This window comes from Lacerta agilis, chromosome 2 (assembly GCF_009819535.1).
Source record: "Lacerta agilis isolate rLacAgi1 chromosome 2, rLacAgi1.pri, whole genome shotgun sequence".
NCBI lineage: Eukaryota > Metazoa > Chordata > Lepidosauria > Squamata > Lacertidae > Lacerta > Lacerta agilis.
In genome coordinates this window covers 52,872,050-52,975,417 of record NC_046313.1, presented here as the reverse complement: position 1 = coordinate 52,975,417, position 103,368 = coordinate 52,872,050, and the positions used below count along the sequence as shown (strand labels likewise).

The window sequence follows — 103,368 nt, the reverse complement described above, 5'->3', positions numbered from 1 at the left end:
CCGGGTTCGCGTCTCCACTCCTCCACATGCAGCTGCTGGGTGACCTTGGGCTAGTCACACTTCTCTGAAGTCTCTCAGCCCCACTCACCTCACAGAGTGTTTGTTGTGGGGGAGGAAGGGAAAGGAGAATGTTAGCCACTTTGAGACTCCTTCGGGTAGTGAAAAGCGGGATATCAAATCCAAACTCCTCTTCTTCTACAATGTACACAAGGAGATGTTAGCAGTATGGCCATGAGGGGGAGCCTTGGCATTGCCGATTCTCATCTGCAAACATTCCACTATGAAATGGAAAAGGAACAAAGAGCAAAGAGCAAGGCTTTACTAAAAAAAACACCTACCAACAATAATACTAAAATATTACTTTGGGTAACCCCCTCAAGGCTCCTTAATGTGCTCTCAGTTTTGCCCAATGAATGCAGCTGGAGACATGGGATGCACGCCTGGGAAATGCAGGTACTTTTTCCTCTCTGAGAGTTCTACCTTCCAAACAGGAAGATGGGCAGACACTGTTTAGATCTGCAGCAGTTCCTGGCATTAGTGAGATCTGCAGTTTCTGTCCTGGGCTCCTTCGGGAGGAAGGGCGGGATATAAATTCAGTGAATACAAACAAACACTGTGGACCAAAAGGGGAGCATTGTAGGCAGCACTGCCCTTTTGGCATCACTGTAGCATGCCAGTTGCTTGAGAGCACAAGTGAGGAGACTATTGTTGTACCTGCGTCCTGATTTTGATCTTCCCAAAGACACCTGGTTGGCCTTGATGGGCCTTTGACAGGCTCTTACTAATGTTGTTACTGCAGTGTGTGTGTATTATTATTATTATTATTATTATTATTATTATTATTATTATTTGAATTAATATACTACCCTATACCCAAAGGTCTCAGGGTGGTTCACATAAAAAGATCACAGTATATAAAATTAAAATAAAAACAACAACCCAATAATACCCTCCCCGCAAAAAGAGCCACATTTTAAAAGGGTATGGGATGTTGAAACAGTGCAGCAGCTCCCTACATCTCGGATTTGTGTTTGCATCTCTGATACAGAGTGAGGAGGGCACTAAGGAAAGCAGCTGCTTCCCATCAACATGACCCATCTACACAGTTTTGCATTTTGCTCCTGTTGCAGAACAGCTATGCAAGGGGATATAGGAAGCTGCCACATACCAGATTATTTGTTCATCAAGCCTGGTATTGCCTACTGTGACTTCTGAATTTCGGAAAAACATCTTCCAACCCTGGGAGAGGCCAGAGACTGAATGTAGTTCTTTTGTATGCAGAGTGTGTGTTCTACCAGAGAGGTATGCTCCCCACAGAATGGGTACTTGTGTAGTATTATAGGAGATGGGCCTGCACCTATCAACTGTCCTGCCAGCAAGGCAGGAAAGCCAAAACATTTCCAAGTACAACTGCCCTGAACATAAATGACCAGATATTGGTTACCTTGGCAGATAGCAGAGCCAGGTGTCCCTGCCCAGCATGTCAGATTTAGGATGCTTCTTTAGCAGTATATAGCCCAATATGTGCTTGTTTGGACCTACCAGTTTCTAAAATGTCAAGAATTAAATAAAAATATGAGAACAAAACAAAGAATGCCAGTACATTATCCAGGAGCAATCTCTCCCAATCTCTTAGGAACCGACACAGACTTGTATTCTGTGTGCGCAAAGGGGATGAATGGGGTTGACACCCAACTGAAGAAATGTTGGTTAGTAGTGCGTATATCAACACATTACCGGTAATTGATTGATCCGTTGATTCCGTCTGCAGAAATGTATACAGTGGTACCTCGACTTACGAATTACTCGGCATACGAATTTTTCGACTTACGAATGAAGAAAGTGCCCGCACGCCTACAATTTTTTCGACATCCGAAGGACATCCGTTGGCAGTTTTAGATGGGGTTTACTCGACTTATGAATTTTAGATGCGGTTTACTCGCCGTAAGAATTTTTCCGAATTTTTCGTTTCCAATGCATTCCTATGGGGAAATCGCTTTTTTCGACTTACGAATTTTTCGACCTATGAATGTGCATTCGGAACGGATTAAAAAGTCGAGGTACCACTGTATATGAATGGCAACAGCTGTGAAGAAAAACTGCATTTTGTTCTTCCATATGTAAGACAGGAGGCACCATCTTCAGAAGCATTCCCTCCTGGGAAAGAGGATGGCTTCTGTGTCCCCCACAAATAGCTATCTACATATTAGCATGTGGGCGAATGGTAGTCATCTGCAGCACATTTAAAAAGATGTGGGTCTCTTTCAATGAAATCCAGCGGGTGGAATTCAAGGATGCATGCTTCCGCTTGTTCCATCTGCACATGCATCCCAGTTTGCCAGGCCTGCTGCCCTATCCCTGTACAGTCCTGGAGTCGTTCACACCCCTCTGAAACAATTTTGGGGTACGTGGGTGCAGGGTCCGGGGGGGAGGGAGGAGAAAGATGGAGAAAAGTCCCACCGGGCAAGCAGAAGTCCTTGCGCAGGGATTCCACTGACAGGGCTTGCTGGGTGAATCCTGCCCGGTGGCTTTTCCAGAATATTGAGACCTTAACTTATTTCATAAAGAATTCCAAGGCATCATGTGGATTTACCACCATTGGTATGAATGAAGCTTAAAGATTAACAGCCACTGCATTTAAACTGGTTCTCTCATATGCCATAGAGAATTACACCAATGCAGACACATAAGCTGTTCTGACATACTCCCCTGATGCTGATCAGTGCCTTTGATGCACTCTCATAAAACCTCTCTTTGTGGAACTAAGCTAGGGAGTTGTGGCATGAGTACACAAACAAAGCCAGGTCATTGAGATGTGGCTGACAGCTCATTTATAAACCTTGGCATTGCGTCTCACTTGTTATTTGCATGCCACCGTCAGGTTTGTTTCTGAAATATTTCCTGAGATTCAAGTCATGGGACTCTCTTTGAAAGTTGTGGGAGTCCTGAAACAAACACCACACCCAGCTTTTTGAAAATGGCTACATTCCATCCTTCCTCATAAACATTAAGCTTTTGTCTCTTAATGTTTACTATTGGATAAATCCTATGGGCCTCAATCAATATTTTCTTCACCTTGGAAACAACACTTAACTCTATCAAAATGGCTGCCAAGCCCAACTATCAGTGCCTCCTTGAAGGCCAGTTGCTAGGGCAACCACAGGAAAGGGTCCTGCAGTAGCCCACTCTCACACCAGTTGGAAACACACCTGTTTTCATCGGTTTTTGGGTCTCCGTAAGATCTTTAGGGAAGTATTTGGTTGGCTTTCTGCAACCATGAGGTTGTGTGATTCATTTCTTCCACTGCTGTACTGAGTTTGTTTATATGTTGGTTATACCAGCGGGCTTTAATTGTATTTATTACACTGATGTTTTGTTGCATTTTCATGTTCTATTTCAGAGATTAGGAATGCCAAATCTGGTGGCCAAATGCACTCTTCTAGGCATGGGTGTCTGCGGGGGGTGGGGGAGAGGATGCTCTTTCCCTGGACTCCTAAGCATACAGTATTTTAATGTACACAAACCTTCAGCTAGAGAACAAGAGGTTTAGGGTGATAACTGAGATCATTCCTATTGAGAGCAGGTGCCAAACTTGGACTCTTTGCGCTTCTCTGGAGGAGAGCCTTGCTGGGCCAGCAAGCAGCTCAGATGAACGCTGCTTGTTCTTATCTAACGCTGCTGCTGCAAATGTTACAAGATTTGGAGACCATAGAAATACAAAGATGATATGAACAAAGGAGTTGCGATGCCTTTTTGTGATCTAAACGAGTTTGGGGGTGCTGCTGGACGCAACCCTATAATCAGAGCAGCAGGCGGGGGCGGTGGACAAAAAGAGAAACCAAAAGTAGTCTAGTAGAATAGACACCAAAAGTGCCAACACGGTTCTTAGGAAATGGGTAACAAAAATATTTTACTCAGGTAACAGAAACTCAGTGCTACTGTTTTGGTTGGTTGAAGGTCGAAAGAGAAGCACAAGGGTTTTCTATATTAGGTTGCGAGAGAGAAAGCAAAGAGGCAGAACTGTTTTTATTCATTTAGCCAAGGCTATCCTCAACTATCAATTGAAAAGAATTGATGCTTTTGAATTATGGTGCTGGAGGAGACTCTTGAGAGTCCCATGGACTGCAAGAAGATCAAACCTATCCATTCTGAAGGAAATCAGCCCCGAGTGCTCACTGGAAGGACAGATCCTGAAGCGGAGGCTCCAATACTTTGGCCACCTCATGAGAAGAGAAGACTCCCTGGAAAAGACTCTGATGTTGGGAAAGACTGAGGGCACAAGGAGAAGGGGACAACAGAGGATGAGATGGTTGGACAGTGTTCTCGAAGCTACCAACATGAGTCTGACCAATCTGCGGGAGGCAGTGGAAGACAGGAGTGCCTGGCGTGCTCTGGTCCATGGGGTCACAAAGAGTCGGACACGACTAAACAACAACAATCCTTAACTACTTGAAATAGCAGAAGGCAGCTTGTGAGCCCCAGATGCTATTTCATTAGATGTTGTGCAAGTAGCACCTAATGCGTCTGTCTCAAAGAGACAGAAAATATCCAGGGACAGAGAACATCCCAACTGAAAATACTCAGGCAGCGGCCAGTACAGTGCAACCTGAACTGCAGGAAAAGCTGGATGGAGGGAAATACATATTGAAAGCAAATCCTCTATTAGAATTGTTAAAAACTGAGCTGCACACACAGTGCTGGACCCCTTCAGGAAGCTATGACTTCAGACATGATAGTAGAGGTCCAAGAGCATTTTGCCATGCATGGCTTTCTGAATGTTCCCCTTGGTTAGCCTCCTCTGTTGTTTTGAAAGCACCTGTATGCTGTTATTGCATTTTATTTCCCCACAAGGGGTATAGGCCACATTTAATACCAAAGTCTGTACCAAGTACAAAGAGCACTCACAAAGTAGATAGCATAAGGTTTCACTTGAAGATGCTTCTATTTTCCTTTCTATCACAAACAGGGAAAAGGTGTCATTTGGCTTAATAAATCAAATGCAAGAGCCATCGTGGAAAATAAACAGAAGCTGTACTCTAAATAATATCAACCGTTGTGTATTGTGGATGTCTTGACCTTGCTCTTTCTTGGAAAACCAGTACCACAGGTAACAGGATAGACCTTGTTACAGGTAGGTAGCCGTGTTGGTCTGCCGTAGTCAAACAAAATAAAAAAAATCCTTCCAGTAGCACCTTAGAGACCAACTAAGTTTGTTATTGGTATGAGCTTTCGTGTGCATGCACACTTCTTCAGATATGAAGGACAGACCTTTTGAGTTCTTGTTGAGGAACAGGATAGAATATTCAAAAAACATTTGAAAACAGGCAGGAAATACTAAGTACACATATGCAAGAACACACAGAATGAGTTAATTTGTGTGGCCAAATTTTGAGGGAGACTCTCAGTTTTAGCAGATGAAGCAGCGTTTATTTCTAGCATAGGACTGCCTCTTTGTGTGAGATCTTTGGTAGATAGTGATGGGAATGCATATGTACATCTTTGGGTTCATTTCAATCTCAGACCAAACTATGGTAGGCATATAGAAGAAGAAGAAGAAGAAGAAGAAGAAGAAGAAGAAGAAGAAGAAGAAGAGGAGGAGGAGGAGGAGGAGGAGGAGGAGTAGTTTGGATTTGATATCCCGCTTTATCACTACCCGAAGGAGTCTCAAAGTGGCTAACATTCTCCTTTCCCTTCCTCCCCCACAACAAACACTCTGTGAGGTGAGTGGGGCTGAGAGACTTCAAAGAAGTGTGACTAGCCCAAGGCCACCCAGCAGCTGCATGTGGAGGAGTGGAGACGCGAACCCGGTTCCCCAGATTACAAGTCTACCACTCTTAACCACTACACCACACTGGCTCTCAGTGTAGCAATGCAATTTGATATACTTTCTGATTTTGGACTGGTGGAGGCAGAGTGGTCCCTTGTTGCTGCAACTGCTCCATAGAGCGTGGGCCTGGCAATAGCTGCCTAGATGCTAGATGGATATGTGTAGGTATCCAGGGCTGTAGAAGGGACCGTAAGTACAATAAACACCAATACATCCATCTTAATTTACACATACGGATTGATTATAAGCCACCCAGAGGTGCCTTTTATGCCTCTTTTCCAGCTCTGCAACAACCTTTGTGAGAAGCAGTGAACAGAAATGTAGGCTACATAACTTGTTGACGTTGAAATACCTTTTTTTATGGAGCAGCATACAATTGTGTGAGCCCCCAGCACAAATAGAACAGCCCAGACACATTTTTTTTACTACAGTACTGTATTTTGGTGAAAACGTGCCCAGCTCTAATTGTTGACACAAGCCTCCAGGGTGCAAGCCAAACCAACAGTTAAAGGATTTGTTTGTTTTTTGCTCAGTTGCCTCCTGCTGTACACTGTAAATTATTCAAAAAAGGCTCCCTGCCAGCTTTTCAAAAAAACAAACAAAAAAAAGTCTCTTCATTTAAGCATGATTTATTATCAAGGTTTATAAGCACAGCTGGGCCTACCGGCATCTCCAGTGGCACCCACAAAAGGTTTCAGTAACTACCGGTATTTCATCAGAAATCCACAGCACAGTTCTTGTCTGCACTGCCTCAGTTGCTCTTACGTCCAAAGTGTCTGATTGACATGCCTATGCTTCATTGGATTCCAGGATTGAATGCTCACCCTCTCATCTGTTCTGAACAAAGAGCTTCTCTCTGTGGGCTTACACAGTGGTGGCTGATGTAGGTACCTCCCCTACCCCACCGCCATTGATGGGGTGGCTGATGTGGGGTTAAGGGTTGGTGGGGTATCTTTTTCTGCTCTTGTAGATCCATTATCCCATGGCAACCATTTTCTGTCATGCCACATGCTTCGCATCAGCCATTTTGTGCTATACAATTCCCGCATGGCAGCCATTTTGTGATATATCTGGCCTGGTGCCCATGGCAGTCATTTGTAACTAAAATACATGGAACTTCTTCAGTAATCCTCTGGCTCAAAAAGGTTGGCAACTCCTGGCTCATATGATTCCCTTACCATCACCATTTTATCCTTGCAAAAGTCCTGTAAGACAGGCTATACTGAGAGAGGGTGACAAATGCAAAGTTACCCAGTGAGCCTACTTGGTGCTACTCCTAACTACAAGCAATGTGGGTGAAAAGTGAGAAATCTAATATTAGTGATCAGAAACCGAACAGTTGCAGAGCAGGCTTCCATATATGCACCATATCTTCAAAACCCCTTCCTACTGCGGTCCCCCCACCAGTCCTGCCAGCCAGCCACTCCTGAAGCTTAAGGGATCGTTGTGACCACCAACAGAATTCAAGAGAGCAAAATCAGAAGGATCCCTCCCTGCCAAAATCCTTTTTAAAAATTTGATGGAACCTTCAACAGCAGCAACCCTATTGTAAATAAACCATTGACTCTGTGCTATGTGTATGTCAGATATCACTTGTGCAGGAAAATTGAAGGGCTGGGTATATAGTAATTAAATATATTCTAAAAAGTGGCATTTTTTATTTAAAAAAATCAGCCGTGCCAAGGAATTCCACATTTTCTAATGTCATTGCAAGCTAAAATGACACAGTGCTCTTAAGTGTGCCTGTGTTTATCAGGTTCCTGTTCCAAGTTTCCGACTTTGTTTTCTGGGAAAGGGCACTAATTCATAGAAGACACACCAGAGAAAGACAAAATAAGAGTGAAGGCAGTGTGTGTTGTCTTGCTTATAAACAGAGGGGTAACTGTACGTATGCAGACTGTAGGTCAGAAGACTGCCAGAAGTTGATGAGGGCAGCAATTTATATGGAAAAGGTCAGAGTGAATTAAGAGACTAGCAAGTGAATAAAAGTGGTAATTAGTCATTCATATTTAGCTTCTTAGTTACTTTGTTTTCCAAGACCAGAGCTCACTATGTGGCCAGCTCAAGATGTCAGCCTCCTTCACTGTAACCCTTTGATATTTTTGGTGTTCCCACAGCAACAGAAGTTGGGCCATTATTGTTTTTTTCCATCTGCTCACACACTTTCCACTAAGCTTTGGAATGGAAACCTATGTCACCATGTCTGTGAGTGAAGAAGCATGACTGTGTACAGGATCTGAAATGCTTTCACAAAAAAAGGAGCTCAGGAGGAAGCTGAGTCAGACCCTCACCAGGTATAAACTGCTGGAACTCATTTGAATACTCAGATGCTAAATTCGATTTCTAGCACCTCGGTTTGTTTCCTATTCAATGTGATGGCAATAAAATATGGAAGCTAAAGTCAACACTAAATGGAACAAGTTTTTCAAGAGCTTGCTTAGGTATTGGCCAGATCATGAAAGGATGCAGATCAGTGCATGCAAAGGTCTAAGAGAGACACTTATCCAGAATCTTGGATAGTCGGCGCAAGTCAGTGTAGACCAGCTTCACCCCTATGTTGTTGAACTCCAGATCCCATTAGCCCAGCCATCATAAGGATTGATGGGAGCTGTAATTCAAGAACATTTGGAGGATACCAGAGTGCTGTAGACAACATTGAGCTTGTGGTCCTTCTGTGTCATTTCCCCTGATTGTGGGATTGGCTGGGCATCTTTACAGCTTGTTTTGTTCCGGAGTCGTGTGCTTGCTTACATCTTGACAGCTTACATCTTGATCAGTCAGTAGAGCATGAGATTCTTAATCTTAGGGCATATTGGGCAAAAGATTCCTGCATTGAAGGTAGTTGGACTTGATGACCCTCACAATTTCTTCAGATTCTACATTTCTATTATTTTATTATTCTCTCTCTTCACTGCAACACGCAAGAAATAAAGACCAGGAAGCTGGTGCCCAGAAGCCCATGGCTGAAACGATAGCTCCAAGGTAGTTGCTAGTTTCTTCAGGATTCTGAAGGGAGAAAGTACACTCAGTGCAGGCTAGCTAATTGGGTATACCCACATTATGAATAGCTTAGAAGTAGACAACTTGTCAACTGACAAGAGTTAGAACAAATCAGCAACTCTCCTCTCTTCTACTTCCTCACTGAGCTCAGGCTGCTCCAGAGAAATATAATGAGTGCTTCACACAGTCCCGGGACGATAGTTCCCCAACACCAGAGGCATTTTCAGGGAATAATGTTGAAATATGAGATGAGCCAAAGGCAATTTATTGTGGTCCGAGGCCGTTGCAATCCTTTCGTTGAGCATGCTTATTCTGCACAAAGGCAGTTAATATGGAAACTGGCCCACAGCCAAAAAGGAACAAGAATCAGAAATAGACTTTCTGGTCCAACAACATGTTTATGTTTGGGGATTTGGGTTTTTTTTTGGCCGGGTGGTTTCAGATGCTGTGAATCCCTTGACACGACATATCACTGTCTGCTGAGTTAAAGCTGAAATCATTCTAAGGTAAGAGGATGTCAAAGACTGTTGTGAAGATGACTATTAGAGTTAGGAGCTAACAGTCATTCACAATGCATTCAGTGATTCTTCAATTAGGGCATTTGTTATGGGGGGGGAGGCAGAAGGTAAGAAGGCAGAAGAGTTGGGTTTATTTGAGGGCAAGGGGTTGGAAGGAAGGCTATTGACAGTGTTTGCTTTTACACTGCCATCCCTTTCTACACAATTGTAGCACAGAATTCTCAGGCCGAATTGTCTCCTGAAAACTAATGACACCATGCCAAATAGTTCAGAGCAGCTGAAACCATATTTTGTGTGATCAACCTTCTGCAGGAACAGACTGCCAAAACAGCTAGCAGCAGGCATGCAAGCAATGCTGTGGTTGTTTCACACAATAATCAGATCTGATCCACTCAAACATGCTTTAATTTCAGAGAGCAACTGTTGTAGCGCTGTGGCAAGTCAGATGGTTCACATCAGCACAAAATCAGCAAAGCAGCTTTGCCATTGCTAACTTCATTCCCATGGTTTAGATTTGGACCTGGTCCTGCCATCGCTGCCAATATGTTTAATACCTGCCAGAACCACCACTGATGCACTGACATCCAGGCTGGTGGAACCTCTGCGATGTGGTTGCAGAAAGTGCTATATGCTGCTGAGTCCTTTAATTGGGATGGGAATGAGATTCTTGAGAAAGTCACTCAAATATATGCCATCTCCTTTGAAAGAGACACATATGCACCAGGAGCGTATATGGACAAAGTGATGGGGGAAGTGCATATGTCTATTGGAACACAGAAAACTGCCTTATATGGAGTCAAACCACTGGTTCATCTCACTTAGCATTATAAACTGTGGCTCTACAGAATCTGAGACAGGAATATTTTACATCCCTCTACTGAAGATATTAAGGGACGCGGGTGGCGCTGTGGTGTAAAGCACTGAGCTTTGGGCTTGCTGATTGGAAGGTTGGTGGTTCGAATCCCCGCAACGGGGTGAGCTCCCATTGTTCGGTCCCAGCTCCCGCCAACCTAGCAGTTCAAAAGCATGTCAAAGTGCAAGTAGATAAATAGGTACCGCTCCGGCAGGAAGGTAAACGGCATTTCCGTGCGCTGCTCTGGTTCGCCAGAAGCGGCTTAGTCATGCTGGCCACATGACCCGGAAAAACTGTCTGCAGACAAACATTGGCTCCCTCAGCCAGTAAAGCAAGATGAGTGCCGCAACCCCAGCACTCATTGTACCAGCTTCAATGACAGTCACACATAGATTGACATAGCAATCTGTCATGGACTGGTTGGGTGCAGAGTAATGGTGGGAGGAACCATCTGGGGAACCCCCAAGGGAAGAAGGCTCAGAGCCAGGGCACTGGTGGTGGGACAACGACAAGTGGTCAGAGGGAGACGAGGGAGCAAACTGAGAGGAGGAGGATGTGTTGGAAGCTGAAGTGATAAAAGGGTTTGATGAGCAGGAAGAGAGCAGTCCAGATCAGAGGCAGAAGCTGAAGCAGAAGAGGAGGGAGGCCAAGAGGCAGAGATGAGTCTGGCTGGTGAAGAGGCACAGGTGTCGCCCCCTCCTGTTGTGACAAGCTCCCCTCCCTGCTGGTCTCCCAGAACCAGAAGAGACATGAAGCGGGAGGAGCAAAGGCTGACACGCAAGTGTAGTCTCAGATTGCTTGGGGGGGGGGGAACCCAGAAGAGGAGGAGACTTAGATAGCTGTGAGGAGGTGAGGACCTTCAGTCTCCACAACTGCCTCATAGGGGCAAGACCTGCCGAAGAAGAGTTGCTGTGTTTTTTAGGCATGAGACTCCTGTGCAGATCCTGTTTTGGTTTTTTTTCTAATGAAGTTAACTCCACTTACTTTGTGTGATTCACTGCTGGCTGGCTCGCTCCTGGCACATTCTAACCTGGAGGTTATCAGAGCATGGATCACTGAGGGATGGAAGTCTCTGGGAGTATTGCAGATGGCACACCATCATAGACTGCTAAAGGGTATTCCATGTCACAAAAGCAAAGTGTGCCTCCGGTGTCAAAGATGGATCATGGAGCACCCTGTGGCACCTTCTGACAGAGGATGAACACACTCCTTGGGGCGGGGGGTACTGCCTTCTTTCTTTTTAAAAAATTGAGATTCAGTTTATTTGCCTCCAGCCCACCAGTTACTGCAGTTAGACACTGATTTAGAACTTTCAATATTTCATCAGAATACGATTTTTGGGATTGCTGTGTTTGTGTTTGTTTGTTTCTAGGTCTTTTTTCCTTTTATTGCATTTTGATATTTTTATTGTAATTCACCATGCTGCTAATTTATGAAAGGTGGTATAAAATAAAGGAGGCCCATATTAAAAAAACAACAACACATACACACAAGTAAATGTGGGCTTTCCTAAAGTTGGGCCTAGATTTCCTGCTGTGAGAAGGCTAAATTAGTATCTGTCCCTGCTTTTTCTGCTTTTGTATATGTAACATGAGGTCCTGGAAGTCTTTACGTTGTCTCTGTTTTCCAATTGGAACATTCCTGTCATTTTGCATCATTCCTGGATCATGTTTTCCATTAATATAAATTAACATAGCAACACACTGGCTTCAAAACTGGCTTTCCCCGGCTGAACATCTGTTTCCTTATGCACAAATCATTTTTGTCTTCAGGAACCTGGTAAGAGAAATGCCACAAGATTTCTAATCTTAAACAAATCCAGGCAACAGATTTACCCACCTAAAAGCTTGCCTCTCAATGGATTCAAGTGTTTATTTCAGAATGTATGCCTCCATTGTCTCTATTGGCCTATCTAATGCGTGAAGTTGGAAAGACTTCTCCTTCCCAACAAGCCTGAAGTTCTTGTAGTTTAGAAAGCAGTTTTGCTTGCAAGAGATGCACATTTTTTTTATTTCCTCTGCTCAGAGGCGGTTTTACGGTAGTGCGACCAATTATAATAAATAATAATAATAATTTATTATTTTTACCCTGCCTATCTGGCTGGGTTTCCCCAGCCACTCTGGGTGGCTCTCAACAGAATATTAAAAACTTGATAAAACACCAAACATTAAAAACTTCCCTAAACAGGGCTGCCTTCAGATAAAAGTCACCTGATGGGAGGGCGTTCCACAGGGCGGGTACCACTACTGAGACGGCTCTCTGCCTGGTTCTGCTTCTCGCAGTGAGGGAACCACCAGAAGGCCCTTGGCACTGGACCTCAGTGGCTGAATGGTGGGGGTGGACACGCTCCTTCAGGTATACTGGGCCGAGGCAGTTTAGGACTTTAAAGGTCAGCACCAACACTTTGAATTGTGCTCAGAAACGTACTGGGAGTCAATCAGGACCAGTGTTATATGGTCTCAGTGGCCACTCCCAGGCACCAGTCTAGCTGTCGCATTCTGGATTAATTGTAGTTTCCAGGTCACCTTCAAAGGTAGCCCCACGCAGAACGCATTACAGTAGTGCAATTCCCTCACACTGGGCACTGAGTTGGTGCCCAGTAAGCACTTTCCTGGCTATGGGAAGGAGGCGTGAGGGCTTTGACAGGGTCCTAGAGTCCCCCTTCCCAAAGCCTAGTTCAAGCTTCCTCAGCCTTGGCCTTCCAGATGTTTTTGGCCTACAACTCCAGGGATGATGGGAATTGTAGTCTCAAAACATCTGGAGGGCCAAGGTTGAGGAAGGCTGGCCTAGTTAATGCTTACCCAACTTTGGGAAGGAGATGAGAGGGCTCTAGGACCCTGCCAGAGCTGTCAGACCTCCTTCCCATAGCCTGACATGGTGTAAGGAGCTGGGCAGGGTGGGAGGCAAATATTGGCCTAGCTCAGGGAGCCATAGTATCAAAGTCCACCCCTGCTCTGCTCTTGTCCAGTAGCTGTCCAGTTGCATGCCTTCCTGGGTACTACTCATGATGGCAATACCCTGCTAACCCAATATGTGTGAGCCGAGACATTGAGATAATCGGATCACTGGATCATCACACTTTTCCACACAACTTGTTGCAAATTGAAAGGCAGTCTCCTAAAGTGGGGAGCCTTATCTGCTTCTGAAAGGTCCCTGCATTATTTCTTTAAAAAGTTAGAAGAGGAATCCATTGGATTTGGACTAAGGCACTGGGGAGGGTTTTATAATCCACTCCCTGCTGTTAATTTTGCAGTTTAAAAAAACCCCACCAGAAGCTATTTTCTCCATAAGGGAAAGGTTCCAAGTAGTATAGGAGAAGAAAAAAAATCTTTGCTTTGAACAACACTATATGGATTCCTTAACAAAAAAAACAACAACAGTATAGGTAAATAAGCACCTTTGTAAAGGTGATTTTGATTGGAGAAATAGCATAGGCTAAAGATGTTGGGAAACCAAAGGAAAGTGTGGTTATATGGAGGTTAAGTTGTAATTAAGCAATCACAATAAGATGTGAGAACAAGTATCCTACTTATATTGCAGGAAGGAAATTAAATCCAGCATTTTAACTTGCTATTTCCATGTTTTTAGGTGCAGGAGTGAATTTGCAAGCACCTTAATTGTTAGAGAATTTTAGAATTATATTACATCTGTTTCTTTAGCTGTAGAGATACCCATAATTGCTAAGCCCAGGTGCCAATATCTACAGTATAACTTGGCATTTAGCAACGGAATAGCATGGAAAGCCCCAGTTTAAGCTGGGGAGGGAAACCAACGGAGTCTAGCCTTTGTATTGGGTCCAGATACTTGTGTTTAGTTTCCTGTTTAGTTGCTTGGTTATAGATATGTGGTACAAAGGCAGCACTTCTCCTTATAATTAAAAAGAGAGCTCATATAAATAATACATTGGGAGAGAAGCCCAAGAAGGTGTTACAAGAGATTTACTATGGAAGAGAGTTCTAATGATCCATCCCAAGCTAAATCCTTGTCCTCTGTGTGCACGTAACTCCCATTAGCATTCCTGGGAACTTTGCCAATGCACCAGGAAAATATGGAATAAACAGTGCTGTTTGCACTTGAAAATAGTGTTGCTTGGAGAGTGCGGCATAATCCTTTAAAACAGCTGGAGCACGTGTGCAATCGATCTCCCTTCCACCATGACACTCTTTGTTTATGCTGAACATCAGGCTTTCCTTGTCAGCCCGCCAGGGTTGGACCAGACCTCTTTGAGCAGATACTCAGAGCTAAAGTAGTCAAATATGCATGTGAAGCACAGCAGATCTCAACTTATTGTTGGCTATACAGATATTTGACTGCTGCCATTTGCCACAATTGTGCTTCAAGGAATGTCAAAACCCCAATTCTTCATGACTTTCATTTGTTTCATGGAACAAAGTCTGGTGGCCTTTCCATCAAGGAACTGCCATCCTTGGCAGCTTGAATTAGGGCGCACAATCCAAATGATATAAGAAACACTGGTAGGACAGATCTATCTTTACTAGATAGGTAAAGAGGTATATTAGTGCCTTCCAGATGTTATGGACTACAACCCCAGCCAGCAGGGTCCACAACATCTGGAGGGTAGCATGTTGCAGGCTCTGGTATAGAATAATCTCAAGGCACATTCATGAGTATTTAACCAATAAGGTTTATTAAATCAGAGCATTATGCAACCACCTTTCTGTATCTCACATGCAGGTTTTTATTTCAAGGACAAATTTGCAGAAAAGATCTTCTAAGAAGAGCTGTCAGCCTGACACCAGACTCACTTCTGCTCCTAAATGCTTCTTGTAGAAGCAATATGCTTTCGTATTGACAGCACAAACTTTTTCATGTGAATATTCCTCTCTGCTGGGAGAAACAAAATTTACATCAGAATCAACATATTTTAATTTTCTTTAAAAGGGGGTTTCCCCTGAGATAATCCAAAACGACGGTGCACTATGTTACCCAGAAGTCCATAAGATTCTTCTGCCTGATTTATGTTGGGAGGGCCAAATTCCTCTTAATGCCACGGGATGTTTCTGTGCTTTGCACCTCCAGATTTGACATGGGAAGCTTTTCACCTTATTACAACACTGATATAGCAAAGATAGCGCGGCTGCTTGTGATGGGAGAGGCAAAGCAGGCGAGGCGGTACCTTTTCCTGGAGCAAGAATGTGCAAGTTCCAAGGAGGTCATCTTCAAACAGAACAAGAAGTTGGGTGGGGGGAGAGTGGGCAGGTTTAGACTGCAATGCGGAGTAAGCCTTGTTGAACACAATAGGCCTCTCTTCAGAGTATACATGCTTAGGACTGAGTGGTCAGGAAGCAATGGAGTGTTCCAACAAATGGCTGAAATTCTGGACCGCCATTGCAGTCCCAAAGAAGTCATAGGCTATCTCTCCTCCAGAGAGATCAAGGTGGCATACATGATTATCTCCCCACCCACCCACCCCATTTTATCATCACAACAACCCTGTGAGGTAGGTTGGGCTGGTCACCCAGTGAACTTCATGACTGAGTGGGGACTCAGTGCACTCATTCAACACTTTCAGCAACTCATCCAAGCTAAATTCACACACTCCACACGGTGTGCTGACTTACACCAGATGAGAATTTATGCCACCGAAAAAGACCACTTGACAGTTTATAGTCAATGAGGCAGAAACTGATTTAGAGGACAGCTTCCAAATGCCTTAAGAAAAACCTAATAAAAAAAATGCTGTGTCTCCTAATCCATGTCTACTCATTTTTTGGGAAAGAGTTGAGAACATCCACAGCCAAACCTCCCAGCTGCAGTAACTGTGAAAAGACAGGCCGGAGCTCATGGTCTTCCATCTGAGAGATGTATGGACATGTTTTCTTTAATTCTAGGGTGCAGCGTCAGCAGGCCTGAAAAAAAGAACAGCTGGAAAGACACATCATGCTAGCAGTTGAAAATAAAATGCCATTTCAGCTGTCTGAACGTAGCCCAATAGCAATGGAGTTGTGTTATAACTGTCTTCATCAGCTAACCCCATTTGTAACACACACCATCCCCACCTGGGCAAACGGGTGCAGTATTCTGCTCCAACAGCAAGCACTGACTCATAAAAAGTTGCTGTCCAAGATATGAAATGGGTTTTTCTACCAAATGGGCAAAGGCAATGGTTAGGAAACTGCAGGCTACATCTGGATAATTTGGCTTATTTTCTTTCAAGAAACAGAACCCCGGAAGCCATTTGCTATGGCAGCACTACAGTTTTTTGGTTGGTATCTTGTAAATAATATTTGGCAAAACAAGTGGAACCATTCTTTACTGCTACATGCATGTTATTATTTCCTCCCTCCGGGATGGAAAAATTATGACGTAACACGCGATCAACTTCTTGCTTTTCTTAATTGCACAAGTAGATATAGTATGAACCCTTTAGGTTAGGTATTGACTTTGCTATGGACTCCGGTTGGTTGCCTCACTTGGCTGGGGGGCCGGGTAGGACTTTTCCCCATTGGACTAGCCAAATCGGGTTTTTTCACCTACCCCGTAGCAATTCGTCACAACTTTGGTTTTGGCGGTTAGGCATTGAATAACATCAATAGAGGTAAAAAGGGGAGGTAGCGCCATCACCTGCCCCTCATTGGAAGGGTATTCCTTTAAAGGTTTCCGGGGGCGTGGTCCCGTCCTAAGCCTAGGGAGGTTAGGGCCTAAGCCACGCCCCAACGGTGATCACAGGGGCAGTTCCCCTTGATAAGTGTCAGGGGTCCTGCCCTTGATGGTTAACCCTTCACGGACCTCCAACACTCGGGTTGGGGGTCAGATATAGTGGTTAGGATCCAATGCCTAAGCCAATACCGCTCAACATCCGTAACCAATAAAGTTGTGGCCTTTTCGCCCATTTAATTCGATTCAATGTGTCCTGTGTCATTATTCACCTGGGAGGGAGGGATATAGCCACGCAACACACAATGCTAGTTATGATGAAAGAATCACTAAACATGGTCTTAAACTGTTTTATGTAATCAGTTTTTTTATAGTTTTGTTGTTGTTGTTGTTTAGATTTTGGCTGCAGCCTCAACCAAAATTTCTTTGTCCACCAGCCTGAAATGGCACCTCAGATTAGAACATGAAATCTGATGAAATCTAGCCAAGACGGCAAGCTCTGCAGGGGGAGAACTACAAAACACAGACCCCAAGAAGCTGATGACACATCCATAAAGTGGTAATGACAGAGAGACATGATACTCTGTTGTAATTGCTGCAAAATATTTAGGAAGCCCGACCAGCATATACATGGAGTTGAAAGGTCAAAGGTCAACACGCGTGAGAGCGCACATATATCCCACTGGACTAACACATTGCTATAGCATAAACCATTCCAGATGTCCAGAAGAACCTCCGGCGGATATTCATTTGTGTCTGGGATCTGTACAGCTGAATTCCTTGATAACATCTGCCCATTGGTGGTCCAGGAAGACTATTTGCTATAAAAACAAAGAAATAAGAGGCAAGACCTAGACTTTTACAGGTCATTTCATGGCTATCTTTGACAGTCTGCACAACTAGAAAAACAAAGGCATGACTCGGCATGCTTAAAAGCACAAAGGGGGCAGCTGATTATGATCTAATTATGATCTAAAACACCACTATGTTTGTTTACTTTGTTTCCAGTAAAGAAGTTCATGAAGCAAACCATGCACAGTCTAATATGAAACTGAGAAAAATCCATAATGATTATAGATAATAGCTGTGTTCAGGATTACCTTTCAGTGTTCAGCAAACAAGTGAGGGGCAAGAAGTAGGAATGGATGTGCTCCCTCCCTCCCACTCATAATCATTTCATTCACCCTCCCTCTCAGTCAGGGCAACTTTCTGAAGCCAGGAGCCTCCTAGACCCCCTAGACCTTGGGAAAGCAGGGTTCAACTAAAAGGTGTGGGGTACCTTCATTAGTTAAGAGTGCTTCCACTTCCGCGATGGTTTCCCTCCATTAGTTGGAGAGGAACAGAAAGCATAATCGAAGAGGTAGAAGACTGGGAATGGAGGATGAGAGGGCAAGGGGTCAAGGTGTGACATTTCTCATTCAACATTCAGCTCTCAGTGGGAATGAAGAGCTGAGACAGTACTGCCTCCAAACCCCCAGCTTTCTTGGTGCACTGTGCCAAGCTAATCTAAGTGAGGATAGCTTTTGCATATCAGATAAGTTGAAATGATATTTATTACAAGGGCATGCAAAATGGGTGTTGGAGATTCATTCCCTGTGTCTACAGTCATGGGATTATTATCTATCACATGACGGTGTGTGTTTTCATTCCACAGTGGGGAGTGACGAAGACAGGATGTTTGTATTACTGTGTTTCCTGAAGTGGGACTATTGTCCTTTGTTCTTTCTCTTTGCTCTCTGATGCTAGAGAGATGGGGAGCCATGTTGCAGTGCTCTGTGTGTGTAAATAATATGTAAATAAAAGTAGATTAGCCACAATGCTGTGTTCCTGAGGTCTGTTACGCAAGCTGAGCAAACTCTGCGGATCCCTAAGTGTGCTAATGTCTTCTGGCATTAGTCGCTGTGATGTTCGGGCTGAAGAATGCTTTTGAAGCTCCCGAACGATCACCCAGGAGGGAGGGAACATGCCAGTCAGGCATGTGTCTCTGCCAGGGTTCTACTCGTGAGTAGGACATCTCCTGACATGTTCTAGCTATGGATATCCCTTTTTAAGCAGGGGATTGGATTTAGATGAGCTACAAGGCCTTCTCCAACTCTGAGTCTATAAAGATTCATGGTTGCATCCAAAAGCTTCACCCCCCACCTCCTTTCATTGGAAAGATGTGGTAGAACAAAATATGTCAGATCTGATGTCATATTACATCCTTTGTTTGAATGCATATTATGAGGAGATAAGAAGAAGAGACACAAGACTGTGGCTTTGGGTGGCAGCCACACAGTTCCTGCAAAACCAGCTCTTTGCACCCAGAAATCATCACTAATCTTCCATTAGAAAGTGATTTGATTGCTTTACTCTGTTCAATAAGTAGGTTTTTTAGCAGCTAATAGTGGAGAAGTTAGAGGTTAGCCCTTTTGAATAACAGTGTATAAGGATAGAAGGTCAAGCAGTACAAGATACAGCTTCAGTGAATCTAACAAAGTCACCACTGAGAATCTGATATTTTTAAGTAGTCTCCCAGCTGGAAAACTGCATATAAACCTAGCACTTAAGGAGTTATTTGGGGGGTACAAAATGAGCCTCCTAACTTGATTGGATTATCATAAAAAAAATCTCTCATCTCTAACAGCCACAAAGTAATGCAATATTCATGCTGAAGTAAACGAACTCCATAAATGGAAATATTAGCAAGAGTTCAAATTCAGACCAAAATCAGCTCTGTGGTTTTGCATAGGCTTTGTGCCCTGAATATTTCATACTGTGATTAAGTACCAGAGAGCTGCTCCCCTGCTCCAGAAAGTTATAACCCTCAGAATCCTTGCTGAGAAACTATGTTCTGTGTCTTTCATACACATTTATAGAAAATAATTAACAGAGCAGCAGCATAAACAACAAGGAAATAGCCTGTGACAGACAGGCAAATAGGCAGTCACCAAGTAGAAGAAACATCACTTTGATCCATCATGGTATATCTTAGAAAGTAATGTTTCCTAGTAGGAAATTCTTACCTTTATTTCAACTACTTGCACCTACTACATAAGTGCATGGCATTTCAAGATATCTGTGAAGCCTGAAACAGTGCACTTATGGAAGCATTGAATTAGGCTAATGTATGGAACAGTGAGGCACAAAGTGAGGAGAAATTAAAGAACCTCTTAAAGAGGGTGAAAGAGGAGAGCGCAAAATATGGTCTGAAGGTTAACATAAAAAAACTAAGATCATGGCCACTGGTCCCATCACCTCCTGGCAAATAGAAGGAAGGCAGTGAGAGATTTTACTTTCTTGGGCTCCATGATCACTGCAGATGGTGACAGCAGTCACGAAATTAGAAGACGCCTGCTTCTTGGGAGAAAAGCCATGACAAACCTAGACAGCATCTTAAAAAGCAGAGACATCACCTTGCCGACAAAGGTCCATATAGTTAAAGCTATGGTTTTCCCAGTAGTGATGTATGGAAGTGAGAGCTGGACCATAAAGAAGGCTGATCACCAAAGAATTTATGCTTTTGAATTATGGTGCTGGAGGAGACGAGAGTCCCATGGACTGTAAGAAGATCAAACCTATCCATTCTGAACAAAATCAGCCCTGAGTGCTCACTGGAAGGACAGATACTGAAGCTGAGGCTCCAATACCTTGGCCTCATCATGAGAAGAGAAGACTCCCTGGAAAAGACCCTGATGTCGGGAAAGACTGAGGGCAGTGGAAGACAGGAGTGCCTGGCGTGTTCTGATCCATTGGGTCACGAAGAGTCGGACACGACTAAACAACTAAACAACAACATGGAACAGTGCTAGTGCAGGAGTGGACAAATTTCAGGCTTGTAGGATCTGCTTTGTTTTTCACTATAACCTGAAGATCCACCAGCTGGAGCCCAATGCAAAAGACAGACTTAGAATTAAAAAAGAATCTTTGGCTCAGAATTCTTTATTATTCAAGTGCCAGAGCTAAAACAAGAGTCAACAGGCCTTCCACACAAAAATCTACTTATTGTTACCATCTTCCAGCTTTCTTTATTTCAGGAAGGTATATAATTTAGGGGAGGAGAATCACTCTGCTGCTACCATTGTTAAACACCAGTAATAATAAATCCTTAATGATTTCATATCACCCAAAGATCTGATTTATTTCCTGCCCACCTTTGCTTTAGGAAGCAGGACTTTGCATCCCCAAAAATGCTTATAGCCAAGAAAACTCATTTAGAAAATTGACTCGCAGCAGCCAGTGAGCTTTTACAAGTGCCAACTATCCAAAATATCCAGCACAGACAATGATTTTAACCCAAGCCAGAACCAAACCTATATTTAAGACTGGACATGGGTTGCACCAAAGCAAAAGTTTGGTTGAAGCGCTGAGCCACAGAAACATCTGTCTATTCCATAAGGCCAGAGGGCATTTTATTCAAGCTGACGAAAGCAAGGAGTCTTTTTTTTCTGGTTCCAAAACAAGAGAAAAGTGCAGGCAATGAAGAAACAACAGAGAAGGACTAAATGAGTTGTAGAACATGGGGGAATAGGGTGATAAAGAACAGGACCAGAGAAATAAGGAGCTTTTGAAGAAGTTCAGAGGAGGAGGCATTTCCTAAATTTAGAGTAGTCGGATCCCAGAAACAGTTGAAAAGTTGACCTTGAAGGGTGAGTATACTAGAAACTTTCACACCAGGTAATATTTAAAGAGTGCTGAGTGTATTTGATGTTTCCTCTGTGTGCCTAATAAAAAGTTACATCTTATTTGCAAAACTGGCCAAAATCAAATATTGTCATTGGAAGTACACAGGATTATCACCTGGCCTGTTCCTGCACTTTGCCATTTGATTTAACACAACCAACAAGTCCCACTTAACAGGAGGAGCTAAACATTACCACCCACTAATTGTTGTTCTTCATGAAGCTGTGAAATGTTTATCTGTACTTGTTTAAGCATGTATGACGGCCGTCTCAAATGTTCATTCTGTTCCAAAGTATGAAGTGAATGTGGCTTCAGTTTTCTAGTTGGACTGAAGCTGGTGTGAGAGGGATGCAACAAATAGCAGTATTTACCAAGAAACTACAGGATCACTATGGATTGTGGCCAACATAGTGTGAACATGGCTTCAAAAACTAGCAATTGGAACACAATGGATGCAGAGTAAGCAGTAATTTGTTTGTTTTTTAAGGCCTTGCAATATATATATATATGGATCAATGAGCACCAATAAACACCAATAAACATCCTCCTACATATGTTTCAAAGGCTTACTCCCCCCCCAAGGTGTTCAGAGCATGCATACTCTCATAACAAAAGCAAATGACAACATTATCTGCCCATCTCTCTCTCTCTCTCTCTCTCTCTCTCTCTCTATCTGTCAACGTGTAGCAAAATTGATACCTATCAAAGTAGTTGCGAAATGAAGCCTCATTGAGAAATATGATGCTCATTTATTGGGGTGACTCTTTAAAATTCCAAATAGAATACCAGGCCACTGGTAAAATGGGAAATTGCCAAGTTCTTTGATGTTGCAGCATTCATAGCATATGCAATGACAAAATAGTTTACAGGCATTTTACTCTCAAGAAACATTCAAGCCAGTGGTACACTGACATAAGCCTTCTGGAAAGGGACGGGGGAAGGTAACCTGATCGTTAAAAGAACATTAAAGCCATGCTGAAACTTTAATCTTCAAAGCTTCTGAGATGAATTAAATACCTAACTTATTCGAGCTTGCCATTTTATGAGACACAAAATTACTAGTTTTTGCTTGATCTTTGTAACACCCCCCTCGCCTTACCATTCATAAGCACCATAATAAGCAATATTCCTTAGCAATTTCTCCTATGTTCCATATGTTAATGATATAATACAATATTTATTTTGATGAATTAAGATACCTTCAAGTACTGCAAATTAGTGGCTTTCTGTGTAGGTCATGTCAGAAAAAAAACACTTGGCATATAACCTTTGATGTGCATCACACTCTGTTTCAACGAAAGATTAAAGCTAATAGAGAGGTGCTCCTTAGCCTTAGAAGTTATAAACAAAGCTTTTACTTAGTTTTGTACAACACTGGAGTTCTTTTAAAGACCTTTAAAGTGAGTTTGGATTAATTCATTTTGCGGGGCATGTTTTGATTAATTCCCAGAGAAGTGAAACACTGTGAATGTAACTGTCTGGCCCTTGACCATATCTAGTCCCAGTTCTCTTCTGTGCTGCAGATATTCCTCCTGGAACTTACACAGGGTGACCAGGGGAAGAGCTAGCGCACTCATCCACACTCCTCTCCTCATATGTTCATTTAAGCCCCTATATCATGTGCACAAAACCTCAGGACTGAGGCAAAACATGACTCTCCAAGTCCTTTCTGTCTGGCCATTGGAACTTCCTCCATGAGACACACCTTTCCTTCTCATGCCACACCCCTCAGAGCCCTACACCCCTTTTAAGTGCTTCTGCCCAGCCTCTTGCTTGCCTGGATGGAAGAAGAAGGAGAAGTGGTGTGTGTGTGTGTGTGTGTGTGTGTGTGAGAGAGAGAGAGAGAGAGAGAGAGAGAGAGAGAGAGAGAGAGAGAGAGAGAGAGAGAACCTCTACTCTCTGCCTGTTTGGAATCCACCCTACTATACAAGGGTAAGAATCATAGAATTGTAGGGTGGGAACAGATAATGACAGTCATCTAGTCCAACCCCCTGCCGAACCTGGGGCTTGAACCTAAAACCTTGAGATTAAGAGTCTTGTACTCTACTGACCGAGTCTCCTCCATTGCTGCTTTACCTACTCTTTGCTTCAGGCCACTGACATGGGGTATTAATTGTTATCAGGAGTGTCCTACTCTCGCGTAGGACCCTGGCAGAGACACATGCCCGGCTGGCATGTTCTCTCCCTCCTGGTCGGTCGTTTAGGAGCTTCAAAATCTTTCTTCTGCCCCAACATCACAGCGACTGATACCAAGAAGCATCGGCACACTTAGGGATCCGCAGAATCTTTGCAGCATGCGCAAACAGACCTCAAAAGCTCAGCATTTTGGCTAATCACTTTATTTACATATAAACACACACGGAGCACTGCAACATGGCTCCCTCTCTCTCTGGCATCAGACAGCAAAGAGAAAGAACAAAGGACAATAATCCCACTTCACGGAACACAGTAACACAAATATCCTGTCTCTGTCACTTCCCACTCTGTGGAATGAAAACATACACCGTCATGTGATAGATAACAATCCCATGACTGCAGACACAGGGAATGAATCTCCAACATTAATTACCAGGCTCTGTAGTCAGCATGGCCCATATTCACAATTTAAAAACAAGGTAAATCTCTATCCCTTCTACGAAAACTGTTAAGAAACAGGTACTGTCATGGTCCAGTTTACGGGTGGTCAAAGTCCCAGCTGAGGACGTTGGGACCGGGGGCAAGACGGCAGGGTGGGAGCAGGAATGGGAATCCGGAAGCCAGGAGTCGGGAAGCCGAGGATCAGAGAGCTGGGAGTCAAGAAGCCAAGGGTCATGGACCTCAAGTCATGAGGCCATCTTGAATTTATCTTCTGAGAACAAAGTGGCAATCATGGCTACTTTGATTCCCCAGCTACTTAGTCAGAACTATAAAACTCCTTCCTTCCTTTAATAAACATCAGCCTTCTTATTTTTTATTTTTATTTTTTAAAGAAGAAGAAGAAGCCAAGGGTCCAAGGGTCAGGAAGCAGTAGTCAAGGAGCCAAGGGTCTGAGGATCAGGAAGCAAGGGGTCAAGAAGCCAAACACAGCAAGGCAGGAAGCGTGTTGCTGTGGCAAAAAGCCAAAGGGAAATGCTGACCTTATATCCCTTCCCAGCTCTTGCCACCAGGTGCTGTGCGTTACCAATCAGCCTCACCTGTGCGGCTGCACCTTGCCTCTTCAGGACAAACTTAGGTCACAGGGCCTGGCTCCTGCACGCACTCCTGACAGGTACAATGGACAAGGACTTCCATGAGGTGCTCGCTTTTTATGTATAGGATTGTAGAGGAAGAGGAAGAGCAGCAGCAGCAGCATTCAGTTTCAGAAACCAGGGGTGGGGCACCTGTAACCTTTCAGATGTCAACGGACTCCAGCACTGGAGCCCCAGCCAGCATGGCCAAAAAACAGGGAGGATGGGGGTTTGCAGTCCAGCAACAACTAAAGGTGTGCAGCCTGATGTAATTTCTGAAGACTGAAGTGGTACATGTGGGACTCAGGATTACCAACTTAGTGTGCTATGTGAGACCTATGCCCGAGTATAAGTTGTTTTATGTAAACTTTTAAAAAAATACTGCTTATATTCTACAGTCCCTGGATATACAGTGCAATGTTAAAGCATTTCATTTTAACAGTTCAATTTTTAGAAAAACTATATACACAAAAGCCAAATATAAAATGCTTAAAATATTAGGATTTATATGAGGCATGAGGGACTGGAGTTACAGCTGGATAAACCTAAGTCTTTCCTCTGTTGCCTCAAGTGAGAAATAATATAAACATTTAGACAATTCTCCAAAGCATAAGTTGCTCATTTAATAAGAGACAGAATTCTTTATGTTCTAACATCCCTCCTAATTTATTAACAATTCTCACCTTTAATGCATTGAACATGTTGTCATTTTCAGGATCAGCATGTGCCTCAAAAGCCTTTAATCCAACTTTAAACTAGAAACAAGGAAGAGTAACATGGAATACGTGCAAGGAAATTAATACGTTACGAACTAGATTTCTTTGAATCCCCGCCAAAATGGAAAGCAACACTAAATTACAAATTTTCCTCGATTTCATGGCTATGAAAGGCAGTCATATTGAAAACTGATTTGTGACTATTTGATTCCAAGCATCTTCAACACAAAGTTAACTTGGAATTGCTTATCTTTAGACTGGATGCATCTGTGTTTTTTTATATTTTTCTCTAAGAATGACTCACTGTTGATTTAGATTTCTCTTTTATCTCCGATTTGATGGAGGAGTCTAAATCAACTGATAAAAGCTGTGAAACTAAAGATCTAGAGCAGCCTTTGTCAACCTGGTTCCCTCTAGATGTTTTTGGATGGACACTCCCATCAGCCCAAGACAGGTTGGAAAGGATTCGCCTAGCGAGAGATATGGGAGTGGTAAGGTGGTGGTTTCCGTGGGCTGGCCAGATAAGGCCGCAAAATGTTTCTGAAAGCCCATCAAAGCAAAAACAGTCTGGAAGTATTTGGAGCAGGGTGGAAAAGAACATGGGAAAGAGTAAAAGCTCTTACTCGCTCACTCCCAATCACAGCCTCTGGAAGCAGAATTTCCTCTTCTAAAGAGCTGTCAAGCTATCAAACATTTTGAGGTAACATGCAGGTTAGCTCTAAACCAGAAGACACACAAGACTGATAACAGAAGGACTATTTGACCTGGTAGCTCTATATCTGTGTGAACATGCACATCCATGCCCACACATGTGCAAACACACTCGTGTTTATCTTTATTTCTCCAGTCCTGGAGCACTCAAATCCCCAAGGCTGGGGTCTTCAGATGTGTATGAAGTGTGGCTAACACAGCAGAGAAACAAAAGGCTTCCTGAGGTTCAGAAAAATTCTCACTTACAAAATACATGTGTCAGAAACAGAAATAGAACAAAACAGGACAGAGAACCATTGTTCAGCCCAGTACTATCCTGCAATTTATATCACATCAGGAGTTTTGACTTTCCTCACCCAACTACTGTTTCTTACAGGAAATGGATCAGTTTAATCCCATAATAAGAGTAATTAATGTTTCCAGAAAAACCCGACACTGGCATAATTATATTGTCAACTTTGAAAATTACAATAGAATTTTCACTGCCTGTTTTGCATGTGTGCAATCATTTGGTTAGCTGCATAATTTATGGAAGCTGTGCCCTTACTTATCAAACTGACCTTCCTATGGTAACCCATGACCTGGTGACCCCAAAGCCGAGTTCCCAGTAATTACCTCCTGTGTCTGTTTCTCGGACTTGTTCAGAATGTGCCAGCATTGTTACTACTTTTCCAGGCATCCACGACTAAATTATAAATTATGTTCATCCTGGATGTCAACAAGCAAAGTCAATAGGAGCTTAGACCAGAGTGGGGAGTCTGTGGCCCTCCAAACCTTATTGGACTCCAACTCCCCAAAGATCTAACCAGCATTCCCAATAGTCAGATATGTTGGGAGTTGTAGAGCTATAGATTCCCCATTCTGGGCTCAGGATAAGAACACAGATCATCTGATTTGTAATGTGCTGCAAAACTAGAAAATAATAAATGGGTGGAAGTGAGAATTTTGTCAGGTGGCGACGCTAATGGACCTTTCCTTAATATCTGACCACAGACAGTAGATGATAGGTATAATTAAACAGCACCAATGTTTTAAATGGTCATTTACCCTCTCATTTCAATATCCCAGGAATGTGAGAAGAGCCAGGACAAAGTAGAAACCTGTAATCAGTAACTCCCTAGCCACATCTTTATTCAGTTCAGTGACCTTTTATCCAAAAAAGAGCCAAAACTGACCAGTCAATTCATTCTACATCTTAAATAGGTAGTAGTGCCATATCAGCTAGGAACCTTGAGCATCATTGTCTGGGAAATTGGGATGAAAATTAAAATTATGCCTAGTAAAATAAACTTGCTGCACTGTAAATGGTTTCTCCTTTGAGAGACTCAAGCGAGATATATGCACCATTGACACAAGCAAAATGGTGTGAGTAACCATGCATAAGATTGTTCTGTATGCATTCTTTTACCAGCCTTGTTGACTTATCACACCTTGCCTGGTACTGCTGGTGTAAACATACACGCACAATGAAATCTGCAACCATTTTTGACCCCTACATACACTCTGGTAGTCCAGTTTTGGGTTACAATCAATGATTAAGGAAGCATTTTGTGGAGGATTTGCCTTTTTCTAATGACATTCAGAGGAATTTGTAAAAAATAAAAAAGTAAAAGCCCTTCAGCTTTAGTTCTAAGTACTACACAGTGCAAAACATTGACTGACAGGTAGAAAAAAATGCTTGAGCAACTATACAAAGTAACTGTCTTCAAAGTAACTGTCAAGTTAAGCATGTTTAATAACATACCTCTTTTTCCCATTTTGCGTAAACACATAAATTTTCCTAACAAATGCCTGCTTCTCATTGCTTTGACATGTTTTTGAAAATATGGTTCTGTAGGCAGATAGGTACGTGAACATGTATTTGGTCACCTGTTTTAGATTTGTGTTCATTATATTTGTGTTCATTTTCATTTGACTTATATGTGTACTGTTTAAAATGCCTCAGGGGCCAGAGCACTTTAGAAACTCAATAATATGAAACATTGCTATTCATCAAATTGAGGCTAGATAGGACCACATGTCCCTTTCCACCCCCACCGCCAGCCAGAAGCTAATTCATTTCCCAACCATTCATTTTCTCAAGTTCTTCAGCTGGGTCTGATGGCAATTTGGAAGAACCACAGTTGTTCCTTTTGTCCGCTGCCAGATGTGTGGCCAATAAGTTTCTTGTCTGAGGGTTTGAAAGGCTTAAAGAGCACTACTGGGGCTGATATTGATCCTTTAGGTGATTACCAGAATACTGTATAAGAGCAGTTGTGTTTAGAACTAATGGGGGAGGGGTGGAGATTGTTGAGTATAATTGTACATTGAAATGGAGAATAACTCTGTATGTGTATTGCTAAAGGGAACATGGAAAATTCCAGTGGAGCTAAGTGGGGCTCTCTGAGTGTCTAATAGGATGATAATTAACTGAGAATGTATCTCTGCTGCTCCCTCACTTTGTGTTTAACTTAGATCACATGGGAGAGGTATTCAGTAGCAAATTTCCAATTTGTGTCAGCTCGTTGTCTTTGTTCTCAAGCCACCAAAGACAAAGGGTGTGCTAATGATGTCTCTCCTGGAGAGAACACAGCCTCGGGCTGTAATGGAGTCTGTGTGGAGAGAAAGAACTTTGATTTCAGTTCTGTTTGTAATAATTTTATATTTCTACGATGTTCAGACTGTGCTTGGACAAGCACATGATTTTATGGAACTATTTGGATGTATCAATACTGTTGAAAGTCTGTTTTGGAATAAGTTCTGTTTGTAAAGCTTTGGAACCATATTTTTGGTCTGGACAATTTTTATCTCAAGAGGAGTCTGTTTTTATTCATCCTGTTGCTTCCATATGTACAATATGAATAACCACATGGACAAATATCTAGACCTACATGCTCAGCCCCAAACCTATTGCTGGGCCTGCCCTGGATATATCTCATTTCTGTTAACTATAGCTCAAATGTAAGCCACATAATTAGAAGCATATCCTATTCTGGGACAGGGCATGACTAACCAACAAGCAAAGTTCTGGTGTCCTGACTAGGCACAGACATTCCCCAAGGATGTTTTCCTCCAATGTTTTGATCAAGTACCTCAAAACCTGCAGCTTGTCACATGGCAATCATGAATTCCCTACATGTTCCAGCTCCACTTGCGGGAAGTAAGCCTGGTTACAGCTGCTCCATATTTTCATGGGTTACAAGAACGCTTGGCTCCTCTGCTGATTGATGGCATGCCTCCAACATGTTTGCACAGACACCCGTTCCCTTTTGCCCTGCAAGTAAGAAAATGTCCAAGTAACATGTATCTGCCTAATTGCCTGTTTTCATCCTTGGGCACCATTCCAAAAACGCACTAAAGCATTTAAAGGCTGGTGAAACAGCACATTGGCATGGATTTGTCAATATAACAAGCCTGAGCCCTTCAAAACTGAACTTCAGCAGATGCATGGGCAGGAGCTTGGCCAGTAAGACCCTAGGTCAAAGGGCACATCTGACCCAACAAGTATCCAACTATGTTTTATTTAGAGTAGGTGTATTGACATTAATTAGCATGACTAAGTTAGGTTCATTAATTTCAACATGTCTACTCAAAGTAACAAGTCTACTCTGAGTCAAACTTACCTGAATACCACCCAGAGTACTGAATAGCATAATTCACTGAAGCCCATCAAGGGTGTGACAAGATATATTCCAACCTGTATTCCCAAGGGACTTTCCTTGGCTCCACCCCAAATGGGGAGAGGCACAAATTTTGTATTTGTTGTTAGATATGCAGGCCTAAGACCCTCCCCCTCCTTGAGGTCCTTAGTAACCTGCTACGTTTCTAATTAATTGATTTATGGAAATTATACCTTGCTTTTCACTGTAGCGTCACATCTTGCCTGTGGGCCAGAAGTTCTCCACTCCTAGTTTATAGCGTAAGAAATTCTAATGTGGTATATAAGTGTTTAAAGTTATTTAATCTTTTACATTACCACTTGGCTTTTTTGCTATATATCAGTCTTATGTAAATTATTATAAACATGTTATAAATGTTTTAAACACACATGTGTAGCCACGACTCTCGGCACAAGAGGATGTTCCAAAAACCTTTCAAACGGCAAAATAACTCTAAGCTGAAAGTTTCTGCAGAGCCAAGCCTATAAATTAAGTAATCCTTTTCAAACCTCGAGTAAATTCCGCCTTAGGGTTCAGGTTTGCTGGGACATAGTCCAAACAATGAGATTCAAAGATTTGTCTATAAACTCTCTTGCAAAGATGCCATAATTTGAAAGAGTTATTATCATGCTGTTCATTTAGGTTGAATTATTGTCAAACTGCTGAGTTTGGGACTGGGTTACTGAGGTATATGGGGATGAACTGAATTATACTAAGTAATCAAAGCATTATTGTTGGTCGGACAGTGGACATAATCTAAAAAGAAAAGACCACCAACTAACAAAGAATTAAAAATATACTATACAAAAGGAAGAAGGATGGTTGAACCAGAAGCTGCAGTTGGTGTAAAATGTGATGGCTTGACTACTCACCAGAACACAATATTGCCCACTTTACCCCACTGTTGAAAGAATTGCACTGGCTTCCAATTTTATTTAATTTATTTATTTTATATACCGCCTTATACCTGGAGGTCTCAGGGCAGTTCACAGAACAAAATCAAAATATAAAACTACACAATATATAATCAAAATAAAAACAACAACCCAAAAAACCCTCCACATTTTAAAAGGGCATAGGATGTCAATCAAATCAATATTATTGGCTAACAAACTAATTTCATAGCACTGGCAGGCCTTTTTTTCTAGAAAAAGACGTGCTAGAACCAAAACTGTTGAGCTTACCTCCTCCTCCACATAGTCCCAAGCAATGCAATGCCGGGGAACGGCTATGCAACATTGCAGAGGTGCTCGAATGCACAAAAGAGATGCCAGAACTCCAGTTCCAGCTGAAAAAAAGCCCTGCAGCTTGGGACCAGGATACCTGAAAGATTCTGTGACCCCTTATATACCAAATCCATCACTGCAGGAGGTGAGGGTTTCCTGCTGTTGTTGGTTGGCATCTGTCTGTCTTGAGAGATAATAGAAGAGTGTGCCTTCAGGGATGAAGTCAAACCATTGCTAAGTTACAGTGCCTGCTGTGGCTGTAGAGATCAATACGGGAGAGGCTGGTTGTGTTGTTGTTGTTGATAATGATTTCATGCAGGTGTACCATGGCGTTTCTTCTTTCTGAGCTCCTCCCAGTGGTCATTCCTCCTCTGGTCACTGCTGTGGATACACGACCTGACTGTCTCCAGACACTTCGGTCGTCTGCAAGGGATTCCCACATGGCAGGCCTGATGCTGCCAGCCGTCATGTTTGCAGACATCTTTGTAATGCAGAGTTGGAGTGCCAATGGGTCTGATGTCGGAAGCCAGCTCCTCCCAGAGCACGCCCCTGGAGATCCTGTCACCTTCCATTCTGTGGGAGTGACCGAGCCAGAATAAATGTTGCTGAAACAGGAGTGTGAACAGGCTGGGAATGTGGACTTGGGACAGCACATCTTTGAGACTCTGTCCTGTCATGTGATGCCCGAAATCTTCCTGACACAGCACATGTGGTGTCACTCCTGGTGAGTGTAAGTTGCGCACATATCACTACCATAAAACAGAGTGCTCAATGTACAAGCCTAGTAGAACTTCTTCTTGGTACTGGCTGTATCCTGCAAATTCAGGAGACCTGTTCTGCACAACGTAAGAATTGGGCTTTTATGTTGTGGCACCTTCCCTTGAATATCAGGCAGGGACCACCTCCATTTTCTTTTCAGTGTCTACCAAAGACTTTCCTCTTTCAAGAAGGCTTTTAAGCTGAGCTCTTTCCCAGCCCCCATCTGTATTGGAATTGTTTTAAAGTGGTTTGTATTGTTTTTTTGCCTCCCTGAGCTCCCTTGGAAGGGCAGGATATAATTTTTAAAAATATATAATGAACTCAGTTATAATAGTGAGCTACCTAGTGTAGTGGTTGGCATGTTAGAATTTTGCTGAAGACACTTACCTTCACATCCCGCATGTGGCAAAACTGAAATCCTGCGCATAGTTACCTGGGAATAAATTCCATTGAACACATTGTGGTTTTCATGAGAGTTCTTCTGCCATCTGAAATGCAGCCATTAGCTTTTAATTAGAAATGCAAATCTGCAAATAAATATTACCATTTAAACTGCTCCCAAGAACCATGAAAAAGTATACAGCCTCTGCTTGATCCTTTTCCTCGTTCTCCCATATCCTCTACTAAGCTGTTACAAACAGTAGTAAAAACATGAAAAGCTTTGTTATCACCTCATTCACTTATTATCAGAGCAAGGAGGGTCCATTAATTACCCTGGTGGACCAAGTGGCCATGTCATCACCATAGCTGTCAACTTCTCCCCCCTTTTTTAAGGGAAATTCCCTTATTCCAAATAGGATTCCTTGCAAGAAAAGGGGAAACTTGACAGCTATGGTCATCACTCCTGCTCTGAAAATGTCCCAGAGCTGTGTTGCTTGCCCTCTAGGCCTCCACACCACTGGCTTTGAAAGGACCTGCAGACCTTGTCTTTATTTTCCAGTCCTAGTTCTGTCCACTGAATGATCTGAAATGGCAGCTTGCTTCCCACTGATGGGAAATGTGTCAGTGTTAAATGAAGCAAAGCAATATTAACACCACTAACAGCATAAAAGTAGCTGATAAATGTGTGTGCTTAATTTTGTGTGTGCAGTCAGCTGCTTCCCTTGAAGATATTTCCAACTTTTCAAGTATGAAAATTGTGTTCTTATTTAAATACACCCCATCATCCTTAATGATGCTTACATAATAACCACAAGTATACAAAATTGTTATTGCGATGGAGGAAGAAAAATCACACTCTTGTACCCAAAGGTAAGGCATAAGGCAGGGGGGCTGTAAAAATATCCCCCTCCTATTCTCCTTTCCCCTTTGGCTTGCAAGCAGAGTGTTTGAACTCTCAAGAGATAAAATTAAATATAGTTTGGTGTTTCATGTCTGCCACATTACATCTGAGTGCAATAAGAGCTCTTTCAGAAAACTCATTCAGCTGGAACCTTTGAGTGAAGTAACTATAACAAATGTTGCTGAACTTGATGGATGTCATTTTAAAAGCGACTTTTCAGAGCCTGTTATTTTTCTTGTTAAATAAGAAAGCACAGTTCTCTGAAATTTTGGAGGTTGCTATCTACTTGCAAAAGAAAACATGAAAGGGATATATGACAGATCCAGTTGGAAAGCTGCAATCATTTCATCCATATGGAAGAAACGGGATTGTTTTACAGTGCTCAGAATCTTTTCTTTTTCAAGTTGATTATTTTTCCTGCTACTATAGGGACAATGATAGCCATACACCTTCATAACAGCACGGCTGGGACTAAAAAGATAAATTCCAGACATATGGCAACCTTACCAGAATGGTGTGTCACTTGGAAAATAGGTTCCTGTACTTACCCCTAGCCCACTATCATACAGTTGGTTATAGGAGTTGGGGTGGAGTTGCAACATAAAGGCCAGTGACTTTCTGTCTGTACTTATAATTATATGTACCAAATGATATAGCTGTGATTTTCATAACATTATGAAATCGATTAATCTTGATTAATCTCAGAACTCAGCGTGTTGCCTCAGCGTGTTGCCTCAGACTTCCAATCCTGCTGCTGATGAAGGAATGTTTTGAATATATGGAAGTGCCATCAATGGGGCAACATATTCTTGTTGTCAGGATGATAGCTGTCAGTTTGAATTTCCATACTGAATCGGCACTAACAGAGGAAATGGAGGGAAATGCTAGCTTAAGACTGGTCATAGAATCATAGAGTTGGAAGAGACCACTAGGGCCATCCTGTCCAACCCCCTGCCAAGCAGGAAACACCATCAAAGCATTCCTGACAGATGGCTGTCAAGCCTCCACTTAAAGACCCCCAAAGAAGGAGACTCCACCACACTCCTTGGCAGCAAATTCCACTGTTGAACAGCTCTTACTGTCAGGAAGTTCTTCCTAATGTTTAGGTGGAATCTTCTTTCTTGTAGTTTGAATCCATTGCTCCATGTCCGCTTCTCTGGAGCAGCAGAAAACAACCTTTCTCCCTCCTCTATATGACATCCTTTGATATATTTGAACATGGCTATCATATCACCCCTTAACCTTCTCTTCTCCAGGCTAAACATACCCAGCTCCCTAAGCCGTTCCTCATAAGGCATCGTTTCCAAGTCTTTGACCATTTTGGTTGCCCTCCTCTGGACATGTTCCAGCTTGTCAGTATCCTTCTTGAACTGTGGTGCCCAGAACTGGACACAGTATTCCAGGTGAGGTCTGACCAGAGCGGAATACAGTGGTACTAGTACTTCCCTTGATCTAGATGCTATACTCCTATTGATGCAGCCCAGAATTGCATTGGCTTTTTTAGCTGCTACATCACAGTGTTGACTCATGTCAAGTTTATGGTCTACCAAGACTCCTAGATCCTTTTCACATGTACTGCTCTCAAGCCAGGTGTCACCCATCCAGTATTTGTGCCTTTCATTTTTTTGCCTAAGTGTAGTACTTTACATTTCTCCCGGTTAAAATTCATCTTGTTTGCTTTGGCCCAGTTCTCTAATCTGTTAAGGTCATTTTGAAGTGTGATCCTGTCCTCTGGGGTATTAGCCACCCCTCCCAATTTGGTGTCATCTGCAAACCTGATCAGGATGCCCTCAAGCCCATCATCGAAGTCATTGATAAAGATGTTGAATAAGACTGGGCCCTGTGGTACCCCACTAGTCACTTCTCTCCAGGATGAAGAGGAGCCATTAATGAGTACCCTTTGGGTTCGGTCAGTCAGCCAGTTACAAATCCACTGAATGGTAGCATTGTCTAGCCCGCATTTTACCAGCTTCTTTACAAGAATATCATGGGGCACCTTGTCAAAGGCCTTGCTGAAATCAAGATAGGCTACATCCACAGCGTTCCCTTCATCTACCAGGCTTGTGATTCTGTCAAAAAATGAGATCAGATTGGTCTGACATGACTTATTTTTCAGAAACCCATGCTGACTTTTAGTGATCACAGTGTTCCTTTCTAGGTGCTCACAGACTGTTTGCTTAATGATCTGCTCTAGAATCTTTCCTGGTATTGATGTCAGGTTGACTGGGCGGTAATTGTTTGGGTCTTCAGCCATTCACCTGAGAAAAAGAAAACCTTTACTTCAACATGTGGGTGGCAAATGGAAATAGTTTGCCTTAAAAATAGTAAATGAAGTTGGACTTTGTATTAAACACATGCCTTTTGTGGACAGATGAAGGGAGATATTTGCTTTAAAAGAAGACCAGAATGGAGCATTCAGATAAAGAGATGAAAGCCTTGCAGTAGAAAGGGGACTGGAAAACAAGTGTATATCAAAATTCTGGGGAGGCAAGAGGTGTGTGTGTGGGGGGGGGAACCCATCTGCTGTCAGAATTGTTAATAAATTCTATATTTTGTTTTAATGGCAAATATAAAAATGAATGAGCAAATGCGTAAGCTTTGCCTGCAGTTTCTACACTGAGGCAGCACACAATAGGGCTAAACTAGTAATAAAGGAGAATTATATTTCAGTAAAGTCTTTAACAGCCTATCATTTCACACTCTGTTGATGTTTCTCAAGTAAGACAGGTGTTACCTTTCAAAGAGGACTCAAGACTTCAATTACTTATTTTAATGACTTGCACTCCCATACAAAGAGTGACATAGACAAGGAACTACTACTATAAAATAAATCATTGGGGGAGGCTGTTGCTCAGTGTTTGTAGGATATATGTTCAATCCCCAGCATCTCCTGGTAGGCTGAAGATCTTGGCTGAAGTTCTGGAAAGCTGCTACTAATCAGTGTAGATTAGGGGCTACTAACTTGGTGCCTGTGGATGCACAGGCACTCATAGAGACCTTCCAAGGTACCCAAAGGGTCCTATCTCGTTTCCAGCTGAAACTAGGATTGAATAAAAAAATTATTGAGGCCAATAGTATAGGATGTGGTGTGTGCTTGTTTGCAGTGTGTATGTGGTTGCCCATGAGTTTCTTCAGTTTGCAAATGTGCCCCCAGGCCCCCAGAGATTGGCAAACCCTGCTGCAGACAATACTGGGCTAGATGAAGCAATGGTGTGACTCAGTACAGTATAAGGTTTCTTACTATTCTACTGCGAGGTAAATGGCTATGGGTCCCCCCACCCCTGCCCATAGTCTTGTCCATTTTGCTTAGCATTCTCTGTTCAGGATAAGCACAATGCTTGCAGCATACGATAACTGCCAATATATCTTCTGCCACATAATTACAGTTACAGGTGGGTAGCCATGTTGGTCTGCCATAGTCGAAACAAAATAGGAAATTCTTTCCAGTAGCACCTTAGAGACCAACTGAGTTTGTTCTTGGTATGAGCTTTCGTGTGGTATGAGCTTTTTGTGTATCTGAAGAAGTGTGCATGCACACGAATTTGAAGCACTGTTTTACTTAAGTAGCACATACCAAGAACAAACTCAGTTGGTCTCTAAGGTGCTACTGGAAAGAATTTCCTATTTTGTTTCCACATAATTACAATTCCTACAGATCCTGCCATCACAAATCCATGGGCACATTTCATGCTGGTTTCATTCAATACATTGAGAAGCAGTGTGTAGTATTGCATTTCGGCATGTGTCCCAGTATTGCTAAACCAGTGGTTATAGGAACTGTCATGCAAGTGGCAGTGATATATGGAATCAATAAATCCCCTTGGGCAATCAGCACACAAAATGTTGAAATGTGCATCAACAATCCTAGGCTGTACTATTGTGATTGCATCAGCAATAATATCTTAGTAATGAGGTTTGGCTAAGGTAGCCTAGAATAATTAGTATACTGTTACCCAATACAGGCCTTTACAACAGGGTAGATTATAAATCCAGTCAAACAATCAGACTGCAATATCACTTGGGAAAAGTTTATTACTAGGCAGCTGCCTTTAAATATCCATGGTGTTAATTTTATGGGCAAGGTCTTTTTTTAAAAAAGTGTTGTGTTATTTTGTTTTATTCTAATACTGTAGTATACTGTGACCTATCTCATGTCCATGACAGAGTTGCCTTTAAAACTTCAGTAATGAAAGGAAATATGATTGCCAGTGGGGCACTGTGGCTCACAAAAGCTGCAGAGGCTGGGAATGTTATATGTTGACACATTCCACTAACCACAAAAGCACAGCCACTTCTTTACAAAACTTGCACCTCTCCCTAGATAGGGGGGGAAAGTGATAGAACTGGAAAGTGAAGTGGCATCAATTTGAAGCACTGTTTTACTTAAGTAGCACAACATATGAGGACAAGTAGCAGCTTCTTTTTTTACATCATTATCTTGGAAAAGGTAATTTGATGTAAATGCGCTAGTTGAAATTGGGTTGAATATCAAACCACTGAAATCAATGAAATCAAGTTTAGTCATGGCAGGTTAATTTCAGTGGAAACTTAAGTTCTACTGATTTCAATGGGCATTATGAGAGGGGTGAAAATGTGAGGGAGTTCAGGTGAAATTCCCAAACTATGTGAATTCCTAAACTAATTATGAGGTTCCTCAGCACATGACTATATATGTTTGTAAATTGCATTAGAACATTTGATGCAAGCAAGCTGAAAGTGTTCAGAATCTGTGATAAAAAGGAAATGGGCAGATATGAAGAAAGTCCAATTTTGCACAACTGTGCCTGAACAAGTTCTCAGTAGTAGATCTCTTGGTATATCAGGTTCTCTCTCTCTCTCTCTCTCTCTCTCTCTCTCTCTCTCTCTCTCTCTCTCTGTGTGTGTGTGTGTCTCCAAGTCCATTTTCATAGAATCATGTTTCAAACAAAGGCAATTTTGTTTAGACTTCCTTTCAAGAATGACTTTCCTGTTCCTGCCTTTACTGGAAACTGTGGGGTTTTCCACTTCACTGGCATGCTGATGTATTTCCTTTCCATAATTTCCATGCAGGTTACTTCCATGATTCCTGCTAATTGTAGTTACAGGTGCCAGGAATTATTTAACTCACCAAGACAATGTTCCTACCTACCTACCTACCTACCTACCTACACACCTTTGCTTTCTCTATTAACTCATTGTGTTGCAAAGGAGAAATTCATGGGAACAAGTCCTTTCCTCCACACCCTGGGACTGTAAAAAGGATCAGATAAAGAATTGTTAGAGCATTTGCCTCTCACAACTGCAACCCAGATAGACTCTTTATGCCACGCTACCTCTGAGAATGCACAGAGACCAGGTCAAGTAAAGGTCACAGAGTTGGGTTGCAGGAGCATTTGGCACCTTATCAATTATTTGCACAACAGCCACCTGGTGAAGACAAGCCTACAAGTCTATGTGCTTGCAGGGAGCAGGTTTGCATGTGTATTCTCCTGTGCACACACATGCAATGTCAGCATGTGGTTGAAACAAGAGGGCATCTAAGAAATCTCCTTTCATGTCTTTGGGTTTGGTTCTGTGCTCTAGACATGGTGATTCCCAACCTGCCCAAAATGTGCACTGGCATAGACTTTTCATGACCTCCTTCAATTATGCTACATTCCAAGAGGCAGGCGAAAAGGCATGTCACACAAAACTCTTTTATTTTGCAAGTAGACAACTAATCAGAAATAGGTCTGTGCGTGCGGGTGGAGGAAGTGATGCTGTTGTTTTTAGAAGTCTGTGATATGGCTAATTTGGGGGTGCTGGTTAGGGGATGGGGCTTGTGGATTTTATTACTTTATCCAAGTATCTCCTTTAGCAGAGCTGTTTTACATATTCACAAAGCAGATGGGGACATCTGTGGGTTTTAGACCTTGGCTTTAGTACCCAGCCCCTTTTATAATCTCTCTCTCTCTTTTGACAGCAGGTGAGCTACTGTTTGCCAAGTTATTTTAGAAGCTGTTTTCGTTAGAATTTTCTCTGGCTCTGCTCTTTCGTTTTTTGTTTTCAGTCCCACCCTCCCTCACTGTATGCTTTTGGGTGGCTTTATCCACAATTTATCTGTCCTGCAGATAGTTTTAATCACACTTTTGTAGGCCCCTGGGGAATGTTTTCCATGAAAGGTGAAGGTAAGAAATGTTCTGTTAGCATAGCCCAGGCTGCTCGTTTCTTCTTCTGTGTAATTCGAGAACTGGTGAGCAACCCCACTAGTCCTTGGTGAGAAAACAACAGGTAGGAAGGGCTGTGTGTTGCTATGTAACTCCTACAGTTAAGAGAAGGGTCCTGACCAAAAAGAGTGAGAGAGAAAAGTTCTCCAACAGGGCTCCATGGAGCGGGAGGGTCATCCTGAGGACACCTGAGAGCGACCCGTCGGACTCCGAAGCCCCGACCGCCCTGCGCGCCAAGCGACCCGCCTCTCCCCGCCTCCTCCTCCTCCTCCTCCTCTTCTCCCCGAGGTGGAGAAACAGAGAGACGTCAGGCCGGACCGGAGATTAGCAGCCGCTTTAAGTGGATTAGAAAGCAGCCGAGTTTGGGAGAAGCGAGCGGAGAGTGAGCGGAGCAGGCGCCGCTTCTCCCCCCTCAGGCTTCAGCCTCTCTCTCTCTCTCGCTTTCTCTCTCGAACTGAGGCACCCCGCCATGCCCCAGACAGTGGCTCTGAGCGGCCCTTCGCCGTGGGGCTTCCGGCTGGTCGGGGGCAAGGACTTCAGCACCCCGCTGACCATTTCCAGGGTAAGTCTCCCGAGGGAGAAACCGCGTCCCTTTCGTTTTCTTCAGTGGGGGACTGGGGGGACGGGCTGACTGCTGCATTGAGAAGCGCCTCGGGCACCGGCCGGCGCGAGGCTGTCACCATGCCCTGACCCGCGTTGGGCTCGGCTCGGCTGGCTTCTGAGGGGACGACGACCTGCGCGCCGCGAGGCTGGGGGGGGGGGACCCGGTCAGTTTCGGCAGCGCGTGAGGCGAGGGAAACCAGCAAGCCTTTTGCGCCATTTCCTATTAACAGGGGCTCTCAACCGACGGGGGTGGGGGTGGGGAGACGAGGGTGCCCCGTCTTCTTGCCTCCCGGGCGCCGCAGCCTCTGAGGCAACTGGGTCGCGGCGGGGAGCAGCAACAACAGCAGCAACAAAGGCGGCATTCCAGGGACGCCAAGCGCTCCGCGGAGCATCGCTCCCCGCAGAGGCACTTGTTGCGCGCCTCGAGTTCCGCTCGTCGCTGCTGGATGCGGGAGGGTGGCATGGCTTTTGAAAACTTAAGACGACGGAGGAGGCAGGATCAAGACCCGCCTTCAGGGGTGCTGAGGCAGGAGGCCGGTTTTGCCCAGCTGCTTTGGTTTCAAAACTCAGGAGTTTCCTCTCCGGTGCTGTAAGTGGAGAAGAGGGCTATGATTTGGGATCGGAGTGTGTGCTAAGCAAAGCTGGGTAGCGATTTAGATTTAAAGAAGGAGAACCCGAGCGGGCTGCTGAGAGACCAGAAAAAGATGTTCTCGTTTAACGGCGATGGGTTGCTTCTTTTAACTAGCAGGCTGGGTCGCCTGAGATCTGTTCCAGGGAAGCAAGTGAAAGTTTGCACAAAGTGGTCTGACTGGGTGTTGTGTTTGGCCCACCAATGAACGCAGAGCGTCAGCGCAGAGCAGGGAACCTCCAGCCTTTGAAGCGATTGGGTTTATCTGCTGTTTATCTCTTTTCTGCTTGGGTCTCAGCATTTTCGAGCGCTGTGTAGGCAAGGCAATTCTTGGACCAGTCATTTATCAGGAATGGCTCTCCTGAAATTATACCTGGGGTGCATGACTTTCATATCTGGTTTAAACAAACCGATCCCATTCATGTTGACTGGGAAGTAAGTTTTCCTGACAGTCGTGGGACTTAGCTATGAAGTTAACTTGTTTTCAGTTGGACTGTTCACCTCAGCTTACATTCCTAAGCATACAACAGTGCAGCGTCCTAAAATGTCTGAGAAACAAGCTTAGGATAATTCTGGACTCATATGAATAATAACCATTACTAATTATTAACCACCCAAAGAATATGATTGAAGGGTGGCTTGAAATGCCAATAAAGTGCCTACCGATCAGAATGTTTGATTTCTAGAAGTTCTTCAGAAAAACGCAGGTCTGTTATTGTATAATGTAAAAACGGGTAGGGATAGTTATTTCACCATTTTAATTTTATTTATCCCAAAGCAGAATTACACTTCAGTCACTTTGGCCACTGTGAAAACATCCACATTTGGGTACTGTAGATAGCATGGCCCTATTCCTACTATGTTTCATTCTGGCATAGCTGCTCCTGAGCTATCAATGTAATACTTACCTTTAGGATTGTGGTGTTATATATTGGAGATCCTGTCCTGAAGTATTCCTGGTTCTTTTGCTCCATACAAGATCTCTGGATTTCCTTGTGAAAATGGCATTTATTTTATTTTTTTGCTTTATTGTAATGAAAAATGTCCTCAGTAAATCACAAATCCCTCCCCCAGATATGGATATATGTACACTTCTTGAGCTTCATTAAGCAAGTGAATGCACCACAGGGCAATAGTGGTTTTAAGAAATTAAGAAACTGTTTCCAACAGGAGCCCAGTAACTGGCAAGATGTCCTCTCTTGGAATTTTTGAAGTGCCTACTAAAAACATGCCTTTAACAGAAATCATATATTTAGATACTAGAGAGCATCTGATTCTCCCCCCCCCCAATCCAGCCACACAATGAATGCAATCCTATACACACTTTCGTGGAAGTAAACCCCTTTAAACAGAGTTAAATACATTTCTGAGTAAACAATGCATAGGCTCTGGATGCAAATGTCAACTCAAAATGCTGTAAATATTTTCAGCGGTTCAAATTTGAAATACATAAATAGAGACCCATGCAAATTTGTGGATGTAGTTTTCTCTTTCGCTCTTACATTTGTCCTGTTCACATATACACCACTCACAAACCAAATGGCCTGCTTGCATGTTTTCCTATAGCTATCTGGTTGGCCTCTGTGACACTAGGATGCTGGACTGGGTGGGCCTGATCCATCAGGCTCTACTTATGTTCTTACATAAAAATGCAAAGTGCATGGGAGGAGTAGCCCCCCTTCAACCAACATACTTTGTTGTGCCCTCTTCCTTCAGACACTCCTCCCACCCACTCCAGCTAATTAATTCCCTGTTTGACTCTTTCTGCAAACCATTCCAGGTGCCTACCATAATGGTATTTTAAAAGCAGTGAATATGTATTTGGTGTCAGTTTTCAAGGGGAAAATGTAACAGGGCTTGCTGGGAGAAGAAAGAAAAGGTACAGACAGGCTAGGCAATACCTGTCAGACTGAGTTTTCCACAGATATTAAGGAAGCTAAAAAGTGAGGTATGAATTGGTAGACCAGACAGGGTTCATATAAATCTGTGATGTAGAAGTTTGTAAACTGATGTGGAAGTAATGGGGGATATCTATCATTTCTGCCCAGGATCCAGCATTCTGTACTGGAGTTTCTATTGAGCTACTATAGTTGCCAGCCACTGAACCCCTGAACTGAACTCTTGTGATGTTACAGAAGTATGGGAGTCATAGGTGCCAGAGATATGCCTTAGTTTTATTGTAGAGGCCACATGTGAGTTCCTAAGCATATTGGCCTGAAGATGAGATGAGAGAGGAACAGAATATGAATGAAATTTCTGAGAGCTGAAAATTTCGGGTAGGGGGAGACTGAAGCTGGCTCTCAGCCAGATCTAATGAGAAGAAAAGCTCAAGGGAGGCCTTCAGAGCAAGAAGCTTTTAGACACCTGAACTTATCACAAAGGAAATTTCACTGTGGATAGAAATTCATGTGATAAGACCAGCAGCAGGTGATGTCAACAGAGCTGGGGCTAATGAGAACAAAAGGGCAGCTTGGAGCATTTTGAAACGGAATGAGCCATAGAATAATAGAATTGTAGAGATGGAAGATATAATGAGGGTCATCTAGTCCAACCCCCTGCAATGCCAGAATCTTTTGTCCAACGTGGAGCTCAAACCCATGATCCAGAGATTGAGTCTCCTGCTCTACTGACTGAGCTATCCACCATGAGCCATCTTGCCAGTCAGTGATCATCAGGACCTGCCAGTCCAGTTAATCAGATCAAAGCTTGTTCAACTTCTGTTAAGCGTGGTGGGATACCCCCTTACTATTTAGGAGGGTGCCAAATGGTTGGGTAGTTGTAAAGATTTTTCTTGTAGGCCTACTGCAAGCTATGCGAGGAAGCTGGGCAGACTTTACATTGTGGTGGCTATAGTCATGGCTGTAGTCATGCCATCTTTTTCAAATCCTAGCACTATTTTTTTTTTGTTTCCTAAGGAGAAAAACAACAGTGCTTTGGAATACAAAACAAATCATCTGTTTAAAATAACAGAGCTTTACATTTTAAAGTCTCTTCCCCACCTCAGCTTGAGAAAGGGAATCTGTACAATAATCTCATGTGATAAGAAAACAATTGAGGTACTATTTCTTATTCACCAGGAAACACAAAGCACATGGCATGTGACCACCTGGCCAGCAGCTTTCCAGTGTCACACCAGATTCCGCCTGCAGCAACACTTTTGAAATCTTGTTTTCATAAACTGAGTTTCAGGGAGCGGAGACAGTGCAGAATTTGGCACGTTGTGTGCTACAGGCTTGTTAATACAAAGTTAACCTTGCTATGATTTAACTCAATGGTTAGTAATTAAAGAGAAGGGCTGCATTTTGCCTTTCAGAGAGGCCTTTTGAAGCAGCTTCATCTGAGATTATGACCATTTTAGTAGTTAATAAAAATTAACTTTGAATCCTCCTCCCCCAACAACAAAACATTTACACTGCTAAAGCTAAGCTATTCAACACATCCTAAGCTCTTTTCCTAATATAGAACATCAGCTACTGTCCCAGAGACATAAAGGTAAAGGTACCCCTGACCCTTAGGTCCAGACGCGAACGACTCTGGGGTTGCGGCGCTCATCTTGCTCTATAAGCCAAGGGAACAGGCATTTGTCCGCAGACAGCTTCCGGGTCATGTGGCCAGCATGATTAAGCCGCTTCTGGCGAACCAGAGCAGTGCATGGAAATGCCGTTCACCTTTCCGCTGGAGCAGTACCTATTTATCTACTTGCACTTTGACGTGCTTTTGAACTGCTAGGTGGGCAGGAGCTGGGACCGAACAACGGGAGCTCACCCCATCGCGGGGATTCGAACCGCCAACCTTCTGATCAGCAAGCCCTAGGCTCTGTGGTTTAGACCACAGTGCCACCCATGTTTAATCTCAAATTCAAATATAAAGTAATCCTACAATATAAAGTAATCCTACAATATGCTGTTACCCATTTCTTCTCCAGGCTGCCTTGAAAAATGGATAGGTAAAAGTCTTATGTACATTACAAAGCAGCAAGGATTTTTTTTCCAATATTAAAACAGTATTTTATCACAAAAATACAGAACTTGGTAAATGAGTTAGCAAACTATGCTATTTAGACCATTCCATTTTGAGTATTTGTTGTGTCAAAAATACTGACCTCCTTTGTCTTTTCATTGCAAAAGTTTATGAACTTTGAATCTTGGGAGTGTCTTAAAGGACTGAACATTTCTCTTTGAAGTCAAATAGGTAACTTGCCCTTTTTATATCACTTTTGTAGCCATTTTGTGTTTGGGATAGGTATACATAATGGCTCATAAAGCTGTCACATACATTGCAAGGAGGAACAGCTGCTAAAAGGTGTTTTCCCCCCACGCAGCCTGCAAAATTCATTCTCTGTAGCTGCATTCAGCCTGGAAGAAGTCGCTGCAGTAAATGGGAATCACATCCAGCAATCCTAAAAGAAAATGTCAAAGACAGGCAAATGAATAACTTTTCAAAACTATTCTATTTGTAATTGTGACAGTCAGTTTGAATATATTTGGCTGCAAAACTCTATATATTATTCTTAATTTATATAGGTTTTGCCCAAATCCCATTATTTTAATGGGGGGATTTTAATAACACAGACCTTGGGTAGTAGCAGGCAAGGACCATGTGACAAGGTACTGATGAGGAGTGAGTAAAATAATACAGACATCTGTTAAACAAGCACATAATAGATATGCCCAGAGGGAAAGCAATTGGTCTCCAGGCACCAACACTTTTTGTTTATTTAAAAAAAGTTTGCTAGCTCTCTGTCATTCTCCTTGCCACCCTTTGGTCTTAATGGAATTTATCACATCCAGAGAACCACCAGAGGACCTATTCCTAAGTGGTTTTAAGTGTGATCCTGTTCAGGTTCACTCAGAAATTAGTCTCACTGTGTTGTGAGGTTTATTCCCTAACAAATGTGCATTGGACATTGGCTGTGGCCTTACAGAGCAATCCTATAAATGTTTACTCAGAATTAAGCCCCACTAACCAGGCACTGTGAACCGTTTTGGGCCAGTGGGCACATCTGGAATTTCGACAAAGGGCTAGTCACAAAGTTGCTGCCATTGAGGCATGGTGTCAGGGGCATAGAGTGGGCAGCTGGAGCCTGGGGCGGGGGCAAGTGTTGCATCCCCCTGTGTTAGGAACTGGCTGGATGAGAAGGAGTGGTGGAATCCACCCAACCAAGAGCTCCGCAGGGAAGACACAGAGGAAGAGGATTTCAAGCCTGGGGACTGGTGGTGGGACTCTGGTCTCACCTCAGAGGAGGGGAGAAGCTGGGATGTGCTAGAAGTAGGGTGTTTGAGGGATAGCAAAGAGAGGACAGGGAGAGGAGGTTCCCAGTTTTTATGTAGGTGCTGAAAGTGATGGCAGAGGGGAGGTAGAACCTGCAATTCATCCTCAGGGCCACTCTGACAGCTTTTCTGCTGACAGCTTGCTATGCCCCACTGAACAACTGCTTCGTTAAGACAGGATTGCCCTCTGTGTGTTCTTTGTTCTGCTTCCTTAATAAAGAAACTAACTGCAAGTTGGCCAAGTGTTTCTCTCTCTTTCTCTGACCTGCAAACAACCTGCTCTCCCTGTCGGCTCCCTGACACCCTGGTGGACTGGGCAGCAATCAGTCCATTCGCTGGCCAGCATCTAATCAAGGGAGTCTCTCCTTGCAAACTAGCCCCAACCTGGGAGCAGAAATAAGGCAGAGAAATGTGAAACCAATAGCACTGCTGTGTTGCCTTGACCTCCTGTCCTTGCAGCTAAGCGCTCTGGGCAACACATGTGGCTCTAACATTGCTTTCCCGCCTTCCTCTTCCTCCCTGCTTCTTCTGTGGGTGGTGGTGGCACACGTGCAGGTGTCCCTCTGCCAGCCATGAGGAGGCACTGCCACTGCCCAGCCCCAAAGGCCTGGCCTAGGTGTGGCTTGCCTTCATACAGCTCTGGCCTCTATGTGGGAGCCTGTTGTGGGGGCGCCTGGTTGCACCCCCCTCATAAATTTGCACTCGGGGCCATGGCCTCCCTGGACCCACCCCCCACTACATGACATAGCACAAACATGGCTGTCATGGCGGCATAGTGTAATGACTGCTTCATCAAAGAAAGCACAAAAAGAGACAGAACCATAAAATAATGCAGGTTTGTCCCTTTGCCATCAATGGGGAAAATGCGCCTACATCAGCCACTGCCAGAGGAGATAGTAGGATGAATGTCCAATCCTGTCATCCATGAAATATGCTCATGTTTAAGGGGGCTGAACTAATGCAAACAGGAGGTGAGCAGGAAATCCAATCAGTCTCTCATGTGGATTTTTGAGGGAATGTTTATTGAAACCTTTCATTGGTTATTGGTGGGCACACTGATGCCCATGGCAACCCCTGTGCTAAAGGAAGATGTTTCCAGCTCATGAATATCACAGTCATTTGTGTTTAGGTTGGGAAGATGTGCCAACAACTATCAATATCATAAAACGTTACAGATATATATATATACACTAGAGCAAATCTAGCTTTTGAGTGTTAATTTGAAGCAAGGAATATATTGTTGGTTGGCTGGCATCCATCTGTCTTGGGAGACAATGGAAGAGTGCCCTTTCAGGGGTGAAGTCAAACTGTTGGAAAGTTACAGTGCCTGCTGTGGTTGTAGAGACCACAAAAGAAGCCTTTGTGTCTTATGGCTGGAATATGCTTATAGGTCTACTTGTGCACTATCATGTAATCCATGTGTATAATTTAATCATGCAATACAGCATGGGTGGTGTTTCTCAACAAAAATGGTGTAGCTGCATTAATGGCAATTATTTCCTCTATTTAACAGTGGTTGGCTTCTGATAAATTACTAGTTTTTGGATTTGCTGTGGAAAATTCAGTTCTATTTCTTAAGTAGAAATGTGCGGGTCTTTGTGGCTCAGTTTTACATTTTCTTGCTTTTGAACATCAATATGAACTACCCTTACCTTATGCACTTAATAGTGCCCCCCCCTGGAGAAAACTTAAGTTAAACATGACTTTGTGCATAAAATGAATTACTTTAATTAATCAGCCCCACTGATAATCTGGGATAGGAAATCAGACGGAAGGAATGATTCATGTTGTTCCATTCCTTCAAGGTCTGACCTTGGTGGAAGCTTAACAAAATAAACCTCACACACCCTAAACATTTTCAAGCTTTGCCAAGCTGGACAAAACAAAACACATTCAGCCTAATGGAGGGGATTTACAGAACTTTTACAATGTTAGTGTAATGACATCAGTATTCTAAAAACAAAGTTTAAACTATTGTTCTCCTGACGCAGGTGCTCCAAGTTTCTGTGGAAATAATATGCAAACATCAAGGTTCCCACTTTGAACCAAGGCCTGAAACCATCTCATCCATTTCTCAAGCAGACTGTCATGATTTGACATTATCAACAGAACAACAACCAAAAACATTTTAAAATAGAAAGTGTCACTGAGTCCAAACCTTGTACCTGAAATAAAATGGGAGTAGGATCAGGTCCCCAGTTTATAACAGTGATGCTGCTAACACATAAGTATATTTACAATATGTAAATTTAATAGCTTGGTATAATAATCAGATCCGTCCAGCTATTGTGCTTATATTTATTCAAAAGAAGCAAAAACCACAACAACCAGTTTTAAAAGGATTGTTTTCATACTCAGCCATTTGTTACAGCTCTAAAAGTGAGTAAACAGAGGGCAGTGAATTGAATTACAGAAATGGCACTAGGAGATAAAAATAATATATTATTGCCAGTGATAAATTGATACACAAAGAATATAAATATATTTATATTTATATTGTTAGAGACATCTGAGTGAGTGCATCAAGAGGTCCTAATTTTATGATTCAGAAATGAGGGAGATTTGCTTAATTTAATTAGATAAGCACAATGGCTTTATTGGGCTGGGTACATGTGGTACCTCTTGGGCTCTCTTTAAAAATATTTTCTCAGCAGTGGGTGGCTAAGTCATGCACCCACCTTGACAAAGGGTAGACACTCCAATAGGAATAAAGATTCCTGTAAGTAAGGGTCCCCTGCTTTGGCTTTTGAGCTTGGCAGATGGGTTTGAAAAGTTATTGTAATAATAATAATAATAATAATAATAATAATAATAATAATAATAATAATAATAATAATTTATTTATACCTCGCCCATCTGGCTGGGTTTCCCCAGCCACTCTGGGCGGCTTCCAACAGAATGTTAAAATACAATAATCTATTAAACATTAAAAGCTTCCCTAAACAGGGCTGCTTTCAGGTGTCTCCTAAAAGTCTGGTAGTTGGTTTCCTCTTTGACATCTGGTGGGAGGGTGTTCCACAGTGTGGGTGCCACTACCAAGAATGCCCTCTGCCTGGTTCCCTGTAACTTGGCTTCTCGTAGCAAGGGAACCGCCAGAAGGCCCTCGGCACTGGACCTCAGTAACAAGTTCTCAGCTCCATTGAACTCCTCATCCCCTTGGTTCATGATCCTGGGCCTTCTTGCTCCTAGAACAGACCCAGGGCAAGCAGATCCCAATGTTGATCTTTCTCTCTTTCCCCCAATCCGTTCCTAATGTTGACCTTCATTCACTCCTTCTTCACTGGCAGGGGGAGGGGTAGCTCCATTCTGGGGTTGCCTGAGGTGCTGAAATGTCTTGGGCCCAGCCCTGGTTGCAGCCCTCATACTTTCCACTGGCCCTCAAAAACACCAGCCCTATGTCTCCACTTCCTATCTTTCCCATAACCTTTGGTGCAAAATGTGTGACATGATGTCACTGAGCTGAGAGTCTCTTTGTCCATTCTCCAATTGATTCCCTTGGCTTTCAAGGGTTGGGATTGGCACATTATATGCTTTGTACTGTTAAATGTTTGCGGGGGAGGAGGGAGAAAGAGCTGTAAGGTTGCTGCTTTTGGCAACAGCCATATGATTCCTGTAACTGAAACATATAATTCTACCGTTAGAGGATGACATGGATGGGGGAAGCCAAGCACTGTGGTGCTCGGCTTCCCTTTTCCTCACTCGTGAGATAACTCAGCTCTTCTTGGCTGGCAACAAGATTCATAACTAAAACCATACATTTTAGCAGCAGGCTCTTGCAGTCTCTGGAGAGGAATAGCTTTATACTGTGGATGTGAAGGAAATGTGTCAGTCTCCAGGGGACAGAGCTGAGCACTCCACGCATCAGCAGATGGAAGCAGCCCTCACAAAGGCAGTCATTGATCCTGTTCTCCCACATTCATGGCTAGAAGAGAAGTTGTGGGTAGTAGCGTTTAGAAGGTTGGAGGGGTAATGGGATTGCAAGACCTTATATATGAAAAAGGCACACAACCCTAACTCTTGCCTTTCCTTTACCAAGCTCGCACAATTAACTGGAAATATTTAGTGTTCCTTTGCCACTCAATGGGTTGGATTCAAAGAAGAGCAAGCAGAACTCCACTCATGCAGTAAGGCTTTCCTGGCTCCTTCCACCATTTTACCCTCATGCACCCTGCAAAAAGACATTCCTGGGGGTTGAGGGACCTTTTGCAACAGCATAAGGTGTTTGCAAACAAATCAGTATAAAATACCAGCCATGCATTGTACTGAAATATGATTTATTCAGGACTCTTTTCTATATTTTGCAAGAAAAAAAAGCAGGGAGAAAAATTACATAAATAATTAGCACAGAAAATCATATTATAATTGACAGCCCAACTAGATGCAGTACCATTCTCAAAACTAGCAATTGTTGAAGGGCTTTTTAACAGTAAATAGCATGTGTAGGAAGGTTTGATCTACCGTATATACTCGAGTATAAGTCGACCCAAATATAAGCCGAGGCATCTAATTTCCCTACAAAAATGTGGGAAAGCTTATTGACTCAAGTATAAGCCGGTTCGCCTTTGCCACTGTGGTAGAGGAGGAACGAGCAGCCCAAAGCAGCCCTTTGGGCTGCTCCTTCCTCTTCCTCCTTTGCTGCTGTGGAGCTCACCCCGTCGCAGGGTTTCGAACCGCCATTCTTCTGATCAGCAAGCCCTAGGGCTCTGTGGTTTAACTCACAGCGCAATGTTCCCTTGTGTTATACAGAGAAGGCTGGGATCCTGTCCTGTTTAAGCAGGAGCCAGGGAAAGTGAGCACCTGTGGGGTTTTAATACTTCCTTAACTGATAGGCTTTCTGCCTTCTGGGGTCTAAAGTTTGCATTTATGTGAGCAGTTCAGGAATGGAACAAGCTGCCTGGGGAAATTAAAGAACCACCGTTCTTGTACACTTCTTAAGGAATGGTTGACTTGAGTATAAGCCGAGGGCAGCTTTTAAAGCACAAAAAGTGTGCTGAAAAACTAGGCTTATACTCAAGTATATATGGTATGCCAGAACCCTTTTGCCCCTCATTGTGGTTACAATCCAGATTGCGTGCCCTGTGTCTGCTAATTGCCACGTTGTAAGCTCTTTCTGTTTCATAGTTCAGTCTCTTAACACTATGCTAAACCAGAGAAAATGCAAACAATATATCTTACCTTCGGAGGTCATGACTTCATTTCCCTCATGTGTCAGCCCAACTATAGTAATCACACAAACAGATGAAAAGCAAGGAACTAGACTGGGGGATGCCTGGCATCCCTTTCAGCCCTGCAATGAAAGCAGAAATGAAGGTACCATTGTCTGTTAAATAGCCCTGCTTTGCATGGCTCTCTGCAAAATACAATAGAGAACTTTCAAGTTCAGAAACTTTTCTAGTCTAGACAAAACAAATAACAAACTGAAACATCCAAAGGAAGGTGTCTGTCGTGCACTGAGTCACTTCATTCAGAATTGTGTAAGTTGTTCATCTTAAGTCTTCCTTTGGCTTGCATACGTTTTCCACCCCCATACCAAGAGAGTTGAACTTGCATGATTGTCAGTTGCAACTCATCTGCTCCTTGCCAAAACTGCTTGTGGTGTTGATAGGCAATTGTAATCAATAGCAGTCGGTGATATTTGCAACGCACTAAAACACACTTTTCTGTGTTGTTTTAATGGAACCCAGTTAATGAATCTTGTTAAAAGCATATGCTTGTTTTAATACAGTCTTTGTCTGGTCTCCATCTTAAGGAACTGTTAGTTAGGGACAATTCTAAACTTAAACCTTTTTATGGAACATTTTAGTGTTTGTGCTTTGGTTAATAAAAAATAGAATGCTATGCAGACGTGCTTTTTTATGCTTTTAAAAAATCTAGTCCATTAAAAGTCAGCAATAAGCTATTTCTCCGACTTCCTCTCACCACCATCTCAGTTCTGAAAGAAATGGGCCCATAAGGGGTTTAATAAAGGGCAATGGCTAGAAGGGTCAGACTGAATGTTTAGGTTTCATGACACAGCATCTGTATAATATTTTTAAGTTATGTAATACAGCATCTGAATAGAAAAGTGACTCTGTCAGTACGGTACATACTTCTAGGGTTGTTGCATGAGTGTTTTTTACGAAATAGAAAGCTTGAGAAGCTGAATAAAATGCTTCTTATACAGCTACTGATGTGTATATAAAGTAGGAATATAACAGACAACTCAAAACTATAGCAGATTAGATAGCAGCCAAAATAGCTAGAGGAGTTCCAAAGCCTGATTTATTTATTTTTTAAACAGCTTTAAATGCCCTCCTAAATGTAAGGAGTGAGGGAGCTATTCAAGAGGGGACGAGTTCCAGAGGTGGTGGGCCATCACAGAAAAGGACCTGTAGGGTATTGTCACTTTAGGAGTACCTGAAGGTATGGTTAAAAAGGCTTTATAATCTTGGGCAGGATTATAGTCCTAACCTGACACAGTTCCAATTGACAATTCTGCAGTGCCAATCTTGCATACGTTTGGGTGCTGATGTTAATGGGGGAGGGAAGAAAGAGAGATGAGGGGAATTGCCTGAAAGCCAAGAAGGAGCTTGCCTTCTGTGGATTGAGGGGTTTGCTAAATTCAAACAGAAAATGATGAGTTTTTGTATTGTGGTTCAGACCCTACCTCTGTTTCATACTTAATTTTGTTTTGTGATGGCACCCTCAATCATTTGTATATAAAAAACACTCATCTAATTTAAAGAAAAGGTTTCCAATCTTACATCATCCATGTGCTATGCAATTCATTTCTGAAAAGCCTGCTTCAGAGAATTCTGCTCTTTTATTGTTTGTTGTTCAATGTTTTTGTTCTGTTACTTTAAATTATTACTGTACTGGCTTTCTGTGAATTAACAGAAAAGCCATATATAGTTACAGTAAGCTATTAACTAAAAACTACTGTGGTGAAAGTTTTGTCATCTATGATCCATATTAAACAGCAAGTGCTTATTTATTTGTAAGAAAATCATTCTCAGTTTATTTCAAAGAAGTTGCACATCTCTTGAGGAAACAGAATTATGGTCATTGCAATAAGAATGATCTCTTAACGCAGCAAGATATAATTAACCAAAACTCCAAAGAAATGTTTCATTAGATAACACTGGGGGAACCCAGCCAGATGGGCAGGGTATAAATATTATTATTATTATTATTATTATTATTATTATTATTATTACCATAGTAGTCTAGCTTTTCATGGCAATTGTGCTTGGAAGCAATAACAGATGCTGTGAATGACTGTGGAGAAAGCTAGAGGGTAAACATGGAGTTAAATTATTCACAAATTCATTGGCCACTGATCTACTTCCATTATATCATTATAGATTAATCTTGTGCATCAAGACTATTTGTTCTGATACCCAGTGGTTCAAGAAAAACTTTGTTTCATTTTGGAGTGTAGAATCCACTCCCCATTTTTCTTTCAGATTCAAAGTACAAATTCAAACTACAGGATGTGTCATTAGCCTCCCTCAAAGGGAGTTACAAGCTTTGCAAGATTTTGGCATTAATACAAAAACAGCAGGAGGGGAAGCGATAAAGATTTAATAAACAGCATGATATTTCATGCATGACTGGAAAGTGACAGGTAATCTGAACAGCAGTCAGGGAAAGTTGTGGAAGATAACACCCCGGCAGAAAGCTATTAGAATAGTTGCCACCATGTTGACTGTTTCTTTCAATTATAGAAACAATTCCTCATTTGTCCCTTGAACTGAATGAGCTGATCTGAAGCATGTGACAAAACAGTGAACCTTGGTAATAAAAACGGGGGTTTCCAAGGGCCAAATGCATTTGCAGTCCGCTCACAGTATAAGATTCAGCTTGGATTTATCTAGCTTCTGAATGAGTCTCAATTGTAACATTTCCCCCAGAATATCAATAATAAGTTAGCAAGGTTCAAGTTATATCCCTGTGGCTGCTGTCTGGTGCTGGAATGCCCTACCAACCTGAACATCTACATACTCTGTCTTCAGCTGCATATTGGACAGAAAGTGTGCTTTTTTCACCTCTCTGCTAGTACACACCTCCCCCATGATGCAACATTGACTTCCCACTACTCTATGGTCCCTATTCACCAGGCCATGGAACTGTGTGGGGGTACACACTGTGCTGCACTGGTGGACTCTTGTATGGCAACCGCCGGATGCTCTTGTGAACAAGGAGCATGAATACATGGAGCTGGAAGTCTCCACTGGATCAAAGAGCATGAGAACGTTGTTGGGTGCAACCTAATTTAGTACAGTGAAATCTCAAAAATCCAGCAGGCGCAGATTCCATAAGCACCCTTAACACACTTTATTGGTGATATTTGGCCATAGCATCATGACCTGGGTTTCAAGCTTCTAACCTGAACTATTGTCAATGGAGACGAAGTTCACTGAGCCTTTTAACTCGAAATAGGCACGGTGCTGGTCACATAACACATGGCACTCTAAAGAGAAAGAAAGAAGTCAATACTGTACATTTTAACCTTAGTTACAATCCTTATGAGCTGGAAATGGTTGCAGAGAGACTTTGGCCGTTTGTAATGGATCAGCAGTTTTCCTGTGGGTTTCTCTGTTCTTTTCTGCTGGCTCTCTCAGTTCAAAGCTGCTCGCTCAGGGAAGCTCTAAAAACAGTGTGCTACCAGTTTCTACTCTGCTTTCTTCACTCACAACCCCAATAAGAATAAAAGTCAATAAATGTCCTGCATCTGCTTTTTCTCCACATGCAGTTTACATTGAGGAACAAATCTGAGTCACTCGCTATTAAAGCTTCATAGTAATTAAACTTTTCTTTCTCTCATGCAGATTAATCCTGGAAGCAAAGCCGCCCTTGCCAGCCTTTGCCCAGGTGATGTCATCTTGTCAATTAATGGTGAGAGCACAGAAAACATGACACATCTAGAAGCACAAAACAAGATCAAAGCTTGCCTGGATCAGCTGACCCTATCTGTGAACAGGTAAATTATCTGTGCTTGCCTCTTCATGCTGACGCGCTACATCTGTGCACACATTCACCAAAATGTATGTACTGAACCTGTGGCTAGACAGTGGGATTATGCATCTGCTTGCACCTCACTCACAAATGTGCTATGTGTAGTATCCTAAATGTTGGAGGGTACATTCCTATATCCATTGAGTGGTATGCAAGCAAGTTTTACTCAAGAGTAGACCCATTAAAATAAATGAACATGATTGGCCCATTAATTTTAATGGGTCCACTCTGAGTAAGAATTAATTGAATACTGCCCATTCTCTCAAAATGTTCAACTTTTTACTTTCTAGGAGTAAAGACGACCCTTTTTAAAAAGTCAACATGCATAGGGATGTGTGCATAGACATATCAGAATGTATGAAGCAACTGACAGATCACAATTAGTCGGTCATTTCCTACCTATTGTTCACGATACACACTTGTGGGTTGTATAATGGATTTTTTTTATCACACTACATTTTCAAATGCAACCTGTCCTTCTCAACTCTAACGATAGCTTAGCAATAGAACACACAGCTTTAAAATGCAAACTGAATTATCATCAGTTTCAGTGAATTTAAGTATTGCAAGTCTACAGATACACTAGATGATATCTGGGGCTCTGTTTCTTGCTATCATTCTCATATTGTAAGACAATGAGATATGTGGGAGTGTTTATCTCTAGTGCAGCAGGTCTTCAATAACTGTGATTGAATGAGACCACATTGTTCAGAAACAACATGATGTAATGCTTTCAACACCACATTTGTTTCCACATAACTTTAACTAGCATATTTCTGCACCAAAATAAACACTATTGTGGCTAAAGTAAATTTTATGCCGTTTTGATAAAAGCTTAGCTGAACTAGGGAAGTGAGTTTTGTAAACATTTGTGTACCCCTTAAAAACTGCCTCCCATTTTAGCTTCAGCCCACCACCACCGCCCTAGAAAGGATATAAAAGCATTTGCCCTGGGGGAGGAATAACCCTTGCAATATCTGAGAACGGGGAGGGCAGCTTCTAACATCTTTGCTCCATCTGCCTTCAGAACCAGCGAGAAAGTCTTGGCCTGTGAGGAACTAAAATCTAGCTGCTTTTGCAGCCATGTTTTCTAGGAGACCTCCAGCCGATTGGTAATCAGAACACCTGACATTTTTGCTACCCAGCGCCTCCTGCATTTGCACTGATCGGATGTCACTGGGTAACTAAATCAGGTTGGCTCTATGGCCCCAAGAAGTCATCACAATAATTACATGATCTCTGAAAATTTTTATCAATTATTGAAGGAGAAATTCATGGAGTATAAGACTATCAATGGCTACTAGCCATGATGGCTATGTTCTGCCTCCAATCTTGGAGGTGGTATGCCTCTGAAAGCCAGTTGCTAGGAATCACGAGCGGGGAGTGTGCTGTTGTGCTCAGGTCCTTCTTTGGAGCTTTTCATAGGCATCTAGTTGGCCACTGTGAGAACAGGATGCTGTACTTCATTGGCCATTGGCCTGATCCAGCAGACACTTATGTACAGTATTTAGGAAGACAAAGCCCAGTTAAAGTGTTTGTTTTTTTTAAGTGCCAAAGCAACAACAGTTTGAGGGAACAATGACTGCAAACATAATTAAAACTGGAAATTAGAGTTTGGGGGAGTGCACACATTCTCAAAAATGTGTGAGAATGAAAATTCAACATACCGGTAGTTCTAATTTTGATCACTATTGTACTCTGTTCTTTCTTGTAAGGATTTGATTACTGTCCAGGACCTACTAACATTACTGGATGATACAGGAGTTGGTGTTTCTTTTGTTCCTTTCACTTCTCCATGTCAGGTCATTGCTGCATTTATGAATGCTTTATAAAGCAATACAGTGGTACCCCGCTAGACGAAAATAATTCGTCCCGCGAAAATTTTCGTCTAGCGGGGTTTTCGTCTTGCGGAGCGGCAATGGGAGCCGCGCTCCGCAAAACAAAAAAAAAAAAAGACGAAATTTTTTCGTCTTGCGAGGCAGCCCCATAGACTTTTTCGTCTAGCGGGGCTGCCTCCCGCTAGACGAATGCTTTCGTCTAGCGAGTTTTTCGTCTAGCGAGGCATTCGTCTAGCGGGGTACCACTGTAATAATAATAATTTATTATTTATACCCCGCCCATCTGGCCGGGTCTCCCCAGCCACTCTAAAGAATTTAAATCTAAAGTATATTTGCCTCCAAAATGTAGCAACTGCCTCTCTGTAAAAAGCAAGGTCTCTCCGAATGGGGAAAATCAATTTGTTTATTTTTTTGTGCATCAGGTAAAGCAACTACAGTAACATTTTTATTGATTCTGTTTTTAGACTGGACCAAATTAAACATAGAGGTGATGTGGTTTTTTTATTTATTTCTCCACTCAGCAATTTGTTGAATTCCTAACCATTCTGTCTGGCCAATAAAAGTTAGTCACTATTCAACCACATCCAGGTCTATTTTGTCACTGGGAATGAGTCATCCTTGCATAGCAACACTTCTCAAAAGAAATGGGAAGCTACCCTTCTATAATTAATCTAGACCTCCCACATCCAAATACTTCTATAAAATCAGCATGTTTAACATCCATTCCTTACAAAAAAAATACATATGTGTTTTATGTCCACAAAATGCCTGCATTGTGATGTTCAGACATCAGAAGCACAGAATACATTTGCTTTCATTTTCCTACTTTCAGGGGGGGGAAATTGCATTCTCTTACATAAAACTGATTTAGCATTTACACTGAGCTGACTTTCACTTGTTAGATGATTAGGAGAAATGTTCAGCTTACTGTTAGGAACTGGTGTAACCTACAAATACCTTGCATTTCCCTCCAAAGTAAGTCCTGTTGGACTTCAGCCTTAGCTGCATCATTGTAATAACATAATTTAAGGCCCAGTCGTCAAAAACTCTATTCAGTTTGGACATCACTGAAGGGAGTAAAACTTGCAAGTTCTTAATAGTTCAGTGATACACATTCCACAGCTTATAAACTGGGTGCTACTGTCTTAAGAGCATTAACTGTTAGCTGTCATTTATATTCTGTGATTCAAAAAATGATTTTTAAAGGATTCCTGTTTATGTTTTAATATAATAGCCTTCTGGAACCTAGTGGATGCCTCTTAATGAAGTATGTTGTTCTTCTTAGTACTTCAGAAAACAGATATCATAGCTTCTCATTTTATATTTTGAAAATTCCGTTATTTCTTACACTGGCAGACTTGGGGGACTTCAATGAGATTTGAGATATTAAGTTCCAGTGCAAATTGGAAGTATGATGCTTTGGTTTTCCTTCAGGTTGGAAGGATGATTATATATTGTTGTTTTTTAAAAAAGGCCAGTCCTGTAGGTCAAATTCTCAGCTGGCATGTATTAGGATAGCTTAGCTGGTACTAAGATTTTCACTGATTGCGTATGTAGCCTTTAGGTTTGGATTTAAGCTAAACTTATAAGAAAACACAGACAGGGAGGTTGGCTGTTCTTAATAGTTTGGATAAGTAGTTCCTGTCGTTTTGAGACACTGTGTTTTCACACACATGCATTCCTATCAATGAATTATGTTACTGCTTTCCTGTTTGTGTCCTTGACATGTTCTACTTTGTTTTCTTAATTTATTTTCTACCAGACAGGCGGGAGAAGAGAAGTGTAATAATAATAAAAAAAACACTTTCCTTATTTTCCATTTAGTGAGAGTTAAGAAAAAGCGCAGGGAGGACTTCTGTAGACCAATTCAAATAGCCTAGTTGTTTATGATTTTGTTTCTCTTTATATATGCTGAGTGAATCCTCATGGAATTTGTTGCTGCTCACTCTTTGCCAAATAAGGTTCCATGGATGCCCAGCTATGGCCATGTGATTAATGGTTGTGTCAAGAGAAAGGACATGTCTCAATGAACATCTTTCATCCTCTGGCAATTGTTTTTCCATCCACTATCCTTCATTAAATGAATTATTCCCATTATGATATCCCCCCTCCCCCGCAGCCCCTCTTCATACTATGTTCAGCCAATGCCCTTTCAATCCCATTGGAAAATTCAGTAGGAAAAATAGCAGTGTGACAGAATATTTCCATGTTACCAGTAAAATAAGGATTTTAGTTTTGAACAGTGGCTGGGTTAGACACCAGAATCATTGTTCTAATTTCAGAAGTGTGCCTTAGTTATCATTTTGATATATTCCCATATGATAAAATTTGATTTTATTTATTCATATATTCTGCTCTTCAAGGATTCTCAGAGAAGCTCTCTCTCTCTTGACCCAAACACACATTCATTTAAGCGTAAATGAAACTATAAACAAAAAAGTTAGGAATAATGAGAACAGCACTGCAGGGAGAATACAAGCATAAAACAGACTTCAGACTAACAAATCTAAGAGACCTGCTGTATTAATACATTATATTTAAAGGTATACACTTAAAGGCATCCTTGGTGTACATCTGAATGTGTGAAGCGGCCACAGGTAGAACACCCACTGACTTCAAAGCATAAGGATTAAGCCATAGATATGAGAGACTACTGTGTTGACTGAATAAGGGTAAGACAGTAGCCCATTTGTTAAAATATGAGGCAGTGGAAAATTCTGACCAGTTCCAAACACAGCCAGCTTATGGAAGTGATTCATTTGTGGTTACTGACGTAGATGAGGAATTACCTAGACATCACCATGAAAGCTAGCAGATGGTAGGTCTAAAGTTCTTTTAGACGCAGGGGCAAGAAGTCAAGGCAATACAGTAGTAAGGTGAGCTAGGAGTAGCACACATCAACCATTTTATGTGGGAGAAAGTAAGTGATGGGGGTAGGTGAAGTTTTAGCAGAGCAATTGAGGCTATAAATCAACTTATTTGCTTCCGTGTCTTCTTTGAGCCAGCGTAGAACATGGTTTCATTTATTACTCTGATGTGGCCAAAAGAGACTAAAATGCCAAGTTTATAGCAGATGTTTAAGGAAAGTTTTCTAACACGGTTCTCTATGAATTCTGGTTCACAGAAATGTGATGTAAAGATATTTGCTGTTTAGCTGAAACAAACAAACAAACAAACAAACAAACAAACAAACAACAGCAACAAAATTTCTTCCAGTAGCACCTTAGAGACCAACTAAGTTTGTTATTGGTATGAGCTTTCGTGTGCATGCACACTTCTTCAGATAGCTGTTAATGATGCATTCAGAGGAGACGTTAAGAAAACATTTTCTTTAATAATTCTTCTTGCATGTCAGCTTTATGGACAACTGAAGCTGTTTTCTTCAGTAAGTAAAGAAAAGCATTCCAAACCAGTAAAGAATGCATGATATAACGCAGAGAATTGAAACAATATGGGTTTAGGAATTGACCTTCCAAGTTTCCTTAGGCTGAAACTCTGAAGGGTACTACTGAGCACAGTGGTCACATAATAATGATGTGTAGTGCGCAGAAGGAGTGCAGTATGTGAGGGCAGTGATTTGTCACTGGGATGAGTAGAGGGAATGCCACACTGTGTGCTGTGTGCCCTTGCCAACCCACTTCCTCGCAGAAGGAGCACAGGAGGCAGGAGCCAATTCCACTTCATGCCAGCTGAAAACCACAGGCCCAATCCATTAATTTAGACAGTGTGTTTGCAGCACATTTGGGTATAAAGCAAGGCTCCTTTGACAGTGATGCCCTATATATATTTGTTCTGTGCCGAGTATGGAAAGTGTTACTATGCATGACAATCTCAAGTTTCCAAAGAAGGTGCCATTGAAAAAGTGAATCACACAATTTTCTTCTTGTAACTCCTCAAATAAACGTGTGCGTGTTTGTGTGTGTGTGTGTGTGAAGTATGCAACTAATGGTCCAAGGGCAATATAGGCAGCTATCAATCAACCATTTTAATTAAAACCTATTATTAGGCGAAAAAGAGATACATGTCCAGTGTCGAGCCCCAATGATGTGCAGTTGCCAACAGCCAGACCTCATGATGGAATAGAATTAAGCTGAAGTAATGCATTTTTCTGGTGATTCAGAAGTGTCTGGTTGGAAGAACTTTCATGGTTGTTCTCCAGTGCTTTTTTCCACAGTGCTGTAAATCAGTAATATTTTTACCAAGAACTTTACAATCAAACTGAGATGAAGAATTGTCTCACTGCAGTTTGTTTCAGACAGCTGCATGGCCAAAAATGAAACTCAGAAGCATTGTCCTTGCTTTCCTTGGGCATTTTTGTATAGGCCTACCACTGAATCAGATTGTTTTCCAGTGTTTCTAAGTAGAAACTTTGGTGGGGAGAAAATGTGTCAGCTTTGGCCCTGGCAGTAACATTCACAGCTGTACAGATTTTTTGCAAGCCCAAAATCTAAATTTCTATAATACCCATAATATATCTGCTGTTCTGGCTTTAAACCTAATTCTGAATACATTTACTGGCTACATTTATTTGAAGTTCTCCTTGATCACAGTAGAACTTGCTTCCAAATACTGTATGTCTGTTTAGAACTCAGTTATGGGCATAAATTCTTCATGCAGCTGTGGAAGAGTTTATTTGTGTGTTTCATTGTATCTTTCATTGTGTCTTATTTCCTGTTCTGCTTACTAGCAAGATTTATTTAGGGATTTTGATTATTTAAAAAACCACTTGCCATTTGATTGCAATCAGAACACAAATGCTGATTCTTGCCACAAGCAAATATCAAACTAATTGGGCTCATTCTGATGTAGCCTGAAACCATGGACTTAATTTGGGGGTAAACAAGCTGGGTGTTTCTGTGTTCCACATTCTAGACAAACTGGTTAGTTTTAGCTATGGTTTAGGGATCCTGGTTTATGATCCTGGTTTGCATTTCTAAACCATTTGTTGTTGTTTAGTTGTGTCCGACTCTTCGTGACCCCATATCATGTCTTCAGGTTCATGCCTAGCTATAAATCACAAGTAATTGAAAATGGAAGTGAAAGCTTCTTACCTCCTCATGGCTGCACCAGAGAGGAAGGAGGGCACTAGACCAAGGGTTGTACATATGACACTGAACCATAGTTTAGCATTACATTTGAGCAAGATCAAATGAATGGATGGAAATATATACATACTGCCAGTCTAAAAGTAGAAAGTTACACACACACACACACACACTTGCTTACCTACACCTACAAGGACACTTTCTTTTTGCAAATGCTGGCTGAAACCAAAACAGCAACTTGCAACTGATCATTTCAGTTTTACATGCCAACAATGATAAAGCACTTGGGAGGTTTCTGTTCAATAAGATGTTGTTGTTGTTGTTCAGTCGTTCAGTCGTGTCCGACTCTTCGTGACCCCATGGACCAGAGCACGCCAGGCACGCCTATCATTCACTGCCTCCCGCAGTTTGGCCAAACTCATGTTAGTAGCTTCGAGAATACTGTCCAACCATCTCATCCTTTGTCGTCCCCTTCTCCTTGTGCCCTCCATCTTTCCCAACATCAGGGTCTTTTCCAGGGAGTCTTCTCTTCTCATGAGGTGGCCAAAGTACTGGAGCCTCAACTTCAGGATCTGTCCTTCTAGTGAGCACTCAGGGCCGATTTCCTTGAGAATGGATAGGTTTGATCTTCTTGCAGTCCATGGGACTCTCAAGAGTCTCCTCCAGCACCATAATTCAAAAGCATCAATTCTTCGGCGATCAGCCTTCTTTATGGTCCAGCTCTCACTTCCGTACATTACTACTGGGAAAACCATAGCTTTAACTATACGGATACGTAATAAGATACGTAAGTGAAAATTCAATAAGATACGTAAGTGAAAATTCAGCTGTGTTAGGCTTCACTCAAGAGGTGCTTAAAGCATCAAAACCCTGGGTTTCAGTGGCTCTTCTGTTAGACTCAGCATTTTTCAAAGTTCTTACGCTAAAGCAAAAATCACATTAGTTTTGAAATAGAAGCCCCTAGGTAAAATTTCCTTGCTTAAGTTGCACATGTGTCCTACAACCTTTCTGCTTTATAAATGCCATCGATTCATGTTAAATACAACTGTAGTGTTGGGCAGATTGGGACTGAAATCTAAAGAAAAGATTATGGGCTACAATAGTAAAGCTGTACCTACCAGGAACAAGAAGATCCATATTTTCCAAAGGCTGAATGGAAAGTTACACGTTATACACAGAAAGATTCCAGTTTTCCCCCTAGATTCACTTTCATTGCCAAAATGAGAAATACAGAGGCTTGGATCCAGACAAGTGCCAATAGAAGGAGGTGGGTGGGAGGTGCCTCCACCCAGTTTTCAATGTTCCTCATTTCCTACTCATCCCCCTGAATTCAGGAAAGGCTTGGGGGGTTATGTTGGCAGAAGTCTGAGATAAAGCTCTTTGATCCAGCAGTGACTTCCATCAGCAGAATGGGAAAGGAGGCAATTATTACAGTATTTATTTAGTTATTTATTTATTTATTTATTATTATTATTATTATTATTACATATATTTATACCCTGCCTTTTCCCCTGACAGGACACAAGATAGCTTACAAATAAAGACAAGAACCACTAAAAGTTAAACACTGATAGAATTAAAACCATATACATAAAACCACACAAGTATTTACAACACAAAGCATTGCACCAGCCCTTTCATGACAGGGAGTTCCAAAGTCTGGGAGCTGCCACCAAGAAGGCCCCCTCCTGCGTCCCTACCAAGCTTGCCTGTGAGGATGGCAGGGCCAAGAAGGGCCTCCCCCAAAGATCTCAAAATCCGGGCAATTTCTATTAATCCATCTGTCCACCCCCTGCCACATACCCCTTCCCATGTTCTTCTCAGTGGTTCACCAACCCTTTGTATCAGTTTCTCAGCAAAAGCTAGAGTTCCGTGGGCAGCAGCCTAGGTAGGGGAATAGGGCAGCTGCCCATGATCATACATCTATGTGATTGGTGTTTGTTGTATTATGGTTCTGTTCTGGGTATTTCAATTCCTGCTCACACTAGGGGGGGGAAATGAAGCAGGAGCTATTCACAGCAAACCATTCTATGGCTTACTACAGCATGTAAACTGGGCCAGTCTCTTCCAGGCTATTGATTTGACTCTTGGGTGTATATATATTTTCATTAGAAGAACACCAATATCTTAACTCTGCTCAACTTCAAGTTTACTGCAAAGTAACAAGCTGTATTATTATATAAATATATAAGTTATACTGTATAAATATATGACTTTGTATTTCTTATTGCAGAGCTGAAAGCAAGGCTTGGCCCCCTAATATATTAGAAGATGGAAAAGCACAAGCTTATCGAGTCAATGTAGAGCCAGAGCCACAGGTATGTGACCCTTTTGACACTATACTATCTGTGCCATTTTATAAGATAGAGGCGGCCACTTCCTTTCACCAATTACCTGATCAACAAACAAACAAACAAACAAACAAGATGAAAATTTAAAAGATAACATTTTAAATGTACAAAGTGCTTTCACATGTATCCCATATAGTGCCAAGTGACAAGGGGTTGTACTTGTGGAACAGGATTCTGCCCACCCTGCTCTGGGTTCTGTTTTGGATTCCTCCTTGGGGAGTGTGCAGTAGCAGTCCTCTTGCACAAGCAGAAATCCTTGCCCTAACAGGGAAAGGGAGTTGAAAACATGTTCACTGCAAACCTTGGCTTAGCTACCATGCCACACTGAGCTAAAAATCTTGCTTTTCTCATGAAGTGTGATTGGTATCAATTCGTGGTTCTCTCAAGCACATGTCACAACACACAATCAGTTCAGTGACTAATGGTACATTGTTCTATGAGGCTCTCCACCAGGCCTCTGGCTGAAGTGAGGTGGGCAGCAAGGGGAGGCAGGGTCTTTTCCATTGTGGCACCTTGTCTTTGTAGTTCTGCCCAAGACAAACTTGCCTGGCATACTATCAGTTCTCTTTTTCAGCACCACTGGGGTGTGCGTGCACACATATAAAGTCAAATCTTTGGTGATTTAACATGAGAAGCAAAGTGTCATTTAAAGATGTTGTGGTGGCTAGAGTGACAGCTGAAATTAATCCACCTCCACCTGCATAGGAAATGGTGGTGATAAGAAATGCTTTGTTCTTTAACAGTTTTCACTTTTTCACTGTAGTTCCTGGATTACTGGAGAATTTGATTGATAGTGTCGATATGGGGTTCTGAGTACCGGTACATCTTGTGCTATGAATGTCTGATAGGAAATTCGACTGAGTAGGAAGTTTGGCTTCAGTGTCACTTTAGCCAAAGCAGCTCAACACTTCTGCCAGAACAGAGCTACAGTAGAATACCAAAAGCCCAAGTGCACAAACATCATTTTAACATCTTTTGCCACTCAGTTAAATGAGCTCCTGCTGACCAAATGCACAAGGGAATCAATAGAGAGAGAGGGTTAGTCACTAAAACAGATGGCCATTAAGTACAAGCAGTGCCGGATTTATTATAAGCTAAACAAGCTATAGTTTAGGGCCCCACTCTCTTGCGCGCCCCCCCCAAAAAAAATTAAAGGGGAAAAAACCTGGATGTACATTTCCAAAATATAAGATAAAAAACAAATAAAACAAAACCTAAATACAGCAACAGTGTTTTGTGTTGTGTAGGCTCCTATGATGTAAGTAATGGGCCCCGCCTGCTAGCCTGCTCCCTAAAGTATCACTGGTTTGCTCATTTCTATATATAGAGTGCCCACATTCTGCATGGGCTGGTTGCATGGAAACATGGGCTTTAGATACCTATTAGGTCCATAAATTACCATATAGCATATATTCAACACAATAAAACAGTGACAATGTTGTTGACAAAGGACAGCAGGACATATAAAGGGTCCCATTACCTTCAGTAGCTTAGGGCCCCATCAAACCTAAATCTGGCGCCAAGTACAAGGTGTTGAATGATGTTGCGTACATTGGGGTGTGTGTGTGTGTGTGTGTGTGTGTGTGTGTGTGTGTGTGTGTGTGCTTTAAGTCATTACATTCCTTGCTTTTCAGTTTACATATTCCTCTTAGTATTTTGGTGATATGTACAATGACTTCATATGTGGAGCCAGCACAATCTGAAATGAGGAAGGGAGGGGAACAGCAGAGATGGTGAGGACGGTAAATCTCTGGATTTATGGGAGTTAATCCATCAGACAGATTTCAGTAACACCCTGGGGTGGGGGGAACAAAGGCTGGTTATAAAGCAGGCACAGGAAAGTCTGTCCACTTCTGGTCCTTATCACATTTTTACCCATAACTGCATTCAATTTCTGCATTATTTTTAACAATCTAAAAATTAAAAAAAATGTTCCCAGAATACTAGAGGTGTGGATCAGGTCTTTCCAGATAGAAACTTGTAAGCATCAAATCCCTCAAGAATTCCTACTGAAGAATATTAGGTGATCTGACTGAGCTAAGTGACACTTTGTTCTCAACAGGCACACACAGGATTGCGCTATAACAGACTGAGCTGTAAACCAAGGAGTGTGTTGCTTCTGCCATGGATTTAGGAAAGCCACTATATTGTCAGCCAACCTCCATATTTTGCAATACAGAGATGATCATACTGACCTACCCTGCAGGGTTGTTGTAATCATGTGTGTAAAGTGCTTTCAGAATTCTAAACCACTATATATAAATGCTCCTAGTGTGGTGCAGTGGCAAGAGCGTTGGACTAGGTCCTGAGAGACCAGGATTCAAATCCCCATTCTGCCCTGAACCTTACTGGGTGACTCCGAGTCCGTCACTGTCTCTCAGCCATTACCTACCTTCCAGGGTGGTTGTGTGGATAAATTAGGGAGGAAATGTGGAATACGAATGTAACAATAACAACAACTCTCCTTTAAAAACTACAACACCTACCTCTGTACCCGAACACAGCCATTTTTCTCCTCTAAAATAGAAAGAATGTGTGTGCCACTGAGGAAAGGAAATCATTAGTATAAACTCTTCTGTGCTTTGTCATATATATATATGTGTGTGTGTGTGTGTGTGTGTGTGTGTAGTCAAAATACACCCACATGGTGCTAATAAAAGAATGGATGTTTGCTTTCTTGACCACTTGCATAGTGCTGGATTTGACAGCTCGCTGGCATAACATAGATGGGAAACTCATGTTTCAAACTGTGAGGTCAGACTCTGTTCTTGTTAATTGACAGTAGTTGATGATTCCTGGTCATTAGGGAGAAGTGGGTGGGGGAGATTGCTGAAAAATGGGCATTAGCTTTGTGGAAATTCACAAGGCTGAAACGGGAACAAGGAGACAAAGGGTTTCAAAATACATTGCAGAGCCTTTCACTGCAAAGTCAACTGGTTCGTTTCCAGTCTAAAATAAAAGTGATCAAAAGGTTTTGGTGAATTTAGTCTTGGGTGTCTGTGGTCAAAGATCCCCGATAACAATTTAAAAAGCTAACCAGCCAATGGAACCTGGTATTTAACTATCCATTCCTCTAGATTACAGCTTTATCAGAAAGGCCTTGGGGTCTCAAAAGCAGCACACAGAGCCCAGATTTGTTTGCTTAAAGTACTGGTACACGTCACTCTTGGCTTCCGGTGAAATAAACAGCTACTTTTTGTTGGGGCAGTCATTCCACCCACATAAGTGTCTTTTCATTTGTCCTTTTGAAGTCCCCACAGGACAATAATTATAGCATTAGTGTCATTCTACTAGTCTAACATGCCACTTAGCTGTGTTTATTTCCTGTGGAGCAGAAGCACCATGAAACAATGAGTTAAATATTAATTATTTTTTAATAGATGTAGCTCCAGTTTTTCCTCTTGGACAGACAACGAAGATGTTTCATTTAGAGATAATACTTAAAGCATGTTTTCAGTTGTTATTCTTAACATAGAGTAAAAAAAGAGAGCTATAAATGAGCCATGACGTTTCTGAAATAAATGGCAGGTTGGGAGACGCCACTAAACCATTTTGAAAACAAATTCCTGCTTCACTCATGAAAATTGAGCAAGCCTAATTATCCCTGCATTTCATATGAAAGCAAGCACTTACAATACTACATCTAACGTATGTTTCATTCTGCTGTGCTAACTGTAATTGGTTGCATATGTAGTAGATGTATTTTGAAAGCAAGGCTTTAAAACATAGTTGGTTTTAAAGAATTTCTCATAAAACCTTAGGGATGATTTCCTTTACCACTTGAAGCTGCAATGCATATTTGGTTTATTTCAGTTCACACTGATGCCCCAGTTCTTTGCAGGTGCCACACATGACATTGGAAAAAACCACCCTAAATCCGTATTTAAATGGGATGGAATTCAGGGTGGGGAGCCATGGTCCACCCACTTATTTGGGGCCTGCTTTTGTCTTGAGTTAAAATTCCATCCTAGGGTGTGACAAAGGTAAAGGGACCCGAACATTAGGTCCAGTCGTGGACGACTCTGGGGTTGCGGCGCTCATCTTGCTTTACTGGCTGAGGGAGCTGGCATACAGCTTCCGGGTCATGTGGCCAGCATGACTAAGCCGCTTCTGGCGAACCAGAGCAGTGCACGGAAATGCTGTTTACTTCCCCTCTGGAGCGATACCTATTTATCTACTTGCACTTTGACATGCTTTCGAACTGCTAAGTTGGGAGGAGCAGGAACCGAGCAATGGGAGCTCACCCCGTCGCAGGGATTCGAACCGCCGACCTTCTGATCGGCAAGCCCTAGGCTCTGTGGTTTAGACCACAGCATCATCCGCTCGGTTCCTGTGCTTGATGGTTACTGCACACAATCAGTGGGCACAGCAATTCCAAGTGGTCACCATGTGCCCATATGATTATGTGAATGGTGTGCTGGCCCCGGGGGTGCCCAGCCCTGAGGACTCTGGGTGGGAAGGCCAGAAACTTACTCGGGGTCGAGCAGGGCTTGGTAAGCAGTCCCAGGCAACAGTGGTGGGTCCAGCGAAGCAACCAAGTCCAAGGATGGGGCAGCGACAGGGTCAGGTAACAGTCCGTGGGTCTAGCCGGGTAGTCAGAGGTCAGGGACACACCAGGGGTTCATCCAAGAAGCAGGGTCAGAGTCCAGTCCAAGGTTTAGCAGTCCAACAGGGGGTCAGTCCAGTAGGGAGCAAGGCAGGAAGCAGGGCAAGGTACAGATCAGGCACACAGTAGCAACTGTGTTGCTCACGCAACTTGGGGCTGGGGCTGGCCGGCTTTTATCTGCCCCGAGGCATAGGGCAGCCCCGATCCTCTGGTGACTCACCTCTCCTGGCCTGGAGGCGAGCACTCTTCCTGCAGGAACTTAGTTCCCTTCACCTCTCTGCCCTTCGCCTCTGCAGCTCTGGAGAGGCTGGTGGGTTACCAGACCCAGGGACAGTCTCAGCTTCCTCTGACGGGGCTGAGAGTGGAGCACCTGCAGGCAATGGGTCCTCCATCCCATCAGGAGCCAGAGCAGACTCAGCAGAGGCCTGCACCTGAGGATCCAGCACAGGTGAGGACACTTCAGACTCAAGCCCTAGCCCCGGCTCTGCTGGTTCTGGATTTGGGGAATCCTGTGCAGGCTGGGATCCCTCAGGTTCAGCATCCAAGTCCGAATCCCAGGCCATCACAAATGGACTTTTACTCAGGATTGCTTCCTTGGTTATTCTTTTTGTTCACTTCCCAGCGATAGCAGACTTTTCATATTTTTCATTGCAGTTAATTTGGAGTAAGGTATAGAGGTTAATTGTCATTGTCATGCACATGTCTTGACTAAGGCGCTTTGCAACAGATTTCTCTTATTAGCTGACAATTGGAATGAGAATGTCCCATCTGTATGGAGTGTTCTGTTCTGGCAACCTTTGTTGCTGGAGTCGAGTTTCAGTATTAGCTGATGTGGAAATGCTCCCATGATATGGAAGTGGTGGTGGTCCCTTTGGGGATACACTTTATAGTCGTGGTATAGAGAAGATCCACCCCAATCTCCGAGTGGTGTGAGATTCCAGGAGTTCCAGGGGTTTGTGTTTCCTTTGGAATGAGAAATAGTAAAGAGACTGTGGCATCTTTATGACATATGGTATATTTACACACGGATACAACCTGAGCCTATCATGGAGGGGTTCACAGCATTAACACCCCAAACAGTCTTGTTTCTCCCATAGCTGCAGTCTTGGATTCAAACAGAAATCAAACATTGCTCCCACACTTTCTCCAGCTTGCTTTTCCTCTAGTTCATATCACTCCAGACTCTGGTCTCAACTCTACCTTTGTCTTTCTACCTGTTTGCAAGCTGGGAGAGGGGCTCCACCCAACTGCCATCATCTCACACAGAGCCCCTTTGTTCCTCCTAATAGCCCATCACCCAGGTGATCGCCTTACCAGGAAGCTAGCCTAGCATGTATTTTAACACCTGCTGGATCCAGGGCTTAGAAGGGTCTTAGTATACAGCCTATTTCTCCCTGCCTAAACTCATAACACTACATCAGTGGCTCCCAATCAGCTAAGTACCCTTGTTTTTCAAAAGCTAAGCCTACCCCCTACTTTTGAAAATATTAATATCTCTATGTAGTTTTTGTTATGTGAATGGTTCCACAGACCCCCCGGGTGGGTTACGCCAACCCTGCAACTAGGAACCACTGCACTACATAGTATGTGGGCCAGCATGGGTGACAGGACTGCCTAACTACTGCGTACACTAGGAGCAGCTAACCTTTTTGAGCCCAAGATCTACATAGACCTCAGGTCAGCTCTCTAGGGCCCACATATAAGTATGCATGGCCATAGCCATTTTTTAAAATGAACTTTATTTCAACCACTGACGCATTCTTCTTATTCCTCACCTATTTTGCAAATATAACAGGAGAGAGGGGAGATTTTAAAAATTCATTGCCAGCTGACATTGACAATAAGAATATTCCACCAGTGGTAACGTAAATGTATAGACAGTCCATATGTCCAAAAAGATATCTAAACAAGATTGGTGACTATAAACATAGAAAGGACAATGAAATTTTCAGTCCACTGAGTAGCAGATGGTAGGTGTTTATACTTCCAGCCCTGCACTATATGGGTTGTATTCAACTAAGTCCTACTCAGAGTAGACCTATTAAACTTAATTAGAGGAATTCAACAACACACTAATTAAAGTCACTTAGTGTACTATTTACGCTGGAATGGCTTGCACTAGCAGAATGGCTTGTGGAAGAAAAGGCACAAGAAGTCAGCATGGTCCTTGTGTCTGATCGCACAACCAATACTTCCTGTTGAGCAAAACGTCACACAACAAACCTCCACTAGCGCAATCGCTGCACTGCATTCCATATTTTGCACTCTTTATTTTTGTCCTTATGCTAGCGCAACAACCTTTGCACTGACAGTTGGAGAATGTTGACGTTAGGTCAATAAACCTAAGTCATTTGTGCCCACTAACTTCAATGGGTCTACTCTGACTAGGCCTAGCACTGAATATCATCCATAGCTTCTTTGCAACCATAAGGCCTCACAGGATACACTTTGTTCATTATTCATTACTAACATTAAAATATTAAATTCAACCATAAGAAAGCACCAGCCACTGAACTACGAGCGTCCCCAAACAATTATTTTAATTCCACTTCCTTCAATTCTGAGCTGGAAGCTGCCTTCCCTCTTACTCACTCACACAATTAATTTCATTTCAACTTACTTCTGAGCTATAAGCACCCTGTACCTCCCCCACCCACTTAATTAAATTCATTTCACAAAGCACCGGCGTGTTTACTCATTTCACTTTACAAAGCAGTGACCTTAAATTACATTGAATTGTGCTATTTAAAAGTTGCTGTTCAGTGTCCCTTTGGGTGCCTCTGAATGCTTGTTCTCTCCTTTGGTTGGCATCAGCTGTCTCCAACTGCTGATGGAGAGATATGATCTCTCCTGATTGTTCCTAAGGGGAGCCAATGCATGAAGCAGCAGGAAAAACAACATACTGAGGTTTCCAAGTGCTGCAGAAGCCCTTGTCAATAAGGAAGTGACAGGCAACTTACTGGATATGCTGCTGCTGCTGCTGCTTCTAACAACTTTAGGGGATTTTAGGGTGCTTTGGGACCCTGCAAAAACTCATTGAACAACTAGATAGGACAGTGGGAGACAGTAAGGAGAAGGAAATTATATTTAAATAGATTTCAACAGAGCCACCTTGGAATGGCTTGGTGACATGGACTGGCTAAACACAATTGTTTTATTTTTTTTATTTGTTTATTTATTTATTTATTAGTGCTCTGTAAAATGTGTTCTTAATGTTGTACACCTCCCTGGGATATTTTGATAAAGTGCAGTATATAGATCAAATAATTATTATTATTAGTTGGAGTTGCCTCTCTGGAAATCTAAGGCAGGATCAGTGGATGTGCTACGTGTTGCAAGTGTCTATTCATTTCTACTACATTCTACCTATATAATTGTAAATAAAATAATGAAGATAATCTAAGTCTTAAGTGCTGTCCCATTTCAAGGAAACTGTCCTGAAGCACCGGCCCCAAGTCTCTTAGGAAACAATATTATTGCCAGCATGAATTGAGATATAACTGTCCCGTCCTCCTGGGCAAATATACGGTAGTTTTCTTAGTTATATTGACCTTTCTATAAGATACAAGCTGGGGTGGGGGGTGCAGTACTGTAAATGAATCTTTTCGGGAATTATACAGTATCAAACAAAAACAGCATATACTGCATAAAATCTTCAAATGAATTCAGTTAAATGCATCACCAGAGAGAAAAAATAGTTTTCATACTTTTGAGAAAACAAAATATGAGATAATACCCTGGCACAGTCCTAGATTCCCAATCACACGGGAACTGCAGGCTTGACTGAGGGCTGATTTAATGGTAGAAACATGCAGAAGCATTACAGCTACTGTTATTCAAATCAACCATGAATGGAAGGAATTTGTACAGGGTTCTCTCCCCACCCCACCCCACCCCACCCCCAATACCACAACCATTCAATGGCATTACTATTTTGGAGACAAATAATTCCTTCAGATCAAATTGTTAGAGTGAAAAAATGGCAACAAAAAAGATTAACAGTTTCTTGCTTCTTCATAAAGGTGGCAAATCACATTAAATATTGCATCAAAGCAGGATAAATAGTATAATATAATTATGTTCTTGCTAGTACTTGTAAGACCACTAAATTAATCTCAGTTATATAGCTTAGCCTGTTGACGCTATAAGGAAAGTTTTATTTGTGTAATGTCAATAGAATCATAGAACTGTAGTGTTGGAAGAGACCCCGAGGATCATCTAGTCTAGCCCAACTCCCTGCAATATAGGAATATGCAGGTGTCCCACATGGGGATCAGTTCTGCAATCTTGGCATTATCAGCACTACACTCTAACTAACTAGGCTATTCAGCTTTTGCATCACAACCCACATCTCATTGTTTTGCTATATTTGAGCATCATATGAGCCATGAAGAGTTAAATGGGGAAATGGTTGGGGGCATGTATGCCCCACAACTTCCACAAGCCGCAAGAGAGTTTTAAAGTGAGTTGAGCTGAATTCCTTGGTTTAGTCTTGTTTTGGTCTCTGTGCAGGAGGCAAGGGAGAAGCTAGATATCCAGTACTGTACAGGTGGCTAGCCAACTCCAGAGGATTGAGGAAGCAGTCTAGTATCAGTATCAGGGCAACCCAGAAACAGAGGGCCTTAAGAAGAAGCCAAAGCCAAGTAGAGTGAAACAGTTTAAAAGTGGGCAAGATGTAACTGCAGAGTTGTGAGACAATGCCAAAGTCAAACACAGCACAGCAGCCCAAGGTATAGTAAAGATTCCAAGAGCAAGGTGCTAGCAGAGGTCAGTAGCACTGGATCAGTTAGGACAGGCATCAGAAGCAAGAAGCTGGGTTGCACTGAGCTAAGGTCTTTTACTGATCCAGCAGCTAACAAGTCTGCAACTGTTGTCACCCAGACCCTACCCAGGCCCAGCTGCAACTGGTTTTCTCAGAATTCCAGGTTCCCTGCTTCCAATGAGTCTTTTGCTCCTGGGGAACATGGCTCTTTGGGGCTTTAAGGGATACTCTCTGTTGAATGAGAAGTCAGTCCAGCTCCAGCAGGGCACCTCCTACAAGAGCACAGCCATCGCAGGGAGCATTTCTAAGTGCATTCAAGTAAATGCGCTTAAAATCTATCTTCAGACCTTTTTGCTAATCACTCAAAGATCCCAAAAGCAGCTGGTCTGCTGCGGTATGTGGGGAATGGGGTTTGTGTGAGACTCCTGCCCTTGCCCCAGATTTAATGCCTACACATGGCTATTGTTACCAGCACATACCAAAAGTAGGAATGTTGCTAAAATAAATGGGGAAAAATCCAACAGCAGATTGTTGGGTCCAACTTGAAAATTTTGGGGGAGTTATTGGGTTTCCATTTCTTGGGTTAAAATGCAGCTGCTGCCACCATGATCACAAATAAGAGGGGATGAGGGTTGAGTGAGCACTGAACTACTCCGTGGGTTACAGCAGTAGCATCAATAGCAATGGTTTGCTGGCTCTCGCAAACCGATGCTTGTCATTGTCATTATTAACATGGTTGGCACCTCAGGGTGTCTAGTCCTAGAATAATCCATATCTCCTAGAGGATTTCCAGAGTTTCAGCAGATATTCTCATGAGCATAGCCAAGGGGGGACAGCTGCCACCATCAGTAAAAATCAAATAAAAAACATAGCTAACTGACGTTCTGCCCCCTCAAACAAAAGGCCTGCCCCCACCAACAAAAATCCTGGCTAAACCCATGAATATTCTTCATAATAAGCAGCAACGCTATATTATTTTCAGACCCGGTCCAGTGGGGTTGACCATCACAAGTTTTTCCAGATGAGGAAACTGGAGTGGCTGAATCTCATGAATGTCAGATTTTCAGTTACATTACAGTGAATTTGTATAAGCTGTCAACCAATTTTTTTATCTGCTACAACTGATATCTATACAACAGTTTCTCTCAAATCAACCATCTTAATGCCCAAATAATTACAGTATATGTAAAAAATGCAGCATTTAGATCAGGAAAGACTTGTTTCCATCTGAAATGTCTTCACAGTCAGTTCTTTTTCCTGGCTTCCATACCCCTTGCCCTGGCTGCAATAAGTAGGCAGGGCTGTGGATGTGGTTATGGCTGTGCCACTTCATCAAGTGTTACTGGCCTAGAATTGTAGGCAAATGTGCTACTTGCAAATAGATTTGGGGAGAAGAGTTTAGTATGCTTTCTGTTGCTAAAATTGCTACAGTTGTTTTGCTGTGCTTTACCTATGTGGCCAAAGCCCATGGGAAACATAATGATGGCCTTGGTTAATAATGTTTCTCTGTTTTCCACATAGTCACTTCCTGTGAATTAAGCACTGTGTAGTCATTTGTTACCATTTTCATGCAGCTCCATTTGTAACCAAGCAACCAATATTTGTAGGTAAATAATTCTGATCACAGTGCAATACTTCGGTTGTTCTTCGGGGGGGGGTGGAATTCTGTGACCCCCCCCTTTTTAATGTGGCGCTGAATCATTTGGAAAAAAAACTGTTTTTCATCATATAAAAGGGTAATTTGTCCTGTGTCCCAGATAAGAAAAGCTGTTTCTCACAGTAGGCTCTACATAAAAATCAAATGATTATTTACTAGTTATGCATTTTAAATTATTATTTCAAATATCCAATGATTAAGGTTAGCATATATTCATAGGTTGCATTTTAATTAATGTATTTTAAGACTTTAAAAAAAAAAAACTACCACCACCTGGAGTCAAAGAGTCATTTGCAGTAAAACATTAGTATAATGTATGTCATGGACCTAGGAAAATGCAAATAAATGTCTAGTAAAAACAGAGGTGGTTTATTTTTAAAACAGGATCATATACAAACTTGAAAGCTAACATTTAGACCACTCTATTATCTTCCCTGACTGTTTGACACAATCTAGTTTAGAACTTTAGGTTCCTCACACCATAATTTTAAAACTTTATCAATATGAATATAGAGATTTTTCATTATTCCAGATTCATAGTTGAATTCTGAATAAAAACTGCTTGTTGTCTATGATATTCCATGCAATCTTGGTAAAGGAAGAAAAAATATAATTAAAACAACTTTTTCAGCAAAAGATGAACATGCAGATTTTAAGAAATTAATTCTATATTCAGTTTCATTTAATATGACTACAGAATTTATTATCTCTTAGGAACTGACCATCAGGCCCACAAGCAAACAAGGCCACAAATGATCTTTGTAACTCAGCCATTTCAGTCTAGCAGTTGTCAGATTTTTTTTGTGCTAGTAAACACAATAGAAAGTGCTTGTGTTTAAATATATACTAAATGATATATACTCAGTGAAGTATAAGGAGAATGAAAACAGTTGAACAGAAATGGAATAGGAAAGTCCTTATAAAACTGAAAACTAAATATCTAGAACTAGGCACTGACGTTGGTGGTGTGATACCATATAGAGGGACCAGTAACTAAAGGTTTAATGGCCAAATTTGAACCTCAGAGGAATCCCACCTACAGGGGCACCCCTTCCTGCTTTACCACCTGAGGTGTAATGGAAATATGTCCCCTTGTCCCCCACACTGCCTCACCCTGCCCCCACCACTTCTGCCCCGCAAGGCGTTGCCGCTGCTCTTTCCCACCCCGGGGAGGGGAAGACGAGAGGCAACACGGCATACCAGAACACCTTCCTCTCACCAGTGAGAGGGGGCGCTCTGGCAGTGGTAGGAGAGGTGGTGCTGCTGGCCACTACCTCTTGCACTTCCTCTGTCTGAGGTGGGTGACTTACCCTGCTGGCTCTAATCATCTGACAATACAGAGGCAGTTGGTCAGTATAAAAGCATTACATGTATGTGGAGAAGGCAATGACTGTAGGTGGCAGCAGAATGTTCTGCAGGTCTTCAGTGGGAGTGGAGGTTAGGCTAAGGTTACCATATTTTTTTCAATGAATCCAGGGACACTTTTCAACTTCCTACTAAATAGATGGATTTTGTCAGGGGACTGATTTGTAAATCCGGGGACTGTCCCCGTGAAACGGGGACGTCTGGTAACCTTAGGTTAGGCCTAGATCACCACTGCCTTCATCTCCTCCTAAAACTCTTATATACTGGTAGGTAGCTCTTGCCGTTTATGGACTGATGATTGTTAGAACCATTTCAATGCAGGAACAAACCTCTGAAGCATCCTGGTGACATGAAAGTTGCACCCAAGTTTAAATGTTCTGTTGGTAAATAAATGTTGAAAGTACAGCATTGGAAAAGTTACTGTTTCGTTTGTCTGGTGTCTTCGGTGTGACTTCGCATGTCATGTCCCATCTTTCAGAGGATAACCAGACCACACCCAGTGTAGTGCTTGCAAGGAATGCAGTATTTGGCACAACTCTGTGCATTTGGAAAGTTACATATGAGTGCAGGCCTGCTTGCTTGGATCCTGTAACATTCCTGATATCACTGAGTACCTGGAGTTGAGTAGGAGGGACAGTTTAGGAGATATTCTCTTATTCAGCATGGTTGCAGAACCTAAGCCAGGTATAGGCAAACTTGGCCCTCCAGATGTTTTTGGCCTACAACTCCCATCATCCCTAGCTAACAGGACCAGTGGTCAGGGATGGTGGGAATTGTAGTCCCAAAACATCTGGAGGGCCGAGTTTGCCTATGCCTGACCTAAGCAATCTTGAATTACTATCATGATTCTTACCATTTTTGGATTCCAGTCAGTGATTAAAGGGATGGGAAGGCCTTCATTCTCTTCCATAGAAAGTGTTCTGCAAAACTATTTAGAGCAAACTTTTACATTAGTTGCGGTATTTATTAATTCAAAGATAATTAATAGTTATCTTTGGACATAAGATGTATTGTTCTGTAACCATCTAGGTTTATTCTAAAATCATTCTAAACTTATTTTCCAACTGTTTTATTCCTTGAAAATGAAATATCATTTATCAAAAATAATTTTAACCACTGGGATGTACAAAATAGAAAAATATAATATGAATATTATTACAACTTGTTTGCAAAAGATTTTAATGCAGTTTATTTTAATAAATAATTTTAACTGAAAAGGATATCAGTTTAAATCTTCCAATCATCCACCATCCTACTTCTAAGCTTGTGAAACCTATTTTGCCTTTTTAAATCACAGTTCATTAAGCATTACAACCACACAAGCCCTACTGAAGTTAATGATGGTTAGGGAGGAGTAGCATTTGGTAGATTTGTATCCTATGCTACAATTGTACTGGAGTTTTCTTAGCAGGAATTTGAGTACTGAAGATATATGAGGCACAGTAACAGAGCACAATTGTTTAAGCACAGAAGAATGACTTTTCTTTCTAGACAGTTCTTTCACTAGAGATGTGGCACAGATTTGTCTAAAAAAATAAAGTACTAGGCAAAGAACAGAATTTTAAAAAGACTTTTGTTATTACCGGTGCAAGGCAAAGGCTGGCTTCCTGTCAGAAACAACAGAAGAGCAGAGCAAATAGGAGAAATTATTGGTTGCCTTTCAACTTCATGCGGGTGGGGAATGAACTGTATATACTAGTATCTTTAAACATGTTTTGGGAAGAAAAGATTTATATATATTTATTGAAAAGCCCATGACCTGACTTTGGTTGTTCCATTCCATACATTTATTTGAATGGGATGGAATGGAAAATTCTTTGTTAATTATGCTTTTCAAGGGTGTAAAGAGACACCACTAAAATTTTATCCTGTCCTGGATCAAATACAAAAAGTTAGCCTAAATAAAACACTGTGTACTGTGTTACAGTTATTTGAAAACATGCCAGGCATATTCTTTAGCACCCAAGGTGCCAACAGCCTAACATGTCAGAATTTGGTCCATTTTATTTTACTGTAAACGCTTACATCTGAATAAGCGCTTATTCAGTTCAAAAACTTTGAATGCTTCCAGAAATGAGTTGGTGCAATGAGGTTGTTCGAGAAAAGGTGTTACTGTAATTCCTTTTCTCTTTGCTGTATAAGAGCCCAGTTCATATATACATTGAAGAATCCAAATGGACAACCATTTACATTATGTCAGTATAGAGGTAGCCCTGCCAAGTGAGTTCTGGAATGGTCTTCCAAACAGTTCAGCTGAGATTATTCCCAGTAATACACACAGTGGTTAACAGTGGGAAACTTGGTAACAACGGGAAATAATGACCAATGTATTCTACTGTTAGCATCTTATAATTTTCCAGCCACAGAATTTTCCTGTAGACAACATGAAGAAGTTGTAAGGGCCTTCTCGGTAGTGGTACCTGCCCTGTGGAACTCCCATCAGATGTCAAACAGATAAATAACTATATGACTTTTAGAAGACATCTGAAGCCCTGTACAGGGAAGTTTTTAATGGTTGCTGTTTTGTTTGTTTTTTTACTATTTTGTTGGGAGCCACCCAGAGTGGCTGGGGCAACTCGGTCAGATGGGCGGCATATACCATAAATAATAAAATTATTGTTGTTGTTATTTCAATTTACAACAACATTAATATAAGTATTTTCAGCTTTTGTTAAAAATGAAAGATTATTCCAGTTGTTACAGGGATTCAGACTGTAAACATCACTATTCGGTTCTTTCCCCCCCAAAGCATTAGTTTCCTTAGTCATCTTTCAAAGGTTTTGTCCATGTTGCCATCAAGTGTGGCAGCCAAAAATGTTTACAAAAGTTGCATGAAAGGTGCAGGCAACTCTTGTGAATAATTCTTTTTCTACCAGAAAGTGCATTCAAAATAAGACTGATTTATCACACACAATTCACGCCCAGATGTTTCATACATTGTAGCAGCTTCAAAGTTATTGAAAATATATGGGCATACTGTGTTGCCACGACCATTTCAGCATATGGAAATGATGGGGAGGGGGAGCTCCCCACCAGTGGAATTCCAGTTTCACCTACCCATGACAAGACAATTGCATACATGTGTTTGCAAGATGCTGAATTCAATCGAGACCAGCTTTTGTCATGCCACCACACATATTTCATTACGCTTGTGCTGGCAGGCCGAGGGCCAACTCATGCTCAGTTCCATGCAGGGCAGCAGTGTGCATGTGACTGCCTTGCCACAAGCTGAACAAGGGTGAAATCAGCATGGGTTGAACTGTTCCCTGACCATCACATAGTGAATGTAATTATCAGAACAGGCAGTATCTCAACTTAAGCAAAAGTGAAGACAGTCCTTATTTATGTAAAGCACAGCATCTTTGGGGAGAAAAAAGATTGAGATTAGCTAGTTTCATTATGCTTCCACTTTCATGATGTATATGAAGACTGATCTCCTGACACAGCTTCCTCTCAAACTTTTACTTGACCTGCTAATATCCTGCTAACATGCAAGTATGCAGAAACCACTTTTGTTATAATCAAGCTGCTGAACAACATACATAAGGATTACATTGCAGATTTCAGTTTCATGGGTGAAACCACAGATCACTGAAAAATGTATTTCATAACTTTCACACCAGCCTAAACAGGGAAATCCCAGCATCCCAAATCAAATTCTTCAGCCAGGACTTAACTCACTCTGTTTATATATTCTTATTACAAAATGTAAGCCTGATGCATCTGGTTTTGCCGTTCAAGGTCCTATAAATGTATTTTGAAGCTCTTTCAGCTATGAATGTTTTGATGTGGATATATCTGGAGCAGTTCAGTTTTCCATGTCCTCCCACCCCCAATAGCCCAATACATTTTGCTGCCTGAGGCAGATCAGTAAATTGCTTCCTACCCCCACAAAAGTCAAGGTGCAGAGTTGCCAAGGCAAATCAAGTTATTTTAACACCGGAGGCTAAACATCCCAGGAGTGTTTTTTCCCCTTTCCCTGGCAGCAGAAGCACAAGAATAATAAATAAATAAAATAAGTAGCCCTTTCATGAAAAATCGGTTGCCTCACTCTGCCTAATAGCAGGGCTGGTATAACAGCATTCTTCCTAACCCCATCAGCTTATTTTAACAGTAATATTTTTAGATGGTCTGTGAACATGTTTTTTTTCTCTTATACCCTGTCATATGGAAAAACTGAATCTTTACTGATGTTCAGTACATTTTAACAGTTAATCTTTTAAACATTAACAGTACATTTAAACAGTTAATTCAGGCCATCAATTTTCTTTTTCTTTTCAGAATTCATTAGGCAGGGAACACCTTAACAATTATGATGGAGTAATGTTCACTGATGGCCAGGCCATTAAATTTTTGTTTGTCTCCCGACTTGTGTTCGCTACCAGCTGGTATTCAGAGGCACACTGCCTCTGCTACTGATGACAGGTACACCACCACCATGACTAGTAACCATAGATAGCCTCATCCTCCATGAATTGATTTAATCCTATTTTAAAGTTTGTGGCTATCACTACTTTTGGAATAGAATATTGAAGTCTGGTAGGAAGTATAGGTGGGAAAAGGAAGCCAAGCTTCATTTTGTATTACTGGATTTGTTACACTGCACTTGAATATGCACAGTAGCATATAATAAAGAAGTATGATAGGGTAAAGGAAAATGATATTACACTGATCCTGCTCAATTGGCATAGTACTTTTGGTGGAAGAACATACAAAATAAGAATCTGGATGTTGGATTCTAACTCCCACCAGCCTTAGCTGCCGTAGGCAAAGGTCGGGGTGATGGTAGTCTAGCAACATTTGGAGGGCCCCAGGTTCCCTACCCCTGATGTAGAGAGAAAGCCAAGACTTCAGAACAGTCTCCATATTAGAAGATTAAGTTTTAGAACCACTCAGTTTAAGCTTTGCCTTCTGGGTACAGTTGCTTTTACCTATTTACATTTCAGCTGCTTTGGATGTAATTCCTTTTGGAAAACCCTACAGCTGAAGTACACTTATTTCAAGAGGCAAGAAGAAAAAAAGTTATCTAAACCATATAGAAATGGCTTTTCTCTTGGTTACTTTTTCCTTTCTGTTTTAGGAATCAAACATTGCTGCAATTTGGGGGCATTTTTCGTTTTGTGTGTGCCTAAGGGAAAGCTTGTAAGGTATCAGTGCAGAAGCATGGGGGAGTGTATATCATTTCAGTCCCTGCTCACATCATCGTGGTTTCCTTTCCCAAGTTTTGTCTCTTACAAGGATTTATTTTTCCTGAACAGAATATACACAGTTAATTCCCTGCAGGAGAATTAAATTGCACTAAGTCTTTATGAGCTAGGGTTTTGGGAGCTGATTTCAAGTACCGCTATTCAAAATTGCTCAAAACCAGAGGTTCAAGGAGCAACCCTGGGAGGGCGAAGCAGTTTCCAAGCACTGCCCATTGGCAGAGGGTGGTGGGGAAATGTCTTGCTACAGCAAAGAAACAACTGTGAGCTCAATTTATGATCAGGAGGTCCTGCGTGTTCCTTTGAAGCCCGGCCCTTATCTGCCTGTATGGAGAACAGGCATGGTTTGCCAAACATGGCCTTGCTGGCAAAATGGGGCAGCCAGGCAGACTAACGTTGGAGGTTCCCCAGCCTTGGTATAATGTCTGCTTAAGACACACGTTAGCAACATGGCCGCAGGATGAGTTATAGCTGGCAGGGAACTCAAGGGAAGGTAGAATGGAGGCAGATGCTTAAAGCAAGAATGCAGGTGGGTCAGTGGGCAAAAAGAATGGAATGTGCACACCATTTGTGCAAGGTCTACAATGGTATAGTCACACCACCAAATAGCTAAGTTTGAATCCTCATCAGACCTCATCTCCACCCAAAGGTCCTCCCACCAGTGGCAGATAGCAGCAAGCCCAAAATGGGCATTTGGAGGGCACTGGACTGGAAGCTTTGGACATACAGGATCCTGAGGGATGTGACACATGAACTGGTGCAGCAAAAATGGATGGAAAACAACCACCCCCAACCCCAACCCCCATCTTCTGCCCTGACAGGAACCAGCAGGGCCCCAGGTTAAGTTTTTCCAATCCAATGACCCATTGAGGATGGTTTGACCTGCCAAACAAGGGGGCGGGGGGGGGGGGGGGTAGCAGGGAAGTGTAAGCTCTATGAAAGAAGAAAAGTAACAGACAAGGCCTTCAAAAGACTATCCCATCTGGTAGCTATATGTGTATTGATAGAGATTTAGGAGGGCAAAAAAAATCAAAGTGCTACTTATTCCAATTTTTTTTAGAAAAAGTTATCTGATTAAAAAGCCTTCCAAGCAAGGAGAACACATGCCAAATAGCACCAAAATAGTTCATGAACATGGTGAGATACAATGCTGGCACCCTCCACATCTCATTGTTAGTAATTTAACTAGGAAGACAGAGTAGCTCTGATTGCCAAGAAAAGGATTTCTAATGCAAATCCCTGACTTAAGATCTTTTGAAATTTTGAATCCAGCAGGATTCCCCCTAGGCAGACAGTCTTTCTGTCTCAGGCTCTGGAAGTCAGATATTTTTAAACCTTAATATGTTTTAGATTTGTGTTGATTCCACATAAATAAGTCTATAAAACACGACAAATACTCCATTCTCAAAATGTGTATGAGAGAATAATTTTCTACTCCTTTTCCAAATTCCTTGCTGATGACAACCCCCCCCCCCAAATTATGGGACCCAGATATTAATATTAAAACTGCTCCAATTGGTGCAAATGCTTTGCTTAAAGATTAGATTTCATATGTTAATTAGGAATCATAGGGATTATTAAATATATATTTGCTTTATTCATTCAACAAGGTCAGAGGTCATTGTAAAACCTTAAATATTCCAATAAAAAGCCAAACACGCATTCCTCTTGGATATGTGTTTCAGAATGTAATAAGAGCCAGATTATATTCTCTCCTTCAACATTTTAACCCTCTCCTGCCCCACTTAATTATTTTGGTATATTTCTCTATTACTGGGCCTATCCGTTCTGCTGAAATGGATGAATATGAAGGTGCTATGAGTGAGCAGCACTAGGCACCTAAGTAGAGTGATGAAGTTGAATACTTACAAAAATAGTACAATAGTAATAGTAAAGTTCAACTGTGTCTGCGGCTAATTTTAAAATGCAGAACATAAAAATATGTCATCTCTCTGAAAAGTAAAATAAGACCATTCCAAGCACTTGTACAGCAACACTATTTGTCTCTTCATTTGAGACTTTCCATTTGCCTCAGAAATGAGGTATATTTTTGTTGAGCCACCATTTGAGAAAGCTTTATGTTAACAATGAGATACCACACAGAAAGAGAGGCTGACTCTCCAGAATTGCCATTTTGGCTGGATCTGTGTGCTTTTCAGAGGGTGTGTTTCTTCATGTTGGAGTGGGGATTTGAGAGAGGAGGAAGATTCCATGACTTTAAACACTGAACATAACAGAATTCCCAGCAACCTCCTGTATAATCTGATTTGCCTTTTATACGTGGTTAACTCATCTCATATGTGCTAGATTACTGAAAGAAGCTTCCAAAGCCTTTGCTTGCTCTTACATTTACTAGCTAAACTGGTTTGATTCAGCTGACCTTTTAACGAGTAATCAACACAATGAATGGTATTTCAGTTGACGTTATATACACCTGCAGAAACTGCTGCTGAAAGATTACTAAGAAGTAGTCTTGATCTATTTATTTGTTTATATGCAATATAAATACACATATATATTTAGTATATTCTCTTTCACTCACAAATTACTTCTGCAGAATTAAAGGTTTTACTGGTGTCGCTCTATCCTATGCATGCCAACACAGAATGAATAGCCTTTTCAGATAACTAAACATTCATTCTGACTCATTTACACAAAACTTTGTGTATAGTTTATACAGCATTGTTGTTTGTTGAGCATTCATCCTGATTTGTTTGCAGGGAGGTTACTGGACATTGCTTGACATTGTTGCTATCCCATACATTCCAGTACAGCTTCCTGTCCCTTTTGGGTTTGTTTGTTTTTAATTTGTTCGTTGTGCAAAAGCACCAAATGCACTTTAGTGGTGCATCCTAAATTTCCTAGTATGTAATTGAATCGAACCCACAAATAGTGACTGTCTGGAAATGGCCTAAGTCCAATTAAATGTATGGTAAGTGAGCATAGAATTGCGGCCCAAAGCCACAAAGAATAGGCTTCTTGCATTCATCCATATTTTTGAACCTTTTGAAACATCCCTTGAATTAAAGTTGATTGTTTGAAAACAACTGATTCATTGTTTTCTTTCGTTCTTGAAGGTTTTTGTAATATGATGTCAGATGACCTCACTAACTCTAACAGGAAACTTCCGTTTCAGTGTATCTGAAGAAGTGTGCATGCACACGAAAGCTCATACCAAGAACAAACTTAGTTGGTCTCTAAGGTGCTACTGGAAGATTTTTTTTTTATTATTTTTTTTTGTCTAATAGGAAAGGAAATTGCACGTATACACCCAAAGCCTTTTTCAGTTCAAACAGAAATGAGGCCAAGTAATCATTAGCCTTCCCCCCCCCCCTTTTGTAAGCCTACCACAGTTTCAAGTAAGATGCTGCTGAACATGTATAAAATGTGCAGAACACAGACCTTAATGAATGGATTTATTGGAAGGAAATTCAGTAGCTTTGAATGCACCAGGCAATACAGTACCTCTCCAGAAATAGCACTTAAGTCAGCTTGTGATACAAGTACCTGCTTGCTGCTATTGTTGCTATTACTATAAAATGCATATACTTCGTGCACAGCCAAAGACAGTAGATGCACATTTTTTTGTAGTCCCTGCTTTCTATAACTTTTAACAAAACCTTAAAAAAAACCTCCAGGATATACAGGTTTCATCAGCTGTATGTAAACTTGTATTGTGAGTGAGTAATAAATCATAGCATGTATCTTAAAAAAAGAAAACTGTGAACAAGTTTAAATGTTGCTTAAGGAGAAAACAATGACTGATACAATATGTGGGACAAACTGTAAACAGCAGTGGTAAAATTGATTTCTTAAAAAAAATGTTTTGGTTGCTCTGGAACAGTTAGTTTGGGAAACTGGCACAATCTACCCATAAGCTGGTGTGAAGGAATCTATTTTCCTATAAACATTCTCAGTGTCTTTGTTTGTCTTCCTACACAGAGTAGTTTATGCCTCTGGAGGTAAAGAAGTATGTGACTGTTTCTCAAACAATGGGGAGACAAAAAACGATGCGTAAAGGGTTAGCCTAGAGCTGTCTAGTGATGAAACACAAGAGCTAGTAGTGTTCATTTAATTCATTTGAAACACTATGAAATAACAATTGCTTGTTGCATTCAGACGGGAAACTTCACTACTTCAGGAACATTGCATTTGAAACCACAACTTTTAACTCTTGATTCTGCAGTAAGTTTACCTTTTAGTACAGATAACTACCATTTTGTTTTCATTCGTTCATATATAGGATAGAGAGATAAAACTGCCAGTATCTCACACATTTGTCGCAGTGCAGACTTTCCACTTCATATTTCTGACTGGAGAGGAAGATTTTCAGATGACACTGATAGGTGGAGAAATTTGGTGCCAGCCTTTCCCCAACTGGGTGGGACCCAACTGCAGAGAAGAACTTCTGGCAGGTCACAGGTCCTCTGGTGTCATTCAAAGGTGGTATTAACCAGAGGCACAGAACCTCTGACCCATATCCAAGGCAAATGTGCCTCCTAGAAAGGGTGGTCGAATGCTTATGGACAACTGCAACTCTTCCCCTGCCCCAGCCCTCTGGGAAATGCTGATGCTGTAATGAGTACCCCAAGGGCAACAGTGGGGGTCAGATTAACTCCCCCACTAGCCCAGGTCTCTGTGTGGAACACCAAGTCCATCTCTTTATCATAAAATTTTTTGAATGAATTTATTGCAGACAGGCTTGGCATTCAGCAACAGCTCCACCAGGTCAGAGGGTGGCTGGCATGGCAACTTAAATCCTGAAAGCAAACAGCCAATACCATGACATATTGATACTTTTAAGAGGAACGGTCCCCATGTGTGAATGAAGCATTCAGTAGCTTCATTAAATATGTGTGTGTTATAAGGTGTCCATCCCTTTTGAGGTTAAATGTGAAAAAGGCATTAGAAGATCTCCTGACTATAGCTTGCTTTTACCACAGCAGTAATACATATGTAAGGTACTGTTCAAGTATTATTGTTCCTGGAAAGTGTATTGCCTGAGCTCCTCAGCACTCCTGTGTGTGACAAACACACAGATTTCTCTAGCAGGGTGTGCTGGATTGTGTGCAAAGCGATTAATTTTAATTTTAATTTGAAGAATGCCACTGCTAAGTTTCTTCTCAAAAGCATAAAAGCAAAATAAATTGAGGCACAAACTCCTTTAAAAAAAAAAGATTTTTTTTCTTTTTTTAAAGGAAAGGAAAAAAGGAAAAGGAAAATGCACCAGAAATTTATACAAGCCAGATCAGTTAGTCTCCAGACTGAGGAAATGTCTGTAATTTTAAACTTTGAAAACAAGAGAAGAATACATCAAGATTAGCATTTCCAAGTACCGAGGGGCAGTAACCCAATACGTTGCAGCTACTTCATGGGAAATTGTGGGGGCAAAGGGACCACAATCCAAGAAGGAAGTCAGGAAGGAGAATAGGCAAAAGGCAAGGATGAGAAAACCTGCAGGGCGTCCCATTTCTGTCACATGGTTCCATGGAAATTTTGAAAGCCATTGTTTTCTTATTATCAGGTGCCTGCCATTTATTTTTTACCCATCCTTCACCATTAAGGTCCCAGGGTGGGTTACAGTGTTAAAAACAATTTAAAACAATTTATACTAATAAAATTAAATAAATTTATTTTAAAGTTAAATTAATTCCGAACCTTGGATTATCAGGGACTCTCACCAAAAGGGTTTTTGCTTATGATGTTGACAAAGAAAAACTGAAAAGAGAGATGCTGAATTTTGGCTGTGCGGTCAAGAAATGTTAACTTTCATTTGAGAAGCCAAATATCTGGCAAAGTGATTATAGTTATAAAAGTGCTGCGTACTAGTTGACATGACTCAGCAGGAAATACGATAAAACATAAGAAAGGTTTTCTTCTGGGGAAATAAATCTAGTTTATAATGGTCAGTGAAGACAAAATGAATCATAAAAGAGACTCATGAAGTCTACTTTAGTAACCAATATAATGAGGGGCAAGGGCTAACCAGTCTAGACTCCTAGGCAAATTGCCATGTACCAAACGTGATATCCCAAACATTTTTAAAAAATAGATTTCTGAGTTGGTCTTTCTTGTACAAAGCTTTGTATTTAGGCATGGCCAAAAGCCATATTTTCTGCATCTTTCCATTCCCCTTTCCTGCTCCTCTGCTATATTGCAGGGGCAAAGAACAGGAAAATCATGCAGACAAAGTTAAGTTGAAAGAGAGCCACGGGGAGTGGGAAAATCTCGATGGGTTTGGAAGCTGGAACACATGGGGGAGAAAACATGAAGAAACTGGACACTTCCAATGGAAGGGACAAAAGCGGATATTGAAACCGATAGCTCCAAGTCTGGCAGATAAATATGGAATCATATCAGTTCTCATAAACCAGTTCTCATAATTGCTCTTCCCGCCACCTTTCTACAAAGTTAGTACCATTGAGCATACAGTAGTAGTAAAACTAATACCTGTTATGTGATTGATTATGATGGCTATTTGGTACTGGGAACAAAATTAATTTATTAATCTTGAACTTTGAAAATAGTAAATCCTGCTCTTCAGCCAACAAGGCTCTCAGAAAGGCTCACGTAAGATCAATAAACGTAATAACAAATCATTGAACCATACAAACTGTTATGTATTCAGCGGTTTGTGACTTCACAAACTGCACATTGTCTTTAAATAACCTATTTAAAGAGGTGGCAATGATAATACTTCCCTTTGCTTGCTGCTGTTGGTCCTGAGGGTTTCTGTGGGGGCCAAATCTCTTTCAGCTGAGCCCCAAACCAATGGACAAGAAAGGTGCTTCTAATCTCTTTTACGGTATGCTTCCTTTTTCATAGTTTCATAACGAGCGGGTTTCGCTTCAAGAAACAGAGGAATTGTGTGATACCACACTGTGCTACTTTTACAAGAGAGAATAGATATTTTGAGGCACCAAATAGGGCAGGGGAACCAGTGGCTTGCCAGATATTGAATGATAACTCCCATCATCCCTGACCACTGGCTGGAGCTGATAAAATTTCGATTCCCACAACATCTGTAAGACCATAGGTGCCCCGGTCCTGAAATAGGGAATTATGTGAAATTGCTAACCATATCTGCTGAGAGGAAATGCTCCTTTGCAATTTATAGTAGGACTCTGGGATTGGAAGTAATAGCAGTGAGAAACAGCAGGGAGGGTTGACAGCTATGGTTTAAAGGGTTGTTTTTCATGTTCAGATGACCCTGATTTTCTGTTGTCTGGCCACAAAAAAAGCCCACAACTGGTGAAGTCATCCCTTGTAAAGGTATATAAAAAGACCTGGTATTTCTTTACAGATAAATGTTTTTTAAATTGCACAGTGTAGCATATTTGAGCAAAACTCCAAAATAATCTTAGCCAGTGCTTTTTTTCTTAAAAAAAATATGTTTAGGGTTATGTTCATTTTGACTCAAGAAAATCACCATTTTATAGTTCAAATCAGGGAAAATAAATACAGTAAATGGACAAAAGTACAAAGATTCACAAATGTTTAGGGGTATGTGTACCCCCTGCACACACACCCCAGAAAAAAGCACTGATCTTTAGCATCCTTATGCATATCAGTGAAGTTTTATGCCCTCCGGAAAAAAAATAGAGGCAATAATTATAGCTTTGTAGAGTTATTCAGTGTGGATTCAGAACTCATTTTGTTTAATACTAAGTGGTTTACAAAATGCCTAGGATTAAAAGTAACCACAGCGAATGTGACTCCCTGGGTTATTTACAACACAATTTATTTTAGTTTAATGTCATTGCAAGGTTTTTTTTTTTTTTAACAATTCCTCCTTGAAAGAAAAAGCTGTGTGGTTGGGAAGCAAATGAAAATGTAAAAATGGATGAGGATCAATTGTGGAATTTTTTTTTATTCCATCAAGAAAGGTATGGAGGTTTATCAGATTAGTTTTAGTGTGAGGAAATGCTGTATATACATCAGCTGTAAAAAATAATAATTCAGCAGTTTTCTGTAACCAGGTCTGTTCTTTTATTGTGCAGTCTTGGGTTCCCTATTTTATCATCGCTTTGGCCATGATGCTATCAGTGACCACCATCACCCCTACCATGGGTAGAGCCACCTCTTTGTTACTGTCGCCACCATTGCCCTACTTTCCCTCTGACCCCAGTCAGCAGCACTGCTCTGATGGAAAGAGCAAGCCTCATGCCGGCTCCTCTTGCTGCTTTTCACCACTTAACTTGGAGAGACTAGGTCAATAAGTAGCAACAACAAGGAAGAGAAGGAGGGTCAGGAGACTCTGGGAGTCTGCAGTGGGTTCCCTCAATATCCCAGCTCCTCACTTTAGTCCTGATTGTGTACTTTTTAAGAATGGCTGAAAACACAGCCACTCTGCTTTATGAGCTATAGTTAACAAAGTATTTTTAAGCTTGCATTCCAAGTTCTGATTGCAACCACAAACGCCCGACCCACTGAACGATGCCCACTCTGTTATCCCTTTTGCTGTTTATCTTTTGCTTGTAGCATTTTTTCTTCGATGCATTAACAAGGCCTCAGAAGTTGGTTCAGAGGGGTGGATGTGGAGAACTGGCCTCTGAAACCGAGTTGAGTGGTAGAAGGAGAGGGGATTGGGATATTCAAGGGGGAGGTTTTTATGGGAGTGATGAACTGAATAATTTCTCTTCCCTCCACCCATAAAATCTGACAGGCACTAGCTAGCTCTGTTCAAGAACACAATGTTTCCTCAAAATATAGTAAGATAAAATTGTCTCTCATATACATACTTAATGTCCCACATCAACAACGGCTTCTGTTGGATTCCCAGTGTTTATGAAGCTCAGCTAATCCCACATGGGTCTGCTCACATTAATCAAGGACGAAGACACTTCTTCAGATACAAACTTGCTGTTAAAACTTGACTAAAGCCTAACTAAATGCAATACCTCAACAAAACAGCAGCAGTCATTCCACAAGAGCTACTAAATGCAACAAACATTTATTTCCTCCTCTTTTCTCTCTGTATATTCTTTATCTACCAATAGCAGGCTGCATAATATTAAAGCAGTATTGTTAGCAGTGGAGAAGCCCAACGCACAAACTACTGTTGCAGACAGGCGTGGCATTTAGCAGAAGAGGTTGCTTAATATTGGCAATGACAACTAGTGTTACAAAACCTCTGCTTCTTTCCCTGTTTAGGATAATGGACCTGTTCCAAATAGAAGACCAGTGACATTTTCGCCTGGAGGAAGTCCAACAGACAACAAACAGATATCGAACTTGCAGTACAATAACCCCACGCGGCTATATACAAACAACAATGCAGATTCCAGTTTACCATCACAGATGAGTAGTCTGCATATCACATCTTCCCACAGGTATGAGAGTCAAACAAGACATGGTGATGGAGATTATTTTTATGAATAGCTGCTGTGGGTTGGGAGAGGGCTACACTGTGGCAGGAGGGAGGTTAATCCCTTCTCTTGGACTATCCTTTCGATGGAAATTGCATGCAGCCCCAACGCTGCTATTTGCTTCAACTGAAAAGCATGTGGAGCAACAAAGAGGCTGACATGCTTATACAATATAAATATATCAAATTATTAGGACCAAAACACTGCCACAAAAGGGACCCATTCATGCAAAAACATACACATTTCATTTGAAGAAAACAGCTTGTTTAATTTGCTAGAACATAGTTAAAAGGGACACGGGTGGCGCTGTGGTCTAAACCACAGAGCCTAGGGCTTGCCGATCAGAAGGTCGGCGATTCGAATCCCCGTGACGGGGTGAGCTCCCGTTGCTCGGTCCCTGCTCCTGCCAACCTAGCAGTTCGAAAGCACGTCAGAATGCAAGTAGATAAATATGTACCGCTCCAGTGGGAAGGTAAACGGTGTTTCCGTGCACGGCTCTGGTTCGCCAGAAGTGGCTTAGTCCTGCTGGCCACATGACCCGGAAAAACTGTCTGCAGACAAACGTCAGCACCCTCGGCCAGTAAAGCAAGATGAGCGCCGCAACCTCAGAGTCGTTTGCAACTGGACTTAATGGTCAGGGGTCCCTTTACCTTTTACCTTTACTGTTAAAATGGAATTAAAAAACTTTTTTTTAAGAGGCTGCTTAGGAACAAATACTGTAGATGAAATTCATACTGGAAAGGCAAATGTGAGCACTAAAGAATCAACATAAAGTAGGATTTCCAACAAAAGTGCTAAATCTCATGTTTAGGGGCCTTCAAACTAAATTTGCCCTAAGGCTGCTTTGTACATTTTAAGAATGAGCACAGGAAGCTGTTCAGAGATGGCAGAATACATACATTGGAATGATCCCCCCCTCCCCTGCACACGGTTCTGGGAGTTCTCCCGACCCACACAAGCCAATTTCAGGGGGCCCGGAGGGGAAGGAGAGGTTACGTGAATCCCACCCCTAGTATTTTAGCATTGTTTAAATCTTGAGGCTTTTTAATAAATATATATTATGGGTACTTTAGAAAATGTGGACTAATCCAGGAGGAAATGTGCTACAAGGAAGTATTTAAGATTTTTTTAAAAGTACCCTTGAGACTATGTTTGGCAAAAACATATCATGCCCTAACTGCCAGATATTTTTCAATGGTTGGGTGGCTTCCAGGTTCTTCAGTAATTTAATTTAATGCATTAAAAAATGATCCATGTGTGGCATAGTAATTCACAATGAATAGCAGCAGCTGGCCTGTCTGTGGTGCATATGTTCATAGGTCACTCAAGCCCCACTGCACAGGGGCAAGTAGAGTATGGCTACAAAGTTTGTCCTTCATGGTCTCTACAATGAGCTCTACATCAATAAAAAGCTAGTTCAGGAAAAGGAAGCATTGTTAACTGAATCCCCATTGAAAATAAGCATAGGGTTTGCTTATGGGTGACCTATAGGTATTCAGTGCACTGTTGCCTTGTGATGCAAAAAGCACTAGAATATTTTGTTTAAATAACCCCTCACAGTTCACAAGGGATTAACTCCCCCCCCCCAAAGAACTGATTTTATTTCTCTAGTGTACAACAATCCTTTGACCTTCTTTTTGTATTTAAATAGTGCTGACCCTTTGAGGTCCCTACCAAGAAGCAGAAATGGAATTGACATGGACTCAGATGTGTACAAAATGCTGCAAGATTATGAAAGGCCAGTTTCAGAACCCAAGCAGTCAGGATCTTTCCGATATCTGCAAGGCATGTTGGAAGCAGGAGAAAATGGTAAGGAACACAACATGTTCATTTCAAAAAATTGTTCATCATTTAGCCAGGACACCAAGGTCCAGCTCCAAGGGCCTTCTGGCAGTTCCCTCCCTGCGAGAAGTGAGATTACAGGGAAACAGGCAGAGGGCCTTCTCGGTGGTGGCACCCTCTCTGTGGAACACCCTCGCATCACATGTCTAGGAAATAAACAACTATCTGACTTTTAGAAGACATATGAAGGCAACCCTGTATCAGGAAAATTTTTAATGGCTAATATTTTACATTTTTATGTGCTGCAAGCCACCCAGAGTGGCTGGGGAAACCCAGCCAGATGGGTGGGGTACAATTTTTTTTTTTTTTTTTACTACTACTACTATTATTATTATTTTAAAGTGGCTAAGATACCATATAATTCGATTATATCCAGTATACAATGGTGGCTCGTACAGGTGCAACAAGGATCACCTGAATATATCATTCAGACAAAGTTCTCAGGGAGGGATGTGGTGAAGGAGGAGGAAGAAGAATAGTATTTAGAACAGGAAATGTGAATTTACTGTTTACAGCAGGGAGTGGGGCAGTTGCATTGAAGAATTGTTGGGGAGGGATGCTTATCTGAGCCAGGACCATTGCGGACACATTTCACTGAGCCCAGTTTAAGTATAACTGTACCACCACACTTCCCCAATGGTGCACCAGGCATGAGACCACAGGAGGGAGGAGGAATTCTCACCTTCAGGCCAGGGGGCTGCCCCTAATAGGATTCACACTTTTCAGGCCAGGGCAAGTGGCCCTGGGAGAGGTAGACTAACTAGATGGAGGAAATCATAAGGCCTCAGCTTACCTCCAGAAGTCATTGGAGCAAACTGCTCACATGGTGCTTTCCATGGTGCTGCAGCCATTAGCCTGCCCACCCTTGTGGGTAATGTACCTGTTGTGGATGGATCAGAACAGTGGCTGCCAAGTTCCACCACCACGCCTCCTAAATGTCCTGGAATGACACTGCATCCAGGCCATTTTCAGGATTAAGAAAATGGCTTGGTTGCTAAGAGCAGAAAAGCAGAATTGGTGGCAAAATAAAGTGATTGTTGTTGTTTTAAAAAAGGAAGCCACTTGTCTGGTTATGATGTTTCTGGCTGCTGAGAGTAGATGGATTATGAGTTCTCTGTGTTGTAAGTGGGCGTTGTTGTCTTGGAAGATGTTTAGTAAGACCAATTCTGGGGTGGTTTCTAACACCTGCTTGGTTATTTTACATATTTCTCGTGTGGTTGTTGTCCAGAATGTTTGGATTTTGGGGCACTCCCACCACATGTGGAAGTATGTGCCTGTGGAGGTGCACCCTCTCCAGCATTTTGGTGAGGTTCCTGGGCGTATTAGCGCTAATTTTCTTGGCATTAGATACCACCTGTAGGTTAGTTTTAGAGTAAGTTCTCTTCTTTATGTTGATATGGATTTAAAGGGGGGTTTAGACCACATTCTGGTCCATTGGGTGGGGTTGATTTCGTATCCTATGTCATCCTCCCATTGTTTTTTGATTGTGTCTAGGGAGTTCGTGTAATTTTTGAGTAGTATTTTGTTTATTGCGGACACCAACCCTCTGCCGCATCCCTTTGTCATTAGGATCAATGGTACCAAGTAGTATGGGAAACAGCCCTACTAGAAAAAACTAACCAGTAACCTAAAACTGACACGGGGACAAACAGAAGAAGACACCTTCACCCCGGTATGGTTCCCCTTCATTACACACATGGCCCAACAAGACAATGACAAAAATCTACCAACAGCATACAAATCAATATGGCTAACCTGATCCAATACACCCACCAACCGCACTCACACAGAAAACCAAAGATCACCACAGCCAACCACAAATGAACAATCACACCCTACACCAATCCCGACCTCTCCCATCGCCGAAGAAACACAAGTGAACAACAGAGAACCTACACAATCAACGCTGACTCCAAACCCTACAGATATTAAGGAAAATAGAAACACCATCACCCCACCTCACCCACCCCCCATCCCACCCACCTCCTTTCCCCCTTTCTTTCCCTAAAGTCTCAACAACCAAATCTGATTTGTAAAAATGTTACATGGGGGGGGGAATACAAGAGAGACATTGCACATACTTTTGTAAATCAAGAAAATCTATAATAATAATAATAATAATAATAATAATAATAATAATAATAATAATGGAAGCCACTTACCACCATGAAGGCATGCAGCTCCTAACAGTGCACAGCGTGGGTTACTGGCATCTCTGCCATGCTGCTGCCCAGTCTGAAGCTGCATGCCTCTTTGGTTCTTACCTAGTATTTTCCCCGCTGTTCTGCCACCTTGTTACACCCACTAATAGGGATGTCGGAGCCCTCTTCTTCTGTAGCCATTCCAACTTGCTAGAAGCCACCTCATCCACCATGACTCAAAACTCTCAGCACCACAACAGAAAAATGGCTCAGAGGATAAGAACCAGCTGGTCTTCCACTGAAGATTCCATGGCTGCTGTTTGTTTAAACTTTGGGGCACAGCTAAAACCAAATGGGATGGAGGAGAGCAACAAGGAAAGAAAAGGTGAATGTGAGCAGACACATATTTAGATTTCGCTCTTCTGTTGCCCTCTCTATACTGCCAGTGTAGTTCTAAATGTGTCTTACAAGTCCTACAAGCAGTTTCAAATTGTGCTGAACTGATTAAAAAGATTTTTAAAATTTTATTATAGATAGATAGATGATAGATAGATAGATAGATAGATAGATATATATATAATTACTCACACAAAAAACCCCAGGGCAACTAACAATATTAATAAATTCAACAAATGCAACACTGTTAAAATCACAAATACACATTAAAATGCAACAGTCATTGATAAAATAGGCAAATAGATCCCCTAGAGCCACTATGTTCTGAACGTCTGCATAAATAAAGGAGTTTTTAGCTGACACCTGAATGAAACCAATGTGCAGGACAGCCAAGTCTCCCCTGGGAGGGAGTTCCATCTGGTTTATAAATGTGGTGGAAGGGATGCTTTCTGGAATGATGACACCCCATGCGTTGTTTGTACTTAAATGATTCCATTTTAATTTATCAGTTTTCTTACATGGATTTCCATTTCTGTTGCTTTAAAACTAAATCTTCCATTCGTCTAACCTCTCTGATACAAAGCCACTTATGAAGTACCTATGCGCAATCCCAAAGAAGTTAAGAAACTCCTTAGAATGTTATTTTTCTCTCCCAGAAGCTCTGGGGTCTTTTCTTTTTCTTTTTTTAATGAGCAGCAACACACTGTGTCTCTAATAAGAAATGTTTCCTACAGGGAATCAGACAGGATTTGTAAGGCAACATAACAGTTACCTCGGTAGGTGCCCCTCAGCCGTGAAAGATGAGCCCTCAAACCGCAAAGCAGAGAAAAGAATGTTTGGGATTGTTCGATCACTTTTTACAGAGTTTTGTAGCTGCCTAGTTGAGAAGTTGAGGGACATAAATTTGGGGGTGAGAAGTGTGGGCATGCAGAAACAAAGGAGAAAAACAGCTATGAACACAGCAAAGTTCAGCATTACTTTTAAACTCTCTCCTTCCTCACTCCCTAAGCTGGTGAGGAGACTTTTCACTAAGTGCTCTGTAAACTGCCTGCCATTTTGAAGCCTTTATCATTGACTAGAGCTTCTGGGAACCTTTGCAGTAAATGTATCAAGAAGCTATAGTTACCTAAAGCAAATTAGTTGAGTGAATTTACTTCAAAAAAAGGCGGCGGCAGGGATCGTGTGGCAGATGTTGGAGTCCCATCAGTCCTTGTCTTCATGGCTAATAGTCATGAAGGGAGTTTTAGTTCAGCAACAGCTGGAGGGCTACATTTCTTTAAACTATATTTAATGTTACAATGCAGCTATCATACTGCTGCTTCATTATTGCATTTTTAAATGAAAGTTTAATATAATTGTCCTAATTTTGAGTTTATTCCCTACCAGTGAAAATTATTTTTAAGAAAAGCACTGCGGTGAATTTCCAAACAGGGCCGGCGCGTCCATTTAGGCGAACTAGGCAATTGCCTAGGGCGCCAAAATGGAGGGGGCCCTGGCAAGGCTTGGGCGGGACGGGCTAGCCAGCCCTGTCTCGTCCATTGGGGCTGGTGGCGTGGTGCGCCAGGGTGCCGGCCCCCCCAGGGCACCCCCGCGAGCCCGCCAGCATAACGGGTGCCCCCTCCCCAACCCGCCCCCACGGGCGGGCACTCGCATGCCAGCAGCACAGACGCTGCCGCCCATGCTGCTCCCGGGCAGGCTACGGGCCGACCACCCTGCCCCGCCTTTGAGCGCAGCAAGCGGGGGGAGCCGTGTGGCACCGCTGACAGCCTCCCCCTGCCCCCACGGGCGGCCAGGTGCTTGCGCCGCCCGCACTCTCCCCCGGACGCCCCAGACGCATGGGGGCGCCAGAAGGATCGCCGTGCCACGGCGGCAGATGTGCCTGAGATGGCCCTGGGGCGAGCAGCAGCTTCTCCGCTACAGCGGAGAAACTGCTGCTTGCCTCTCCACCACCCCCCACCTCCCGCTAAAACAGGCTTTGGAGGGGGGGGGTGCCAGAAGGTGGTTCACCTAGGGCGCAAGAAGCCCTAGCACTGGTCCTGTTTCCAAATATACACACTTGTGTGAATATATACATGAGCATTACAGGATGCATTAATAACTTGCCAACATACCCCTTTGTACATAAAGATTTCATTGCTTCCCTTTTCCTGGTTGTTTTTGAATGCATATGAAGCAAAACCGAATGCCAAGAAAAGAGCCAGCATCTAACATGCTGCCTTACTTTTGTTACAGACTCTTAAAGGTCTTCCTGAGTCATGACATTCAGTAAAACAAATAAATCTCTCAAGTAGTAAAAGTGCACTTTAGCAGTGTTATTGCTGGGCTTTCCCCCCCCCCCTTGCACAGCAAAAGGTTTTAAGCTTTTTTCCATGGGGTTCAGCATATATCAAAATCTTACTAAGTTAGACAATGTCTTTTGTTCTTCTATGGTTTCATGTATGTGCCTCTTTTGTACCAGCTCTCATTCTTTTCCCTTGGCATGCTTCCCATTAAAAGGTCAATCTCTGGTTTATCCATTTAAATCTGAGCTCATGTGTTTGCATGCCTTTTTATTATTCTTACGGTCATTCCATCATTTCATTTTTTCAAGTATTGTTGTTAGCATATGGAGCCTGCTTACCTAATGCTACTAGGATCAGCGCACTTACAGCCCCATCCTAACCATGTTCACTCAGAAATAAATCTCACGGATTCCAAGATAATTTACTTCCAGGTAATGATACTGTGGAGTGCATCCTTTGTCAGAGTTTAATAATAAATCACCCCTTCAGTTGAGAAGCTTGTGTGTTAGCAACATTCCACATCCCTTAAACAGATAACTCCAAAAACACCATCTTAAATTCTTGGCAGGTGAAAAACATGACAGGCTGACGAGTCCAAGACATGTTAAATCTCCAGTATCCAAATTGGGTGGAGCCATGCCTGGCTTACAGATGCTCCCCGAGTGCACCAGATGTGGCAATGGAATTGTGTAAGTACATGAATCTCCCCAAGAGCCTTGACGTTTAATATACCGTACTTTTCCATGTATAAGACAAGGGGTTTTTTTTACGTTGAATTAATGTGTAAAAATTGGGGCTGTCTTATGCACGGGTAGTGCTGTGTTGGGACGGGGGAATGGTTGCTGCCGTGAGCAGGAGATTATCAGCGGTGGCTGTGCGGGTGATTGATGGGCTTGGATTGATTGGCTGCTGCTGGCGGCGAGTGGTCAAACGTTTGGTGTTTATTGCGTCTCGTGCAATAGGAAGCGTTATTCAGGCAGGTGAATGATTTTCAGCAACCCCCCCCCAATAAGAAGCTCAACAACTCTGGGCAATCTCCCCCCATTTTCTATATTTTGAGTGCCAAAAAATAGGGGCGTCTTATACGCGGGGGGGGCATGTTATAAACGGAAAAGTACGGTAGTTTTCGGTAAGGCTAAATACGGAACACACCACCTGCTTAACCGTAAAATCTTGTTATAATGTAATTCCATAAGGCAATGTTACTTGAAAGGGGGGGTGCATACAGTACACATGCAGCATGGCATTTGTGCTACGTGTTACAAAGAGCTTTTAATATTAATAAATGTTATCCTCTTGATCCAAAGCCACTTGGTTGCTCCAAAGTGCACTTGGAAGCTCCATAGAAGAAAGAAGAACTGTCCTGCTGACTTACATGTCTGGCAGTGTTATTCTGCAGCATTCAGAATGGAACACCTCCTATTTATGCGGCACTGCATTGTGTGCAGCAAAGCCCCATAGACTTTGCAAAAGAAAAGAGGAGTGCCTGGCTGGAATACAATTACAAGGGTGGGAATAGGTGATTTTATAACGGCAAGCCACTAATAAAACCTGAAATGAATAGTAATCGTTTTAAACGTTTGCATTCTAATCTCTATCTTCTTTCCTGCGACAGTGGCACAATAGTGAAAGCCCGCGACAAGCTCTACCACCCAGAATGTTTCATGTGTGATGACTGCGGCCTCAACTTGAAGCAAAGGGGCTACTTCTTCATCGAGGAACAGCTGTACTGTGAAATGCATGCCAAGGAAAGGGTTAAGCCGCCAGAAGGATATGATGTGGTTGCTGTTTATCCCAATGCTAAAGTTGAACTTGTCTAAATAGATACTCTTATTTCCTGGAGAGGTCAAGAGGTGGCACACCCACCCACAGGCACAGGCACTGTTTTAAAGCATGGCTGTAATCAACTCTGATTATTCAAGTCTCAGTAAAATGTCTTTCCAGAGATAAAATGGTTTGCACTTGGGATCTCAAGGGGATAGTGCTGAAAGGCCTCTGAAAAGGATTTCTCTCTCCTTTTGACACTTGCTTTTGGGTTGCTGTGTTGTTGTTTGGGTGGGTTCTGTTTTCTTTCATTTTTTACTGCACATAGTTTCCATCATACCCCAATCCAAAACCTGTGTAAATATGGGTGCTGTTTTAAAAACACTGTTTCATATAAAACCAGTATTTCTTTTATTTTGGACTCAGCTCAACTGGTAAAGAAAAAGCAATTTATATGCATTGTATTATGATATAACATTGTGTCACCAGATGGCGACGTGGAGTCCAATTTTTCTATCTGTTTTCCCTGTTTAAATTTACGTTTTTTAAACTGAAACACTGCTTTGATGTGTCTAGATCCAGCCTCTGCCTCATTTTAAAATATAAAGAAGACTGCATGAAAGCTCCATGAAAAGAAGGCACTTTAAGAAATGACATTGACATTTTACATTTTAAAGCGCTACATCACATTTACTTTTGTCAGTAATAGAGATATGCCACAAAGATTGCTTTGTGGCTTTCAGAGTGATAGAAAACTCAGACCACGTGTAATGAGAATTTTAAATATGAGGCTGGCTGCATGAGATTCACCAAGAAACCTGGGAATGAACAGATAAAGGACTCGCAAGAACACAGATACTCTGTATATATATAAAATGTAATGTCCTGGTTGCCATTTCCAAACAATACTATTTATTACATGTAAGACTAATCATTAACATTGATCATTCTGGCGATATCTGCCAGCAGCAGCTAGAGCTATCCACTGGGGCTTGTGCTCCAACACTGCCTTTATTGTTGTACCATAGAAAATATCCTGGGAATCCCAATGGATGGTCCCTCGTTGACTGGTAGTGATGAACAGGCTGGAGACCCTGTTAAGTATCCTCAGGTCTTTCCAGATCAAGGGGACCCTAATATAATTTCCATTGTGGCACCAAACTATAACTGTGTAAACCACTGTTGTGCCCTGCATAAAAATGTTTAAGAAAGATTTCACACATATATTGTACATGTGGTTTTCTCTCTCTCATCTTTGAGAAAGCATGGCTTCTTTTGCAGATATTCTTGGTTACTGAATCATCTAGGCACCTGCATTTATTCTTTCTTTCTTTCTTTATAAAACTTTGAACAAAGGGTTTTACATGCCAGCCATAAACACTTTACTTAAAACTGCTTTCAGATACAATGAAGTTGACCTGGTCGACACTATGTGCAGAACATCTAAATCCAGCCTAGGATGAAAAGAAAAATAATTCATTCCAGATTTTTTTTTTTAAGGGCAAGGCATCAGACCTAAACATCACAGACATTTAGGAGCTTTCAGGACAATCATTGTGTAGCACAACAATTGCACATTTGTTATTCATTTGTTACATTTGAAATTGTCACGATAGACACAAATTGTTCATTTCTTGAGAGGAATTATGTCATCACCAGTCCTGATTACAGAGCTATCGGGGGAGGGAACCCCTGCAGTTTTTGAATAGAAGGATATGACCGACACTTTACAGAAGTCAACTCCTGAACTCAAGTATAAACAATCCAGATGTGAAAATGAGGGTGGAATGTTCAGTGGCCCTTGTGCTCTCTGAAACAGTGATTGCCCTGGGCAGCCAAACTGCTAATCCTAAATGTAAAGGGGAAAAAATAAACTTTCTATGTCTAAATGTTTAAGCCTCAGCTGCATTTTGGCAACAGCTTATACACCATTTTTTTAAAAAGACAGAATGCATTATATCTTAGGCAATACAGTCACTTTATGGAAGCGGATCCAGTATGATGTTGTGGTTCAGAGTTGGGAAGCCAGAATTAAAATCCCCACTCAGCCATGCAGCTTGCTCTGTGACCGTGAGACAGTCGCAGCCTAACCGACTTTACAGGGTTGTCATGAGGATAAAATGGGAATGGAGTAATCCATGCAGAACACCTTGAGCTCCTTGAAGGGAAAGTGGCATATAAATGTAAATCTCTAATGAAACTATTGGCATACTCTGTTCAGTGGAAGGCTCTGCACAAGTAATGATATGAGTCCAATTCCTAGTTAAGTGCTAGGCACATGCAATACCAAAAAAATATAAAGGATGATCCATGAAGCTTGGTATCGGGGATATTGTTTGGCTCTTTAGGGGGGCACAGGCTTTTCACAAATCTCAGACATATAGGAAATTCAACCAGGACCGTTTAAATCCCCCCCCCAAAGATGGGAATGACGGGAGAGTTCACTGTTTGCCGTACTAGATTTATGGCAGTGGAACATCAACAGAACTCAGGGTAGAGAAAGACAACAGTCACAAGCATTATTATCCAAAGGTTCCACTATGTGGCCTGCAGGTATAAATTTAAAAAAAAATATAGTAAGCAATGAAGGTTTTGTTCAAACAGAATGGTTCCATTTGTTTTAGGAACTATAAACCCCTACACCAAAGGGAAAGATGTGTACTTTGCTTAGAAACAGTATTGCTTATCCATTTCACAAACATCATTGCTAGTAAAAACAAGTGTGAATCCACGTTGCTCTGTGTGAACAGGTATAATATAACTTAATTAAGAGAAAAAATGTGACAACAAGCTAAAATCCATATTGCTCTTTACAGTGAATACAGTTCTGTGTTTTCTACCCAGTTACCTTAGCTAATTAAACAAATGAGGTTCAGTTCATTAATTGATTGATTAAATAAATATGCACAAAGTTGTACAGTATATGCAAAATATTAGATCTAAAAAAGCATACCGTCATTGCATTTGGATGATGTATATATCTGCCACAACAGGAATAATTTTCAAAGAAGTCATTCTTTCTCCCAAAAGGGACTCCTCTTATGGTGATACTTGTCACCTGCAGTTGTTATAAAGTGCTTCTATTAAAAATAATTTCAGTTTTTAGAATCCTTTTGACCCATTAATTGGTGATTCCTTTTTTGTCGGTCAACATTTTTGTCAATTAATCTAACTGATTTACTAAGCATTGGAACCATTAATATTTTCACATATTATCTTAGCAAATCTAACGTCCGGTGATCTTTGAAATTCTTGTAAACACTTTGAAGGCAGCTTTGCCACCAACAAAGTTTAAGTTTGCTGGTCTAGGGGTGTTTTTGCTGTTGTTGATGGATCCGTATCAGTACAAATTAACTGAAAAATTATAAATGTTTATCATTTATTAATAGCATAAAAATATTGTTGCTGGTTTATTTACTGGTTGCTAAGAGAAACATGTTTCTTTGAGATACTCCTGAACATTCATTTTAATTTTGTTTATTAACATTGTAGGTCCTCAAGGACCCAAGCTATTTTTTTGTGGGTTTCTATATTAACTAGCACTGGAAAATGCATCTTATGAACCTCTGATTTTACATACTGGTTATGTACATTTCTTTTCAATAACAAATACACAGTATATTCCCTTTGCAATGTAAATGATCATTCATATGGCTAAGCAAACCTGTCCTTAAAGTTTATCTTCCATCTTTCACTCATTGCCATTAGAAAGTAAGCTCATTAATCTTTTATTGTAGGAGCTAGAATATATGGGGGGAAATTCATTGAAATTAATGTTACAAAGGTTGCGTCCCACCCCCAATCTCTGCTGAGTGGTAGCAAGATTCCAGGTGGTTCTAGGCCAGGGGTCAGCAAACTTTTTCAGCAGGGGACTGGTCCACTGTCCCTCAGACCTTGTGGGGGCTGGACTATATTTTGAAAAAAAAAATCCTACCCCCCAACAAATAACCCAGAGATGCATTTTAAATAAAAGCACACATTCTACTCATGTAAAAAAAAAAACCAGGCAGGCCCCACAAATAACCCAGAGATGCATTTCAAATAAAAG

At 41.9% G+C, this 103,368-nt stretch overlaps 1 protein-coding gene across 1 annotated transcript; it reads left to right on the top strand.

Annotated features, from left to right (window-relative positions):
- The first annotated feature begins 39,470 nt into the window (after positions 1-39,470).
- Positions 39,471-102,949, top strand: PDLIM4 (PDZ and LIM domain 4). The gene is made up of 7 exons (XM_033140060.1): positions 39,471-39,763; positions 54,513-54,664; positions 63,816-63,900; positions 90,681-90,859; positions 92,547-92,704; positions 98,125-98,245; positions 99,172-102,949. The coding sequence occupies exons 1-7, from the start codon at positions 39,671-39,673 to the stop codon at positions 99,374-99,376; spliced, it is 993 nt and encodes a 330-aa protein (XP_032995951.1). The 5' UTR covers positions 39,471-39,670; the 3' UTR covers positions 99,377-102,949.
- Positions 102,950-103,368: the final 419 nt, after the last annotated feature.

Coding starts and splice junctions, on each gene's coding strand:
- PDLIM4 (XM_033140060.1), top strand. CDS start 39,671: ATGCCCCAGACAGTGGCTCTGAGCGGCCCTTCGCCGTGGGGCTTCCGG. Junction 63,901..90,680: donor ATGTAGAGCCAGAGCCACAG/GTATGTGACCCT, acceptor TTCCCTGTTTAG/GATAATGGACCTGTTCCAAA. Junction 90,860..92,546: donor CATATCACATCTTCCCACAG/GTATGAGAGTCA, acceptor GTATTTAAATAG/TGCTGACCCTTTGAGGTCCC.